Below are 124,147 nucleotides of genomic sequence, written 5' to 3'. Positions count from 1 at the left end.
AAACGTCGCGCGGGTTCGTTGCGGGTCGGGCCAAGTTACACTGGCGGTGCACAAGTTTGTAGAATTGTCCAACATAAGCTGGTCTGACCCGCGCCGTGCTCCCAAGTTTAGCGTACGCCGTTATAGATAATAAATCTCACACAATCATTTCACGAACAATCCCATTACTTTAAAAATATAACTAGCTTTCTTGGATAATACTTTTAATGATATAATTGCTCAATAAGAACGATAACACCATATCACATAGAAGAAGCCCCTACCGACTCATAGTCACACCAAGTTATCACACCAGTGTTACAAACAGGATTTTTTTTCTTTTTAGTCACACTTCTAATTTTCACACACCATGTATATTATAATTACTAGTGCTGTACCTACGTATAGTACCTACACTGCACACTAGCATCTATTTCGTAGTATTTAGAGCAATCCATGGCCTTCTGGATATCCAGAAGATATCCAGTGATTCATGTATTAATGCAACCTTATCTAGTGCTGGCCGGTAGGAAACGCAATAATTGTGATAATGATAGACAATTGACGTTTGACAAACAAATGCGCATCTACACATCAATATTTTTGCAAATTGTGCCTTGGTTTACAATCGCATTGAGACATGGATTTTACCATTATTAATAGAAAACGTGGACAAGTATTATTATTTGAAAAACATCAATATTACAAACAAAAAGATTATAAAAATTTATCACAAATATGGTTTTGTGGGTGGACCAAACAGAAAAAGATAATTTTGTGATTTCCTGCCAATTAAAACTTTTAAATGGTGAAATATCATTAGGACATTTTCTTGAAACATTACGTTAAACATTGTTTCAAGAAAATGTTTTAATGATTTTCACCATTTTATAGTTTTAATTTTAAATTCGAATTAGTTGTAAATAAAAGCTATATACATAATTTGAATGTTTTCTTTTAATTAAAAAAAAAATAGTTATATACTAACACTGGTACTGGTAGATACCGTAGTACAGCTAGGACAGCACTAGTTAGGGAATAAATACAATAAATGGTGTGGAAAAAATTGTAGTGTGATTAACAAGAAAAAAAATCCTGTTTGTAACACTGGTGTGATAACTTGGTGTGACTATGAGTCGGTAAGGGAAGAAGCTTCCATTTTGCTAGAGTTTAGAAATAATGTCTGAGCGTTTATCATAAATTAATACGTACTACTTGAAATTACTTCTTATTTCTTATATCTAAAACTTATTCAGATTTAATTGAAACATTGATGTAGTAAAAATGAGGGTAAGGAAACTATTTGAACACGATTGATTATGGAGGTATGTGAACAGTTCCTTCGTTGTATGTAATTGTATCATAAAAGCTAAGAGCATTCGGTATTCGATATTGACAAACGGCCCTTAATCACGCGATACGTTTAGCAACCTACCGCGATCCACTTCAACGATTATCTGTATCAATTGCATTGTTGCTAATACTTGCAAAGACATGTACTGGTACAATCTGTGATGCGATTTGGCTTCAGAGTTTAAAAGAAAAAGGGAAAATATTTACTATTAAAGGACGCCACAGCTACAATACAATAACATCAAATATATATAAACTTACACAATATCAAAAAACAAAAGAAGTGGTCGATAAATCATATGGCGGTGGTGGACGCCCTCAATAAATGGATCCCACTCGGCATAAGACACGGCGATAGCGCAGACGCTGGTATTCTGTGGGCACAGCTGAGTGAAGCACGAACATCGCGTTCACGTGATACAATCTTATTTGTCCTATCTGATCCTACTACAACAACTACGATCTTAATGAAATATATAACTGAATCTTTTATAACTACAATAATATATAACAGTTAAAACAATTTTCGATTCTATTCAGATATAGATATTTTTATTCTGTAAACATAGCATCACGCCAGTCCTCGAAAGGGTAGGCAGAGGTGTATTATTCAATAAAATATCTTGAAATTGTTGCCACACGCAACTCACTGAATTTATCCAGTTCTGTAGATATGTATAGCTGTAGTATGTCCTAGGAAAGCCTTTGATCAGTAGATTAATTACACGGTATAAATAATTTACATTTTAAGAGAAAGTTCATGGTATAACTTATATTATAGTTAACCTGTTATGTTCCTGCCTGCGATACACAATTGAGATACAATTTTATTTGTATTCCAAAACATGTGAGAACGTGTTATTTTACAAAAAAAAATACGGTGAGAGACCTCAGCGTTCCCCATTTCTCCGGCCAAGTAGTTAATGCCATTTGCGGCATTTGAAACTTTAAGTCACGAGGAAAAAAGCTTTAGGCCTATTAATACAATAAATCATTTAAGTGAAGCAAGTGCGTTTCGTCAAGAGAAACCAGCTCTTAAATAGATAATAATAAAGATAAAATAATGCGTACAAAATATATAAACGTCCATCTTGATGTGGTTATATAAATCCTTATCGGACCGCAAAACCGCGGCGCAGGGTCACGGCGACTTGTTTGTATACTACGTTACGTAAAGGAACTAAGAAATATCCTTGATCTATCATTTTTATTATGTGTATATAAATATTTGTTGCTATAAATAAGTTTTTTCTGTGAGACTTCTGTGTTAAGTAGCGTTTGTTTGTATAATTTTCCCTTTTAGAAACTGGAGTTCTATCGTGTACGACAAAACAGTTTCTACTCGCCGTGTGTTGGCAATAGTCCTAATATCTGTAACACATTGTTTACTTATCAGTTAAGTAGGTATGTTTAATATTATACACAAAATAAAAATCAATACATTTCAATCTATCAATTCCAACTTCATCAAGTGCCTATAAAGAGCTGCCAATTTCAAAGAGGACATAATGTCAGGATTGTATATATTCATAATCACTTTGTCAAAAATATATAGCCACAATGTTACTAGGAACTAACTGTTACACTGTTAAATAAAATAAATAAATATATCAAGTTACAATTAACCGTATCGTATTATGAAATGAGGCTCTTAGCTGTTACTCTGTAGCTTTAAGTTTACTTCATAATAAAAAGGTTTCATAATAGCAGTTATCGTGATAATCAGTGACGCGATGTAGGTAGTCTAGTCGGGTAGTAGGTGTCTAGTGAGCCTAGATTGTTTTAGACTGTTGGGATGTTTTAAAATAGACGTTTGACTCGAATATCGAATATGTGATTGTCGCAGGTGTACGTCAGTACTTTTAAAATCTGTTAAGTGTGTGTCAAAGTCAGTCATACTTTAAATCCACTAATTACTTATGAAGTGTTTCCAGCTTAATGTGATATTATTATCATGATTAAAATTGCTGATTTAACCTTTTTGCGAAGATTTTAGCGATTTTAGTATGTTAAGTTCACTTGACAGGTTGAAATAATAACGTGTACTGCGGGCTTAGCACTGTAAGCACGCGACTCATTCTCGCCGCGACAGAGATCGTCTGTCTCTTTCTGTGCAGTACTGTGAGAGAGTGACGGGTGACGTATGTCGAGGCGAGAAAGAGTCGCACGCTTACGGTGCTAAGTCCGCTGCAACGTACCTCTGTCATCTTAATCAGCTCCGTCATTTGACTGTTACTGCGATTTACCAACTTAACGGATCTTCGTGACTCGAATATTTTAATATTAAGTATAAATAACTCGTATTTTTAATAAGTCATGAAATCAATGCATGTATATGTTTGTCGTGTTGTTTTGACGTCGGTACCAATGCCAACAGTCGCTTTTACCGGCCGCCCTAAGATTTCAAAAGCAATAGTTAATATTTGTATTTTTCTCAAGTTTATTAAGTTGGCAGTCAGTATAATTTACTATTGGCATGTTGTGTACGCGATGTGTGTCATCGAAAGTTCCTTTGTTTTCGTCTGTCCATTGTAAGCTAGAATATGATCAAGTGCTAGAGAAAGTATCCGACTTCTACATTGTTACCAGTCTTAAACTCTATAACATAGCATCTAAAGTAGAAAATTGTTCATTTAAGTATAACAGAAATGTAAAAATGTTACTATGGGAAATGTGGATAAAACCCTGTCTCTTTACACTGGGTGGGTTTTACTATGGTTGCGTGTTGTTTCGCCTTAATATGTAATATAAAGTGATGTCACAAACTACCCGCACGCCACTGCCTTCTATTACAAGTGCATTTACTGTTTTCACTATCTCCTGCCCAGCCTTGCTGCAATCAAGCTTGGTACTTGGAAATTCAACTTGTCAAAGAGTATTAGAACTGGAGTGCACACTTTATACGTTAGCTTACTTGATAGTTTGATTGGCACCGATTGTGTTTTATTTATGGGATTTTTTTTTGTTATGTTGTATGTAAGACCGGTCAAACTATTAGCTCATCTAGTGTTTAGAGTGCGCCGTCTTTTACACCTATTACGTTGTAGACCCACGCAGAAACATTTGACATGAATCTCGGATAAGTCTCAAACAATCTTACAAAAAGATCAGTAAGTATGGGATTTAAGAGTAAGTAATTTCTGCCGCAACACTGAACCAAACAACAGAGATTCGTGAACTCTCCTCAAAAGGACAGTCGCAACAGCAGATTGGTACAAAAATACTTAGTGATTATACATTATTAAGATAAATAATTATTTTTCGCATAAAGTCATTTTAGATGTAAATTATGGAAGCATATGGACGTATTGTTATTTTCTAAAAATGGAATGTATTTTGGCATCAAAATCACTATTTTTGCATTCACAAATTTGATGGAATTGACACTTAAGAGTCGTTAATTTGTATTTATTCATAAAAGCTAAAAAATATTTATCTAAAGCTGTGAATCTGTACTTAAATTGTAATCACGGAGTATCTCAGTGTATTGTCGAAAATGTCACTTTTGTGCAAAACACAATAAAGTTAAAAACTCAAAATATTCTTCAATTGTTTTATTTCTCCTATTACAAGTACGTAAGAAACGATAATACAGTATATAAGAATACAATAAATTTTATAAAACATGAATAAAAAACTAAAATTGTAGTAGGAAATATCACTAAGTAGGCCCCAAATCGAAATCAAGTTCTTACATGTTGATTTCGATTTAATGTTCTTTGTATTTTCTTACTGCCACTAAAATTGTATATAGGAACAGTTTCATAGACAAATAAAACAGATCGTCCTTAAAAATCTAAACATTGGTAGATACTAACAACATCAATGACAATATTTAATTCGTATCATTACCTTCCTATGGTTAAAGTTATCAGTCATGTCATGACAATACTTAGAACATCAATTTTATATTTTACATTAAATACTTTAAAGTCAATGGACCATCATTTAAATATATCTTAATTTAGTATTGTGACCAAAAAATAATACGAGAATCTCATGTAAATGCTCACTGGAAATAGAGAAGTATAATCTTTAGTATGAAAATAAATGCAAATGACGAGATAATTATCAATGTTGCCACTAGGTGGCGTTACTTGCCGAATGTAGCGAGGATGTCTTTGCATTCCTTTATAGTTTTGTTGAGTCGTTCAATAGTTGCGGAGGTCTGCTTCTGGCCCAACAGTCGGCCGCAGCTGGCTATGGTGGTGTAGTACCCGCACACATTATGCAGGACCCGCACCACGCGGTCGCCGCATACGAACAGATATTTGCCGCTGGCGTCGAACTTCATGTAGTTTATTAACCCTGGAAGCAATAAAATGCGTTTTCAAGTACACTGCAGTAATCAACCTCGCGCAGCGCCGACACGTTTAAAGACGCTTCCAGCGAGGAAGTGCGTAGCATCTGTGGACAAATAAGTTATCTGAGTACATTTGAGCACATTGGCTATTACGTTGGAACTATCGTCTTCGTACCAACGCTGATGAATTCCTAGTTCACATGGCGCGGAGTACGCTGTAAATGCACTCAATCAATAAAGACGCCTTGAATTTCTGCTTCTATTCAATAATTCAAAGATCAGATAAGCCTTGGACGAGCTAAAAATACACACGACGTCTTTGATGAAACAATGTCAAACGTTGTGAAAACTGTGGAGAATGGTTATTACTTCATAATTTTATGACGTTTGAGTATTGTTGCTATCCTACTCGCACAAAGGAAACGATAATTAGAAGGAGCAAACGAATTAATTAAAGACTTATTTAAATGCAAAAACTCACTAATAAATTCATGGTAAAAAAAATCGTGGATAATATGAATAACTAATATTTTATGGTCGCAATCTTCGCGAAACCTCTTCAAGGGTATTCATCATGTTAATATGATGTATTACTTAAATAGGCTGTTAAAAGTTTGTAATTGTATAACTCGTGCCGTAACAATTACATAGGTACTTATAATGAGCTGTTAAATGGTAAATTGACCTTGATCTAAAGCAAATGTTGCACTTCACAGCATCACTAGAAACTGACAAACAAGAAAGCCAGCTCTCTGATTTTCCGTCGTTTACGACGCTTCATCACGATTGAAAGTTTCCCATGGAAAAACAGTGCCTCGAATCAAACGAAAAAAGTGGGTCGCGATACCTCGCGTGTTACGGTTTGGCAACTAACAAAGAACATAATCAATTGCCGAACGAATGTGTGAAATATGAAACATGGAGGTTGGTCTTTTTATATTGCCTATGAGATGATAGATGAACATCTACATGAAGATTCATATGCAATTGGGTAGTTCCCTAGGTCCATGATAAATTATGAAATTCGGATTACTAAATAAAGACAGATCTAAAGATGACAAAAATAGTATTCTATTTTCTATTTAACTTATTTATGAATTTTAATAAAGAAAAATATAATAATAAGTGCGATTATTCGTCACGTTTTTCTACGTATAACGTCAAGGGATGCTTTTTCATACAAACACCAGTCATTTTGTATTTTGACGTTTAGTAAAAAGTAATTGATTTGACTAGTTGGAAACTACCCTATTATATTTCGTATTCGCATTTTTTCTGGTCCTGTCCAAGTGTCATACATAACTTACCGGCGTATTTCACACTGTCATCCGTGCGACATGTGATATGTTATTTTAATTCTTATTATCTCGGTGCTCGTGTGGTGCTCAGAAATGGATGTTTTACACTAACCCCGGAAGGTACGCATAAAGATAAGACACGACAACTTGACACGCCGTATTCCCTTGGACGCATCGACAAACACATCTTAAGATTCTTTCATCAGACGGTCGAATTATGCATACATTTTGCGCTTTGTAAAGTCACCAGTTTTTTTCCAAGTGATAAAATCTTGCACGTACTTATCTACTACAGTAATTTGTCTTCTCAAGTGACATGTAACAGTGGTTGCAAAAACGAAATAGTCTCTACTAATTAGTCAGCGTAACTAAAATTGTATGCAAAAAAGAAACGTATTGTACATTACGTAGATGTATATAATGGTTACTAACTGATATTCAACAAAGTAATTGTAAAAACAGAATTGCGGGTATTATATGAAAAAGAGAAAGGAGCACATGTTCATATATGCATTGGTAGTACACTGCTTACAAAATGACGGTTAGTAAGGCAGTACTAGTACCTAATTTTATAGAAGACACTTAGTCAAGGTTATACGCAGTAATCGGCCCTTTAACTTTCAATTACAGATGAATCAAAATAGAAATGTAATGGCAATGTAAGTTGCCTGCTATTATATCTGTCTCGTCACTCTCTACAGCAGTGCTTATCAAAGATACAAGAAGAATTTGCTAAAGGAGAATGTATAATTTTGGTCTACAGTCTAGACCACCAACACTGATCATAATGTGTCATTAGAAAGGTCTTTTATGATCAATGTCTATGGTGGCTCTCTTGAACTGTAATCTGTATATTCCGGAGTCCTCCTGCCTGACCTGACCTGAAGCAACTGCCATCTGACCTTCCTGACCTGATCCAAAGGGGAAACCATTCCAGGTGAGGTTAGTAACGATTACGTCGACGACCCTCCATACATACATACAGTCATGAGCAATATTATGTACCCACTTTAGAACCCTGTCGCACTAGAATATTTGACATTTAAGGAGACTTACGGTTTCATTTGCCAAAAAAGTTAATGAGACATGGTTTCAAAGCGTATACATATTAATACTCGTGACCGTACGTAGTACGTTGTATTGTTCTTTATGCCAACAGCTTAACGTTGCTTCCGAAGCAGGTATAGTATGAAAAGTAAAGGAAACCCACCTGAATACAAGTTCTCGACGGTATCGTACAGCTGGCCGGTGTATGTGTCGTAGAACTCGACGGAGTTGTCGACGGAGACAGCTAGCACCTCCGCGTTGGGGGACAGCGCGATGTGAGGCGCGTTCGCTGTCTGGGTGTACGTGCCCGTTTCCAGCACGTGCGGAGACTCGCCTCGCGTATACTCGACTGGAAACGGAAAATAATATTTATAAATACAGTATTACATACATAAACTCACGCCTGTTTAAGCAGAGACTGTGGAGTTCCATTTGCTTTGATTCTGAACAACTTCGTCCACATTCATAAATGTTCATCATCTCTTAAAGTTTTCGTTACGATGTCACTAACACCCTGTATACATCTTAGGACTTAGGACTTCATATAAAAATATATATTATTAGTATTAAGTATTTGAACAGGTTTAGTTTTTTCGTGAATCTATTGGTTCCACGCATTTGAGTTATTTATATATGAATTTTATCGTTAGGAAAATTTCTTAACTTGGAGAATATTTTATTTTCTACTAAAATGTATTTTATCTTCTAACAAATTACTGCACATAACAAAGCAGTTACCTGCCGTTCAAAAAGGTACCTCTTTTCAAGTTTTCGTAGTTGGGATATGTTTAAACAAATAATTGTTCTAGACCTAGATGTTTGGGTTCGTAAATGTATCTAACAAGTGGACACAAAACCCTAAGCTTGGCTATCGCATGCTTTTACAAAATCCGCTGGTATTGAGAATTTGGAATGGACTGCTCTCTAGGCAGAAACGAGTATAGGAACTTTCACTAACATTTTGGCATATAACTGTCAAGTTTGTGTGTTAGCCAAAATTATAATGGCACGTTCCAATGTCACCCATGTATATAAAACGCTCGTGAATTGTACAAATTGTAGAATTGATTTAAAGACTTGCCCACAAAGTCTAATCATTTATTTTGTTAAGCAATTGCCTATATTATTTCATCGATAACAATCTTATAATAATAACGTCCTCGTTTTTATAATAACAAGCTGATTTAGTTGTAAAAACGGTGCTAAAAAAGTTAGGGCGGGATATGCATACTAAGTTGATCAAAATAAAAAACCGGTCAATAAAGATTTGTGAGCTAAGATCAATGAACTTAGTGATTTCTAGAGTCACCGAATGATAGGTTTTTTGACACCAGACATACGCATCTCTTTATCTTTATTTGATTGTGTTGTTTTCTTTTCACTACATTACGATACAAAACACGATCAGCCTGATAGGAAGTAACTGAAACTATATATTTTAGGTATCTCATACAATAGTGAAATCAATCTTTGCGGTTTACACACATAAGTATATATAGCTTGCACCTGTAATTCCTAGGGTGGCCAACAAATAGTCCGATGACAACCTTTATAGTAATCACAAGTGACCAAAACATTGCCTTTTGTTTTAGTAGTCCGTCACGTTACACCTCAGTCTCTGTGGTCTAGTGGTTAAGCGATGTGCTCACGATCCGGAGGTTCCACGTTTGAATCCCGGTTGGGCCAAATCACAAAAAAAAAAACACTTTGTGATCCCTAGTTTGGTTAGGACATTGCAGGCTGATCACCTGTGTGTCCAGTAACAAGATGATCCGTGCTACGGAAGGCACGTTAAGCCGTTCGTTGGGATTCCGTTGGTCCCGGTTACTATTTACTGATGTAAGTACATAGTCGTTACTTGAGCCACGTCAGGGGCCTTTCGCAGGTCAATAATAACCATGACACCAGGGTTGATGAGGTTGGTCATCCACCTCACAACCCACTCGAGAGAAAAAGAAGTCATTTTATTATTTTCACTTGTCGCCGATCGATACATACATTGGATACATAGACTGAATTTTACACTGATAATCCTTTTAGCGACTAGAATTGGCTGAAATACATATTAATTAACAAAACAAGTTGCAACCGCTTTTGTTTCTTACGCATTGATAAATGTAATCGTAAACCAGCACATCGCACATAATATACGTCACGTAAGCTAAACATGACGTGATCTTAGCCACGTCACGCATGGGATGATAACAAATAGAATTTTCTTTGTCCCCGTGAAGAAAAATTATATTAACGGCGCTTTCGTTCTATTTACAAACAAACGAAAGAAAAGAACATCGATGTTCAAAACAGTTCCATGAATAATCCAAAATCGATTTTCAAATCTTGATTCCATTTCTTTCTCTTAAAAACAAAAGACTACTCGCTTCGGCTATCGAATATTATTTCAGATACAACTTGGAGAGGAAGCATTAGTAACGTTTACTTTTTTGAGATAGGTCATATCAAATGCACGGTGAAGAACAATGAGGAAACGATCCATGCTGCTAATCATCTGGCATGCTGAATAACGGCTCCAAAATTATTAAGTAGTAGAAGTATTAATATAGCGATCAAATCCAGAATGTTTTAAGGAAAGGCCAGGTAGTACTCTAAACCGGCGAGCAGGACTTTGATAAGCGAAAGTGGTGTGTCAGGATCGTACTTAGGAATTCCATGTTCTCTGCCTACCCCGACGGAAAATAGGCGTGATCTTATGTATGTATATTACTAGAGACGATAGTATTACATAAGTTCTACATATCTATTTTAAGACTTAACTACCAAAAGCAGTTAAGATTTGTCTTCTAAAGTTTTTCTCAAAAGATTAACGTTTTATGAGTATGCATATATAACAAAACGAACCTAATTCCGTTCCTTTCTTTGTTTGAATAACAAAACCACTGCTTCTCTTTATCTATCAGACCTACTTTGGTCATATGGCTAGCGTAGTGGGGAGTAGGCATCGATGGTAGGCTCGCGTCCCACGCTTCACACCTCATATGTGCATAAGGCCCGTTATAGTGGCTTTATTGTGTTTATGTAGGCATGTAAACTCTGCCGACCGTTGTAGACATAGGAATACAAAACCCAGTTACAGTTCAATTATGATTTGCATGTTTTTTTAAGCTGTGGGATAAAATGAAAAACAGTAGTGTATCGATTTTCTTACGGGCTATGAATATTATAGGATCACACAATTTTCAAATCTAATAGTTCACTTTAAGGTATGTAAGTGAAGCCCTTAAATAGGCATTCATCTATTTTTCAAAATTGTATATGAGTATACGTCATTTTATTTTTTTACGAGTAAAGTTTTCTACTGAAATGTTCCGAACTACTCAAAAGTTGAAGAAGTATTGCACCGTATAACACGCATATTTCACATTATATGTAGTTGTAAATTACATCAAAGTATAGTAATGCCCCGATTAGGGCGTGTCACAGTAGTCTCAACTTCATAAATACGGCTCATGAAAATTACACATCATGATTTCTGTTACATGAATCACAAAGCATTGTTTACTAACTTCAAATTATCGTAAAATTGCGTGTTACGCTATGAATAGGCATAAAAAGAAATAATTGGCATTAAAAGAGTTTTTCTCTATTGACACAATTTCTAATTTCGAACTTTAGGTATCCACTCTGAATAATGATCTTTAGTTACGACCGTTTATCACAATCGGGGAAGTAAGTAGATATGACATAGTTAGGGATATACGTCCCTAACAAATCGACATTTATATTACGAGTATTATGACATTATTTTAGCACACTAATAAAAAATCCATCGCCTTTCTATGGTTGTACTACACTCTCTGTTATAAGATCCTCATTTCACCAAATCATTTGAATATTAGTAAGTGGTGCTCTAAACCAACTTAAACCTTTTTGACTCCCTTCGAATTCGTCTTTCTCTATATTATAGAGTCTATAGGAACAGTAGGTAAACTATTTACCGTAAACTGTACTGAACCCAGTTTGTATATTGGCAGGGAAACCCAGCTATCTCAGTCTCGGAGCTTAAGGCATCTTCCTTTGCGTGCTTTGCAATGCGTATGCATAGAGCCGCTTTCGATACTATTCTATGAAAATAATATTATTGTCCTGACTAGGATAGATAAGGTAAAACGAGGTAAACCATTATCTAAATATAGTTAGTATTATATAAGGTTACACGTGCGTGTGGGACAGCCCAACGCGGCGTGTCCTCTCATACTTGTCTACTGCAAGAATTACGAGTATTGGTACATTATTTTTCTATGTGCATTTTGTTTACCTTATAGACACGGTTTACAAAGAAACCGGTATTCCCATAGATTATATAAGCAGGTCATTGGCTATCACTGCGTGATTTATATTATCATTTTTTTTTGTACCCACGTGGCTGTATTTTTCTTATCATCATAACATTTGAGTTCCTCTGACCCCAAGCTCACAGTGACGCGTATTTTTCTGTTTTCTTCCAACGACGGTTGTTATGATATGTATCAAACATATAAACTTGTTTTATATGTATTTGCGATTAATATGCTAATTATATCTACGCAATTCATATTATAGTGAATGGACACGTGGGGATTTTATAACTGAAGCGTCAAACCGTTGAGGATTTTTCAAAATGAATATTTATGTGTATAATTTAATTGGGGCAAAGTTTTCCGTTCTGTTTATTTTAAGATTAGAATACCAGAAACGGCTGTGATTACAATGGTTGTCTACCTTAAAGGTTATATTACGGGCATGTCAAGTTAGTTTATATAATTAACTTCAGTATGTATTTAGTAATGCGATGCGACCTTTGCCGTGCCTTTGTCTTAGACACGCGATAATATATGAATATAAGAACTGTGTTTTGAGGACACTTCAGAACTAACAGCTGCTTCATTCTGCGACTCAGGTTTCATTGTTACGTTTAACGTTATGTAAATACGATAAATAGGAGACAATTACGCATTAGCCGCGCGATAGGTAAAATAAAACACTCGTAAACTCACTCTTTGTGTGATATAGCTTCCACGTGCCGTCCTTGGATATGGTGGCGACGTGTGACGTGTCCACGTCAAACGCCACGTCATACACCCCCGACGAGTGGCCGGTCAGCTCAAACGCTTTCGCCACTTGTTTGAATTCCCCCGTCTTCGTGAAACACACTTCCATCACTTTGACGTCCGGCGCAAACCCGGTAGCGACCACAAACCGCCCACACGGCGATATTTTCGCCGTATGCGTGTTCATTAGATACGTATCCAGTCTTGTTAACTGTTGCCCTTTGAGGTCCCATATCACCATATCAGTCTTCGATGAGCAGGACATCATAAACTTCCCATTGCTCGATATGCCAAAGCCAATCACGTCGTCCTGATGAACCTGTCGATCAAACAAACGATAGTTAAAGACTCGATTGCTATCTACAAATGAAGTATTGATCGATTCCTACTTATTCATTATTGCACATTTATGAATGTATTTGGTAAAGTATCAAGTATAGAATTATGCAGTATAGAATGGCGCGTAGAGGATCCTACAAACACATAAAGGGCTTTATGATAATGTTACGGATTACGGAACTGCATTTCTGTTAAATATTCAGAACGCTCCCGCACATAGTGTGCATAATGTTTTATGTAAGCAATGCGCACGACACGAGGAAAACGACCGGCGAACCTTCCTGCGGCTAAAAATAATGTTTTCGAAGGTTGCGCGTGCGACGATCCTCCGCTGCTTACGCTATATGCCCCTAGCTGTCGATACGTGCGCGGAGGTACATCGGTGCACTGCCATTGTTCCGCCGAAGGTCTCCGATCGTCTACCCGTATCCACACATGCTCTGCAATGTGGGGTATTTCTTTTTTTTTTTTTAATAGCTACAAGATTATCACAACAAACGTACTTGGGACTTCAATCGTGAGTTCGTGACCTGAATGACGCAAGTCTCGCATACGTTCAAGTCAGACGCCTAGGTTTTGTACTTTATATTTTTAAATAAAAATGTAATATGCCTGCAGATCGCAGATCTCATCTGTTTACTATGCAGCCAGCAGGGTTCCACAACGACATAACTAAGTAATAAAATGATAATCAGCAATTTAGCCTACTTCCATCGCGAATGTAACGAATGCCCAAATATATATTAATGTTATTCTAATTGCATGGATCTAACCTAACCAAACGGGGGCTACCGGCTAAGACGAAGCCGATTCAGATTGGAGCAAATCGAACATCGATTTGATCCTGTCGTACCGCGTAAACAGCCAAGATGGCGATCCCCGATTCGTGACGTCACATGAAGTTCGGCAAGCCGATTGAACGAATGATTTCAGTACTTTTGACCCTAAAATCGGTACCGGCTAAAAAATCGAAGTTCGGCGCCTGAAGCCGATTCCCATTGGAAGTGTCAGTTGAAGCCGGGCACTTTTCAGTAACCGTGATCAATTTTAATTTCTTATTTTCACTGTTTTCCAACAATATTAGGAGCTATTTACGGTGGGCGACAAATTTTAGGAACATTTTAATCAATGTAAAATTGATATCGGCGTGGATTTTCGTGTTTAAATACCTAAATACAGTGTCATGGAGATAGTCGTATTGTGGGCTGCTGCGGAAGAAAATGTCTTCAGAATCTTGAGCAAATCGATCGCAGGATACTTCGACAGAAAAGCCAGTATATACTTCTCACAGGTACATCTATTTATAACATTATTTCTGACAAGTGGCTGAATGTTTACAGAGGAAAAGTTGCTGAACTTACTAGAAGCGATTTTTGATCATTTCATACTTATCTATTTTGTTTTGTTTCAGAGAGTAGCTACATTGGTAATTTTAGATTATCAAAAGATGCATATCGGACTTTGTATCATGACTTAGGACCATATCTGAAGGTCCAATGCTCTACAACTGTGCAATCGACTTTAAGGTAGGTGGTTACTATATTATGTTATATTTTACCTTATATTTTGATAATTAAAGTTATACTACAACATTACATGAATCCAATATAATATCTGTATGTTATAATTACAGTGACAAATGCCCTCAATCAGCCTGCAATCGTGAGATAATATATCAAGTTTCCTCGGACAAAAACTGAGCATATAGAAGTCTCCAGAGGTTTTAATGACAAATTTGGATTTCTTGGAGTACTTGGATGCATCCATGGCACACAAATTGCCATTATCCAACCTCACAAGTGGGAAGAGGCCTTCTTCAATAGCAAGTATTACCATTCATTGCATGTTATGTTGGTAAGAATCATGCCTTTAACTAGCTACATTTGTTTTGATTCTTATGATTGAGTCGCTAAAAATATTTTAATTTTCAGGTTTGTGATGGAGATATGAGCATTACATTTGTGATGCATCCAATGGGAGTGTTAGTGCTAGACTACTAGCCAAGATAACCATATTTGGAACAACAGCACTTTGAGAAGGGAAAAGGAACATCTCCTTAATTTTAATATGTTTAAGTTCATTAAGTGGACTTGTGTGGTCCTTGAAATGTAAATTATGAAGTCAGTGTGGTGTAATCAAAAGTGGCAGATTTGTTATTCAATAATACAACATCTAAACAAACCTTTCTTTATTGACATCAAATAAACTATTTTCATTATGCATATTTATTTATTTTGTGTTATTACATAATTTGTTTCATTACACCCCTCTCATTAACCAACCTATCTCTCAAGTAGATACATTTTTTCTAATCTTGTGTCCATTGTGCTTAATAAAGTAGTTTATCCATCTATCTTTAACTTGTAATAAATAAATCCATTTATTTTGTATAAATACAAGCTTGCGGGGCCTTATTGGACTAGACTATTTGTAATGTGTAATAGTATAGTCAAAAAAGCCCTGCGAGTGGATCAAAGAAATGTAATCAATTAGAACATACTACAAATATAATATCGTCACTGGAAAGGCAAAATTACGTAAGCGCCAAAATAGGTATTTTGGGTTTTTTATATATTCGGAATCAGCGTTTCATTCTGCGTCGATCTGTCTGGGTAGCATTGCGATACGAGCACTTTTTTGGCGCTTACGTAAATTTAAAAATAGTTGACTTTTTTCAATTCCAGTTTCTTAAACGACAAGATTTTGGTGTTTTTTTCGTGACTGGTGTATAAGTAATATTGTGTTCCTATATAATAACTACATATTAACTTTAAGTAAATTTGGCATTCTATAGTTAGAAAAGTATCATTTTATTAGTAATTTTGGACTACTGAAAATAAAAAATAGACTATGTATAAGTCATTTTTATTTACAGCTTTTAAAATAAGTAAGGCGTATAAGAAAAAAATGTCTTAGCATGTTTATGCAGTGAATGGCGAATAAGTAATTTTGACTTACAGTATTTAGAATAAGTAAGGCGTGTACGTAAATTTGCCTTCGCATTTTTATGCTGTTATTAAGCAAGTTTGTGGGCTAGCAGTAAGTTTCCCAGGAAGTTATTTTTTACCAATAGATCTAAAAGTAAAACTATTTCAGTATTGATTTTATAATTTATTAGCGACCCGCCCGGCTTCGCTCGGGTGCAATGCTGAGGAAAAATTAAATTATTTACGACATCACATTAAAATCCTCAAAAATAACAGTATTTCTACACTATTTATTGGGTGTTATTATACATACCTATAAACTTTCCTCTTGAATCACTCTATCTATTAAAGAAAATTGCATCAAAATCCGTTGCGCAATTTTAAAGATTTAAGTGTACATAGGGATATAGGGACAGAAAAAGCGACTTTGTTATACTTTTTAAGTTCTGTCGTTTGCATATTTAGCGCCAATTTTGAATTGAGAACTCAAAATTCAAATTTGTTGGAATTTCGAATATCAAAACAATTGAAAGCATTAGGATTAATGCAATTGTTTAGTCACAGCGTTGGTTTGAATCTGTCAGGTCACGTCCGAAAATGAATCTTACAAAGAAAAATTTTCTATAACTTTTGAAGAGGCCTACCTCGACTTCAGTGTTTCAAAGAGTTAAAATCTCTATTCCACGATGAAGTGCCATGTCTGCGGACCATCGAACGCTAGTATTTAGAATTCGAGCGTGGACATCCGCCTTCACTGAATTTAATATCATTGCTGTGAGACAACTAATCCTCAAAAATCGTCATGTGACATACCGAGAATAGAGGCGTTATTAGGCATTTCAGGGACAACCATTTAAACGATATTGCATGAGGCACTTGGTGTGAGAAAACTAGTTTGCCGTTGCATCCCGCATTTTCTGACGATCATAAGGTAGCCCGCGTCAGATGGTGTAAGAAAACTCTTCAGAAGTTCAACCGAGGAGACTCAAATCACGTGTACGACATCATCAGTGGTGACGAATCTTGGATTTATGCTATTATCCTGATTCCAAACAACAATCCACAGTTTGGGTCTTCCAAAACGAGTCAAAGCCGACTAAAGTTGTTCGCTCTCGAAGCACTTCAAAGAAGATGGTGGCTACCTTCGTGGAGAAAATCGGTCATGTTGCGACAATTGCACTTGAAGATCGTAGGACGGTTAATGCGGATTGGTATCCTTACCACAATTTGTTTACCACAAGTCATCGCCGAACTTCGAAAATCTAACCCAAAGCGACGCATGATGATGCGCAGGGGTGCAGGATGCTGCACCATGACAACGCAAGCTCACACGCCGCTCGTCAAACGATTATTTGAAGCAGGAAAACGTAGAAATTCTTGACCATCCTCCATACAGTCCTGACCTAAGCTCCAATGATTTCTTTACATTTCCTAAAATTAAAAAAGAAACTCTTCGCGGTCAAAGGTTCCAGTGCGGTGAAGAAGCGAACAACGCTTTCAAGTCAGCCATTTTGAACACCTCTACTTTGGAGTGGAATAAATGTTAAATAATACCTGGTTCGAGCGAATGGAAAAGTGTATTAAACTTCGTGGTAAATACTCTGAAAAACAATAAGGGGAATTATTGAGGAATTCGAAATTATTGAGGAATTAAAAAGACTTGACCCTTCCAGAGACTTGACTCGACTTAGAGCCACGTATGCTTGTCCTAATTCAAACAATTTTGAGCCCAAATATACTACTGCATGGTCGACTGTGCTGCCCTGCATATGTTAGTTATGTTAGTGGGCTCTGTTTTCCGCATTTAGACTCTAAGGTGGCCCATTATGCGTGTAATTGTTGACTACGTAAGCCAACCTATCTCCTTCCAGAAGCTCAGAAGCCTCCTGGGGATTTCACAGGCTTCGCGGAGCGACCCCATTCCTTTGAGGATTTTACCCGTTGTGCTGACACTCCCGTGCATTCCAGGATTACATGGGGGGGCAGTTTCTTCTGCGTCCAGACAGCCTCTGCAAAGTGGGCTGTCCGTTATCCCTAAGTTAAATAGGTGCTTGTTGAGTGGGCAGTGACCCGTTATACTGCCCACTACTATTCGGAGGTCATTGCGGTTTAAGCGAAGCAGTCGGCGAGTGAATTGGATATCATAGGCATGATATCCTTCGACTGTCTGCATGTGGGCAGCTGTGCCGATTTGTCGTTGTGTAGTTGCTGGGTATGGTCCCGTACCCACGAGCGTAACTGACTGAAAGGTATCGGCAGGATTAGTTCGGGTCCATATACCCTGGTGTCTGATCCTCTTCTTGCCAGTTCGTCGGCGGCATCATTACCCAGCGATCCACTGTGCTGCCCTGCATATTATGGACGGTGGATGCCAATGACAAAATTAAGGGCAACATCCTTCTTTCAGTCATTTTCTAATATCGTTCATCTTGGATTTGAAATTTTGACATAATGACAGTATTCTACTAGTGTAGTCCTATCATTTGATACCCCTATTGAGGGGGTTGTGGAAAAATATGTACCTAGTCCGCTATTTTGGAACGGCGGCCATCTTGGATTTAAAATTTTGACATAATCACAGTATTCTACTTGTGTAGCTATTTGATTTGATACCCATATTGAGGGGGTTTGGAAAAATATGTAATCCCCCATTATGTACCAGCTGCCATCTTAGGTTTATAATGTTATTGATTTTATTATATTGTATTGACATCGGAATTAAAGGTGCATACCAAATTTCAGATCAATCTGACAACAGGAAGGTACTTACCTAAATTGCAATATCTAATTTTGATACAAATATACCGTACGGGTTTAGCTAAATAAAACCGTTTAACCCTTTCACGGACAGAGACCATGGGTCATTGGTGGTTCATAATAGGTAGTATGACACCTTGGAATCGGAACGTCCGTATACGTTCTGTCTTTGAAAGTGTTAAAAAGAAACTTTTACAAACAGATAACGGGTTGTACGCTATTATTTATATTGTATGAAACTTTATTTCTGGCACTTCAGTATTTTAATAGCAATTTTTATAAATCAATTGAAGTAATAAGTAATTTAAGGAGGTATTAAGAATAATTATTTGTCCCTTACGTCTTTTTACCCATGTAAGATATTACAAAAACTTACTTTAAAGAATCTTTGGTGTACTGACATAATCAATCGATCACTTTTTAGGCAATTTTCACATAATGAAAGCAGATGTGTAAAAGTCGTTACAGTAACTTTTACTCCGCTAACATTACAGTATTATTATATTTAAAGAAATATTGTCGTTCTCGTATGCATTGTCGTAAGAGCTGTAAGTAATTTTGCTTCCAAATAATATTTTAACCAGATGGCGGTTAAGTAAATTTGCTTTACTGTAAACTGAAGTCATTTTTACGTAAGCGCCACTATATCCTAAAATAGCAATCCAACTGTTATGATATGTATTGCTGGACATAGACAATTAAAAAACAATGTAACCTTACCTTGACATCATCTAAATTGGATAATTGGGTAAAAAGTTATGATAAAAAAACGAAAAAATGAAACTTTAAACGGCTTTTTCTCGAAATGGCCTTTTGGCGCTTACGTAATTTTGCCTTTCCAGTGACGATATTGTTCCCAATTCTTACTATAATATGGAAATATAAGTTAATTGCATCCAACATCTTCATCAATACACCTATACAAATCCTTTTATTAGATAGTAGTTGGCAAGGAGTGGGTGTATACATATACTATACACCTCTGCTTACCCTTTCGGGAATAGAAGCGTGATGCTATATTATTTTTGTTTCAAAATAGTTCTTGGTAAAATGATATCTAGTTGCTTTGTCTTTAATGTACTTTAATGTTACCCCTAGACAAACTCACTTAAATAACATGACCAAACTTAAGTATTTAAATTAAATACAACTTCACTTAAATAACATAAATGGAGTACTTATACTTTAGCTTAAATATTTACATACAAGTTTATTGAATACATATGTTTTTACTTAAGTATTTTAACTTAGTTTGTATCTTCGTTCTTCGCTAGTGTCTTCGTTCTTGAGAATCGTCATGCTGCTATTCTTTAACCTGTAATAAATAAATCCATTAATTCATATAAAATACATGCGAAATATAAACAGTCACAATATGACAAAGTTTTTATGACGTCTATCATGTACATTAGTAATAGTCTTTATAGACTAGTTATAATCCTTTAGTTATTACTTTATTTATTTGGGTGATCCCGGCAAGACAAAAATTTTGTAAAGTGGTCCTTCATGAATTAAAAGTTTAGGAACACTAGCCGACTCTAATGGAATGAAATACAATGTAAAGAAAATATTTTGGAATGTAATAAAGTAGCACATACAAAGGTATAAGGATATTTATATTTGGCCTTTATTCTTGCTAGTATGGAGTAAAATATGCTGATCAAGGAGGTAAATTTGGGTATATAACATACATACAATCTTTATGCTACATCCCTGGCGGGGTAGGCAGTAAGGACAGACCACTAAGTGTCGTGATCCTTATAAACTTCTCCTACTTGCTCCAATTCCATACAATTTTTAATAAGTTTGAGTAAATTACCTTATATTGGTCTTCACCTAGCTTCCTCCAGCAGCAGCCGAAGCAACTCTGTTTGCATATCCGCGGCCTTGCTATTAGCTTCAGCAGCTGTAGCCAGCCAGCTTGTTAACTGCTGAAACAAGTCGCTCCTCCATGTCTAGCCTCCGACTCTCTAGATCTAGTAGGTAGTAAATCGGTGATCTAGAAAAACAAAAAGATACATTTACAAGTTTCCAACAAACTATTTAAGTTGTTGAACAATGAATAGGTTCATTATGTGACTATTCTTTCTTGACTTGTTTCTTACTACTACTAGATTAATAATTTACTTACATTTCTTTCGTTATTGTTGTTATTGTATAAATTCTGAGAAGATAAAACTGTTGCATTCGGCGCGAATTCAAGTATGTCAGTCAGCTGATATAACATAACGTCATTTTTCTTTTTTTTTTGCGTTTCATTACTTCAGTTGCAAAAGAAAAATCCGTCGTTGCATTTTCCTTTTGTTTTAAACATTTGTAAGACTTTACAAAGTGATTAACTAAAAATATTATCAATTAATAAAAATAACATACAAAATTAGTCTGTATTTTTTAATTTCATAATGATATAAAATATTAAATGTTTACCAAATGTCTCAACGGAACGCAAGACCAAAAGTCATTCGTTCAATCATGCACCCCTCTAATATGTCTATTATTATCTATGGATTGATTTTCATCCAGATTGCAATGAACATCGGAAATTACCCGGTACCAAACGCCGAACTTCGATTTATCTGAATCGTTTTCAAGTCGCCGAAGTTCGGCGAATTAGCCGGTAGGCCCCCAGTTAGATATAGGAAGCGATTGTAACGTGGTCAACTCTCTGTTTGTAAATTCTTTGACAACGCCCCCGGCGTGAAGAGGTCAACCTATATTTTACGGGTTTTCAATTATTACTGTTATTAGCCAACACAATCAACGACTAGCTATTGATACAAATATACAGGGAAATACCTAATCCGACGCAAGATTACGTTTGAGGTCGTGTTTTTCGAAATGTAAGTTAGAGAACGAGTTCAGTCGTTTTCTATGATCATAATGCTATAATGGTGGGAATAATACAGCATTGAAATCTTGCCTATGTCTCGTGCCACCAACAATGACAGAATTACAGACAACCCCCACACAATAGAAGAAAAATAATATAAAAATAATGGCACTTCATGCTACTTAGATACACTGTTCATCACAACAGCACTATATGTATTCATTGGATGGAAATGTGCATATTTTTGTTAAGATAAAGTTTTACGTACTTATACCAAGTTTACATTTACATGCTCATACATAGAGTTGCAGACGAAGGTGAATTTATTTACTCATAAAAGGATGAAAGACGCAAAAACATTTTCTTGCAATAATAAACAACACGTTAGTCATTATTCATAACAACAACCAATAAATTAATGAGAATTAAAAGTCATTCGCAGTGACTTTGGCGTCGACTGATAGTTTGTTAAATAGAGTAACTTTCAGGCTATTATCGCAACAATAGTAGCATCCTTCCTGGAAACAACAGATAGCCCGTAGCCTTGCGAACTAGTGAAGACAATAGACACCTTCCAATCATTAGGCTTATTGAGCACAAAGAGTTGGCGGATAAGCCATCATTGTAAACTGTCTGCTGATAACCCGCAAAAGAAATAATAAAATAGCCAGAATCTTCGAAACTTTTACCTACAACAACAATAGGTTTTAGAGCAGGTAGTAAAATTATAACTTTTAAAATTCACCTTCAATAAAACGCATTCAGGGTCTGACAAAGCCGGCAAAATATCATGTGATCATTTTTGTTCTTATACCCTCATAATTCTAAATCTTTGCAGTAGAATTTGCTTTGCTATTACAATGTAGTAAATAAAACAATAGAAACTAACATTGAAAAGTCTTTGTTTAAAGGCTTTTGTACAGTCGGGATTATAAAATACCAATTTAGTAAGTACTTAAGGAATTTTAAGAAAAAGAAATCTTTACTTTTGTGGCTCTACATATTATTTTTTCAGTGGAGAGTACGTATAGATTACCAATTCAGTACTAGTGTAAGTCGTCAGTTTTAGTGCAATATATTATTACCTACATGCATTTGTAAGAGTATCAAGTGATATATCGCGACACAACTTTAATATGAATGTGGTTTATATAAAGAAAACTTTATACAGGTCCTTGAAACGTTCTTTTGTAGAAGAAACAAGTAGGTATAATATAAAGGACGGACGGTCTGAGCGACTATATCATCTAACCTAACCAATTCGCGAAGGGAAAACCAGCTGAATACAGGTTAGGTCACGTCACTTGCCTCCGAAACCCACCGAGACGGTCTGAGAGATGAAATCCAAATTTTTAAAATGGCTAATACATTCTACGCGCCATGTCTAAAAGTTGCTTGGGAACAAAAATGAATATTTGGAGTTTCCTTATTTCTCAACAAACGGTGTTAAAAGCAATCTAGTCTTAGCTCTGGGCTCTGAATATGCGTGCCAGTGCCTAATAGTATAATTGACGTATGTCTAGCTGACCTATCATCACGCTATACAGATATAAAATGCATCATCAACAAAAACAAAGGAGGTCGCATCATTGTTTCCATTACATGAACTTGATACCGGTGACTAAAACGTGATATTTGCCCTGATGAAGACAATGCTTTTGGAGTTCTCAGTAACGCAAATGCGGCAGAAATAGATAGTAATAATGACAATATAATGTTATCGGAAGACAATATAAAGATTTGAAATGGAACGTTATCAGAGGACCTTATTGACGATATGACGAAATTCAATTAGATTGTATGTGTCTTTAAATAATTGATCAGAGAAGAATTATCTATCAATCTTATTCTTAGTCCACGAATTACTTAACTATATGCACACAATTCCAGAGAAACTCATAAGTATATGTTCCAATAATTATAATGGAGTAAACTATACAATAGAAAAGCTATCAGAAATAACAAAACAAGGGATAATCTCGACCTTTTATCAGCAGGCATAGTTGTTGCACGAGTACGCAATATACATGATAATGTTATAGCTGACAAGGTTTTTAGTAGTTCTCACAGTGGCAGACTTTTTGCATGGCAATCTAATGTTGTTGCCCGGTGCGCCCGCGCTGCTATACAAAAGATTATGAACACAATGCGAGCTTATCAACCGAGTGACTCAGGCGCTGGCATTGGGAATCGCCTTCACGAACACCCGCCGCTACCAACCACTAACTGAAAAAACATATACCTCCAACAAAAAATATGTAATTTAATCATTAATAAAATCAAAATCACGAATCTAACGTTATTGTGGTTGTCTTAATTGCTGCAAAACCACAAGTATTATAAACCGGAACTGTTATATTAAAAGTAAATTTCATAATATCGATATTATGTAACAGCATAATAGTAGCTACTGTGTAGAAAAAAGTATATACTTACGAATGGTTGTAATTCGTAAACCTTTATTATCAAATGTATAAATGCTTCTTATATCGACATAAAATTGTTTGTGGTAGGTCGTGCGCCGTAATACATGTCGTAAAATTGTTACAAAGCGTAATCGTTTATCGCAGAGTAGCAGTTTTAATAAGTAGGTAATAATTTTGGCACGTTTGCAAAGTTATACAAATGAGTAATTCAATATCCAACTATTTTGCGATAACTAGCAACTTTCCGTTTACAATTTTCAGTACTCCGTTGGTTATTTATTACAGCAATGATTAATGAGTCAAAGGTATCACATGTTCTACATTCGATGTGACTAAGCCCTGACGCATGCTTTTGCATTTCTTCGAGTCTCATTATAACAAGAGTATGAAACTTTGAATAAAGCCACGTTGGAAATGGCACACCAGATTTCAGGAAGCGAGTTAGATAGATAAAATACTTTATTGAGCACAATGGACACAAAATACAGAGATAAGGACAACATATACAGAAAAGCACAACAGGCGGCCTTATTGCTCATGCAGCAATTTACTTAGTTTTATTTTATTTAGTTAGTTATAATAATTACCGACACATAATAAACAAATTGGCACATCGCCCGCGGTCTTTGCTCGGTTTCTGCTAATATATTTTTTTTAAGTACACTTGTGTACTTTAACAATTAAGACATAAAGCCGTTGACGCCTACGGTAAATAATTATAAAAGTATATTATACTCAATTTTATAAGATATACTCTTTTTCCTTAACAGCGACTTTAGATTTCCTTACCATTATACAATGACTGCCCATTGAAGTAATTATAATGTTCATATTCAATAAAATAAAAGCCAATCCAACAATATCCGGTGCCTTGCAAAGAAGCTAAAACATAATAGCTTAAGAAATTGTCAGAATCGACAAACGGAAGGCTGACTAAAATGACTCGAGAGATTCTCTTCGGGTTCTTCAGAAGCGTCTTCAGACATTAGTCTGTGGAGGCAACATCCGTCCCTTTCCTTCCAACTTCAATAATTATAGCCTTTTTGAAAAGTCACAACCTTTTGTTAACAAAACCTCGCATTAGACACGCTATTTTCAGCAAAGCAGGTAAAAAAATGTGGTGTAAGCTTTACCCAGAATGTAAATAATTTAAAGGTTTGTTGAAGAATATTATAACAGAATATGATTTTTCAAAATTATGAAAAATTGTGTGGTTTTTACTATACGGCGAAGAATTTTTCCTCAGATTACAGAAGCTCAGATGGCAATACAGAAACTAAAAAAATATATCTGCGTGGTATGTTGCCATCCCAACACGCGTTATAATAAAGCAGGAAGAGTAAGACTCCTCATCCCCTTTGTTTGTTCTGGCAGTGAATTATAGCCAAGGTACATACTCGTATATGCCTAATTATTATATTTATAGACAGACCACTGCCGCTGCCAAAAACCAACGTCCTCTTGTTTTACGTCAACATCACATAATATGTCAAGTTTCTGGAAATTTATAGTTTGTTACGCAAATACACGACTTATGGAAGCGGACGACAAAGATCGCTTGCATTATCGATTGATGGCTTCTTAATGATTTTCTGGAAATCGTAAGTAAGTTTGGTACCATATCATACAGAATAACTGCATATGTTAATTTTAATATTAAAAGTAATTAAATAGCAATAAATGAGCGAGTAATCTCCAAAACCCAAGGTGCCAACACTACAAACCACATAATATCCTCGGAAGTTGTTTACGACTGGTATTATGGAAATAGCACTGCGGATTCAAGTTTCTTTGCATATAATGAAATTATAAAACGTTTTTATCATTTTCGTATAAAATAACTCATGAAACGAAATCTAGTTCCGTATAGGGAAGATTTTATTGATAGACGCTAATAACTTTCTGCCTTGTAAATTAATACTTGGCAACGCAACGGATTTTGTAAACAGATAACCTAAGCAACGAAAGGAACCGTTCCTACAAAAACGTAATTAAATAAAGAAAAAAAAACAAAGTGCGGAAAACGTTCATTACATGGAAACAGGAGGTTATCTTATTTAATTTGTTATAGGTATTTCTTTAGCGATTGATGTTGTTATCTGTTCAACGTGAGGCGAGCTGATTGCATGCAGATTGTTGAAGATCGCTTTCATAATCTGTCGGCGACAATCAAGTTTACGACACCTCGAAGCCTGGCGTTGTCAAGGTTACCCCGCGTATTACCTGAGCATTGTGGCTATTGTGCTTAGCAATTAACAAGCAAACGCTTCGTATACTAATTGGTTCCCGCGGCTTCGCATGTTATGCGAAATGTCCTCTCTACGTTATTACTGCGTAAAGGTACTTATTATTAAATAAACATTTTGTCATGTAATTTCTTTCGCTATTATGTAGACTATAACACTTATTAATGCGTTTGTCTAAGAAATACATACATGCCTACAGTAACTATTTTTTAAATGAATCATCTTTACTTACTCATCGTTACTTTTCCCATAAAGTAGAATAAGTCGTAGTTGATGTTGACACAACTGCTCGTTGCAATATTTGTTGCTGAACGCGAATGTACCAAAACCATTGAAGTAATTGCGTAAGTAAACACACTGCCTCGTGCCCGTGATCTATGATCATGTTTATCATTCACACCTAATTGTGTTTTATTGTTTGTTGTGTTTTATGCATTTGTGACGTCTAATACTCCGCAATACAGTCCCCATAACCAGATAGGCCATTAGTTTTAGTTTACGTAAGTGCGAAAAATAAATATTAATATTGTTTGTTGTGCTCATTGCGAGTTTGTGTAGACGTCGTAATTACGATACCACCTTGTCAAGGTGACGACTAAACAAATCGTCGGACCCTTCTGGTTTAACCTTCCGCTTGATGCAAATGAGTTGGTTTGTAGGTAAAACATGCGTTAATTTTCAGTAGCGGCCGTTGATCTGAAGCGTGAGTTTACAATATGACGCCCACGTTATTTCGGTCCCGCTATATTTAATGCGTATACCACGATATGGCGTCAAATATACCCGTGTGCACGCACGAGCCGCCGCCGCCGGGATCCCTTCGTGTTTTGCTCCGCAAACAAGTCAAACACCCGCTTGGCCATGTGCAATGTGACATTGGTCCAACGACAATAACCGCACACTTCAGAGGTCGAAATCCCACTTTTATAGTTTTGTTTTCGTACATTACATATACATACAATCGAATACTTAATTTGTTCTCTGATGAACAATATCTATCTGACAGTCGAACGAGTCAGGGCCGCTAATTCAAGAATGTTTCATTGACAGCTAGACAATTAACGCATTCAGTACGTGGTTTCACGGTAGCTGTTATAAAATCATACGATAACGCATGTCTGCCTCTTAGTTGCGAACAAAGCAGACAATGCAATTTTTACCCAGAAATCATGATTACAACAATAGTCCGCGGACAAAATATAGCTGTACCTAGTCGTAGTATAAACATTATTCATTCTTTATTTCATTACGTAGCAAGTAGGAATGACACGCTAACCCAATTTACAAGCGTCGTCGGCAATGACTTGACCCCAAGTGCAACGCTTGTTGATTCTGTTGTACGAGTAAGACCCGCTATCAGTACACCGGGACCTATAAAAGATGTCATACGACATAGCTGCAGACTTGAGTTAGAGACGGATAATAAACTTAGCGTCGTTATACAACAGCTAAATATGCACTAGCATATTGCGTGTGCCTACTCTCGACGTTAGCAGTTCAATAATAGGTAGGCAATTACATTCAGACAGTGAAACTGGGAGTAAAAGTATGCCAAGAAAATGGTTGCATAAAATAATCGAAATAGTTTCATCATTGTTGATAAGAGTTGAAAGAGAAAACATGAAACTAATTTTTGAATAGTGAATAACCAAGAACAATTGGTAACGCCTAATTTACTGTAATAACTACCTAGTTGTTATGCTATATGTTTATGTACCTATACTATTTATAGCTACAACCAGTGTACTATTGGAACTGAAAACGTAGGATGTACTGACCCTGAAAAGTGGCTATGGTTACTATAAAGCAAATAGAGCGATGGTTACCTTATCGAAGGTGATGACCGGGGAAGCGGACCCAATGGCGCCGTCCTTCTTCTTCTCTATCTTGTAGACGACGATATGGTTCTCCTGCACAGTGTGAACGATGAAGGCCTTGGAGTCGGGGCTCCAAGCCACGTGGGACGCGTAGTCGAACTCGATGTTCACCCGGAGCGTCTTGTGCTCCTTTTGGTTCAGATCCCGGATGTCCCACAGAATCACAGAGCCATCTGGGTACAAGTACAGCCTATTATGTATGAATTATACATTAATCGTGGAATAAATTATGGTAACGCACTGCCTGTTTGTCGTCTTGCCTACCCGCTACGCCATGTAAATTGAATACGTCTTTTATAACAAAATAACTTTGGAAAACGAATGTAGTAATTAATTTGTTTATAACAGACAGATCCATATAATACATATATCTACGTTCCAAGATTAGTTTCCAAGATCGAATTGAACTTGTAGGTAAGTAAATAATCTATACACGATAGATGTTGCTTCCTTAAACTAACAAACAAGTCCGTATATCAAGGAAGGATTTGTTGTGTAGTAAATACTGAAGTTAATAATATTGATTCCTTAAGTCAGACTCATATACAGAGCATGAATCTGTCATCAATGGTTTCAGTTTGTTATTGTTTCGGTGGAATATCGACAGCATCCGTCTGTCCACTGTATACTTTACCTTCAAAATAAACAGCTTCAATCTCTTTGAACGAGCAAACCTTGTGCAGAGGTTGTTACTTTCGTGGAAATAGCTAGGCTATTTTCGCATCCATTACGAGGGAACGATATTTTGAGCGTGTGCACTCGGGGATCAATACAGCAATCGGCTTAAATAACAAGCTTTGTGGATAAAATTGAATATTGTTAACAAAGAGTACTTATCTTCGCCAGTCACTAACAGATAACAAATGAAAGGTCAATAGGTAACTAGTGAGTGACGAAAATGCGAGAAGGCCCGTATTGTCATCGAGTGAAAGTCAGCTGTCTATCCTTGTAGATATTTTGGAGAATTATCCATCATTTGACAAGGTTATCTTTTGCTTTGAGGATGAATCATAATGAAGAGGTCGTGGCTTATTTTCGACGGAGCAAGAATATTTATTATGACAGAAAACGTGTTTGAGATGGCACGTGAAGCTGTTGATACCGGTTACCAGCCGTAAAACACCTCCTCCAACCCGCAGCAAGCAGCAGCGAAGCAGCGTGGTGGAGTATGCTCTCCTCTAGTTGATTGAGAGGAGGCCTGTACCCAGCGGTGAGACGTGTTTGGATGTTAATATTATGTCAGAAACCGTACCTATGTAAAGCAGCGATACAAGATTTTCTAAAATATTTCAAGCGCTTTATTCGATTTCACCAGCTTTTGTTAAAAACATTCGAAGCTTAGTTAAAACTACTTAGTAACTGTGCAACAATCGAGAACCGGTAAAAGGTCAACGGACCACTTAGATATCGAAACTAAGTCACTGTATCAAGGCCTTTGGATTTCAGGCAGTTAACTTCCAAGTGCGTTCGTTACATTGGACAGTAAGCGTCGACGGTATCTGGCCGATTTCACGCACTGACAAATGTTTCTAAAAATATTTACGCCAATTCTACAATCTAATCCAGCGGTGACAGTAACTACATTACATGAATTTCGAATGTACAGTTGACAAAAAAGTATTATATTTAAATTAAGATAGTAAGAGGCACTATTCTGGCAGATATTCCCTACGTGACAGATGTGAAACGTTCAATGTTTATGCCCCACATTCAGACCACGAGTTGAAAAATAGAAGGTAAGTAAAAATTTTTACTATCTCGAACATTATCTGGTTATGACGCTTTTACTGTTATGCAAATTCGTATCAGTTGCAGAACACATTTCAGAGAATAAACATCGTGTGTAAATTCTATCGCCAAGACACAATCTGAAGTAGGTATAAGTAGTCAGTATTCCAGTAGCGATTCTCGATTCAACAGGTTTCATTCAACGAACGCCCGCACGTTACCTAGTATTTTCGTTCAATGGCCTCCTCAAGGGAACTAGGAAGTTTTCCGCCGCAACGTAGACACAAAAACTTGAAATATACAATAGCAACCATCATCGGACTGGTCGTTACTACATGAATAATTTTTGTTTATTTAAAAAATCATGATCGTCAGTTTATACATAAATAATGAGCGTGCGATTCTTATCCGAGTTGTAATAAGGCAAAAACTCGTCTGTGTCAGTATGCCTGTACCAAATTCAAGGTCCTGCAGCGTAGTGGGCGAAGTCGAGGCTGGCCGGAGTCCGACACCATCGCGAATTTATATTCACCATTAATGTCTTGCGAAACTTTAGACAGAGCCAAAATCGATCAAAATGTTTTAGGTTTCATTACATCCATGTGTCTACTCTAAAAGGCGTTTAACTAATAAAATTAGCATTCGTTATTTTGAAATTTCTCTTATTACTTAGCGCTGAAAATGTCTCGGTTGTGAGTCAGTGAAACAATAAGTTCATCGACATTCATTTTCATTACAAATAGCCCAATCTACAAATTTTTAACCTGTTTGCTTTCACGGTTCAACATCCCTGTAAGAACGTGAATATTTTTGGTGTAACGGGATCCTGGCGGCGGTCATGACATGTCTGTTAAAGATGGTAACGCGTGAAGGTAGGGAGTTCTCGTAGGCGTGTCGAAGCGGTTTGATGACGAAACGCCACCACACTTTGTGCAAGAGGCGTATTGTGAAAGAAGCATTGACGTGGCGGTAGGCGGCGCCATGGAGGTCGACACGCTTTGGAGTTTGTACCTGCTTTATTTGTATACCGTCGTACGACTCCACTCCGTACATATGAATGACTTGCCACTCTAAAATTTTAAAGATGACAACACAACCTTATTAGTTAACTGTGTTGTCATTCAGTTTGTCTTCTCTACGAAGATAAAGAAGAGATAAAGAAGTTATGGTAGTAGAATACAATGGGACGAAAATGTAAGTCGCAGAGCAGCGAGATCATAGGTCAGAGCTTCATTATCAATACAAGGCGTCGACGTGTTGTAGATAAGATAGGCGAGATACTTACACTTGTGAACTATTTTCGTCTCTCATTGATTCGCGGAGCGGTGACGCGCGCCGCGACGCTTGACATCTCGCTTTCGTAGAAGTGTGGCTGCATGATAACTAGTTTGAGGAACTAATGTATACTGTATTTACCAATATTGATAAAGACAATGATTACTCCCGATGCCAACCAGATAACTTTGTTTATGTGTACTACAAACACGATAAATGTATTTACCTCAATACTGTAATTACAAATTTCAACGAAGCAACAGAGTTAATAGGCAATTTAAATGGCAACATTAGCAACGAAACAAAGATTAGATATTGTAACAAAATCTACCGTACCGCGAATGTAATGCTATCTCAGTATCAAATGAGGAAATCACCAAAGTGTGCATGTAGTTATAATTGTCCTCGATGAGTCAGATAACGTGTGCCTATTTGATTAGCTGGTTAGTATAGTTAATCCATCGTTATCAGTTACATATCTGGTTCGAGGTAGATAATGTGTGAATAGGAGCATTTTGGCCACACGACTCGTAAACACAGCGCGTCCAAGCGACCGGGCGTGGGGGCATTGCTCCTTTCTCGTGATAATATATGTATTACCTACCGTATCTAATGCATGATTGTGTGTCACAAGCCTCTGTTTTGTTTACACTCTAATTTGTGACAAAACCTACATATTGTTTATAGGCCATCAGCCTCAGAGATTGACTGCGGTCAGCGCAACGCCTTTCAGTGATTTCACACGGAGTCAGACCAAGGTGGAAGTCATTAAGTTTGTTCATCCACAGTTTCGTCATAGGTTTATGTAAGCCGATTATGTAAACGATGTGCACGGTCGCCTCTGACTTTGTATCTGCTATATAGACTTACATACATCTTTATCATGTTAACTTTAGTTGCACTCAGCTTTATAGCTACTGATCGTGTCAACATGTGTATTATGTACAATATTACATAGTAAGAGAGTCATCGCATCATCGACCAATACCGGGAAGTTTAAAGTATCAGGCTGACTCAGTGCTCGAGAAGAAATAAAGTTGTATGCATACACGCTTAGTCATTTGGCAAGGTGAGCGATCAAAATATACTTTGTATTATATATTAATTATTGATAAGAATAGCAAGTCCAGTAGATGATGGTTTGTTATTCAAAAGAAATATAAAGTTTCCTGATTGTAAAAAAACGATTGCCCCAGACATTGATGAATCATGGGCTATACCTTGAACTGATACTGATATTTATTTCGTAAGCCGGGAATTCCTTACGTCACCCAGCAAAATACCAAAACGTATTAGCATTTATAAGTTAATAGAAATCCTGAAGGGCAGAAAAATGTATTCAAAGGTATATAATGTGTATTATGCGTATAGAGAGTGATCAATATTTTAGTAATGTAGCACACAACACACCTCCCACCTAGCTACGTGCTACTAACAGCTGCTTGCTGTAGAGAAACCTGCCTCAGTGAAAGTGTTTATCACGATTCTATAAGACAGAAAAATAAGCACACGATTTGAATAGAAAAACAACTGTGTGTAAAGCCAATATTGCAAATTTTGCTACTTTATTAGTCAATGAAAACTTTACATAAAGTTGAAATTACAGCTTTGTTTTGCCTTTCTACTTGCTTACTAGTTGTTGCATATGAAATGGTAAGTAAAACAACAGAGTATTAGAAAATATCACGTTTATTGCATTTGCAATTCGAAGGCACATACTTAGCAGGTACGCGCTCATCGTCAACGTAACAAAAATATCACTTCGGATAAAGTCTACACAATCACTTTCATTGTAAACAATTTCATGTAATTAAAACAGTCGTCTTAAAATTAGCATTCGAAAATTAGGCGGCACTGACCAACGGATCGTACGGTTGCAGGTGTAACACATGATGATGATGGTGGTGCGTCAGTCGCATGCGCTGGGCGCGCTCCTGGTGTACCTTGACGAGGGCGAGGTCCAGGGCGGCGCGCGCGTCCTCCACGGGCGAGTGCCCGCCGCCGCCGCACTGCACGCTGCGGCCCAGCACGTCCTCGCACAGCGTGCGCAGGGCGCGACGCATCGGGAGCCCGCGCGGGTGCGGGTACATCGCACACGTGTCCACCACCGCGAAGTGTATCAGCTTCAATACTCGAAGGTCGTTCTCCAATGCGTGACCAATCAAAATCGTATCAGTACCCACAAATCCAAGTATGTCATTTTGTACATCTCGTAGCGTCTTAGTCGCGCGCGCCAGGTCGCGCGGCCTGATGCCCGAGAAACGTGTGTTGTGGTCCACGACAGGTGAGTTTGGTTTGACTAGCGTTTTGTATACTGTTCTTCCATCTGCCGCAACGACGGCGATACTCGCTAGTTCCATTCCTGCCGTTGTGTAACACATCTCTGCGTCGATGGCGTAAACACCGCCACGAGGCGAGCGTGCACGAACATATCCATCAAGTGGTCCATGCATGCCGGCTTTAGTACCGCTCCATACATGATTACGCGCCACAGTGCAACCCCTCGAGCCCACCACGGTGGGGCAGCAAGTGTAGCGTCCATCAGTGAACCGTCCCCAGTGGTATGTACAGGACTCCTCCACGAGATATTCACCATCACGAGTCATCCGAAACGGTTTCTCACAACGCACACACTCATGTTTCACTGTATCCGCTTCTTCATCACTGTCCGATCGTGGAGTAGAGCCCCACGATCCTCGTCCACTGTCACTTTGAGATCCACCAGGCACGAACTCTGGTGCATTCACGTCCCACGTATATAACGGCTGAGGTCGCCGCGGCCGCTTACTGACGTACATGACGGCCTTATTCGAGTGAGGGTCTGCATCTAATGGGTACCCCATCTGAAACATCTGTTCTCGGTCTAGGATGTGGTGTCGGAGGGCTTCCTCTAGTTCCTCGCTGGAGATCCTCTGCGGCGTCGGCGGCGGCGGCGGCGACGGGGCCGGGGGTCGGCGTCGATCACGCGGTCTGCGCCGGCGTGCTGCAGCGCCAGCCGGGTCCACCGCCGCGATGGACTCTTGATAAAACCAATCGTTCCATTGAGTACACAAATGCATTTTTCTTGGCAGGCTTGTATACACATAGAGTCGAGAGAGCGAGCGCGGAACTAACGAGCGATACGTGCAGTCGCGCGCGCGGCCGCAGTACTAATGGCGCGATGGTGGGGCAGTCGACGCTTTATACGTCATGACTAGGTAGCGCGGGTTCGTTAACGGGACATGCCAATCGACCGGCCTATTCTCATTTTTCTAAACAATAATACAAATTCTTTGTGTAAAAACATAAAGCACCTCACCCTGTTGTACTTTTTAAAAGAATAATAAAGATGTTGCGGAGTAGTATACAGAGATTACGGAGCTACAATACGCTACCGAGTAAAATAACACACATGTTGTTTACTCTGATCAGCTGATGTGCGGCGTGCTGTTTACACGCGTTCAAAATAAATGCTGAGCGCACAGATGTCACGCATTTTGGAGTATGTATAAGACAAGTTTCATGCAAATTTAGTAGATATTAGATAAATTGATAATACATAAATATAATATTCCTTGTTTGTAATACTAATAATAATATTTTTTACTATAGACAATTACATTATTAGAAGTTATGTAAGTATGTTCATTAGCTAAATAGTCATTACTTTGTAGACCCAAAACATTAGCTAATTCATTAATTATCTATTTATCTATTAGTCAGCTCAAAGAACAGAGAAAGTTTCCGTAGTTCCTGTGACTTTGGCCGCGCGTGATATCATATTTGAGTGATGTTTATGTAGACATATTATTAGACGTGAATCGCGTAGGGCGGGCGGAAGGAAGGACGGTCAATGCCCTGAACACACCCAGTATCTACAAACAGTATTCTTGTGTATTTATAATCTATACGTGTACGAAATAATACCGTTTTTAAAACTTGCTTCGAAAGTAACCCCGGCGTAGCTTTTACTTGTATGATACTGACTCTACATATGGGTCAATCTTTCTCTACTATACGACTTCGAGTACTTAGTTACGTATGAACAAAGAATTTAAAGTGTTATCTAGCTAGTGTTTTTAGGAATTTTGCAAGAATAAGTAATGTTACCCAAAATCTATCTTATCTAAACCATTCCTTATCGTCATTCACTATCAGTGAGCTCATATCTATTGAAGCTGTAATGGTGATCTTTACTCCAAACACATGAAAAATAGATAAACTCACGCCCATAATCCCTAATGAGCCAGGCAGAGCAACAAGTAATCAGAAGACAACTTGCAGCCACTGATGATACGAAGGCCTAAGATGGATATGATGAATATGGTGACATGGGATCAGCCTATTGCCCGTAACAATTGTCCATCATGTGAGTAGAGACACAATCCCTCTGTCGGATTTTACGACATACCCGGGAAAACAAGCAGCTGAACGTGTTCTGTTTTTATTCGATACCAGAGCAGCATAGAGCAACACGGACCTCCACGGACCGGAGGCATAGAGCCGCTTCATAAAATATGTTAATAAAGTCGCAGTTATTTGCAAATTCTTCAGAGAAATGCAGAGATCACCTCTGTCACATTTGCCAAATACGTAGTTTCTTTTACGTCATATAACATAATATTTTTCTTTGTTTGTCTACTTCGTGAGCAATACGTCGTGATTTATGACTTAAATAATTGTAGTTATTGGTTTCGGTCATAGAAATTATCCCGCTTCTTAAAGGAATACTACAGATATGTAAATTGTTTATTAAATGTAGGTGCAGATTTATATTTAGAAAAGCTTCTTCGATATAAAAGATGACGTCCATAGCTCGAAATCAATGTACAGTTTGTTTAACTGAGAAGTTTTGCGTCGATAAATTACAATATTATACGGATCAACAGTCTGGCATGAACTTCACTATCTGACGCATGTGCGCGTGGAAGATACGGCGTACTTCGATGGGCATTATGTCTGTCAGCGAAGCAGACTAGCGAGTGTGCGCGCGGGCAGCGAGCGTGGCCGCGTGTGCGCGCTTGTTTGTATACAGAAGCGAGTGTGGGCGCGCGCGCCGGCTGGCGGTGGCTGGTCGCTGACACCGCCGATAACCTTCGAATCGATGTCAGAACGCGCATCGACTCTGCAAACGGTATCGCGCCTCTACATACGACCACTCCGAGCACTCCGCGACGCTCACCGTACATTCTTCGAACTAGTTTACCGGCTGAACAACTGACATATCCGATACTACACGAGCCGATAGCCAACATTATATCACAGAAACCGCTTACTTCCTAAATGATTCAAATTTGATTGCGGAGCTAATGTGCCAAAATGATTTATATAAAATATGTAACATTATTACACACACACTCACAGTTTTAAATTAACGACTATTCATTAAACACACGCTAACAAACAGACTCCAATTACGCGGAAAATTGGAATAATTAGGCTAAATTCATAGAAACTGTCGCATCATCTGGATGTACATGAATCAACAACTGTGACAACTATACAAATACTATTATTATGGCCTTCTTGTAATGAGGCTAAATTGCTCATATTGACTTTTTATGGAGCACATTTGAATGGTCTGATAGGTACTTATACGTGTGATTATTACTTAGCATTGTGGTTCTAGTACAGATAGTCTTAAGATCGATTACATGTAAGCTTGTTTTGTCTATAAAAGTAAACGCCTACTTATGCTGCTAACAATCTCGGTCACTGGGCCAGGGCGAAGAGTAACCGGAACTTAATTCATTTTCAGTAGTAAGATTTCGAGACCTTGACAGCTAAAAATGCATCTTCATTTTTATTTTGTCCCACGATATGTTGTAGCGTCGTATCTTTAATCAATTTAAAAAAACTATCTTGAAATAAACAAGCTATAATTTAATTTTAAATCAAGGCGAGAATAACTACGAATAAATCAAAATAATTAAAAGTTATGTTTGAATTGTTTGCATGCACGGTAGTATTGTAGAGGCAACTTTAATTTTGTCTGGATTGGAATCAAAAGGGAAACTGAGAGGTCCGCGTTGTCGTGTGACAGTGTGTTTCGGTGAAAGTTGTACATCATTGGCCTCCGCCGTGCACTGACCACCTCACGCAGCTCCAAGTGGGTCAAGGAGCTCGCGTTGCTACGGTGACTAAGCTTCAGCATGAATAAACGCAGATTTATGGGTAAATTTTATGAACTGCACAATTCCAATGGTGAGGTAATACCTTTCAAAATGAATCGTGTTATATTTCGCTTATTACTCCAAAGCCACCAATCATATTGATCGGAACCACAGACTAGCATTAGTTTGGATAAATAATGGAACAGGTTAATTAAAGTCTCGCCAGATAACTAAAACGTGACCTAGATGGTTAAAAATAGGTGTGAAAGGTTCAAAATGTATACAGTTGACAAAATCGCGTTAACGCCGGAGGTCTGTAGAGGTAACGGTCTTTGGGCGAAACAAAACGAGACCGTAATAAACCGGAAAAATAACGTTTTCGGGGCACGTCCACACGACATCGCGGACTACACGAACGCTACCTGATACGAGCCACGCATCACAAACTTGAAGCTTCTTTGTCAATCTACATAGGAAGACGTTTCACAGTTCGCGCGATCAAAATTGGGAATTGCAACGAAGAACAAAGAAAATCGACTTGGCAGGAAATCATCCAGACAATGTGGCAATAACGTGGCATGTGCCTACCGTCTATCCATACTTATCGTCCGAAGGTACTACTCGCAATTATCGTGCAATGATTTATATGAAGACCAATCAAAGCATTAATTGAATTATAGATAACTACTCTTTCCTTTTAAGTTTCCGTCTGACAGCTGAAACTGTAAATATTATCGTCTGAAGGTAATTTTAGTTTGAACTCCATTCAGCTCTGGTGCAATCGATTATGCCTAAATAAAATCTAGTGCAAACAATCCAGACAATCTTTTCCAAAATTTATTTTCGTTCTCTCAGTTTGCAGCGCCAGCGACATTCATATGCATTCGATATGAACCGAATTTCGTAATGGGGAAAAACATGTCATAAGGACACGTAATATTCGCTCCACTTACGTCAGAAACAACGTGGTTAGTAAGTAGGTAATATTCGTTTTCTTCATAAAAGATCCTTAACCAGATTAAATTGTAAAATTATCGCGACCGATTTACAAATGACTTTATTTTCGTTATTTACGTTTAATGCATGCTCAATAGGCATTTCGAGTTCAATTTCACCTGAATAATACGCGAGTGTAAGTTGTGAATCATTGACTCCTAGTTATTAATGCTAATGCCACTTTGAAATTCATTTACATACCTATTCTTTATGCGGTGGAATCTATTAATTACGTTAATGAGTGTACTTATCGTTAGCGTCCCATTTGCAATTGGCTGATTATTACGAAGCCTCGGTTCTTCCTACATTGACCGCTTATCTCCACATACTGCGCAGTAGAGCAGTAGAATGCTGGCGTTATTTATACCACTTGACTTCAAGGCAAACCTTTTCTCTGTATGAGATTTATTGGAATTACTAGAATACGTATTTATATAGGCGCACGCCGCCGGATGAAATTTCCAGTTCCCCGATGTCACTCTATGTTAAGTCGAACACAGAAAGTAATTTAATTTGAATGCACCGACACTGGAGACGCTGTTCTCTATAAATTTAGAACACAGTCTACTGATTCTATGACTGAATGTGGTTAGGTCCCTGCTTTGCTGGAAACCAAAACCGCGGCGTAATTCTGAGGTATAAATATTATTGTTTTCATAAGTTTACAAGCTTAACACAAAAGCTAAGTTTCCCCGTGTTAATTTTCCTTCCTCAATATATTTCCCAGATTGCACAAAGACATATTGCTAACGATAAATTAAATAATTCCCAGGCAGGTCAACGATGGTTCCTTCGACTGAATGCTGTGTAAGTATGTGGAATCCCCGGCCCACATCATGTCATGTTATACGAACTACGTCATGTCTATGTTTTGACAAAAATAAATTGTCTGATCGATTTTCCTCTGCTGAAAATGAACTGACCCGACTACTTGTATGCTATTTAAGTTATTTATAAAATCGAGTGAGGCTTAACTGCGACTCGATTGGAGGACGAAAGAGGTCAATGATTTTGAATTAGATGCGAGTGTGTTTCTGAAGCAACCTCTTATCGGCGGTCAATGACCCTAGGACAATGTTGCCGCTTCATGTAAATTGCGATGTGCTAATTCACGGAAGAGTGCAATGCCTCTAGCAGCAGCCTTCTTTGACAACCACTTATGTAAATCAACACAGTTTTTATTTTCTGTTTAGTACAAGTTCCGATGGTAAAAAAAATACTACGATTTAGGTAAGTATCTATGTTTACGAAAAGTGGGTACAATCTAGTCGACATTTTTGCGCGAGCAATATTAAGTAGTATAAGGAAAAGCGAGTGGAACTAACGGTGATACAACAGGTTTTATGTCGATCAACATTTACCTGTCATACGAGCATCAAATCGAGTCGTGATTTTTTTATTATCTACCTATAGCAGATGAACAACATTCCATTGTGAAAAGCTAACCAAACTGAGTCTCCAGGCATTCAAATTATTGTATCGATCGTCAATAACACTGAAATTAAATTCTACATAAAGTATACATTACCGGTACTGAACGGTTCAATACACAGTCAATGCTTTTCAACTGAAGGTTTTCATTACCTTCAGCCTTTTACATAAATGACCGATTGCTTAACAGTCTCACTCGTGCAAACATACTGTGGAGTGTTTCCGTTTAGAAACCAACGAGTTGCTCCATTAGGCAACGCCAGGCTCTGACGTCGTGTGGCGTAGTCACATCGCGGTATAAACGTGCGTTTAGGACTAATTGATGCGAGAGGTAGCGGCCGGTGAATCAGTGTCGGCGTGGAGGTAAATCCGACAATTTTCCTCAGTATAAAGCCGGCTCGAATATCCCCGGACGCGGACAAGATCACGCTGACGTCAGACGCTATCTCTACACAGCAGTTGCACATCCTTGTCTCGTAGCGACACTACGTGCGTAGCTCTATACTATACACTCGTAGGTATGTCAGTAATCAAACGACGCAATTACAACCCGAGGGCCGAGGTTCTGTGACGCGCTTCCTAGACATTCGTAGATATGTCACGTAAATATTATGTATTTTATGTTTTTGAACAACAAAAAACGTAATATATTCAAACAAAGGAAATATAAACCCTCATGTAAAACGTAAACGAGAACCTTCAGTTACGTTACCTAACGAAATATTGCGGTGAGTTTAAAATATACTTTTATTAAATTATTGTAGGTAACGTCAATGACGTTCGTAACGAAACTTTTCCGTGGCGAAAAGTCAGAATCACGTTGCAAGGAAACTTAGCAAAAGCTTTACGAAAACCGAAAGGTTATTTAAAACTCTTACTACTTTCTTCAACTGTTGCCAATATCCAACGAAGAAATGTTTCTTGGAGTTGTATAAAAGACCAGAAGCCATTTGAGGGTTTCGAAACATTGTTATACAAATGAAATGCAGAACGCGTTGTAACCCCGAATTTCAATATGTGCAGAACATCTCTTGTTTGCAGGCGAGTTGGCAACGGTGACGTCAGCGGAAGTAACGGATCGGATCTTTTGTTTTAGCCGGTGAATTAGTTTAATGTGACGATGAGCGCGACCCATATACACTGACCACTTTTCACGCCGGTTGTTTCGACAAGCGCGGCACTAACTGTTCATATTTATATTTAAATGTAGGCTACCTTGTTCAACTGTACATAAATTGCAGTCTGTAAAACAATTTCCGTACATAACATAATCAGAGTAATTCGTATTTTTTCTCGATAATAGATAACCTCCTGTACCTTTACTTAATTCAAGGACCTATGTCGAAAATTTATTATTATATTTCAGAACTTTGCACATAATAGAGAGCATCGCAAATTCGCTACGAGTGTTATATTATGCGCATAATTATTAAGTATTATAGTTGACCTTATATAATTACAAATTGAAAAACTGATAGATACTATAGTCAAACCCGATACTTTTTTATTGAATCGTTAGTGTTTAAAACTAACAAGATAACAGTTTAATGAAATGACATAATGTCGACTAACAGATATAGACACGTGCGTAAGGCAAATATACATAGAATACGGCAGATAGGGTTTAGAGAAACCTAAGAAAAAAGTAAGTATTTAGCAGCAAAACGAAACGGAAGTAACGGTTGCTAAGCTACAAATGTAGTGAATCTACAAAACAGAGAATGTGCGAAGGTCAAACGAATTGTTGCAAAAACCCTATTTTTTCACTACGTTTCAATGACATTGAAAAGTAGACATTTTAGGCGACCGGGAAGGTTTTATCTAAACGTTTAGCAGTCAAACTTACGACGTACAGCGGGCACACAGTCCAACATTGAAACCAAATTGGAATTTGTAACACAAAGGAAATCAAATCTACTATAGATACGTCACATTACTCGGCTCTATGATATACAAGCTCTGTTTTGGACACTTATAGAAATAAAACTTAAAGAACTTTTAAAACTATTATTATGATAACCATCACCATGTTAATGAAGCGTGAGACAAACGCATAAATTACGAAGACAAACTGTCATGTGCATTTTCGATGGTCCATGCGGCCTTACAACGCGAACATATATACATATATACTTACATAATATATAGCTATCGATTATATAACCTGCAGAAATTAAAATAATAAAATACTTATTTATGATTTATGATGCATAGATGAGATAAATGAGTCGGTAGTAATGAGAATATATAGGTACGGTCTATATTTACTTTAAAAATATCAGCTGGTCTGCATGTGATAAATATGTATAAGTATATAAAAAATGTTCCTTTCCAGCATAATTGTAACAATAATGTTTGCCATTATATGTATTTGAAGTTGGAAGGAAGTATATTGTCATGCTATCAGGCCCGCAAGGTTATGCGTGATGAACAATAAAAATACAAAACGCATTATTCCAACATTAATATTTAACAGCCTGTAACGATACAATTTTATTTGCATATTAATTATGAAGGGCAACACAGATTAGGTAAAAATAACAAATCAATATTATAAAGAATAAGAATAAAATAAAGACACCCACGTAATACACAACATTACTAGAGTGACTATTTCATTAAGTAAGTAACTAATTTATATGTTGGTAATCATAATAATTAGAGACAGCGACTGGTCATAGTCGGCGTTAGCTTCAAAATGTAGAAAATACTTGATATAAAAACTCGGTGAATATTGACTAAACAATATTTACACGAAATAATAAGAAATATAATATTTTCCATATGCAATATTTATTGCCACGAGTGACAAACACCAGTAAAATAAATTTTGATTTGTTATTGAACTATTTTGTCGATGACAATAATAATTGGCTGATGTTATGTTCTTCATAGTTTCGTGTATATTTTCAAACAATATCATGTTTTTCCTAAACATAGCTTGGATGGGCTTTCTGGGACTGACTTAATAAGAAAGAAGATTTCTAACCCAATAGAAGAAGAGTAGGTATTACGAGTACCTACACAAAAGTCAAGATTTATTTACTGATTTGATTTTTAAAGCATTTTAGATACGTTTAAGAAAACACTGTAACAACAATTAGTCTAACTTTAATGTTATTATTTACGCGGTCAAATCCACGTGAGCGTGACTTATTTGAAAAGTTAAGGATATTTGAAGGCGCATTGTTTCAGATTTAAATGAAAAATTAGCAAACATAATAGAATAAGACCGCACTTCCGTATTTGGGGTAACGTTTGGTGACAAAAGACCTCGATTACTCTTTTCCTGGTTCTTGTGAATTCTATCGCCCTTGACTCAGACAATTAACAAAACACTTGCATTTGGACGAAAAAACTACAGGTACAGCAGGTTAGGTATTACATAAATCAGATACCTACGTAGATATACATGTTTGTTTATATATAATCGACAATGTTCTAGTTTATGAGAACAGTTTATCTTCTGTACGTAATAAAGTTAATTGATATACCTATACCTAATACCTAGTGACACATTTTGATAACGACAAACAAGATCCAAAAATGGAACGAAGAGGTCAAATAGACAACGGAGCATTAAAGATGATGTGAAAGGTTTGTAAGCATCAGCTGTTGCTCTTTTTTTATAATTGTTTTGAAAAATAACTTGGTAGTGCCATCTCGCCGCTGTGGCTGGAAACTCGTAAAATATACGTCACCCGCTACGCTGCTACATCGTAGTATTATTGCCTCTAACTAGATGGCGCCACAGTATCGTAATCGTAATTAATAACAATCTTCAGCTGCCAATGTAAATGCGTAGCACTACGTTTTATCTATCCCTTTATGTTTTTGTACTATAAATAGATAAAACAAATACCTAACTACAATTTCGATATTTTTTTAATAGGTTATGTTGGTATACTATAAAAACAACAAAAGTATAGGCACCTAAACATTTTTCATTGAGTACAGATTGTGGAAACGACGATTTCGACAATACCTAAGTATGTATACATACGATTGGCGTAGTAAAAATATATTTACTACACACCACGTGGCCGGCCGGCGCATGCGCAACATTGGCACCACGTGGTTAAATATGACTAACGTGTCTGCCTCCGACATTAGTCAAGCCGAACGACCGCCGATATAATTATTGCATTGAATTAACTACTCCTTTCACAGATAAATTTGGGATTATCTGCGACGTACATGCACAAGTACCGTACGCAAAAATCGTAGATTATGTTTGCTAACGGTAAACACATTATACCGGTGGCGGTGGAATGAGCTATCAAAGATGCTAAAGCAATAAAAATTGGTATGGAATCCGTAAGCCGGTTTTTGCGATCGAATATTTTACCCATATTTTATGCCTGAGAATCCACACATTTATGAAACCAAAGTAACTGTAATAAGAGCACAAATAAAAAAGGAACGTACCCTTTGAAAGTAAATCAGTTCAAGCTATAATAGCAACTTGGTGACAAATCCCAATGCCTTATCGGGTCCACTAGACGTCCGTTAGATTAAATCGTATCCTTCATCCTTCCTTAAGGTGATGTCATTATTAGATATCACAACAAAATCAGTATCAATAACAAGTAATCGTGCGATACATTTGATTATCAGCTTAAGATTCAAATTCTAATAAACTGGGAAGATTTCAGAGAATAATGGTTAAAAGTAGATCTATGAACATACATCTAGGTACAGGTTCATTGATTAAGACAAAATGAGCTTTCTAATCTAAAGACTACACAGTCTACTTACTCCAAGACTCTCCACAAATTGAATAAACGCAATAGGGATTACAACTTACAACTATGTTATAGATTTACTTACATTACTTGGATTTTGGTTGGTTTAGTTCAACAAAAAAACACGACTAATGGAACTTTTACGACATTGTATGGAGGCTCTATAGCGCGTGGAGTAAAGCTTTTAGTCATCCTTTAGACCTAAAACAAGCTTAGGAGCGGCTGAAGGGAGAAAGTGGATCGACCCGTTTAGACTGCAGTACGCACCCATTTCTCTCAGCTTTCAACTGTCCATATTCGCACACAATTTGCTAAACACATACACAAATAGCAAATACTTTCTATTATTCAAAGCGATATGTTTCTTTCACGACAAACTTACAAACGCCGAGACGTTTATTAAGTATAGAGATGGCTGCGGATGCCTCGTGATCCCCGTGTGAACATTAAACCGTGCTTCGTTGATAAAATCATGATTAGTCATTAATTCAGTCAGTGCCTATTTTTACATTAAATGGTGAGAAATTATATCATCACAAATTATATCATAGATACAATTATTATTACTCCGTAGTAAAAGATAACAGTCGTTTATCGTGCCGTTTCGTCACGGCGCACGATTTACGATGATTACAGAAACGTTGGAAGGAAAACCTTAACGATTAGGTATCATATAAATAAAATCTAGCAGCAATAGTAGGTAATAACAAGAGGGCACCGTCAATGCACTGAACTATAGAAAGTGTGCAGCGAGACAACTTTCGCGACCGAATTCGAGAGAAAGTAGTCCGGGCCGCCGCCGCGCGCATACATTATATCACTTTATCCGACGCCTCTTGGATTATATCACAAGCTGTTTCTTGTTGACAAATAAAACCAAAACAGGTATTAAGGTACGTTTCAAAAGTAACCAATCAAGCACAGTAGTTGTATGGCGCCAAACAGGTAGGTACAATTAATAGAATAAACAAAATTAATAATTTGTTATTCATGACATGACTCTATGCAAGCTATATACGGGTTTAGTATTGTTCAGTGTGACAAAATAAGCTCTGGATGAGCCCGATAACGTGATTTTCAAAAGTGTATTCATAAATTTGATTTAAACAGCCATTTAAAATCATTGTCTGTGTGTAAAAGAAAAAGAAAACCGAACACAAAGGCACGCTTTCAACAGTTTGTTGGCAAGCGGAATCGCTCTTGCAGTCCTGAGTTTGTTTAAAATACCCCTTTCGCTTTCAGTTAGCGATGACACCGCGGAAACAGTGTTCGTGCGAACCAAATTAGCGTGTCCGTGTGCTAAACACCACCTATTTACGGAGGGAAACAATGGAAGGTCACAATCAGTAATGCATACAAATGAAGATGCTGCGCTACCGGAGATTTTCATAATTTGCTCTTGAGTTTTCTTCGTAAAACTACTCAAGAATTGTATTACGAAATAGCTTAAGATAAAAACTGCAGCATGTAAAATATACACTTGTGGTGGCGTTCACACTTGACGACATTCTAGGTGTTGTTTGTACTAAACGCGATGTCGCAAGCTCAAACACTGGCGCTTACACAGATAGACTCTCAACACAGTTGGTGTAAGCACACATTTACACAATAACAATCATAATAATATTGTATTTTTAAGGAACAAATCATAATGTAAGTATAATCACTTTTGTGTCTCACTATAAGCATTATAGTCCAAAAATAACGAAATAAGTGGGTGGTCTTGAAGCAGATATGGTATGAAAAAACAATGTGTTCTTTCAATTCGCATACTTCACATAGACTGAAGGCTCGTGAGTATTACAATGGGGTCTGTGGAGTGACCTTAGCGTCTTCGTCACCGCTGATCTCATAATGACGAATGACGATAGGCGTCAGCACACGCCTACAAAATGACGGCGAAGCGACTTATCTATTTAACATAATACATTATTTTTTAATTTTCATTTACGTACATATTAAACTTAGGCTTGTGTTGCCAGCAGTTTTAAATCTCGTAAGAAAGTGACTTGTAATAACTTTATGCTTTTGCGTTTTGACAATGCAAGGTGACATGCGAATAATGGTATGATAACTGTGATAAGTTTAGTAACGTAAATTAGAATTTATTTGTTAAATACACTTAAAAACCACAGGACTTCTAAGTATCTATCTTATATAACTTGTATTTATCTAAATATTTTTTAAATACTTAAAAGAAAAAAAAATATCTCATTAAATCCACCACAGGCTTCGTCAAAAAGGAACTAAAAACAAGAATAAACCACAAATCCACAAATGTTTCGTCAAAAACTTGTATTTATCTAACTTATAAAATTGTCAAAACAAAAGTTGCAATATCAAGTAACACAGATACCTAAATATTTCTATTGTAATCAAAACAATCGCTTTGTCCTTACTCTTTTGGTGTGCGCTAACCCTTAGAATGCATTACGTAGTCACGCATATAGAAACCACGCACATTATCTTAGTAATAACGAAACCTTTATTCCGGATACCTACAATGAAACTCAACCAAAAAGATAATAACAATTTACTTTCCATTTTATCATTGCCTCATAATATCAGTTGCGGAATAAAAATGCGTGGGGTGTACATACCTACTTACGTGACTCATTTAAAGTTTTAAATTGCTTTAAGTAAATACATTAATGACAAGTATATAATGAAGTATCTCAAAAGCTAGTAAACATGAATGTGAAAATCATGAACGGTTTATACATTCATTCAAAGAGAAGATCAAACAGCATAAAATAACAGAAAATCACGAGAAATGAACAAAAAAATAATAGCGAGTAATTGCCGAACCGAGCGTAAAATAGAATTCTAATCCTTTAAGTACGAGAACCTATTTTTGAAATCCTACCACAAAATCAATTTGTTATGGACTTAAACGAGTAGTTAAATATATTCATGTAAATGATTTGGGACACACATTTAATTTATAAGTCACTAATTGTATTCAATTTATCAATAAATACAATTGAATATATTAAGCTTGTTGCTCATCATCTCTTGTAGCATGTCGTGGTAATTAAAAGTTTAGTTAGGTCACAAAAATGTGAATAAGTGTATTTATATAATACTTGGTATAAACAAATTTGTTATATTTGAGATCAGTTTCGTGCCTGATGTAATATCAACAAGACATTATATGATAGGTATACAAACGGGCTAGATATATGCAGTACAGTCTTCTTCTATCGTGTGGGTTGTGAGGTGAATTACCAACCTCATCAAACCTAGTGTCATAGTTATCATTGAGCCGCCCCTGACATAGCTCAAGTAACGACTACTTACTTACATCAGTAAGTAGTAACCGGGACCAACGACTTAACGTGCCTTCCGAAGCAGGGATCATCTTACTTTTTGGACAATTAGGTAATCAGCCTGTAATGTCCTAACCAAACTGGGGATCACAACGTGATTTTTGTGATATGTCCCCACCGGGATTCGAACTCGCGACCTCCAGATCGTGAGCCCAACGCTCAACCACTGGACCACGGAGGCCGTTGCAGTACAGTGCATCATGTAGATATTTATTTTTCCTAACTGACGACCTGTATACGTTTAGTGACGTGTTAATATACAAAATGTAAATTATCACTTGGTGATTATTATTAACAAACAAACTTGATTACTAGGAAGATGTTCCAGTAACCTTGGCATTCAATTCAAATAATTGGTCTGTTTCCAGAAGCTGCAACGATATAAAAATTCAAATAAATATGCGTTTGTTATGGTAATACTTAGTAGACACGACAAGTCCGTTTATAACTTACATGGTCGCAACCAGTTACTAATTTATTAACAAGTATGTATACTATTTGTAACTCTACCAAACTCAGTGGTAATTTAATTTACGCTATGTTACGTAAGCTTCGTTCATGGGATAATCTAAACAAGTACTTACAAAAATTTACATACATACATAAACTCGCCCGTAATCCCTAATGGGGTGGGCAGAGCCACAAGTAGTCAAAGACAACTTGCAGCCACTGTTGATACGAAGTCCAAAGATGGATATGATGAACCTTATGGTGATAAGGGATCAGCCTATCTCCCATAACATTAGTCCATCATGTTAGAGGACACAATCCCTCTGTCGGTTTTTACGACATGCCCGGGAAGAGAAGCAGCTGAACGTTACAAAAATTTAGACATGGTAATTTTCGAGATAACAAATTAGCGTGTTCAAATACTTTTTCGGTAAAATAATCATAGGTAACGTAATAAAATAATGAACTTTAAAAGATCTCGTCTATTTCTCGTGCAATTCGCACTTTTTATTTCTTGATTGTTTTTATTAGGAATAAAGACGTCATGTCTAGCGATATCTTACGAAAACACGTGTTGATATTAAGTAACAAGTCAAAACATATCTTTAATTAGAGTTCGGAAAGAAAACAATAATATATAATTTACAAACTGGTTCTTAACAATGTTGTATTTTATTTTTAACATGCAATACGATCAGTTCGGTGCAAAGAAAACTGTGTTATTTGCATTTGTATTGACCTGTGGTTACATCAGAACTACGACATGAAACAAACGAGTAACCCGGAATAATATTGTTTACATTACCGTAGAACTTGCTTTATACTTCAGTAGTGCTACTCATACTTACGTGAGGTAGATCATTACATTGTGTACACGCCTTTGCGTGGACATAGTTTACAAAAAAATACTCTTTTTGTTAATATATTACCTCCATAATCGAATTAGGTACATAACATACATAAACAGCCTATATACGTCCCACTGCTGGGCACAGGCCCCCTCAATCAACCGGAGGGGGTATGGAGCATACTCCACCACGCTGCTCCACTGCGGGTTGGTGGTGTTTTTACGGCTAATAGCCGGGACCAACGGCTTAACGTGCCTCCGAAGCACGGAATCATCTTACTTTTTCGGACAATCAGGTGATTCAAGCCTGAAAAGTCCTTACCAAACAAAGGACAGTCTCACAAAGTGATTTCGACAATGTCCCCATCAGGAATCGAACCCGGACCTAAATAAAGATCGTGACCCTTACGCTCTAACCACTAGACCACGGAGGCTGTTAAATAATCGAATAATAATCCAATTATATAACACCTATTTTTAGTAACTACCTAAGACACAAGAAAGATGCTTGCTTTAGTTTTATTACGTTAAAAATATAGGAAATCGATACCCTAGGTACGTTATATGACAATGTTTTGTTATGATAATTTTAACTAAAACGAAAGTTGGTCTCATCTTTAGACCTACACCTACGCCATTTGACGTTATGTCTACCTAGTGTGCACAAAAATTTAACGTGACCGAATAGATTTGAAGTATGTTTGCGCATTTATATGTGAACCACACGATGTTGTATCGATGATGATATAAATCTTGTGGTTCACCAATGAACAAACTTTTCATTTAATGATCTTCAACATCAAATAATATTGTCATAAGCACCTCTACTATTTAGAAACAATATTGTTACTACGATATTTCAGGTGGAATCTGTTGTCCACAGTTTGAGTATCGTAATGTCCGTATATATTACGTATCGGTGAGGTAATAGTTATCGCGTGTGTAGGAAATAAACGAGAAGCAGGCATGGCTGAAGGCAACGTCGTGACGATACGAAAATTTATCTAAAATCACGTAATCTACTAACTGAATGATAAATTCTTACAGCACTTCTAAGGCGTATGATGTCTTTATAGCAGTCAGAGAATCTACAGATTCTAGATAAAAATCTTTCGATTGCACTCGTCGTTATCTCAATGAGGGACTTTCCAGGCTACGTTCCTGAAAAAGAATACAGATGGCGCTGTACAGATTTTCCTTCGCCTAACCATTTAACTTCATAGATAACAGACATAATGCATCTTTTATCTTTGTTTATCACCCAGGCACATTTTCATTTTCCACCCATTATATTCAGATCTTAGTGGGTAGGCCCGCTACAAGGTGGACCGACGATCTGGTGAAGGCCGCGGGAAGCCGCTGGATGCGGGCAGCGCAGGACCGATCGTCGTGGAGATCCTTGGGGGAGGCCTATGCCCAGCAGTGGGCGTCGTACGGCTGATGATGATGATATTCAGATCAAAATAAAGAGAAGCTATATAGGTAGCAACGTAATTCTATACATAATGTGATCCAAATATCAAGCACAAATTACTTTAAATATGCTTCTGACATTACATTATATTTTGGAATAATTATGTACCCGAGTAATGAGAAAATAGGTAATTATCACGTTAAAGCTGTACAACGCCATCTGTATTGTCCCTCATTACATTATCATCATCATCAGCCCATTAACGTCCCCACTGCTGGGGCACGGGCCTTCCCTATGGATGGATAGGGAGATCGGGCCTTAAACCACCACGCGGGCCCAGTGCGGAATGATGGTTATTAACGACTGCTAATGCAGCCGGGACCAACGGCTTAACGTGCCTTCCGAAGCACGGAGGAGCTCGAGATGAAAACTTTTTTTTTTTGTGGTCACCCATCCTATGACCGGCCTTTGCGAAAGTTGCTTAACTTCAACAATCGCAGACCGCGCGCGTTTACCGCTGCGCCACCGAGCTCCTCAATCATTACATTATACTCGTAAGAAAATAAAACAGTTTATAATTCTAGAGACTACGAATTTAATACTGCCGTAACAATTAAGATAATGATGAATCTGTTTTAGAGCCACGTCTTTGTTCACATTAATTTCACGTTTATTTGTTTTTTGTTATTCAAATAGAAAAAAAAAAACAGCGGAACAGATGGAAATGAGGTTTTCTTTATTTTTCTTTTATTAGTTAGTATTCGATTTCTTTTATTAACTCAATACCATATCACTTCACAATTTTGTTTTTGGATTAGAAAAAAAAGTGTCATAAAATGAAGTATGAAAAGATTGATTTAACTATAGTTGCGGTTTAAAAAATATTGACTGATTGTTTTTATCACGTAAAAAGTTTCTTGTACAGTTTGGTCATTATTCAAAGAATGATAAATGTAATTATATGAATGGAGGCCGCGTAGCGGTATATTGTGACTGTAATGAGAGAATTCCCGCAACAGTTAATAAATAAAATATGTTTTTATAACTCAAACCTATTTGTCATCAAGTCGACGAAATTTGATAGAACTTTGTTTTAGAAATAAGTATGATGTACCTTTCGTTTGTGTTATCCTCTGTCATAACCTAAGGTCAGTGTATAGTACAATGAGACAAGTAAGGCTATATTCATAAAACGACACTGAACGCGACTGGTATGCGCGTGCGCACGGCCTATATACACGCGTCCAACAGGAAATGGCGGGACAATATCACACTCTACACTGGCTGTCTCATCGGCGAATAAGATAAAAAACTATGTATAAGTTATAAAGTCAATCTATACTAAACGAATTATAGATAAAAAGGCCACGCAGCCACAGTGCGCTTTAGTCGTCAGGCTAGATATATTTAGGTTATTGTTATCGGCGCGAGTCTGCTTTGAGGACACGAATCACGATATTAGTAGGCACGTGTACTGAAATCCTATTTCTTTTTCGTGTACGATGATAACTAAAAACTTCTAACATTTTGTCCGATTAATATTCAAAGTTCAAACATTTATTTGTCCTCATTTAATGTGACCTGTATACGTACTACTTCTGGGTACAGATTACTTCTCAATCAATCAGATATGGAGCATAAGCTGCCACAGATAAACTTCCATATTATACGTATGTTCAACGACATGTTGTTTAAATTATTTTTGAGTATGAATATTGTATCACCACTTGCGCATAAATATTATACGAGTAAAAGTTTGGTGGGGGTTATGTATTCTAACCACGCTGCTTATTTAGCCAGCACCAAATTACTTACAATGTCTTTAGGACACCAGAGGCGTTAAAAAGGCCACATTGAAGCAATTGTTTGCATTGCGCACTTACTTTTATGTGCGCAAATGTCAATCCCCCTGAACTCCTTTGAATTATCTGTCCAACCATATAACATATAGGTACGTTACACGTTCAAGTAAGTCCGACTCAAAAAGTATAATGTACAGGTAATCTTAGGAGATGACACTCCGCAAGGGTGTCAAGGCGAGCCTCCAGTTCTGATTACTGCAGCATCGGATGCCTAACCACTAATGTATGTATACTTTATTTATCATTACATATCATTAGCCTGAGATTCTACGGTATAAAGTGACTTAGCCAAGCGTTTAAGATATGGTAAATTGATTGAGTTCGCATATTTTGAAGTTCGCATAGTTGATAAAGTCAACAGTTAGTCAGCCACTGATGTAGTTGTTGGTATAATTAAGATTGTCTGCCATTCTTCTTCTATCGTGTGGGTTGTGAGGTGGATTACCAACCTCATCAACCCTGGTGTACATGACTCATGTAACGACTACGTAGTAAGTAGTAACCGGGACCAATGGTTTAACGTGCATTCCGATCCACGGATCATCTTACCATTCTGACGTTCAAGATGGTGGAATTATCTTTGTTACACTATACTGGTGTATAGAATATGGTGTACTTTTTGTGTTATCTGTTTATGCGTCTTTGTAGGTATATTTATTAGAAAGGTATAAGCAATACGACTTCCATATGTAGAAATTGGGAATATTTTGTTATCGGATTATTCCGAGATAGTGTGGATCATAGTGTGAAGCTGTGGTAGCCCAGTTGGTTGAACGCTTGCCTCTCACTTTGAAGTCACAAGTTCGAATCCAGCACAGGCCTAAACCAATGATTGTCAAATTTGTTTTTGAATTCATCGTCAGGAAACCCACATTCCCGAGAAGGTAACTTAAACCTAACCTAGCCTGTATTGGACTGGGTTTCCCTTGGCGGGTTAGAAGGTCGAACAGGCAGTCGCTTCTGTAAAAAACCGGACCTGTCAAATCTTCAGGATAGGTAAGCCGACCCTGTGAAAAACGTGACAATGCTAGGGGGATGTATTATTCCGAGATAATTAACGACAATATTATTTACAAAATCAACCAAAAAGTATACGATTATCTTAATTGAATCATGACAGATCGCTGTAAAAACGAATAACGAAATGCATAGTAAGAAATTTATGCAGCAGAACATTGAGAAGTTTTTATCGTTTTTATTTTATTCACGATACGGTCTAAGAAAATTCTTAAAGTTAATAAGTAAAATGAACGTTTCGTAGGTCAGCTACGTCACTGCGTTTGTTGCCCGGCCATGCGAACCGGTGATTATCACTTAATGGACCATTGTATTCCTCTATACTTAAATGGATTTGTGAACTTGGTGTCAGTCTATAGATATTGAGCGAATGCTTTGCTACATTTATGCTCATAATGGTTCCTGTAGACGTTATTTAATTTTATTTTAAGTTTTATCTATCATTTTCTTATTCGCTGAAAAGGAAAGCGACGGGTATTCGACAAGCATAAAATTTATGGAACACACGTCAATTTTAAGCACAAATCTAAAACAACCCTATAACAATTTTGCATTGGCTAATAACCCGACAGAATTAAGTTAACAGCGAGATACCTTTTTGATTCGCCCGGGTTATTCATTCATTTACTCGTTCTTCCTAAAATTAAGAGCTGTCAATCATCCGTCCTTTTCGGCAGATAAGCAACTGATAGGTATAACTTAAAGTAAAAGTAAAGTAGGAGGTGTCTGCAGGAATCGGAGCCAATATCACAATATATTTGTAATAAGGATAGAATATTGTTCCCAAAGTAGCGGCACACTATGATGGCCGTTTTGACATAATGAAGTACAACAATTCGCTCCGTTAATATAGTTATACATTAATACGAGACATGATGAGCGGGACAACGTCAAAACTGCTTTAATAGTCGGAGTAAAGAATAAACATAGAACGCGATCAACATCTGTCTGCACTTTAAAAAAACAGTTAGTATTTGTTTAAATTAAACATTTTGAACAATATTCCCCATCACCGCTGATCTATTAATTTAATCTACTATCTACCTTGCGTGCGTTCTACTAAAAAATGAATACGCACAGCGGTTATTACGAAACTCCAGTAACACAAATGCATAACATGTTCACGGTTTTACAGCAAAAAGTGGTGTTCTTTTATGAAACTTAAACGTTTACCTCGTGCGCGGTTACGTAAGAACATGTGTTAACGACTAAAATATGTTTATATAGGTACTCGTTATGCTAACACGAACATTAGCTGACTACTTCTTACTATCTGTAACGTGAAATGGAAAGGATTCGCTCAAGTGGTATGAAAACTGGCGCTGACGCATCCAGTGTTAAGTGAGGTCCTTAAAATATCATCCGCACGCCTCTACCGCCTTTCGAAGTAGTGCTGTTATTTTTTGATTTATTATCGTCTTTTAACCAAAAATATAAACGTTTCTTTTATCTTTATGTGCAGAGAACAAGTAATATACTATGAACGTCTGACGGCCCATGGCCTCATGCCCAAAATAAGTAACATAACAGTTGCGGCTCATGAGTCACAAGCAACTTTTAAACTTGCATAAAAGTATGATATCTTCCCCAATTTGGAGATTCCGCCTTTTTCTTAATAACAATTAAATTAAAAATGTACGGAAAAAGACGAGATACATATTCAGGAAATAAAGAACGTGTATGATCAAGGTTAAAATATATGATGCGCACGAGATAATTCTTATCGTTACTTTGCGAACTCAAGGAACTGATTTGCTACGCATACACAATTTATACACATGGGTTGTTAAAAATGAATTGTTAAGACTTCGTACTATGACATACTTATTATATTACATCGTCTATTTAAAGTTAATCACCACACTGGAATCATCTTTTTCTACAGATTGTGCTATAAAAATATGCAAAAAAAAAATCGTCTTGCCGACACCAGAATGCGATGAATAATAATTATGTTTAATTTAAGAACTGTAATAGAATTGGTTGCTAATTAGCAGACGTGCCTTTGTAAAACGAAGAAATTAATTTGAATACGCTTACAAGTCTTCATCATTCAGTGATTTTGTCGAATAGAAATTTGAATTTCGAATTGATTTAACCCTACAAATCGATTGATTGGCAGGAAGTGCGCAGCCTTCAATTTCAATCGTAGAAACTGTTAGAGGCTTTCCGAGTTTTGATAGCAGCCCTGTGAGCATATTGTTTACATCGCGGTAGTCACGGGTTGGTGCGATGACGCGTGAAGCGTGACCGTGACGCGACCTAGGACGCCGTCCTCGCCGCACTCAGCCCGACCAGAACGACATTTAATATCTACTACAATGTATAAAAACTAAGTAATAATCTGCGGGATGATACTAAAGGTGCTGTTCTATAGAGAATCTCCTCTATACACCAGCTGCCTGCAATTTTCTTTTCTCTCTATCACAAGCTCCTTTGTCCTTTAAGGAAAATAAACCGACGAAATAGAATGGAAGTGGATTGTCGGAAAGGTAGGTCACTCCAAAATCAGTAGGTACACAATATACCAACGTCACATTCGTCACAGTCGCTCTCAAGTTGATAAGGAACATTGATATTTAAATTTCATACTGACCTACATCACGTTAGGTTTTTGCGTTTCCGCGTGTGACGCTTATGTGCTGCGATATGAAAGGGGTGTTTTAATAGCGGTAATAGTTTGTGACAATATGTCGACCTAGTTGCTAGGTATAAACAAAGCCGGCGGAACAGGGTCGCAGACTTTTCGGCGAGGTGAGCGACCCCAGTATCGCGGTAATCATTCCGGTTAGCGCGGCTTATCGCGCGGCGCGGACGCTCGGACGCCGCGCCGCGGCCGCGTGGACGCAATGGCCGCTGCAACTAGAGCGGTTAACCGATTTTTCGCGCCAATTTTCGCACTCTTGCAACTTTAACAGGACAATGGCTGGCGATTGGCAACTGTTATTCGTTATGGTTACGTTTGTTTTTCTTGCCAATATCAATCAGTATTTTTAATTATTAAGTTAATCAAATAGGTACAATTACTGACGTAGCTAACCTACCGCGTAGGTAGTAAAACGCTAATCAAATGAAGACTTCCTCACACGCGATTTGCATGTAACCTAGATTGGGTTACTACCAAATATAACGTACATTTAATTATTTTAGTAATCTGATTATACATTGTTTTAAGTTTACGCGGTTATATCCCCATTTAAACGCGGTAAGAACCCGTTATTATGTGCTTTAATCTGATTATACCTTTGGATTGAGTTATATTATTTAGTCGCGTGGCGTCCGACAACATAGGTACTTGCGGTGTTTACTTTTTTATCAAGATCTACGCGTAAGTTCTAACCACCTATACTGCATAGCAAACCGACTTGAGCGACGTTCTACTCGATAAAATATTGAGGTCGTTTCATGATAAAATTATTCAACACAAATATTATAACAGCTGTACCAAAATTATCAACGCTTAACTTCCTTGAAAATAAATATTACAATAGCCATCCATTATTATTCCTATAATTAGAAAATTTCAATTTAAATGATATGTGTTTGGGACCAATATAGAATGCTATAATATTATGTATAGCATTTGAAACTTAATATTTTGACGACAATGTACCGAACATTACTGGTTCACAATGGTGTTTTTGGTAAGAATGATAGCCTTGTGGACCGACGGACCTCCAAATTACACATAACAGTGGCGTAGCGGAGTGGGACAAAAACGCGCAAGGTCTCCGGCGCTTCCTCGTGCTGACATTTCGTGGCGACTTCACTCGCGGAAATTTCCCGAAAAATACAAAAAAGCTACCACAAATCTCATTTCATGAAGAAAGTTGCTGTGAAGACACTGTAAACCGTGTTTTGTTTACCCTGGCGAATAATTCGAAATCCGAAAAATAATTTCAAATTAAATAAATCATTTTCGTTTATGAAATTCAATGTATAGACATATTATTGAAACATAAAAGTTTAAATACATTATTTGCCATTTCAGATTTTTGGATATCTGTTACTTATAAACTAAAACACTTATAATGAAATGTTTCTTCATAAAATGAGCTTAATAGTAATAATTTAATACGAAAGTTCAAACTACTTAAGGCCACAGAAGTCAACCAAGAAACAACAACACGTTAATCTAAATATTTGGAACAAACTGCTCTTTCCGCCTGACAAGTACTTATAAAAATATTGTTATTATTGTCTTAAAACTCACGAAGGTTTTTTTATGTAATTTCTGTACTTATTGCAGCATAAATTACAAGAGCAGCAAGTTCGTTAGTGTTACCACAATACATAAATAACTTGGTCCCATTTTCAAAAAGTTAAACTTGAATAAAAAATATACTTAGTATGAACATCAAAATATCGACTGGCCTTTTCAAAATTGGGACTAGGTTGTAAAGTTACTGAGAAAATAGTATTGCTTGCTTGCTGGAGAGCTTATTATGAACGAAATCCTGCAGATAGCACAAAACGCGTCTTGCTGAGGGCATAACGTCGATGTTTTAGCCCAAAACTTGAAGCAATACTTTAAAATCTCAGTAACAAAGTTCAGGTACTTCTAATAGAAACATTACATACAGCAGGAAAGTGATGACTATTCAGCCGCCATGCGTTACTTGTAGGTACCTTAAATAGACGTACCTAATAATATTTTAATGCAGTTTCCTGCTATACATAATATAGATAAGTACGTTTATAATGGTCCCCACGACCATTTTAGACTACGATAATGATTTAAATAGCATACAGCAGGAAAACTTTTTGAGGAAAATCTTCTAGCTCTTGAATAATAGTAGTAAAGTTACTTTTGTGAGACCATTACAAACTTTAGAAGACACTTAGATTGAAATGTCTATTACTACTAGATTGCACCGGCGAACTTTACCGAAGAACCGTCAGCAAGTTTGACTGGCGATGTATTATATAAAAGCAGTGAACTATTCGCTTCAACTAGTCACCCGCAAACAACTCGCTAATAGATAGATTTACGCGATAAAAATCCAGTTTACGAAGCATCGCATCGAACGAATTCCATTGTTTCATTTGTTTGCAAAAAACTTTGCGATTCGATGATAAAGCTCGCAGGTGCATGGCATTATTACGAAGGGAAAAATAATTAGACACTTACCATCACAGGTTGCGGCCATGAACTTGCCGTTCGCAGAGAAGTCTACAAGGAGGACGGTGCCAGGGTGTCCTTTGAGGTTCTTGAGCAGCCAGGGGTGGGTGAAGTCTGTCTTGCCCTTCCACGGTGCCTGCTTCTTTCTCTTGCCACTGGCGCGGCTGTCCGTTACTGCCTTCTCGGAAATCTTTTCAGGTGCGGGAGCCTCTGCAAACGAGAAAAAAGAGGTTTTGTGGAAAAATTCAAACTGGCCGGATAGAAATTATTTCTTAATTTCTTATCTTTTTCTCTCGTGTGAGTTGTGTTGTCAATAGCCAACCTCCTCAACCCTGACGTCATGGTGACTAGAAGCCGCCATAAGAGCCAGTTCTTATACTGGATGCATAACATTAACAGTAGTAGTGGTACTTATATCGGTATAGATAAGTGTCATACCAAGAAACTCAACTTTTGCGTTTAAGTCAAAGGTCTTTTATCTTACTAATGGCAAAATTGTTTGAATAATTTATCAAGAACAAATTGTACGTTATCGTTTGCGATCAATCAGCACATCACGCTTGTACCTTGTAAGTAATATTGATAAAGGCCTCCGTGGTCCAGTGGTTGAGCGTTGGGCTCAAGATCCGGAAGGTTCGAATCCCGGTGGGGACATATCACAAAAATCACTTTGTGATCCTTGATTTGGTAAGGACATTACAGGCTGATCACCTGATTGTCCAAAAGTAAGATGATCCGTGCTTCGTAAGTTGCCGTTGGTCCCGGTTACAACTTACTGATGTAAGTATGTAGTCGTTACGTAAGCCATGTCAGGGGCCTTTGGCGGCTCAATAATAACCCTGACGCCAGGGTTGATGTTCCACCTCACAACCCACAAGAGAGAACAAGAATATTGATAAAGACGTAAACAACCATAACTTGTAATGGTACGTAATATTGCATCAGTTTGAGTACACGTGGCCCATAAGTGGACACCTAAGATGAAGCTTTTCATATTAATTAACGCGCCAATAACGTACCTTACATACAAATGGCCTACTACCTGCATAATTCTATTTCGGAGACACCAATAGTACAGTCATGAGCAATATAATGTACCCACTTTAGGACTCTATCGCACTAACATATTTGACATTTAGTGAGACTTACAGTTCAATTTGTCAAAAAAGTTAATGTGACATGGTACCAAAAGTGTATACATATTAATGCTCGTGACCGTACAATAGTCAAACGTAGTGCTATAGTACATTTACAAAATAAACCAGCCTCAGTCGTCCAGTGGTTGAGCGTTGGGCTCACGATCCGGAGGTCCCAGGTTCGAATCCCGGTGGGGACATATCACAAAAATCACTTTGTGATCCCTAGTTTGGTTAGGACATTACAGGCTGATCAGCTGATTGTCCGAAAGTAAGACGCTCCATGCTTCGGAAGGCACGTTAAGCCGTTGGTCCCGGTTACTACTTTCTGATGTAAGTAAGTAGTCGTTACATGAGTCATGTCAGTGGCCTTTGGCGGCTCAATAGTAACCCTGACATCAGGGTTGATGAGGTTGGTAGTGCACCTCACAACCCACACGATAGAAGAAATTAAACCTAACTTAGGGGTAGGGGTGGGCAGAGGTGTATAGTATAAAATACACCCACTCCTCGACAGCTATCTAGTCAGCTAACTTAGTTATTTACGAATTTTTTTTTTACTTATTGTAGATTTGCCGGCAGGCATTAACTACTTGACAAATGGGGAACGCTGAGGGCTCTCACTCGGTAACGTAAAATAAAAATGTGTCATTTTCTCAGAAAATAACTATTATTTTTAGTGCATGTTTGTTATAATATTGCAGACAGGTTCGATATATTTTTAATTTATACACCTACCTACAAATACGAAGACGAATACGTGGTCGAGTATTCAAAAAGGTTGAATAACATTACCGGCGACGGGCCCGACAGGATTCTTGTTGTTAAATATAGGCGATATTTTTCATTATCAAACTGTATGCTTATTATGAAAACGTAAAACCGTTGTAAATGTGATAATCAGAGATTGAGCATAGGTATAAGTAGGTATTTACATTTTATACGATACGCGCGGGCGCAACCGCGGGAGAAGGCTTACGAATACAGTCAACGTCCGGACTCAGAACTATTTCCTGTAAAATGAATAAGTATAACTTTCAACTAACGAGGAAGGAAAGGAAAATAAAGTCTCATATATTATATATTATTACCTATGATTATGACTACGCAGACATAACAGACTGATATGAGCATTATTATTATGTACCTACTACCTAAGTATGACTAAATGTAGTTAAATTCTTTATTATTTTGTAACGTGGTTTATCTCTCTTTTATATACCTACTAGTTAGTCACGATTAGTCGCATTCGTCGTTTTATTGTTTTGTCAGCTACTCATAAATACCTGCTAAAAGGCTCGTTTTCATCTTTATGCAGGAATTTTATTTCTAGTTAGTAGCAAACATGTATCCATTTTTGATAAACATAACATAACAAATAGGTACTTTATTGCACACTCAAGAAATACAAAATACAAAACAAAAGAAACATACAACAAAATAAAGTACTTTGTAAGTAACTATGAGTATCGCTTGATGCGTATAACGTGAAACGAAACGCGTGCATCATAATAGTTTACATACGTGGACTCTCGGACATTTCAGACGTGATTAGTTGATAAACAATATGGTAAATTCTAAGATTTTCCATCTGTGGAACCAATTTTACCAGGGAATAATACATAAGCTCACGACTATATCCCAATTGGAGTAGTCAGAGGTACATCTATCGCAAGATGAACTAAGTACCCACACCTCGCCGAGCTTTACGTTAGACCAACGTGATAGGCGGTGAGCCGTATCACCATCTATAGTAGCCGAGCCAACTGTGTTAGTGAAAACTGCATCATTCATCTTCGAACCGGCGCTCCCCGATTGAGAAACAAAACTAGTAGTCACTATGGTACCACAGGACCAGGAATTAGTCATTCTAAAATATATAAAACCATTTCATGAAACCACGAATTTCGTGTTAAAATTCGTGCGACTTCCTTCAATGTAACTATAACTAATATTCAATGTTAAGTAAATCTTGGATATGATAATGTACATGAGATTGTGTATGTGTAAATATCACATTATGCATCACATGACGCGGCGGCATCTGTTCATAGAAATAAGCCGTGTATTGATATTGATATGACCTAGAACGATATGAAATGGAAATGAAAGGTCATGGAAAGCTTGATGTATGCGCTGAACACGAAAGATCAAGGGGGTTAAAATGGCCACATCGAAGCAATTCATCTAAGAAAGTAATATTGCTATTTGACATTTGCGCATATAAAAGCAAGTGCGCAATGTAAACAAATGTCAAGTCGCAATATTGTTCTCTTAGATGAATTGCTTCGATGTGGCCATTTTAACCCCCCAGATTTATGTAGGATTTGGTGTTGTCCACAATATGCAAGTCATCTCCCTGGTGTAATCGCGTTTTCACGGGGTCCGCTTACCTAACCTGAAGATTTGATAGGTCCGGTTTTTTACATAAGCGTCTTCCTGTCTGAGCTTCCAACCCACGAAGGGGAAATACCAATATCGGTTAGGTAATGTACCTCCGATATGCATTTTTTTTGAATGTTTTTTTCTTCACGATGTTTTCTTTCACCGCTAAACACGTGATTTATGATTCAAACAAGAAAAAAAAATAAAAAATCATTGGTTTAACCCCTTGCTGGGATACGAATCTGCGATCTCACAGTGAGAGTCAAGCGTTCATCCAATCCCTAATTTGTTCATAATTTTAAACTATGTATTATAAAGCCTACATACAAACAGCCTGTTTGCAAGATTTTATCGCAGACTTCGCAGGACTCGAAAATGTAAAACGTTAAAATTTCGTTTCTTGAAAGTACGTAGCTAAAGAGGCGTTACGTAAGATAATGCACATTTATCTCACGGGTGAAAGTGAGCGTGAGACGACGCCACAATGGATTAAGCTTTGAAATTTTTGCTGTAAATGGGAACTAATCTTAGGCAGCTAAATTACTTTATTGTAAAACAATGTGTTATGGGCAGAAAGCTAGCTTCAAAATAAAGATGTCTATAAGTATTCTAGTTAGGCGTATGATGTGGCTTTGCCTTCCTCATTAGAGATTAATGGTGCGGGCAGTGGTGGCCGTAGCAAGTTGCTGCGAGACCTGAAAGTGGCGCCCCTCAGCCCCTCAAAATACAAAACCCAGTTGCTCCCTTCTAGATACGGGGCAGCTGGTCAGGTTGGACCAGTCATGTCGATTTTGCCCTCTTATTTCGGCGCCCGGTGCGGTCGCACCGCTCGCACCGCCCTAGGTCTGCTACTGAGTGTGGGTATATGTATAGTATATATACCTACTTATGTACAAACATTAGGAGCGCGGTGGCGCAGCGGTAAACGCGCTCGGTCTGCGATTGTCGAAGTTAAGCAACTTTCGCAAAGGCCGGTCATAGGATGGGTGACCACAAAAAGAAAAGTTTTCATCTCGAGCTCCTCCGTGCTTCGGATGGCACGTTAAGCCGTTGGTCCCGGCTGCATTAGCAGTCGTTAATAACCATCAATCCGCACTGGGCCCGCGTGATGGTTTAAGGCCCGATCTCCCTATCCATCCATAGGGAAGGCCCGTGCCCCAGCAGTGGGGACGTTAATGGGCTGATGATGATGAAGTATATTTTTTAATTTGAGTTAAACTACTTTACCTATACAAACAGTAAAAAACATTCGCTAAAAGGCGTATTAAAACGAATAAATATATAATAAATAATGCATCTTGCATGTCTAATTATTGCACTATGCGCGAAATCAATATCATACCACATCATAATATTTATCTTATTTTGTTACGACTTTTAAAAGACTTTATGTGTCACAGTTATTAAGAATGATAATGGGGAGCAACCAATTGTTCAATTTAATACCTATATGAATTCCACAATATTTATTTAGGTGTACAGGGCAATTAATAAAATTGAATACGTAATTGTGTGTATAACCTACAGAGGTTTTACATGTAGAGGGCATGAGAAGAAAATATCAAAATATAATACCTACCTACCTACATATTTGTTTCAGCAGAGTTCAAACAAAGATGCAACAAGTGAAAGAACAGAGATGTCTGCACCAAGGGCATCATAATGATATTTCTTAATGTAGGGTATAATATTAATACTAGTAATTTTATTTTAAACAAAGCATAGAATGCAGATACATTTATTTATATGGGTAAAGATGCAAGTACAGAAAAACAAATAAATATATTGGGTACCTACCCACTTTACACAAAAAAAAAAACGTAAATATTGGCAATAGGCGACTTATCCAACTAGATGGCAATTGGAGGCTGTTTAGCTGAAAGAGATATGTTCCAGTACCTTCTTAAAATTACACATGTAGGAATGATATGATTATTAAAAATCTTTTTGAACATTGCAAAATCAAAAAGTAAACATTGCTAAACTTTATTGAGTAAAGTATGTCAGTAACATTAAAAGTATTAAACTTTTATCAAAAAAACAATACAATAAGACACATGAACTATTATTTACAAACATGGTATAGATGAATCATAGCATAATAGTTTGCAAAACTAAGTAAATGTTTGCTTATAAGAACCAGGTTTTTGCCATTTTGCAGACAGCTCATGTTCATAATAACATTTGCACAGATGTTGGATGTCAGAAGAACTCAATTGAAATGTAAGTACCTATATGCAATTTAAAGCATGAAAGTCACATTAAAGTGCACATCAATTAAGATTGTTTTTTAAATAGGTAAATAGTATGAAACAGTGTTTTGTTACTCAGATGATTCAAATTGAAGGTAGGTAGGTACCTACTTGAAAACAGCTTAAATTTTTTTCCACATAAACCAAAAGTGCCAACCTTGAAGTCTAGATTATATTTAGGTAGAAGTAGAATGTATTATTATATTAGGTAGTTCCTACTTAGTAATTATATTTCCAGATTTTCTACATTTCTTTAAACGAAGATATTTTATGCAAGTTACCTGCCAACCTAGTAGGTCTATTTTATTTATGTAAACTATTTATATTATTTTTATTTATCCTATTGTTTGAGTTGTGCATGGATACCTATAAGAGTAGTGTTAGTTATGTACAGTTGGAGCAGTAGGACCATAGGCTAAGACTGACTGAATGATGAAAAATGTAATAGGTATAGGTACCTAATTGTTTCTATTTAAATATATTTTTATGTATATATTTTATTATGTAATTTTATAATTTGTAATTCATATGGGTTACATTACATGTCTGAAATAAATTTATTTTATTTTATTAATTTATTTGTTTTTTATTTTTAATGTAACCCACATTACATGCCTGAAATAAATTAATTTTATTTTATTAATTTATTTGTTTTTTATTTACAATGTTCTTATTGGGTTGATATTTGCTAATAAGATAGTAGGTAGATAATGTGATATACATACCTGTATGTTAGTAAGTTTGTCTGTCTTGTAATTCACTTATCTTTAAGTTCTATTCTGTGCAATACTTTTTTTAATAAATAAATACTTAAATAAATGCATAACCATAAAGATTTCACACAGAACTAAGTCACTGAGTTTTAACCTCTTAGTATTCCGAGAGTGCAATGAGACTTCCTGCCTGTGTGGTTTGATATTACTAGGAATGGATGAGCTGTATGTGGGTACTTATTAGAATTGGCACACAGAAAAGTTGACGTAAATCTCATAAAAAATCTTGAGCGTAATGAGGATGAGAAGGCGTCAACGACCATAAGTATGTCAGCGACATTCTTCACTAATATTATACAGTTAGCTAAGCATCCGTTCACATGGTATGGCCCACAACACATGGAACTCCCCGGCGGCGGCGGCACCGCAACACGTGGGGCATTATGAAACTGAAGTTATAGCACAAACCCAACTTTCATGAACCTATTTCTATCCACAAATATGCCTTACCTCCTTCGCTTTCCACTTCAGTTTTCAAAGCTTCATTTTTCTTGCCTCTAAAAATCGTCTTGTAAATAATTTGGATGATTATACCGATGATTAACGTTACGCTGCCCAATACGAACAAGTTGGTGTATTCACCGGCTTGATTATCTCCCATTTTCACTCAAAATTCTTCAATAGAAATAGCTAACAACACAGGAGATGCGAATCTCGACGGCGGCTGTGATCACGCGGTCACAAATTCACAATAACTGAGAATTGATTGAATGAACCGAATGCCAACTGGAAGTAGCCGCGCAAAGTAAAAATAGCGAACGACGAAACGAACATACAGCTGTCACTGTATTTTTTTTATTCACTAGTGATGTGTTATTGGTAGAAATTAACTAGTTCAAAATTAAACTCACTCATTGGAACGTTGTTTAAAATCATAGAAAACGTTCATTAATTCAAAAAACAAATATTTTGTTCATAAATTCTGTTGAATCAGTCATATAATGGTGAAGTTTTATTAAAACAAGAATAGTTAAGTAATTATTAAACACACTGGCCGGCTTGAAGAAAAAAATATTATCAGACGTGAAAAGTCACAAACTTTCATTAATTCTTGTCATTCAGATACATAGTCCGGATCATATACAATTTTTCATCTAAATCTTTAAATTTTACGTTACTCCTAAAACATGCCGGCCCGATACAGGTAATTATAATTTACAGTAGATCATTTTATGTCAATGAGGGACTTTCCAGACTTTGTTCCCCCAAAAATAATGTAGATGGCGCTGTCCAGACTAAAATGCTTGATATTTGGATCACATCTACCTATATTGCTTCTCTTTATTTTAATCAAAATAATAATGGGTGGAAGACGTGTTGTGCCTGGGTACAATACAAAAGGTCATTATTTATACCCAAAAACAAAGATAAAAGATACATAATATGTCTATTAATCATGAATCGAAGGCAATTCTTTACAGCGCCATGTATATATATTTTTTGAGGAACGTAGCCTCATTGAGTATTTTAAGTATTTCTTTTATCGGAATTTATTGATTTTCAATATGAAAGCAGTTCTAAATGTTTGACTAGGTTTAAAACTTATTGTTTGTTTATTATAAATAATAATATTTTTAAAGCTTTAAGAAGACTCGCTTCGTTTTTTACATGAATAGCTTTGAATCAGTCACTATAAAATATTTTGTGAACGCATCTTTTGTGATCTGTCAATAAAATTTTTCTTATGTTGGTGGCACCGTTATTGCCTTCTTTTTCTTTCATCATACAATCACACGAGATTAAAAGAAATAGCAATAGTATGTTCTATATTTAAATTTTCTAGAAAGAAAGAAATTTCATTCATTCAGTCAGTTGAAGTTCGTGACATAAAGAGATAACACGTAAGGGGTTATAGACTGTGCTGTGAGCAATTGTGAATACATATTATAAGAACTATTCGCTAATTATGCCTCGCCGAGGACGTTCTGCAAGCCCACCTCCGGCGCCTCAGCGACGGTAAGTCTAAGATTTTTAGTTTATGCTATGTTTTTGTGATATGTCATCATGTGAAAGATAACCTCGTCATGGTAACTTTTCAGGGCTGCGCCGCCTCCAACAAGCCATGTGCCGGCTCGTGCTCCACCATCCGCACCAGCCCCGATGCAGGCTCAGCCCCAGCAGCCGTCAATGTTCGGCCAGATGGCAGCGACGGCTGGAGGAGTTGCCGTAGGATCAGCGGTGGTGCGTAATTTTTCATTACGTAACGTAAACAGTGTCACCCTTGGACTTTTGGAAATTTCTTCACATTTCTATATATTGCGAAATGCTGATACTTTCACTGTATTGGCGTGAAGCCAAGATATCGGAAGATAATCATATGTCATGCATGACGTTATCTACATAATGAATTGTACTTTGTTTTGAATGACGAAAGTAAACATGTTTTGCACAATATTTCTGCGTTTTATATTTTATCAAATTAGACATGCACGTATGATATGTTTCGTGTTTAAGGCAAAATTTGTTTTTTTTTTCCAGGGTCATGTTGCCGGTAGTGCATTGACTGGGTTGTTCAGTGGTGGTAGCTCAAGCGAGCCGGCGCCGCAGCAGCAGCAGGCTCAGCCCGCGCAGGCCACGTACCAGCAGTACCAGAACCAGCAGCCGCAGGGACCCTGCGCCTGGGAGATCAAGCAGTTCATTGAGTGTGCCCAACAACAACACGATCTCACGCTGTGCGAGGGCTTCAACGAGGCTCTCCGCCAGTGCAAAGTTAACAACCACCTCTAAATTCCCCATATGTAAGGTGCCATAAATCTATTTTTGTAATTCCAACAAGATGATTTATTTCCTCCGAAGATCACTATCAAAGCTGTACACAAAATGTACGCACTCAGTTTTCCGGATCAAAGGCTTCCTTGACATCAAAACCTTTGTATTTAACAGTAACATGAGGCACCTTCCTAGTAGCTATTATTTCTGAACTGTCGAAGGGAATTTGATTTCTAATAATTTTACAGTTTAAGTATAGTAAATTTTTAGTGTTCTTTAATTTTTAATAAGACAATTCCTTTTGTGATGTAGATTATTTTTTTAATCTATTATATTCAATGTTTTATTGTTTATAGGTAGTGCAATTAAATTTAATATACAGTAAATAAAAACAAAAACCGAACTATTGTTGTTTCATTAATTAGTGATGTATTATTTTTTACCCCTCAATTTACTTGATTTATGAATACTATTAATCATAAATGTGTTGGCTATAGTGCGTAATTTTTTCTAGTTTTACACTTCAGATGATTCAAATCATCCTTTTACAGGCTCGTGTACTAGACACACTTTACGTTTGCTATTTCTACTTTGAAGAGACACCATCAGCGTCATGTGCAAGGCTTGCGGCGGCGGACGTGACGTAGTTGCCTCAAAGGGGTAGACAGCTAATTCGCGTAAATTCCATCCTGTCGGACTTAGCCGTAAAGAAACAATGGAGATGACTAAGTGGTCATTCTTTTTGGAAATATGCCACCAGTAGGCGGTCAATGTTACTACGCGATGTTTTCTACTAGCGTCTTCGATGAATGGCTGCTTAATTTACTTCAACTGTTCCTGCTTGTGTAGTGCCAAATATTATGCTAACTTTAGCTAGCGGAATTTCTCGTGTCGTTTTGTGTCCTAAAAATAGTATCAATGCAGTACGTATTTGTGCTTCACCCCCATAAAATTCAAATGCAAGTTTGAGCAATTCATAGTGTAGAATAGAGAATGGATTTCGAAATTGTAAGTAAGTATATGTTTGATTGTAGTAAAGCGAGCAATACACGCTCATCAAGTTCACTTAGAGGCGCACCTCTCGCGCCGCGGTCGTCGGGAGTGGCCGTGGTGACGGTGCCTCGGCGAAGTGGCTCCCTGTTTGGGGACGCCGCGGCGGTGGCGGGAGGTGTAGCTGCCGGCACGGCTGTGGTATGAACACTTCACTTAAATTTTCAGTCGTTCCCGGTATTCCGCGACGCAACAGCACGCGCCTGCGACAACCCCCGCGATAGTGGTGGTTCCCATGCCGCGACGGTCCCTCTTTGGAGAAGCCGCTACTGTCGCGGGAGGCGTTGCTGTGGGCAATTCCTTGGTACGAAATTGTAGTCAATCTGACAATAATGATAACGCGACTGAGGAAAAGAGAAAGACTTATACCCTGCAATAAATATTTACGAATGAATTATATTAATCAGACAGCTGTCTGCAGTAGGTAATATACTTACATCTAGGTGATTTGATGGCTATCTCCAGCAGTGGACTGTTATTATAGTGTCAGAGAAGTCATTTTAATCATGATAAAATAACAGTTAGGTAGGTAGCTACCTGTTTAGGAGGATGACCGATTGAAACCGGTGACAAGATGTCTAGTCTAGATTTATCTAAAGATTATAAAGTCCAATGTCTATTACACATAACGATTAGGAACATATCGAATATTGTTTCGATACCCAATATCTAAAGATAGGAAATATATAGGTACGCGATAAACAAAGTCCACGGGTAAAAATTCGCGGGCAGAAAGCTAGCTTCAAAATAAAGATGTCTATACGTATTCTAGTTAGGCGTATGATGTGGCTTTGCCTTCCTCATTAGAGATTAATGGTGCGGGCAGTGGTGGCCGTAGCAAGTTGCTGCGAGACCTGAAAGTGGCGCCCCTCAGCCCCTCAAAATACAAAACCCAGTTGCTCCCTTCTAGATACGGGGCAGCTGGTCAGGTTGGACCAGTCATGTTGATTTTGCCCTCTTATTTCGGCGCCCGGTGCGGTCGCACCGCTCGCACCGCCCTAGGGCTGCTACTGAGTGTGGGTATATGTATAGTATATATACCTACTTATGTACAAACATTAGGAGCGCGGTGGCGCAGCGGTAAACGCGCTCGGTCTGCGATTGTTGAAGTTAAGCAACATTCGCAAAGGCCGGTCATAGGATGGGTGACCACAAAAAAAAAGTTTTCATCTCGAGCTCCTCCGTGCTTCGGTGGTGCTCCGTGCCCGCGTGATGGTTTAAGGCCCGATCTCCCTATCCATCCCTAGGGAAGGCCCGTGCCCCAGCAGTGAGGACGTTATTGGGCTGATGATGATGAAGAAGTACAAACATAGTAGAAACAATTCTACAGGGCCACGTGGCGGGTCAAGCTATAACGGGCATGTTGGGCGGTCGGCACCGCGAGGAGATAGTGGAAGTGTTGCCGCGGAACTACACGCCGGGCACGGATCCGACCGGCCCCTGCGCATACGAGATCTCGCAGTTCCTGCAGTGCGCGAGCACAAACGACGATATAAGCGCATGTCAGCGCTTCAACGATTTGCTCCAAGACTGCAAGCGGCGCAACGGTATGTCGAGATGAGATACCTACCTACTTTAATACCTATATGACTGAAGAGGAAGATATACCGTGAGCATCAGAATGACTGCCCAAAATGACTGATCAGCTTTAAAATATTACTAACATCCAATACCTTTTAGCTACTATTTAATACCTTTGTATAGATATTTTCTACCTAATTAATAAATAAGAAAATTTATTTAAAAAATGGCCAGTCATTCTGATGTCTGAATGACCACCCACATTTAGAATCTCCACAAAAAGGCTCCGAAATGTAATTTCGCCTATACACAAATTTAGTACCTATTCAGTACCTACCTAAACAAATATTTATTTTAGATTTTTAAAACAAGAAATAAAAAAATATGAGCAAAAAAAGTTTTAACGAAAATGTTAATTGTTTATTGTTTACAACTCAATTATGCACATAATACAAATTATAAAAAAGGAACATATTAATCTTTTATTGCATTATTTATTAATTAGGTAGAAAATATCTAAACAAAGGTATTAAATAGTAGCTAAAAGGTATTGGATGTTAGTAATATTTTAAAGCTGATCTGTCATTTTGGGCAGTCATTCTGATGCTCACAGATATACCTATCTAATAAACTAAACAACAAATTGTAAAACCAATAACTAGCTTTGAACTTTTAAATTAGTTGCTAATACTCGCTACCAGGCGTTATTAGCCCGTGTACGTTAAAAAGAGTTCTAAAATACCCGCATTTGTCAAAGAAATCAGTGAGTACCACCTAGGTACCTCTACCTATTCCTCTGATTACAATTCACCTTTACAGACATTACTGTTTCTTTTTGTTTCAGGAATCCCTTGAATCTCTTTCATACTGAACCCAGTAAACCACCCCAGCATCTAACAAAACAATATTCAAGTATCAATAAACCTGTAACACGCTGCTGATTGTATTTCATTAGTAGTTATTATTATTACGTATACATAAAATGGGCGGGCGTATAACGGGCATATAAAATAACAGTTGTAGATAGTGTGATTTTTTTCAGATTTTGGAAGTTACGTGGCGGCGCCGGCGGTGGTATCCACGAGTCTGAATGAGACATAAAACAGCTTTGACTTTTCTTTATCTCAGTTTGAATTTGATTTTGGAAATCTTCGACTTCGTCTTGTAGCTTCTAGTGTACTCGAGATTTTCTTTTGTTTTGAGTGTTATTTTCAGCCTGTATTATACGTACTTCAACTTATAGGCATTGAAGAACCTTGTCAAACTACTAAGTTATACCGGCACTTATTGGTTCTGTGTTTGTGATATATTCTTGCAGCCGTTCCCGCTATTCGCCTGCGCAGAGCCATGCGCCTGCACGATCCCCGCCTATCATCGTGGCTCCCATGCCGCGACGATCCATGTTCAGAGACGCCGCGTCTATAGCTGGCGGTGTTACCGTGGGCACCACTGTGGTAAGATAATTAATAATTCATACATTTATTAGTTTTTTTTTATTTATTAGTAATTATTGGATATTCTGGATGTAGCTAACTATATGTACAGCTTGACTGTCATTAACTATTTGCTTCTGACTGTACATACATATATGTTTATTTGATCCATTGAATCGATCCATGATCAAAGCGAATATTCGGAGGAGCTGCGGGTCCTCTTATTGAAGACTTGTGGCTCTGCTGACATCTATAGATACGGGTTCTATATTATGTATATGTGGATTTTGATTGCCAGGGCCACTTAGCGGGAGAAGCGATCACCGGGTTGTTCGGCGGCGGGCGGCGTTACTCGGAGGTACAGCAAGCGGTCCCGAAGGATTATCGCATGGGCTCGGACCCCAGCGGCCCGTGCGCGTACGAGATCGCGCAGTTCCTGCAGTGCGCAAGCCTGGCGGAGGACCTTGGCCAGTGCCAGCCGTATAAAGACTCACTGCTCGAGTGCAAGCGGCGCAATAGTGAGTTATATTAAACAAATTTAAAAAAATGCCTATACTATGGTTACCCTACAGACTTGAGACGGACATACAGTTTCTCACTTATACACAATGCAAACAGCACAGTGAGTGAAAAGGAACTGAGTAGCCATATCTCGACGTGGCCAAGTGACTACAGGGCGAATCGACAAATATGTTGCGCCCATCGATCTGCCCAACTTCAAATTGGGTACATTATGAAATAATTGGCATTATCACGAAATGCCTGCACATCATGATCTGCCCAGGCAGATCTTTATCAGCCCACGACATTTATATACCCTTCCGCTCGATTTGGAGTAAAGAAAACAAGGCGTTCAGTTACTATACCCAATTAAAACGTAATATATTTAGAGTGACATCTCTTTCCTGCTGTAATTTTAATCATGCTACGTTTCAAGGGGTATAATCGACTCGAGGATCGTGTTCACTACAATAACTATGTAAGACACGGTCTCATCACCTATCACCATGCGGTTCATGATGTCCATTTTCATGTCTTCCGATTCCTTGTGGCTTTAGTTAGGGTCAACATCTGGCCACACCACTTCATACTTTCCTACGTTTCTATCAATCGGAGCCGTAATTTGCTAGAGCGATGAGCGGGAGAGCGACTGCACTTCGACGGGTAGGTCCCATTTGTTCCATAGAACATGACGTCATCGGACAAAATTAAACTTTTTAGTTTTATTTGTTCTATAGGACATCTAATACATTTTTTATTTCAATATGTTCCATATAACAAGTTGTCAAATATTGACAACTTTCTGTAGGTAGGTACATTATTCAACCAGAGATTAAGAACATGGAACAATATTCCCATTTTGTTCTATGACGTCATTAATGAATGAATGAATGAAATATTTATTTTATAATTTTTTAAAAAATCAGGGGAAATGCTTGTATATTGTTCCATAGAACATAATGGGAAAAAAAGACTAATTTGTCCGATGACGTTCTATGGAACAATGGGACCTACCCACTTCGTCGATTCCACCGTGTGACGGTTCTTAAGTGTCAGAAGAGGATAGAAGCATAGAAACTGCGGTTCCGTACTGTCAGACGTAGTTCAACCCTCAATGTTTTTCAGTAATAAGCAGTAGGATAAAATTATACAAACAGCACATCTGTGTATACCTGTGGGTAATTGTATTTTTTGTTTTTGTTGCAGGAATACCTTGAAACCAACATATTACTTTGGGTTTAAATCTCAGCCAATCGGTCAGCTCAACATGTAGCAAAGCAATAGACACTAAGCAATAAACTGAACAACAAATTTTCTTTTTTCATTTGTAGAGTATTTTATTATCTGATTATTTGCTATTTTATTGTATGACTATTTTATATCTGGATTATGATGCGGCGTTGATAAAAATAAATAAAAGACACAAGTACAGGTGTATACATATAAACATTAAATTTATTTACACCTTAGTACATAAGTTGTGACGTTTTGTAGTATAAATAAACTTTCATTTTATATAAACTCAATCATAAAAATTGGAGGTTTCGAAACATAAACATTCGGAAAATAAGGTTCGGTTCGAAATTGTTTTTTCGAAATTGTTTTTTTATCATTACATGTTTTTATATAAATGGTGCATTAATCATAATAGATCTAAAGAAATTTAATTGAACTGCAAGATTGAGACGAGAAAATCCATTTCCATATATAAAATCTAAAGATTCGGATAGGTTGTTACAATTTGGCACATAAAAATTGTCGTCTAGTTTATATGAAAGAAAACAAATCATGATTTCTTTATACGTGTGGGGTATCTTTGGGTTTGCGCGAAATAATATTTATTATAGATATACTGACCGAAAACAACATTCCAACGAGCAACAAGTATAACATTATTATAGTTCAACTGTTGAATGGAAGATTATTACTGCCTTGTGCATTGTCAACATTACAATACGCTATGAATATATTTCATACAAATGACAGCAACACTTTTTGGCCTATTGTATATTGAAACTGAATCACAACCGAACATAAATTATGTGTTTCTAATCTATGAATTAATTCGTACATGAAAAATCTTGTAAAAAACATAAGTGAATTCAACATATCTAAATTGTGACAAATATTGCAATGTTAGTAAATGAGACACCCGTTTTTAATTGCCAAAAGTATTCGTTCGAAATGTCGTAGGTTCGTCTTAAACACTATAATTCAACTAATAATACACTTTAACGCTTAGGCTAAATCAGTCTAAATTCTTAAAGCGACATTATAATTATGTCTAACAATAAAGCTTAAACGAATGCTATAATCACACTGGAAATTTCAATATTGAAAATAAGGCCACTAGGTTCATGTTAGTTAAGTTACACAGTAACAATTGAAACTTAAAGTAACAATACAAATAATTCGAAACTTTAAACGTGAAGTAGTATTTAATTACAAATTTACAAACGATTTAAACTAAGTTAATATGGCGGATTATTTAAACTAACTCTTATGTGACTGTGAATTTTGAAAGTGCATTTATTTCATTTATTATTAAGGTGAATTACAATAACATCGTTTGGAACTTTATTTAAAGGGAACATCATCATGGTTTTAAAATCGCAGCTTCCTAACATTTGTATATCGACCTCCACAATAGCAATTTATAACATTTATATATGATCACAAAAATAATGCACCAGTGCTTAAATATCATACAATACACCAATGTAAACATCTCGCTAATAGACAAAGCCCAACTTCGAAAAATAATTTAAAGCTTATCACATCATTTACACCCAGTGTAAACGTTCCATGTAAATACTTAATTCCACGATCGTCGCAGCGCCGACGGCCGATGCCGCCACGCTTGTTAGTGTACAAAAGCTGTAAATAACCCTATCGTATACTAAATTATAATAGCCCTCTATACGTGGAATTTATGTAAGTTTTTACAAATCTAACGCACCGGTATTTACAAGTACCGTCCCCGAGGACGACACGAATATGACACAAATATCAGATCCAAAATATTCGATCCGTCCGGAACATCTTGCGTAACATGTTACGCGCGTACCATTGGCGGCGGAGGGCGGTCACAAGCGCATCTCCCAGAGCACGAGGTGCGCGTCCCGCGGGTTGGGCTCGGCGGCGGGCGCGGGCCGTTCGGCCGCGTCGGCCGTCTGGCGCCAGTCCACGTAGCCGCGGCCGCCCGCCAGCGTCAGCACGGAGCGCCGCGCCGCGCCTGCGCCCACCACGTAATCCGCACCGCGCAGGCTCCGCGCCGCGCTCTTGGCTGGCGCACGGCCCTCCGCGCCCGCCCGCTCCGTCGCCGAGTCGCTGCGGGACACCGACCGCTCGGACGCCGTGGACTTCCCCGACGACGAGTCGGGCGTGGACGCGGCCACCGGCGCCAGGCTGGCGGCGCCGGACGCGCCGGAGCTGGTGCGCGACACGCCGCGCAGTGCCATGGACTCCTCGCTGCCCGACGACGTGCACAGGCTGGAGGCGCGCGAGTCCACGGACCAGCTAGACAAGTCCAGGCTGCGCGGTCGGCCGGCGCGCATGCGCAGCCTCCGGTCGAGCGTACTGACTCTGAAGGGGATGGCGGCGAGCTCGGGGTCGCTCCGCCGCAGCGCCTCGCCGCCGGAGCCGCTGACGTCCGCCTCGCCGACGCAGTCCTTGACGAACATGAGGTCCCCGAATAGCCCGTACACGTCGCACGCGTTGAGGTTGGCGCACTTGGGCAGCGTCTTGCTGAGCCGCACGTCGCCGGGCTTCTTGCGGCGCACGACGGCCGACTGCACTCGCTGCGGACGGTACGGGCTCAGCTCTTCGGAAATTCGCCTCTCTAATTTGGGCTTGTCGTCATCTTTGCCTTCCTCCTCTAGTGTCGTCGTGTCGGCGAGGGCGCGGGCGTTGGATAAATTCCTGCGCACTACGTTGACGTCGACGTCTCGAGATTCCGGCATCAAAGAAAGTAGGAACGTGACGGGTCCGGCGTGTGCGTGGTAGGACACGCCGATCTGTCCGCCGATCAACGGCAGACCTTCTAGTTTAGGCAGCGGCACGGTGACGCTGACGCCGGCGGTGGTGCCGACCCACAGCAGCCCCTGCCCGGCCAGCAAGGCGGACACGTACGCGGGCTTGCTGCCCTCTCTCGCACCGATAGTCTTGGCCACGTCGGCGGCTATGTCGATGTTCTGCAGGTGCTCGAAAGTTTCAGCATGGTAGAGGCTAACGTACGTTGAATCCGAGAACGCGGTCCATAACCCTACTCCTGAATGGGCTAGGTACTTGACCGACCGATCTCCCTCGCCTTTGAGTTCTAGGATGCGCATGATTTCGGCAGTGAGGGCGTTGATGGCGAAGACGCGTCGGGCGCAGGTGGCGTATACTATGCCGTCTACCGGGAGGACACAGTAGACGGGCTTGTCTCCTAGTTCTATGGCTAGGGGTTCGTTGAGGGCCCACGAGTCGTCGTGGTTTCTCCTGTAGACGGAGAGTCGTCCGTTGGAGAGGCCTACGAACATGGCGTCGCAGTGGTAGCGGATCTGCGTGACGGAGGCGACGGTGGCCACTTCTGTCAGCTTCTCCTGCTTCTCTGGCTCGACGCCGGAAAAGATGAGGATCTTCTTGCACTCAGTACCGAGCCACACTGTGTCGCCGCACAGCGTGGTCACTTGTCTCACTCCTTTCGAGTACTCCATTGTGGTTACCTGTAAGGATAATGACAAAAGATATCTGTATATATGGTGTAAATCAAATATTTATAAGAATTTTATTGCATCGTTTTTATGCGCTTATGGAAGAGCATTTCAAACTTCGGAGAAAGTTGATAGTGGGAGTACTGTAAGAAAATAAGCGGAGGTAAGTCCACGATGATGTCCTGGCTCGATGGCCAAGCATTGCAGGCCGGGCAGTGCGAGGTAGTTAGTGCGACGTACCTTGGTGTCGGGCAGGTCGAGCGTGACGAGCGTCTTGAGGTGTGCGGCGCGGTGCGTGAGCACGGCCACGTGGCTGTCGGCGGCGCCGGCCGCGCACACCCACAGCAGCGAGCGCGCGCGCCGCGTGGCCGCGCCGCGCGCCGACCCGCTCGACGTGTAGAAGCAGCCGCAGCGGACCTGAGGGCGCACCGTGCCGTCATACTCTAGGCAATAATCTCTTTTTTAAACCTGCTTCTCGCAGTGCGAGATATAAAAAGTAGCGCCGCGCCGAGCCGATTTGTACGAGGTCGAGTGAGCATGCGTCAACAGGCAAGGCCGCGCTACCGGTGTTCACGTGCGCGGCGGAGATTAAGAGGCCTTATCACACTACAGGGCGAGACAGACATACGCGCGCACTCCCCTTACTCCTTAGCGGTTAACGGCCATTTAAGACTAAAAAGACCCAGAGGGGGTGAGGTAAATCTAGCTACAAATTGGTGCGGCACGGAGTTGTGCTGTATATACGTTGCGGTACTTTAAGTTTGTATTCTTTATTCTGTGATGACCTTCAATGATTTAGGCTGACAAGGAGCTTAGAAACACTCGCTATGGTATATGATACAACGCGAACAAAACGTACGATTGATTCGCTTTTCCAAAACTAGAAAGGTATAGTGACAATAGTTATACTGACACCACGGCTGGCGAGGATCGTCATCGACTTCGCAACCACTGTGTTTCAGCAGCAACTATTATTAGTAAAGCAACTTACCTCAGTCAGATACTTAGAAGAATACACCGGCGTGGCGGCGACAAACAGCGGCATCTTATGGGCAGGTGCGTGTTGCGGGGCGGGCAGGCGCCACGCGGGGGAGTTAGCCGACGCTTGTGCTAGCTGAGCCAACCTCAGCTCCGTCGCCCACGCCAGTCGGGCGCCTGGCTCACTCGCGCGGAAGGTCACCGGTTCTTCTCGCCCGCGAATCGTTAGTTGGAGACAGCAGGAATCTACCCACGCCATCTCGTCGTCCTTTTTCTGTAAGAATAGGGCTGTGCTCTAATTCGAAGCAGAAACATAATTCGAAAACCTTGATTTGGACGTATCTATAATAGACAAAGAGTTTTATGTACATTTTATAGTAAATCAAAACATAATAGTGCTACAATAGGTGAACTTTTAAATTGAGTGTAACGAAAAGATGGCAAAATTGACACATTTTTCCTTAATGAAAACAACACACAGAAAGTCAATAAAACCTATAACAAAACTAATTTTGTGAGGCGGCGAGGTCGGCTAACTTCGACACTGTCTCGTAGTTAATAAGTATCATCATCAATTTAAGAACCACGCTCTTGTCGGTGTAGCATTTTCCATTCCAGTCTCATCATCATCAGCCCATTAACGTCCCCACTGCTGGGGCACGGGCCTTCCCTATGGATGGATAGGGAGATCGGGCCTTAAACCATCACGCGGGCCCAGTGCGGATTAACGACTGCTAATGCAGCCGGGACCAACGGCTTAACGTGCCTTTCGAAGCACGGAGGAGCTCGATCTCAAAACTTTTTTTTAGTGGTCACCCATCCTATGACCGGCCTTTGCGAAAGTTGCTTTACTTCAACAATCGCAGGCCGAGCGCGTTAACCGCTGCGCCACCGAGCTCCTCATCCATTCCAGTCTATCAAAGGTCAATTCCTTGACTTCCCTATAAAACACGACGTTAACCTTTTCTTTAATAATAAGTATACATCTGGATATTAAACTGACCTGTATACTCTTCTGTATGTTCTGCAGTAGAGCGCGGAACTTGTCTGGTGCCAGCTCGGGGTAGGGCGTCTGCAGCGAGGCGGCGAGGTCGGCCATCCTCGACACTGTCTCGTAGTCATGCATCAGTGCTGACATCTCGTTGCATAGAGAGTCGCCTGTGGTAGTACCGCTCTGGCCGTTGCCGCTAGAGTTTGAACGTAAGCTACCGCTGCGGTTCATTCCTGGAATAGCGCACGCGTTACACGCGTTATTCTAAACGTTAATTTTGAAATACATGTCTTAAGGACATAGAGTGCCTAGCGCGCCGTGCGCTTTGCTTCTCTTTCAAGCAAGAGTCTGTTTTATATTAGGAAGAACGGAAATAAACATGGAAACAGTCCCTTACACTCGCTGCAGTTGATTTTTGACGCCAAAACTGACTTCAAAACTTAACACTCACAGTAGCAAAATAATCGTACACTAAAACTAAAAAAAAACGTGTTAATGTGATTGATTTAATGTCGCTATTTGTTTGTGCTTAGCCACTAACGCTGTTTCGTAGTTAAGTTGACATATCGGTAAGTGACATAATGCGCACGCCGATTTATAGATAGATAGATAAAATACTGTATTGAGCACAATGGACACAAAATACAGAGATAAGGACAACATATACAGAAAAGCACAACAGGCGGCCTTATTGCTCATGCAGCAATTTCTTCCAGGCAACCTACCTACCTTACCATTACCTTATACCTTTATACTTCAGCATTAACGGGGCAAGGCATGACGGTATGATTTTGAAGATCTGCCCCTCGCGGTACGATTTTCGTTGCATCATTTTTGAACCGCAAGAATGCCTACATGTTTATTTCCGAGTTGCTTTCACCCTGTTAGTTCTAGTTTGCAGTACCTTGCGCCAGCACGCGGCTGAGGGTGGGCGAGGTGCCGGTGTCGAGCACGTCCACGTCCTGCACGGGGTGCGCCCACTTGAGCCCGAGCCGCTCCGCGTCGTCGCCGCCCGCGCCCACCGACACGCATACCACCAGGTCGTTGAGGAGCAGCAGGCGCCGCGGCTTGCACTTCGATATGCCGCCTGATTGGTTGAACTCCTGTGAAGACGTTGACATATGGATTGATGTATTGTTGAGTTTAAAGTCGTTAGACCGAAATGACCTTTAGAATCTAAACCATTGTTTAACTACTGTCTGGAAATCTCGGCCTAAGGAGGTTAGGTAGTTACTTCGCATCAAGGGGGCTGCATATTAGCGAGGTGCTTCTGCATGTGTTCCTGTTATATTTCTGTTTGTTGTGGGTTATTGTAGGGTAGATAGATACTAATGACGTAATAAACGGGGAGTGTCTTTGGCGTAATATTTTTAATAGATAAATAGTACATAAAAGGTCCCAATGGGCTGTATTTGTACAAAAATGGTAACTTGGTAGATACAATACATAAAACTCTCTGTTCCACGAAGATAAATATGTACATACGAGATAAGAAACGGCTACCTTGTTGTTAAATAGCATTCTTTTTTTCAGGCAATCTTAGATAATTTTGATCCATTATATAAATAATAGTCAATTCGAGGTATTAAAGCTTACAGTGCGAATGAAATTGGAAATGGTTATCCTGTAAAAGTTGTCGGAGGTTTGAGGGACGTGGATTTGCAAACAGTAAGTCAACTTACCAATTGCAGCAAGTCGTCCTGCCGCAGTAGATGTCTCTTGTCCGCACGCGACGCCAGCAGTCTCGCGGCCCCGAACCGCGCGGCGCCGCCCGCTCCGCCCGCGCCCGCCACGCCGCCCCGCGTCAGCCGCCGCAGCGCCGCTCGGAACGCCTGCGACCGATCAACACATTATTTTTAATCTGGGGACTTTGCATGCTTTATATTGCGTGCACTGTATCACCATAGAATAAAGTATAATACTACGTATAGAAGTGTAACTCGCCCGACGTCACGCCCTCTGGGGTCTACTTTAGTCAAATGGCCGTAACGGAATTAGATTTCCCGCGTAACAGAATAAATTGCGTGTACGGCGCCACGTAATGGTTACAGACATGTGTTCGCTTCGCAATATGCGTAGTATACAACACGCTATAATGTATACATTATTATAAGGATTACCATGTGTTGATACAAAATTTGTATGTGTAAGTTTGTAGAGCTTCCAGGAAATTTTATTTAAAAAACATCTTTTACTCAGGCATATATACAGGATGTTAGTGATACTGTAACGAATACTGAGGGAGATGATTTAGTTCATAATTTTGGGTTAATATCAAGTGGAATTTCCCATTGAAAATAATATAAACAAAACAAAATTCTGCGACGGAAAATTCCACTTCCGGGGTTGAGTGATTTGGCACTAGTATGTTTAGACGACAGATGACGTCGTTTTCTGTAAGCCATAGTTGGCAAGAATGTGTTTAGTACAATAATATTTACCTGCGTCCTTTCGGCGTCCCGCTTCCTCTCATTGAGGGCCTCAGCCAACGCCTCTAGTCGTGTCAACGCGCGCTGCAGAGCTACTCTGTCAGAGTGGCCCGGAGGCGTGTGCTTTAGGAGATCCTGCAATAATACGCAGTTGGTTACATTTTAGCATAGAATAACAAATTACTATGTACAGAACGGCAAGTCTCTGCCCCGCACCATTTCGTATCGGGCGCCAAGCTAGATTTACCTCACCCCCTCTGGTTCTTTTAGTCTAAATGGCCGTAAGTCGCTAAGGAGTAAGGGGGAGCGCGCACGGACTACCTGTCTCGCTTGCGCTTTCGTGGCAAGACGTAACTCGGAAAGAATGAGATTCTTGTATGAAGCGTCCGGGTGTCATTTTAGTACGATAGTCTGTTTCTTCGATAGGCGGAAAAATACTTCGTTCGCGTCGAATTGAAAGAATGCTCTAAAAACTATATTATAGCTTACGCTTAGTCGTTTAGCGGTAAGAGTGGTCATGGTTTACTTGCAAATGCTACTGATTGTAGTTTTTTAACCTGGTGAGGCTGGTTTAAAAGGTTTTCTATCTCAAGAACAAGTGCTAAGGGAGGCATTTTAGAGGTATTTCAGTGATTTACAACTTTCGTCGATTTAATAACTAGATTAGACAATACAGCTTTTATAAAACACAAAGTTACTAAAATTTAACTGCAATATGTTTGTCTGCAGTCTGCAATACAATGAAAAAAGAGCGCGTATAATTTAGACGTCTTCCTGCGGTGTCTGTTGTTTATCAGCCGATATAAAAACGTCTAAACACAGCATTTGTTGGCAGAAATACTACGCGCGTATCAGTTTCATTGTCTATAAACACGATATTCTATAGTAACATTATTCCACGAAGAAAATTTATGATAGAATCATAGACGAGGTTGATACTATATTTATATTCTAGTAAGTGGTAATAACATTGGTTTTTTAATATCCTGTGAGCAATGCGCGTCTGTCGGCTGAAAGTCGTCGACCGGGAATTCCAGTGAAAATATCCGCCCACAGTTTCGTTGTAACGTTAAATATAGAAATAATACAAGGAACGTTTTGTCTATCAGTATAGTATAGTTTGCCAAAGTGGTGGATATCGAAGTGTTCCATTCTATACTGTGCCAACTACGTAAACTATTGCTCGTCAACACATTTTACGCATATATTAATCACGGTATTTCATTATATTTTACTATTAACTAAAGAGTGTGTCCAGCAATTCAGAGGCAATGCTACCAGCTTGTTGGGTACCTTGCTTCGATGTGACTCATTGGAGGAGGTGTTTTATTTATAAGTTATGTGTTTATATTGTTTTTAATTATCTATTACAACGAAGTATAAAAATAAAATGATATTATATTTGTGTTACCTGTAGGAACATAATGAACTGCGGGAACCTCTGCACTGGTTTGACCATTAGCCCGAAGAAGGACAGTCTGTCGTGCGCGCTGATCTGCTTCACCTTGAAGAAGTCTGCAAGCGCCGACTTGCGTTTGGACTCCATCTTGGCCAGCTCCATGGCGACGGAGAAGTTGTTGATGAAGTCCGAGTACACGTCCAACACCACCGCTTTTGAAAACGCGTTTAGGAAGACCTCGCCTACAAACAAATAGGAAATTTTGATAAATAGGCTCGTTTCCACCTAATCAAATCAGCCTCGTGATTTAGTGGTTAGAGCGTTAGGCTGACGATCTGGAGGTCCGGGTTCGATTGCCGATTATAGAAAATATATTTCGTATCTTTTCGATACACTACAAATTATGGATGATACAATTGGGAAGTTTCCTAGGTCAAAGATAAATTAAACGTGAAATACTAGATTTCTAAATAAAGATAGATCTAAAGATGACAAAAAACGTTTGTTGCTACTATTTAACTTATTTATGAATTTTAATAAAGAAAAGTGTAATAATAAGTGCGACCTTTTGTCAGGTTTTTCTATGACGTTACAAGTTGCTTTTTCATACAAATTCCATAGTATTTTCGTGGTTTGACTACCCTTTTATAACTTAAATTTTAGCTAGATTAGTCTAGTGTTAATATGTTGCTCTATTAATAGATTACATTAGGAAGGTTCCACTAAATAGTTCAAGGCGACACGTAAAAAAGCGCTCATTTCGTGATGAAAACTATTAATTGTCATCATTCATCGGAGAATCAATTGGATAAGAATATTATCTTAATGAATGTTCTATTTTATTCAAAAGTTACAAGTTATCCAAGTATTTCTTAATAAGTTATAGATAAGATTACAATAATAAGTGAATCAGAATTGTTTAGCTTATTCTTATTACAACAAGCCGATATTTTGTTAAAATTAATTATTATTTTAAATAAAGAATAAGAAGTGAGGAATAGTTTTTTTTTCAATTGGCAGCTGTTTCCAGCTTCTGCAGCTTGCGGATGTAGTATAATGTGTTTTAATCCCGATGTAATTACTCGTTTAATTTGGTAAACATCCGGTCCTTAGCGCTCAGTCACTTGCTATATTAAGTACTTGTAAAATGAAATTGAAACTGATTCACCAACTTTCGTGTTTATTTTAATATAACAAAGAGAGGAAGTGATACCTAATTGGAAATTTACTGTCTACTTTAATACTACGTCACTATATTTTAAATTTCAATACATTTGATTTTGTAATGATTATTTTGTGATGTCTATTCTTATTCCTCGCCTTGCTTGTACATTAATAATTATGTACATACGAAATGACAACCTACTTTTTGCGAGGTTGGTTAAAAATAGGTTGATACGCGCTTAACGATCGGAACGAAATATTAGTGTGCTGGATATTCGCTATACATACACGTGTGTATATTTTTTGTTGCGTGTTTTTATATGGAAAGTGTGGGGGTGCTCGCCGTCTAGTCATCGCATCGGTCTTCAGAATTATATGCGTGTGTGTATAAGTGTGTGGAACGCTAGAGTGGTGACGCATGTCTATGTCCTTATAAGTGTAGTGCAAGGACCTAGATGCCTGGTGAGTGGTCGTTCGATTGATAGGCAACGTGCGAAAATCTCCATTCCCTCGAGAATAACGTTTAATGCATTTATTAAGTGAATAGTGGTTCAATAGCATCCCCGGCACCAGGGTTGATGAAGTCGGTCATTTACCTCACCAACCATACGAAAGAAGAGTGTGTGGTTAATTGCTTTCTTATATTACATACATACATAAACTCACACCTATTTCCCACCGGGGTAAGCAGATACTATAGAATTCCATTTGCTTCGATCCTGACACACTTCTCTTGCTTCCTCATCATTTATCAATGGCTTTCTTATATTATTAATGCAATAAAGCATTATCAGTCCCCTTTAGGGGCTCAAGTGGTTGGTCTCAGAGTCGCGGGCGCCCGCTAGTTAGTAATTAAGCTTATAAAGTATAACCAGTACAATTTAAAAAGATATCTTTCGTCAAGGAGGTTACATACCAGTGAGGTTATCTATTTGTCTCGCACGGGTTATAAATAAATAGAGATTTAACATTTACCTCGTGCATCTACGTGCGCGCGCATTCGGCGAATGCGACAGCGAAAGTGGACGTGGCACTTCAGTATGTCTGGCAGCCGATGTACCAGCAATTGCTTTTTTTTAAGGACGTCTAGGGTTCTGTGCCGAGACATTTCTTGCAGCTACTTTTTCCCGGCTACACAGGTTGTGAGGAGCCGCAGTAGTTTTAGGCGAATGAGTCGATCAAAAAGAAATATATTTTTGTAAACGATTCCAAGTGTAGGTAACTCTATTGCCTAATGAATAAAGATATTTTTGAGTTTTGGATGTTGCTGCTGTTCAGTATTTCACAATCCTTATATGGTATTTCTTCCTCAAAATTCCCGTGTGGTTCTATGTAAATAAATAATTAGTGGTACTTACCAATCTTTTCCTCGCGGTCCCACGTGCGCGCGCAGTCGGCAAGTGCGGTGCGGAAGTGGAGGTGGCACTGCAGGATGTCTGGCAGCCGGTGGAACAACGTCTGGATCTTGCTGCCGTTTAGGATAGCTGGACTGCTCTCCTCCAGCGGTTTCTTGTAGTCCTGTTACATTAATATAGGGAAAATTAATGTTTATTTTGTAACAAAGTTCGATAAAAAAGAATCGATTAACCTAATCTCGACTGAAACATCACTATACTGATGAAAACCACAGCAATAGCTTTCGTACTTTATAGAACACGACAAAAGAAACACGGATTCTAGATCGCAGATACTAAACCGCGCATTGAAGCTATTGTAAAATGTTATCTTTATTGAAATATAATCACTAATTGTACTGAACTAGTAGTTCCGTAATACAAGGCATAGTATAGGACAGCATAACATACTATCACGCCTGTATCCCCGAAGGGGTAGGCAGAGGTGTGTATATACACCCACCCGTCACCAGCTATGTTTATAAGGATCATGTCTGTAGTTCATCATATTAAATCAGAATCAGGCAATTGAAATGTTTCTACAAAGAACTCTAAGCTAAAGAACTTTAAAAATGTAAGTGCATAAAACACGTGTAGAAAACTCGTTATCTTTATAAAAATAAGACCCCAAAATAATATAAATAAAAATATAAGTTTAAAAACTAAAACCCGACTGCGGAAAAATTACGTTCGTAAAAGTATGAAACAAGAAAATAGGTTCCTATATTTCTCAAAAATCACACGACAGCCGTGGTCGCATGCCGTGGTAAGCAAAATCTTAGGACAAATTGGCAAACTTATATTTTTGTTACCACAAGTTGGATCATAAGTTCATAAATCACAAAACATAATTGTTTTGTATTCATTGCGCTACGAATAAGTACGCGAGACGAAGTAGCCATGAAACCTCAGCACCCGACACAATATTCTTATCAATTTAATTACCCTATAATTGTTTCCTGTTGAGTCTAACTCTTACGACAAAGTAATGAGCAAATGAGAATTATTATTTTTCAGGCCATTTGTTGGTATTTCCTTATAGATGTTTTTATTGACGTTGGAATGACCGTCAAATAAGTGCGTTAGTATCCTTTCTAACGGAACATACTAGCTTAATCAGAGGTACATACGTCGCAAGGTCCACTAAGTAGCCACACTTGACCGAGCTTTGAGAGACTTGTTAGACTAATGTAATAGGTGAGCCGTATCGCTATAATGGTCCAGTCAACTGTCTAAGTGAAAATAACATTTATTATAGTATAATAATACCAATTCTTAGAATCATAAGTTGCTAGAACATTATAAGTACCTTGACTTCAGTTCACGTTGCCGCATCGATAACGTGATAGGAATAAAAAAAAGCGTTAATACAATCTTTGCGTCGCGTCATGGTTGAAAATAGTCGCGTGAGTGTCAAATGTAAACATTATAGAGGACTTTGTCAGGTATACGAATAATTACCATCTTGAAGCTTAGTACAAGGTGAATAGGTTGACGATAATACTACATAATGTATGAGGTAATGAACATACTTTAAGTTATTTGGCAAGTCTTTATACCTTAAGGTATCTTTGTGGTTGATTTTGCTGTTGGGTGTGTTTGACTGAGCTTCGAAGTGAGGATTTATTTAATTGCGATGTATAGTATTCATAAAAAGACATGTAGCTTTTTATTATATCAGAGATTTTCCGATAATCAATATATATTAGCACGTTTACGAATAGAATTGCTTGAGATTGTATTCAATTTTAAAATAAACAATGATAAATATACCATTAAATTCTAAATCCCTAGTACATATATTCATATTATCTTGAAAAACAAAAAGTAAAACACAAAGTAAATCTAACAACAATTTAACAAAGTCTAAACCGCAACATACAAAGCCTACCACATACTTTGTGGTCATCAATCTATTGGGTAAATAGACTTTAGACTTTATCCACTACAATAATAAACTCATGAACAGGCTTTTCCATAAGACACAGACAACATTTGAATACATAAATCACATAATTACCTGCATAATACCTACTACTACATACATACATAAACTCACGCCCGTAATCCCTAATGGGGTGGGCAGAGCCACAAGTAATCAAAGACGACTTGCAGCCACTGTTGATACGATGTCGTAAGCTGGATATGATGAACCTTATGGTGATAAGGGATCAGCCCCCCCTACCTGTACCTGTGTTAAAAAGTAAACTTTGTCCGGCCAAGTAGTTAATGCCAAATGCGGCAATTCTACAATAACTCACATAAAAATAAATGCTAACAAGTCAAACTTACAGGCATTTTTAGTAACTATGTCCTGGCATCGTCCATAATGACTAGTTTCAAATTCTACGATTATCAGACGGGATGATGGAACACTAAAAGTGATTCTTTTCGCCCTTGACCGTATATGAGACGTACGCACGTAACTTATAATGACTTATAATTAAACAGCTCGACGGCTAAGAACGAACAATGGAAATAGGCATAGTCTAGTCACCAATCCCTGCAAAGTAGTCATAACTAGCATTATCGATGGCTATCGTTCCCCGCTGGCTAGATATCTAGGTGAAGGATGACAGTAAACTAAACAGTATTGTTTGCCACAGTACTCGACTCGACTGGAAATAGAACGCATACCTCTAGTCATACGAATTTCCAGTCAGCGTCTCTACTAAATTGTAAATACTCCTCGCACAAGGTTATAGTTACCAAAACTCATTGAAAATTGACGTTCGACTGTTCTAAATTTAAATTAAGAGAATTTAAATGTAATATTAATATTCAAAAATAAATCCGCAACACTTTAATACACAAAATAACAAAGTCAAATTACTGCGTGTTAATACTCCGACAAGACAGTTAATGACTCTGATAATGGCATCAAAGGCCAAGTAACTCGTTATACGGTCATACTGCTTTTCACCACATCGTCAACATTTAATGTGACAACTTAAACACAGTTTATACACACAAAAAGTTTATTTGCCATGCCGCCGTTGGTGCCGGTTAATCGCGACCTCGTGCACTCAACTTGCAAATACTGCCTATTCAAATCGAATGGCCCACTTCCTAATATGCAAATCTATAACATGTGAATTGTGGGCGAAACAATACAAATGTAGGCCAGACAGGTTTCCAGATTTACATACATGTTTAGCTTTTTGACAATTTAAACAGACGTGAACCTTCCCAATTCAAAAGTTTGTTTGTTTTCTAACAAAAATGTTAACAAGTCATTGTTGCAAAAACAGAAAAGAAAGTCGCTACACCATATAACTAAATACAGTCATTCTGAAAGAGGATCTCATTTATTCTTGACATGAAAACCGAAACAATAACCTGAACACGACAAAAGAAACACGGATTCTAGATCGCAGATACTCGTCCATACAGACCGAAACTAAACGATAAAGACACATTGTATGTAATAGCCAGTGTTTTCACAATAGGCGACGTGAATCTATTAGTCTTTCCCACAACTTTCACCCCTTTAGGTTCCTACATGTCACGAGATAAGTGGTATATTACGCAATGTGGGCAGAAATTCAGTAGTCGTTTACAAAGTCCACAGACCACTTTCTGTGCTGTTAATCGCATTAATAAGTAGCAAGTCTCCGGAGTCTCCGAGTCACCTAGTCACCGGTTCAGCCGCGAGCTAGGCAGTTTTGCAACTGTCAGCTTACGATTTAATTAAGTGTACTGTCATGTCTGTCACACCCCCGTGCTGTAATAGAAAACAAAAGTGGCAACTTGTTTGCATCCATTTGCTGGCACATTGCGTAATATGAACTGTCTGTCATGTGCTTGACTTATAATTGGTGGTTAGTCCACCATCAATCTAAACTTCCTTCCCGATCACGAATTTCTCTAGAGTCATGAGAAAATGTCAGCGTATGTTATTCAGACATCGCTAGAGGATCCGAGATGTTACGATAGCGACGCAAACCAGTTTGCGTACCGTACTACAGACTCGGGGCCGCTTGTTGACAATATGTACTTGCCTCAGCTGCTCATAATTGTGCAAACGCTAATATTTGAAAACAACGCGCGGACAATTACTGGCTATTTGCACGGGACACACCAATGTTGAAAACTTAATTAAATTCTGCTTACATTAGGAAATATTTCGTTATTATCTCGCTTCATTGCAAATGTAAACAGTATTCGCTAATTAGACCATCTACCTACCACTATAGTGTTGCTAAATCAATTGCCATTGAGGTAAATGTTGTTGCAGATTTCGTTGCTACTACGTACTGGTCAATTTAAGCTCCTTAGCAACTTGTACAATGCTATTAGTATTTTAACGAGAATAATATAATTATTGCCAACTCATGTTACTTTCGCAAATAGTATTTAACGCCGGTATACTAAACAATTATTTGGTATTTTGACGGACTGTCGAGTGTTAGTGTATTTCAACATTTTACTTATAACAAATGACTAATTAATAGAGAATGTCAGGTGTTTTCTATGTGTTTATAAATAATATATTACTTGGTATTGTGTTTAAAACAATGTATTTTACTATGAGTCTTTTAGAAAAAAATATATAATATATATAATAATATAATAAAATATATTTTATTTAGTATCATAATAGTATCATAAGGAAGTTTAACAAGTTTTAGAAAAGTACCAGTTAGCCTGATTTAAAGTAAAGTGTGATGGATCGGTCGTTACCGGATGTAATTTACTTATCCCCGTTTACTTTGTTAACACCTAAATGACAATTGTGTGAAACGACATCTGTCAACGAAGCACAACGCGTATGGTATTCATTAGCTACATTAAAAAATGTCATAGAAATCGTACTAATATTGACAAGCGGCTGCAGCATTGCGAAGTATGTGTTCTTATGTTGTTACTGTGTGTGATGGGGTCGATTATGTGCCTTCTCCAAAGCTGCAGGGGCGACAGCATGTCGGGCGGCGATACGTCCCGCAGTATGACGCATGGTAGCGTCCCGTCACGCTGGCTGTGACGAGAGACATGGCAAATGATACTAACATTGACAAGCCGCTGCAGCGTGGCAACGTAGGAGTTCTCGCTGTGTATGATGGCGGACACGACGTGCCTTCTCCGCAGCTGCACGGGTGACAACGCGTCGGGCGGCGGGCCCAGCGCCGGCGGCGGCACGCGTCCCCCGCGCACCTCGCCGCCGCACGAGAACATGTCTTCCTCCAACTGGAATAAACAGACACTTCATAAAGCTTGTTCATAGCTGTATTGTTACAGGGAGATGTCTCTCACAAGCATTGATTTGTATTATGTTACTATTTGGTCATACAAACATAATCTTTCGGCCGGTTTTTACGACTTGCTCAGGAAGGCAAGCAGCTGAACGCGTTCTATGTTTTTAATATGAATAAATTAGTCACAATTAATAAAGCATAATTATAAAGAATCAAATCGTAAACATCGTGACGCACGAGACGTATCCTTCCTCCTACAGAATATGCAGGGATGCTTCAGTATATCGGTATGACCACTTAGCGCTAATATTCCAAACGAGGTATATTAAAGAACTAGAAGCGACTTTGTACTAATGTACAACTTCACGCTTGTTTGTATGACAACTTAACGAAGATTGTTGCAGTTTTATAACCTAAAAACGGTTAGTGTTTAGTTAAATTTTAAGTTTAGGACTGCGAACTTATGGGCACAGTCTAAGCAAACCAAGAAGAAGATAATGCCAACGTGACAAAGGTGTAAATGACGCCGTAGCCATCGCACCTGCGAATCCGAGTAGTACTTACGACATCATTTACATCCTTATGTCAATGCTGACACAAAGATGTCATCGACCGGCTTAAACCGATGCCATATCCATTAGTTTCGAAACACCTTTAGGTGTTGCTCACGTCTGAACCTGACACCACATTAATAACATTGCCCACATTTTCGCACATCACTTCAAACATTTTCACGCGCGTTTCCTTGTTGGTGTATGGATGACGCGATTTCCAAGCAAGGTCGTTGCAAATTGCACGTATTTACAGCTTTAGAATGTTAATTTTGTTCGTGAGAGAAACTTCTGTTTTATGAGAGGTTTTTGTCTCGTTCGACTCATCTGCATCGACTACGTTCTCCAAGGTTTCTCGAGAGTAACGCTTTACAAGATGCGTCAGTGAGTCAGTGAAAACAGGCCATCTGGGCACTGTCTTACTTTATTAGTTCCGTAATATAAATACGTAAACGCCAAAAGTAACGCCCGCAGTCCAATCGACTTACTCGTTTGTCAAACTCTGCCAGAGTATAGTCATCCTTATCATGTAGAAGCTTTACACAGAACATTTTTATAATATCGAGTAAAAAGGTTACATCAACTTTTGACGTTTACGAATCACACGTTATTCACGTAGTCACACTAAAAATACACTGAAGTAAGACATTACTATCGTGGACATGACTCCATTATGGTAGCGCACTGGATACCACTCGCACATCATTATATCACATGTTTTTTATAGATTATTTGTTTAGCAACTTGACGCGCCGGCCGGCGAGGCCTCGGCAAGCGACTCTACAGTCTACGACCAACTCGTTTACTGCGGTTTGTTGTTCAATGACTGCTCAATGGCCCGATGATGATTCATCTAATATAATTGTGATTCATAAATGCTGGTCTTTAATATGTTGTATATTTCCTGCACTGTACTTACATTTATGTCGGCCAATGAAAGAGGTCTTTTAATTCCAGAAATTGTCATCGCCGGGAGTCAATGACCACGTTGTTTATGACTGTACGTTGTTTGTGCTCCATTCATATTGTTCCGAATAAAACTTGAATGAAGTTGTATTTCTAGTTCCCAGTTTATAGACCTTAATACGCATTTTTACATAATTTAACTGTATTAATAGATTATTAAAGCGATGTATTACGTTATGTCACAGCAAATCACACGAACTAATCAGATATTCACATAACATTATTCAATACAAAATGAATTTCTTTAAAGTTTTAACATAATATAATGTGATACACAGAAAAATCCGAAAATATCAATTTTCTAGTAAGTCACTGTTAAGTTATCATTTTGACGGACATTGATACTTGGGCATTGGCTGTTTTGGTTTATTGTCTCATCTGTTAGTGTCGATGATTTCAACGTTATCATTTGGAACATCCTCTGTGATTTAGGAAGATCTTTAAATATATTTTAAATTAAGGAGAGGAGTCCTGTGACTTGTCACACTCAATCAAAGGGCTATCTATTTATATGTAGAATGTATATAAACATAAAAAAATACTAGTTAAGTAAGGCTAAGTAAGTGCTACCAACCTTAGGCATGTAATACTGGTGCGTGGAGATCCTGCGCACGCATAACCAGGGCGCGAGTCGTTCTTCTTCCTCGTCTACGGGACGTAGCGCGGGGTTGCTGAGTATCTAAATTAGGTTCAGTAAAAGCTACCAACCTCAGGCAATTTGGGCATCTTATCAGCCTCATGGGAGTGCATGTCATACTGGTGTGCGGAGCCCCGCCGCACGCTGAACCAGCGCGCGAGTCGTCCCCCGCCCTCGTCGTCGGGGGGAGGTGCAGGGGGTGCGGGATTGGCGCCGCCGCTGCGCCAGCGCTCGCATAGTTCCCGAGCGCGGCTCAGCGTGTTGCGCAACTGACCGCTCGTCCTTTAACAATAAAACAAACATAGTGAAAATTCTCGTCACATACATATAAACTTCATTCTTGCAAGTAAATGAGATGGGCAAGCGTTACCAATAAAGATCTAAGTTCTTGAAATGTTTCCGCAGACGTCAGATCGAAGAGGAAAGAAAAGACCTGGAAAGTAGACCCCATCACCAAGTGGGAATAATGCAAAGGAGAGACAGAGATTCATGTAATAAAATTAAAACAAATGTATTTATTTGAAACGAAATTATGGCGAGTGTTCAAAACATATACACTCTTTACGGCAGAGCCAGAAGTCAAAATAATTTTAATGCAGGATCATCACAACAAAAGAACATTTTGAATTTAAATATCCTATGCTTATATTCTATAATCTTTGCCATGGTTTCGGAATGTGTTATGGTTAGGAAGAAATGGCGCAACATAATAGTGTTTAAGTTGGTGACTGTACTGTGTAATGTAATGAGTAATGGGCAATAATTAATGCAATGTCCAGGTGCAGGAATGAGTCTCACTAAAAAGTGAGCCCTGCCTCTACTTTCTGTTGAATGAGGACTCCTTCGCCGAGTGCCTGCGTGCCAGTACACAGAGAACTGGCCACCAGCGCGAGTCAAGTTGTCAAGTTTGAATATAGAAGACTGATAGCTGTATGCGCAGTAAAACCGTGATGCTCCTTAAGCGTAAATAAGCTACAGTGCAAGATTTTCTACGTACTTATTAACAAGACTATTCAGAAAAGCTGCTGTTTAGATAAGCACTAAACCAGGCCTCAACTGCGCAAGTATCGGTAGAGCCAATAAGCTTTCCTTGCCTCTCCTATATACGAAAAGATACAAAAGGATTTCGCAAGGTGCTAACTAGAAGCCAAACCATAGCATAATAATAAAATCACGACAAAAGATCGTATCTTTTAAACGAAGCATATCAGACGTCTCGCTGAATAGTTTTAATTAAACCCAGTCACAAAATATTTTTTGCCCATACAAAGTCATTATTCTGCGACTATTTAAAAAATGTGGAATCATCCTTATTAATTAAGAGCTTACGGGCAAAAATGAGCTATCGCAATACTATATTGAACCAAGACAAAGCATAACACGGAGCGAAATTAGCACTATACGTAATATTGCTCGTTGCTTGCCATTTTCAAGTAAAATGTCAAGTGTTATTGTTAAAAATAAAACTTTCCATTATTGTGGTTTTCGTTGCTAATGTCCTCTGATAAATGTGGTTTTTACCGCTTCAGGGAACATGCCATAGTCGGTCCCCGCTTATAGGTAGTCCATGAACCATGACGCATATTAAAATGCGCATGTAATTGAACAAATGCGTACGCATTATTCATTCATTTAGGTATAAAAACTGAATGCGTACTACTGCAGGGGAAATGCCTGTTTTAGAGATAGAATGTTGTCGGCAAAAATTAAAAGTGAACCGTATTGCTGCGCTTCGAAAGGTTTAAGCTATAAGGAGGTTGTAAACTGTCGGTCCCCGCTGTCATTGACAAATAATATTACGAGGACATTTCACACGATAAGTAGTCATAAGCCAAGCCTTGACCTCTGACAATTGGGTAGGCTTCTAATCTAACCACTACTCGCACCTGAGTAGCGTGGTGTAAGTCTATATTATTAACCCCGCAAGGCCTGCATTCTGTAGTGAAATGTTATGTTCCTCAATAATACAAGTTTTACGATCATCTTATTAGCACAACTACGTAGATCAAACTTATTAGAGTAATAATATTGCAATTTAGCGTAATTAATATGTGTTACTTCTAATTATAGGCAGATCACAAGTATGGAGTTATCGCAGGATATGACCAATTAAGTCAATACGGAAGAGGTAACGATGGAGCCACAATAATTGGTGAAACTTGAAATAGAAACCAGCGTCGTCAGATGACTTTCAGACAATTTATTTTAATAGGTACAGATTACGTCATAGGCTGGGACTGGAAGCAGGCTATTACTGGGCTAAGTTGACCATTGCATTAATCCTTTCTACGATTATACTTTGCCCTATGCATATTTAATATTACGGCTTTAATATTACCAGAAAATTACCCTAGGTACTGGATAATTCATGTTCAGAATGGCTATACAATCAAAAATATATGACCAAATCACACTAATTAATTATTGATACATACTTGAAGCCACTTTTGGATTGTGTGTCTTAATATTTACGAATAATAGAGTGGCATATCGCCGATCCATTTAGTCAACTTCTGTGATATTCGCGGGAGAACAACCAGCATGAACAGTCCCAATCATAACATATCAAAATTATTATTGGGTAAGATATGATTAAGATCATATCAATAAATAACGTTTCTTAGCTGTCCCTTCAGATGTGACTTGATGATATCAGTACTAATTCATATAACAATCGATCAATAATAATAAAACGACAATAGACCAATTAACTTGACAAAACACTAAACAAAGAATCTGTCGAAGGTTGACACAAACAATGTAGCAGGCATTCAACAGGCATATAAGCTAGGGCTGCCAGCAAGTGTCGTAAGATTGACAGTGAAGGTCTGAGTTTTTTGGAAAATCTCAAAAAATAAAAACAGTAAAGTTTTCTAGTTACAAAAACAAATACAAAATATTATATGCTGTAGTTAGTGTTTGCCACTTTTTGCGTCTCAGCTCATCCCCGTAAGAATTGCAGTTATCAATTTATTTATGTATGTATTGTGTTCTAACCATGACATCACTTGGATATATTTATCATAGTAACATATAAATCTCTACATTACATATAAATCTTTAAGATCTTTACTATGTAGTTGCTAGGTACCTACAGTGAACAGTCACGTTACTTTTAACAATTCTTACAACTCTTACCTACGTGTATAGCGGTTTTATAATGCTCGGGCATTATATGTGACTTTATTACAAGAGTTTATTAAAGTAATAAATCAGACATTACGTTCGTGTGGCTAGCCTGTAATTACCTTATTCGTGTAATAGCATAACTAGGGTATAACCTGTATTAGCTTTTAGAAGCGAGCCCTTGAAGTTCTGCATGTTAGACAGCCCTGAGATAAATAAACTATTGTGTATTATTACATGTTTTATGTATGAGTCGGCTGGCGAATACATTAGGCTATATTTGGTAATGTGATGAAAGATACAATATTGTCTTTGCGGTTGCCTCATTGCAAAGCAATCAGTGTAATTTTGTTTTTTGCGGCAACGACAAAACAAAAGAAGTGTAAAAATCATGGATGGACGAAAAGTGGTAAACCGTACGCGACTGCGGTATTAAAACTTAAATAATAATGTATAAAAATGTTTTGATAAATAATTTAGATAGATTTGATTTCTGTCAGTACTATTCAGAGTTGGACAGGACACCTAGGACGGCTTTGAAATAGACTACTATGGGCGTTCGAGAGTACTGCGGGGCGGAAGGGGTGAGGGAAACCACTGTCCTATTTTTCACTAAAAAGTAGCATGGAGAATGCTACACCAACAACAGCATGGCTTAAGAGCCATAATTTAAGAATTAGTGATGATGAATTTACTATATTGTTACCGATAAATACATAATTCAATAACGATTCTGTTAACAATTAATATAATTTAGTTCACGAAGTGTGTTTTATATTTCCAAATATCATCGGTTACGGTGCTTGCGGGAATTATGTCTTGGTTACACTGTTTTGCTATAACTTTGTTATTGCTGAGAAGTAGGACAATCACAGGCGATTTGTGGGGCTTGAGTATTGCTTGTAATACCATTACCCGCAACTGCACAACATAGGGATGGTTGTAATAGTATTACAAGCAATATGAATGCACAAGTACTAGGTAGGAATATTTAAATAGCAATGGTTGCACTCATAATGTGATTGAATGATTTATCTTAATGTTCACGACGGAATTGCCCACGCCTCAAGTCTTAAATGGCGATAACATTTTATACTGCTTTAGTATCAAAAATACGGGTAAACATTTTGTTTTCAACATTTGAATAGGCAAAATTATTACTAACAAGAAGCATTTAAGAGTCGCTTTGACCTGTTTAGTATCTATAGACAGGCCATAACATTGGCGAACTTATCATAAGTTGCTAAATTGACTTGAGTTGTGACATTTGGCGTATCTTCGCATTATGGCAGCTGTGGTCAACCTTATAAGGTGCGAATACGAAGTCGCACCTAGTGAGACAATCTGATTTGCTCATTGCATCTGTTTGAAACGCAACTCTGAATAGTTGTGAAATCTGCTTATCGTAATGATTTATGCTTAGTAGTTAGCCAAGTACATGCATACATTCAAAAGTATAAGGTGACGTTATACAGTTTGGAAAACTGTCTGAGAACTATCTTTTGTTCACTCAATAATAATACATACAACATTATTCTAAGTTCTTTTACTTATGCTCAACCGCGACGCTGCGCGAAGAGGAATTGGTAAGCCTGTTGAAATATTAACTATTTTATACCAATAGCCTACCACGTTACCTACTACGTTGGTCTAACAGAAAGCTTGGTGAGGTGTTGGTACTTAATTCATCTTGCAATGTAAGTGCCTCTGACTACCCCATTTGGGATATAGTCGTGAGCTTATGTTCTATTATACCAATAATGATTCTTTAGCCGTACTATAAAATATTATAGGTCGTTGACATTTCGCAAACCGAACATAGCTTTTAAAGAAGTCCGCTATAGAGTAATTTTGCGCCAGTACTATTGATAGAACAACCCTGTTGTTATTAGCAACCGAATCATTATGCTTGTGCTTATGGTTTCTAGATTGTTACTGCGGCAATCTATACAGTATAAAAACATATTTGATACGTAATAGCACAGATGGAATAATAAAAAAAAAACTGGCTATGGTAATAGATTAATTGTACAAGGCGAATAAGCACGTAAGTACTGTCCACCTCGCTATAGTGGTTAAAGGGAAGCAGTTTTATAGCTTAAGTGAGTTTTTCAGTTTATAAATAGGTTTTTTTTTTCTTTTCTTATATAGATAAGTATTTTTGTAATATTTTTCAGTACTTTATGTAAGTAGTTATTATTGTATGTCACAACATGAGTAAATGTGCTGAGCGCTATAAGGTTTACTTCCATCGATATACTTACCACATTTATGACAATAAATTTTCATTTCATTTCAATTAATTATACAAACCACAATACAGTACTATTCCGCAAACGTTGCGTGGAAGGAATTTGTACCTTGGCAATTAGGTCGCCTTTGTTTAGTTTGTATTCCTACGTATATTGTATGTTCCTTCTGTGCAACTAATTATTGTGTACATATTCTATTATAAGTACTGAAAACAATAAAATAGGAATATCAGATAATATTATTCACGTCCCCATAGGTATATAATATAGGTAAGTAATCAGATTCATATTCCGTTCCTTTCTCATACAGCTGACGTGGCACCGGCGAACAGGACAATACCAAATATAAAATTAATATTCATTAAGGAAACACACGCGGTAGGTGTGTGAACATACGGTGTCACACAGACGACGCACTGTCTGCGGGCTTGTGTTATCTAACTAGGGTTATCATTAAGGCTGAATGCAATTATAAAGGTGTGGCGGAGGGATTTTAGTTCTTAAAAAAATGGTATGAGTATAATAATAGAGCCCGCGCCACGAAAACTCGCGGCCGCGGCGGTGGCGTCACACTATTTGCATTATACGTATATATTTATATATATTTTAATTATTAATACTGAAAATCTCGAATTTATAGCTTAAACACTAAGAAGCACTGCTAAACCCAACACGAGTTTGTCTCAACGCAAAGTATAATGTAAACATCAGTTAGCACTTATATACATGATACTGTTACTTGTCAATTAGTTCCATTAAAATCCACGGGGCTTCTTCGTGGCGCGTAATCTAGCTGTACGTCGAGGGTCATGACGTCATCAACCAGCTTAGGTACATTCATCACCAGCCCATTAACGTCCCCACTGCTGGGGCACGGGCCTTCCCTATGGAAGGATAGGGAGATCGGGCCTTATACCACCACGCGGGCCCAGTGCGGATTGGTGGTTATTAACGACTGCTAATGCAGCCGGGACCAACGGCTTAACGTGCCTTCCGAAGCACGGAGGAGCTCGAGATGAGAACTTTTTTTTTTTTTGTGGTCACCCATCCTATGACCGGCCTCTGCGAAAGTTGCTTTACTTCAACAATCGCAAACCGAGCGCGTTTACCGCTGCGCCACCGAGCTCCTCTTAGGTACATTATAATTCTGGAAAAATGAATCGTCTTCTAGCCTTTCGTACATTATTTCTACCATATATCGTTTCCGCGAGAGAAGTATGTCAGGATTGAAGCAAATGAAATTAGTTTCTGCTTAGCTTAGTCCGGCGGGAAATAGGCCTGTATGTATGTATGTATCATTGTTATATTCAATATTTTTTAACATTGTTAAGCTATCTTGCCAGTGGTGGACCGAAACTTATGATCTTCCGTCTCATGTCTATCAATCTGTTACGGCCTGATAAATCGATGAGGCTCGGAGGGGTTAAAATGGCCACATCGAAGCAATTCATCTAAGAAAGCAATTTTGCAATTTGACATTTGCGCATATAAACGTAGGTGCGCAATGCAAACAAATGTCAAATAGTAATATTGCTTTCTTAGATGAATTGCTTCGATGTGGCCGTTTTAACCCCCCTTGTGCGTAATAATCAAGGGAAACTACTTGATATTAGCCCAACAAGCACTTAAAACGTGACTCTATTTATGTACTTAATGACAATGTGTGGTAAAATCCTAAGTTATATTTCAGAAACTTCATAATTCTATAAACGGTAACCCTATAACTGAATGCCGTAAATAACATTGCTATGAGGTGTTTATACTGATAAGGGCATCATTATAAAGTGCTCGCCATAGTTAAACAATGATAACAGCTTCATAAGGCTTCATAATGATTTGCTCCTAGGTATATTATAAAGAAATATTGGTATAGTTAGGAATTTAAATGTTTTCCGCGTGTCACGTAAGCAGTAGCCAAGTATTTGCTTTGTAAGATCTCTTTGTTTATATCGTGTAAAATATTCCATTATTATTAAACTTATTTTTATTCGTCCCGACATGCCTATAGAGAATGCCTTGAGCTCTTTATGTACACACACTCTTTAGTTTAATACAATATTTGAAAAAAATAAAACGCGTCGAGGTCGCAGCTGTCTTGTCAAGCAAAATATAGCTCCATGTAAACGAGGCAGAAAAATCCCGAAATACCCGAACAACTTATTGAAATATTGTTCTAAAAATTATACGCGTAAACGTTTTCGAAACCTGTATTACGCAACTACGTAAATAGATCAAACCAGCCGTGTCACTAATTGCAATACATACGCCATTTCCTTCATCCCATCATTGGCTGTGCAGCTAACAGTCACTTGACCCCAATTAGTGAAAATAAAAACTGTAGCCAATGACAAAACAATCAATGGTAATGAGTATCGCTACAAATTCGTTAGCTCTATTTCAGTTTACGTTCCCTACAAGACCTGAGGCGATTGAAAAGATATAGAATGTTCCATGTTGATATAATCATCTCGAGGACGTCGGAGAACGATTTCTACGTGCGCTGGTCGATACCAAAAGATCGAATTTCGTGTTTTCTACGGTGAAATACCTATATAGGTACGCTGGTGGACAACAAAATCGTGGCTTAGCCGAGTTGCAAAACGATTATAACAATCCACAGTCGATTGTGGTAAACATATGGGAATGGCATGTCAATCCCGTATATTTTTATCACTGTCACTGTCGGTTGTCATAACATAATAGTTTGCTAAGGCACAAGTTCTGTTGCGGTGTTTATAATAAATGGCGGCAAAAAATAATGATTCTATGCCATAAAATAATAGTTAGGTATCATTTTAAATGGGAAGGTATCCAGAGTCGTGAAATAAAAGAAAACAATATAACAAATAATCATTTGCGAGTATTTTTCCAAAAATGCTCGGTAACAAAAATTACTCCATTTTTTTGTCCACAAGTGTGTTATGCGATTAGCCTTTGTCTGCGTTTTGAAAACAAGCTCTAAATGCTTGTCTATGTTACAAAAGGAAACTTTGTGGTAAATTTTCACTGTCTAATCAAGTCCTAGTGATTTTAGCTATGCGCTGATATGCCAGTCAGTTAATTTCTCCGTGATATGAAGAGCTCATTTTATGAATATAATTATAAATCATATTATTATGTACAACGAGACTACAATTTTGTCTTAGCTACTTGTGGCTGAGACTACTCCGATTGAGCTGGGCGTGATTTTACGAATCTTTGTACTACATTTTCCAGTTACCAGTCAGTTGCGTAAAGAGATAAAACAGATAAAGCCATGTGTTTATTGACAATGAAAACATGCGATTTATATGCGGCGAGGCGAACTCGACAATAGGGGCCGGAATAATTACCCGGTGGAAGACTAGTGTTGCGAAGACTCGACGAATCACGCGTGGATAAAATATATCCTTGTCTGACATTGTTTTACTTCAGCTACTGTTGGTTATTTTTTCATCTAAGTAGTTATCCACACATGTTTCGTCTAGTCTTCGCCAACTTGGTGACCTGTAGTTGGTTATTTGTGGAAAAGTGTGTTATTGTTGGTTTATCCTTCGCGGGTTGGAAGGTCAGAAAGGCAGTCGCTTCTGAAAAACCGGACCTGTCAAATCTTCAGGTTAGGTAAGCGGACCCTGTGAAAAACGGGATAATGCTAGGGAAATGATGTGGACTTAAATATTGTCCACATGAAATTTAAGTACTTCATGGTCACCAACGTCATCATAACAGCTTTTGCTCCATACCTCTTCGTGTGCCTATCTAACAGATGATACCGATCTGGTCTATAAATAAACATGCGGATAGACGGACGCATAACAAAGTGATCATATAAAGAATTTGATTTTCATTTACGGTTCGAAACCCTAAAAAGATCACCCGAAAGACTACAGAAAGACCAGTCCTATTGATATCAGAACAGCGACAACACTACTCATGTGCTTATTTACTGTGAAATATTTATCATTATCAGTGAATGCAAATTGGTGTCATCGGGCCTTGACATTCTTTTTCAAGCATTATCTGCCTGCAATGTCACAAGTTACTTCGCCTGTTTGACTGAAGATGGCCTTGTCCAAAGATAAACCAAAAAATAATATTAATTCAAGCGTATTTTGCAGGTTACTGAAATAATAATTTTGATTATTGATATAAGACCACTGGTTCATAAAATACAAATTTTATAGACATACATGCTACAGGTTATGATTTAAAAATAATAATAATTGATATTAAAAACCTACAAATCGATAAAATAATAATGTTTAATTATTGATATACCGTTCTATATCCATCTGTTTCGATTATTGATACATAACTTTATTACTTACGCATCCGCAGAACATAAATTCGATTTACCTTTACCGTTATTATAAGTTTTGACTATAACAGTGACGATAATTTTATTAACGTTTTTCGTGTTAATATGACGAAATATAATATTTACTTTTGTAAAGTGTATGATTGGAATATTGAACAAGCAATACCAAGGTTCTAGCTAATCACTATACAATTATGTTACAATAACTTATTATATCTTGGTAGCCCTAATAGTAAACTGAGTTTCGGGAGGAAGGCCGCTGTACTTCTACCTATAGAAAAATATGAACGACCTATTAGTAGAGGGTAGTGTATTGTGTTACCAATGTAAAATTTGTATACAAGAATAATGGTACCAAGAAGTGACGTAAACGAAATGAGACGTGCTTTCTCATGCGCTCGTGTTTCGCTCGAGGCAGTGCCCTCCGCTGGCCTCGGCTCCAGCACAGGAAATTCGTGTTAATTGCCTCTACACCCGCTAATTGTTTGGCGGGACAGGACCACCGCAGGAAGTCGCGTATGACCACTGGCATTTCGCTTTAAATTCTAATCTCTCGCGTGCTACGATTCCGCGAAAAGATCGACGCAAATGTGTTGACAGTTTGCGCTTTTATGCGTCATCAAAGTTCTGCATACAGCTGAGTTTTTGTCGATTTACAGAAGACTTATAGTCAATGATGATCACAACGTAATTGTTTAATCGTCATTCATACTTAATATATTTTTAACAAAAAAACAATAGTAAAAATGTTTTGTGTTCTGGTAAACAATACGTTAATAAAATTACGATTATTTTACAATAAATGTTTACCGCTCTTGAATTGAACTATAGATGAACTTGTCTTTGTGAACCAAGAGCGACTTTTTGCATCGTCTATTGTCGGTTTTATCGTATTACGGAAAACTACATAACAGTTACATCGGCATTCAATTCAAGGCTGAACAGTTCGTCATAACCTTCTTACGGAGTGCCTTCATTTCGAAGGCCTGTCTTTCGATAAGAATCTGATTTAGTTACTAATGGAAATACATTGTCAAGTAAAACGATTAATATGATAACATGATTCTTAAAGTACAAGCTATCTTGTATACAGATTCGATCATTAGTAGAGTCTAAACGCGTCGCTTTTGTATAACGTACGTGTTTAAACGCGTAATTGCTGATGTTTAGTAGAAAATGTGTCCCGTTTTAGTCTCCCCCTCTAAAACAGGGAATTGGTCTAATTTCGGAATGGCTATCAATCATAGTTAGCTCTGTCGTACATTGGACTTCCTTCGTTTAGAGCTGTATTAACGTGCGGTTTAAGAGTATCAATTGAGACTGCACTTTATATAATGGCGGTTATGCACTTTACAATACATTGTTTATTATTATGATCTGATCGCTGCACTTGCATCATAGTTGGAACTAAAGTAAGCTATTGAAGGATGCTCGGCGCTGTAATAAAGTGATCTTAGGGAGAAATACAGCAGCCAATTAATTGGTTATTGTTGGTATGCAATAAATTAATCTTGAAGCTATAAATATACGCTTTACGTTATGTAAGTACCTATATTCAAAGTGAACATAGGCAGTGACTGAATACATAGCAGGTAATATATTGGAAGGGAAAGTAGATTTCCACACTACTTTATTTTCAAATCCTGAATGATAATATCTTGTAATAATTATATTATTTTGTCGCAAAATCGACGTAACTGCTCTAAAATATGATACATCACAGAAAACTAAAGCGTAGAGTAAAATCCGACAAGACACCTCTCATGTTGGTGTTTACGCATCTAAAATTGTCGTGCCATATTTAGGCACAAAGCGACGATGATTGGCTGTCTTGGCATTGGTTGTTATTTTCATCCGCGTCAACACTAAACAAAGCTGATTTGAAACCTAACCAAAACAATCTAGCGATAGAAATCGATCATTTTCCTACGAGATATCAAAACAAGTTTTATAAATCCTACGTATTCAATTTCTACCGCAAATAGAAGGACGTACATTGACCAAATTGGGGTTGTCCTTAGAAAAGGTTTAAGCAGAACGATCTACTCCGTATTGGCGTGTTTGTGTAGTAAGCAATAAAGAATGTGGAGGAAGCAAGAGAACTGTCAGGAATCGAAGCAAATGGAATTCCATAGTCTCTGCTTACCCCGGTGGGAAATAGGCGTGAGTTTATGAATGGCTATCTCATGGCACGAAGTAAATGAAATTTAGGTATATTACTGGATGGACCTTGTGACATAAGATGATTTATTTCTTTCCCTTTTTCCTTTCCACCAAAAACCCGAGTGTATCTTATCTATTAGTATTCTTATTCATGGCTGAGACGACTTATTTTTTAGAGCATATACTTATTCGTATATTCGGATGATTGATATACTCGTAAAGCACGACTATAACACAACTTGTTACGATTAGGTAGCAATGAATGGCTCCAATACCGTCTAGGCGTCTACGTTATTCTTTTAATTCATAGTACTTATTGTTCTTATATTAAACAATACATTCTTTGCCGTTGTATTTAGTTTAATTGACGTCTTGAATCGTCTTTAATCTATTTTGGATGCAGTAAAGCTATGAAATAGGTTAAAGTTTATGTACGGGATAAAATGTACACGAAAATTAGTCTAGCTACTGCACACTATGACGAGTGATCGACAGACAAAGGGGTCTTCTCAAAGACCTCGTTGACGAAACATTAGTATCTAAAGTAGTGAAATTGGTTTGAGAGCTATTTAAGACTAATTTTAAGTTTGGTTCATGTATTATTGAACTTAAATAAAACTATACAGGCGAGGTGAGTCTCATTTATACTTTCCTACCATGATAGCATCTGATCAAGAACGTTATAATCGATTTCTTGGTTCATAGTATAGTATGTGTCTTGGAGTAGTGTTGCTAGGCTCAAAAATGGGGCCGCCTTACAAACTAACTTTTGTTAGTGACACATCGGGAGAATCTGTTCCAGGTGCTTTTAGGGGTTATACCTCATGATCGGGCCGTCTAATCACTGTGCTATTAAGCATAGGGTTAGCAGGGCCACGATTTCATACTCACACCCGATGCTTGGAGCTCATGGATCAGGTAGTGTAATAACGCTTTTTGCTTGGTCTTAAGACATCTGGTAATATAACTTGTGAAGGCTGAGACGGGGCAGGTACAGACCTGGAATCCAGGGTGGAGTTGAGACGCTGCGAGCGCCGGAGAGGTGCGTTGCGCACCGCGCTCACCGGCTCCTCCCAGCTGCCTCCCGCCGACCGGTGCTCATCTAGAACAATAATTATAATAATTAGAATAATAATATACAATTTTATGCAAACACCTGAGCCTAAATTGGCAGCCTAATTGGAAAGCACGCTTGACTCTCATTGTGAGGTTGCAGGTGCAAATCCAGCACGGGCCTTAACCAATGATTTTCGAATTTGTCTTCGAATTCTAAATGATTATCATGTGCTCACCGGTGAAGGAATGGTTGTCTGTGATAGTTTAGCCAGAATGTATCTGATAGACAGTAGTGCAATCAGATACTGATACTGTTTATTCGGTAGATAGGCTATAAAACAGTGTTTGAAATATTTCACTTGCGCATCTTGTGCACATGCACAACACATTGGACATACTTCCCACGTAGTGATTATTTCAACTATGTTGTGTTTACATTGGCTATTACTTAACTACTTACCATGTAAACACGCCCCATTCACCCTAAACACGACCAGTTCATACGGTTCATCAGTCACAATCAATAGCCGGCCGTCAATTGAGCCATTTGTTTTATGGGGGACTGGCAAAGCGATCCCTTAGTTTAGGACGAGATACAGAATATAGCATTGTGTGTCAGAAAAAAGAGATGGACTGAAATTATAAATAATTGTTTCAGACTATGTATATATTATATTGGAGTGCGCTCAAGAACTGAGGGTATTTTACGCATGCGAACAAGAGGTCAATGCACTCGGTAAGTCTTTGAGCCGCAAAAGGCATTTTGGCTTGCGTACGTGAAATCTCTAAGTCTGTTTGGTAGGTAAGTGAAGTGATAAAGTTGGAACTAAAAATGTATGTCTTGCCAAATGAAAATAATCCCCTACTTACTGAATAGTTTGCCTGAGAACATCCGTCTAGAACCAAATAAAAGTAAATATAAAAAATTACTTAAACAACACTTTCTAGACTCGTGTCCTAGCTAACTTATTATTCCTAGTTAACTTATGTTATTAATTGACTATTAGATATAAGTTCATATTATTAGTAGAGACTCTTTCCTGCAGACAAACTGTTTAAACAGTTTTGCAGGGCATTGATAATTGTATTTTTAGTATTAAGATTTAATAAATAAAAAAAAATGCTATTTCATTCATTTACCAGCTGAAAGAATTGCGTAACTTAGTTTTATTGCTTGTCACAAGTTTCCAATCCACAAGGACAAAATGTAGGCTACGAGCATTTAAACAGAAACTCAGTTTTTAGAAACGTTTAAAAAATATTTATTGCCATGATCAAACAAAAAAGTATGAAATAGCTATTTACTATTAAGTCTACAATTGTTGAACAATTACCTAACCTCTAATTAATCAAGTCAACATTCAGCTGTTAGAACATGAAAGCTAATTCTTTCTAATAGCTATTAGATAACTTCGGTAGTAATCGTTTATTACTTCTTGATAGGTTAAGGTCTCGTCGATAATTTCGACGGATCAAGCACAAATTGGTTCAGCAGACCTTGAAGTTGGAAGTGTGGGAGGCAAGGCGACCGCTTTTTGCACAATAATATTTGACTCGTGTTTTAAAACAAAATGTCACGCGGTGTATAAATAGGTACCTTTATTGACGTGCGATAATAAATACTTGCATCGGTATTCGAGGAACGTCAATATAACCTCACTTCGCAACGCTTCTCGAACTCGGAAGGTTAAACCATTAACTCTACCGCGACAAATCACGCGTTTTATAACACCAAGTAATAAAATAAATTACCACAGAATTCTTGATACCTACTCAACTTATGTTTCTTTATCAGCTTGTGTTTAATTTTAGTTATTTTATCACTCTTTTTAGTTCGCTTCATTGTCTCGCACTCACACCGCCGATCCATCACACGTGCACAATATAACTAACTATTACGTAACGTGCCCTCTAAGATCAAGGCTTGTAATTTTAGCACAAAAAACATGGAAGCCGACACTGAACACTTGATAAAACTTTGGTCATTTTTACTTTATACTTTTTAAACATTTAGTTATAGAATGAGGCTTATCATACAATTAAACAAACGACGTTCGCGTGTCGTCACTACAATGTTTGAGCCCACACTAAAACTTGTGAATGGGCGGTTAATGGTATAGTAATAAGATTCTTGATTGTGGCTCTAGGGGCCCAACTGACCAGGGTTGACGACCCATTCACGTCAGACACTTACCAACTGTAATGGACTTCCAAGTAGGTAGCTATTATTTCCGCAGAAGTTAACTATTATTATGAAATAATGAGGTAAGTACATATATGTATACCATTGTAGTGTATTTACTTAGCAGTTAAAAGTGATTGTCAAATTATAAACAGTTAAAAGCTTAGAGAGAGCTGTTAGTGATACTGTTTGTTTACAGAACGGGCCAGCTGTCTATTTAATAAAAAAATAAAGATGTTTATATGAGCAAGGTATTTTGGAACGAATATACACCTTAGGGTGAAAGACTTCATTTCATGATACTATTAACTATCGTGGTTAGTCGCCACTTCCCGTTTCCGTGACAATAAAACGCGGTAGGTAGAGATTTGTATTCTAGACAGTCACAGATAAAATCTTGTATTAAAATGTTGATCATGCAACACAGGATTAGATTAGATCTGCTAGTTAGAGGGTCGAGATCCTCTGAGTCTGTAGCTAGTGCTTTTTGTAACTTTTTTAGAGATAGATGTTCCTTTCTAAATAAACCAGAACGTCTAGGACTCTGTGCCGAGGCTTTTCTTGCAGCTTCTTTTCCCTAGCTATACAGGTTATGAGAAGCTGCAGTAGTTTTAGGCGGATGAGACGTTCTTTATGTTAAAAATTACATTTCAAAGTGTAAATATGTTATCTACTGAATATAGATATTTTTTTAATATGAACTTAAGTTGATGACTTTCCAAGTTTCTAACAATAAGTATGTTTTCATCGTGGACCAGTGTATACTATGTCATATTTATTTACAAGTCAAGAGTACAAGAAGTCTCCAATTCAAGGCAGAATTCTTCAAAGGCTCATCTGGCTAAAGGGAATAATGGCTGATAAATTAGAGATGGATAGGAGTATATGGAAACAGTTCATATGTATCAAAATGATACTTTCGAACGACGTCTCTAGGACATGGGGAACATAATACAGGAGTAGAAAAAAACTTTTATTTAACTCTCGCGTTGCATACCTATATTTTATAAGGATTCTGATAGGTTTCCGGTTATGAAGACGCAACCCTCCATCAAGCATCTGTTATCTCTACGGCGGCGGGTGGAATTAAGATGTACACATCCTGAAGTCTGACCTCCCTTTCACTACTCTAGATAGCGGGACTATTTGTACATAAATCAAATCTGACGCGGCGATAGCGTTCCCAGAATCTATATCTTGCGAATTTAGGACGCGCATACGACGGCGTGCAGCTACGAATACATACCAGTACAAATGCGCTAGCTTTATACGTATTCTTCTGTAAAATTAGTGACCGCAATAGTAAATTTATAAAGCCCGATTGCCACTTCGTTCCTCACGAACTTTAAACATTTTTGTACCACCACGACTACGTAAAAACTATACAAATAATAATTTTACCTCTCGCTGTCTGAACATGTATAATAAGGACTTTTCTGATATCGACCTATTCAATAACTCTTTGAATACCATAAAAAATAAAATATTCTTAAAACTTAGTGTATAATTATTATAAATAATACTTTAATATTACTTAATTTCACTCTTGTCTGCTTTTTATCTTTATCTTTCTTTATTTACTTAAATCTGGTTTGCTTTTATATTGTATCCTAAATTTTCTTTTTGTATAAGAATAATCCACTTTTTATTTTTATAGATTAAGTGACCATCTTTATTAGTAGGTACCTACTAATAATTTGTTTCATGTATGTTCTACCTCTTAGCATAACTGAGTCTGTCTCAATAAGCTCTTAATTGCATTTTATCTGTAAGCACTTTTTGGGCACTCGTTGTCTTTATGTTATGTATTTTTTTTTCTTTACTTATTTGTATAAATGACTGTTTTGTGCCAAAATAAATGAAAAAAATAAAATAAAATAAAATAACATACCTATTCATTTTTAGAATTTATTCCCGTAATCAGTTACTTAAGCACGAACTAAGGTTGATGATGCCATTACAACTATAAGGGTAGCTCGTATTGGTGGAATTTCTCGGAGCTATTTTTTTTTTGTTTCTCCTCTTAAAGAAACCTTGTACTAAATCCATAATAAAAGTGAAGTACTACTATTCTACATTCAATGGCGGCCCATATTGAGAAAACACTGCCATGCAAGCACGCAATAAAGCGCCGATCGAGTCAACGTTGCGTAGTTTATTAGGATGCGATGACCTGATTAGATGAAACACTAACCTGATGTAGGTAAACGTAAATAGTGAAATAGCAGGTCCATAACAAGAATGGATTTATGTTCGGTCAGTATCTGGTGATCGCAGTGGGTCGCGAGCGCGAGATCTTAGCCGCCGCCGCCGCGCCCCGTCACTCACTCGCATTGTTTCAATCTAGCTAGATGCTGCATGATTCATACGACTCCGAGTTTCAGATAAGAATGCAGCAAATAGGGCGTTGCAACCGAACAATCGCATATTCGAACATCATACTTGACACAATTCCTGGACGACGACGCGGGATTGCATGTGGGCTCATTGTATCAAGCACTAAGTGGTTCAATATTATTGAATATTGTAAATTCTGACGTCAATTCAGGAGTCACTTCTAACTGGAATTAACCTGGGAGTTGAGGCGCCAACGTCGATCATTAAGCGCAGCGTATTCCAGGATTTGTTTTCGAAATTGTAACTAACTGAAATAGCTTTTAAGAGGAAAATTTTATTTGTATCATTTATCAAACGAAATAGAAATTGCGGTGGAGAATGTGAGCAGTTTCCTGGGTAATAAGGCTATGAACCTATAAACTCCCGAGCTAGTGGGCTATATTGTTTTAATCGACTGCCTCACGCATTTTTATTGCACTCCCCGTAGTTACTTTACGATGTACAAGCTTCATTGAATTTAGAGTACTTAATAATGATTAGCAGCTGCGGCCAATTGTGGCACCGAATTCGTCCAACGACTTGCGAGTAGATAAGGGCAATGGGTTGATAGAAATTGTTCAATTACGTTTATTCAGATGGTTAAGAATGTCACTTACAATATTGTTTGTATGGCTCTTGCCACACTGCCTGCCTACTGGGTCGCACTGGCTGTCCAATTCTTTGTGAGAATTAAATTGAATGACATTACGAGGTTCGGGAAATTGATTTGAGTGGTCTGATACCCTACATTTGTAGTTGCGTTTAATTTCTTAATAATATCAAACACGTAAGCAGAAATTATGTACGTGATTTTATTTACTTACGCGACAAGAAAACGTAATTATTATGTAAAATATGTATTTTTCTGTAACATAAAAATATATAAATAACAGGATAAAATGGGTATGAATATGAATGGATCGGGTATTACCTATTGGTTTGAGCGGCTCCTCTATCACCGGACATAGCTTCACCTTGTTTACGACGATTACCAGCGTAAACTGCATCGTCCCAAGTCACTGGTACACACACAATAACAAATCAACTTTCTCACATTGCACATACAAATTAAGAAATGCATCGTTCGCGCGTGCAACTTGCTGCACAGTCGGTTTTAAACTAACCCGGATTAACATAATTGGTGACTGTGTCGAGCCTACTCAATTTAAAAAGTTAATACCAACACTGGCTGGATCCAGCGTCCACAGAGCAATTATTATTATTAGCCGTAAACAAAGCTAATTGTAAATGTGCGCCTCCCGCGTCAATTGAGAGCGGCGCGCAACGGGGGAACTTTCGGCGACGGAAATAACGCGCAAATACTGGCTATTTCTAGAAAATGACAACTATACCGTAGGGATTTAACCACGACTATTTGAAAAATATCCCAAGGTACTTCTGGTATAATTCCAAAAGTCAGAGATTTTATGGTTCCAAAGATTTATGTTTTCTAACACCTTTCTACTTTACCTTCCTTCTTGCATTCTGCAACGGGAGGTTTCCATCTAAGATTACGAAGTTTCTAGAATACAATAAGCCATATTCAGTCAGTTCAAGTTTAATAAATAACGTGCTAATTAGAAAATAACTTGACGTACTTTCTATGTAACTATTTTACCGTAGGTATAACATGTGAAAGCTAAGTCTTTCTTGGCAATCTTCGAATGGCAATTCTTATGCTTTTCCATTTCCATTACTCTTTCTATTGTCACATAATGTAGAACGTCACATTTATTATAGAAAGTCTAATTAGTAATACGGACTTAAGAAGATTAAGGGCAGTCTTCAGTACCGTTAATGCCTAACATTATAATTGTATCGAAAACAGAGCATGGGAAGTGCGTGATGTGAGATGGATTGCTCGTGATCAAACGGGCGGCCAAGTTGACGCGACTATGCAGACCGGTCCAAAAATACCAACACATTGCACTACTGCGCGCCACATGCGGGATTAAATGCCTCTGTAATAATGTTAGCCGTAAGCAAAATACTTTTGTTTACAATCCCAGCAGTCTAAGACGCAAATATTGTGCGGATTCATGGAAATTACAGGAATTATACCGGCAAATAAAGAGCGAAGAGGAAGATATTTTGTAAGTGACTTGTGGAGTTTTCAGCTGATTAAATGAACTAAATCGATTTATATCAACGGAACCGAGAAGTCTGAGATGTTATATTTATAAAACAATCATCTAGTTTAAACTCGGCGTAATGCGTCCAGTTACTGGGAATGATTGGAATAGATTGCATTTATTAGCTTCGCGATACGCTCCCACACTCGACGGAAAATTCATTGCGGTTTCTGTTTTGGTAAAGTCGACGGTTTTATACCTTTGTTTACGTTCAGCGTGAGTAAATATTAAGGCAAAGAATTCGCTTTAAAGGGCGTGTGTATGAATTCCTGTGCCTGTTTTGGTAATGTCACATATTTCGCGTGATTTTATAGTTAGGTACATATAATTCAGGCGGGAGATTGTGAAATAACGAAAGTGGAGGCAGGTGTACGAAGGTAGTGGTCGTTATGAGTAGTGTTGTGTTGTGTATAATGGGTGGGTGTTACTTACATTTAATGAGTACGACCGAGTCGTGGGGCTCGCACTGCACTTGGGTGGCGTTCATGGCCAGCAGGCCCCCGCCGCCCGCCCCGCCACCCGCGCCGCTCGTCTCTCTGCAACAATCATTGACATTTAGTGCTGCATCTCTATTCTCTACCTAGTCGAATACAATATGCAGTCGTCTTTCAGAATAAATATTTTTTTAGGATATAAAATAAAGTGCTAGCTTAAGTCGACATCTTACATAAATTTTTAATAATTTAATTTTGTTAAAGCAAAAAATCATCTATTAAAATTTTACTATTATTTCCTACGATGTATTAATGATAATAAAGACACAGGGATGTGATGATCACCACCCCGTGGCTCCCGGTGAATTAATCAGCCAGCGAGCCAGCGGCGAGCTGTTGGTGACTAACGACACTACAGATCTTATAACCCCGAGAGCCGGTCAGGCCAGGCAGGCAATGATAATATTCACATAGGCATTGAAATTAGTAATGCACTTACGACAAATCTATACTACAATTTGGGCGTCATCAATGCAAGAATGAATAAACACTTTTTAGGTAAGCATGTCCCACCCTTGACCACATCATCGCTTACCGTCAGGTAAGATTGTGGCCAAAAAGAATCTCAGACAGAATGAAATAAAAACTTATATCTTCAAATCAACAGTATTTATTTTTAATGTTGGCAATCATGATTAATTGATTAAATCAAACTATCTAATAAAGGAGATATTATTTGGCATCGATTGTAGCAATACTATCGACACTCAACCATCGATACTCAACACTACAATAATTATAACGAGTATCCATGCGTGGAACTCTTTAATTACCTGTCTTTGTGAACACAAGTCATCTTATTCGAAACTAAGCAGATGTAAAGCTGATGTGATTCGTCATATCAGGGAGGAAAAATTATGACTCTTGGATGACGTATAGTAGACTAAGTTAAAATGTTTTCATACCCTTAGCAATGTCGTTTTTAACATATAATAATACGATGGATTGTATAGCGACATGTTACCAGCTTTTCGCCCATACAAAAAGTCTAATGAAACAAGAGTTATTTTTTAGTCGACGAATGTCACAATACACGTTTGTCATATTGTAATTCATGTAAACATTTGAAATAAAAAAGTCTAAAACTAAAAGTTGTTACTTGATGAGACAGCTAACCGAATATAATACTGTTGTAAATAGAATTGGTAAAATATATCAGACACATGTAGGTTTCGTCTAACAAATCTTACAAATAAAATACAATTTCAGAACACTCGTAATAAGTAGCTAAGTACTATTTCCGTACTAGCACGAAATAAAACCAATTTTATGTCTTACTCCTTTGTGTAGAGTTCCAACAAACCCATCAAGCGCTTTTAAGAATAGTCGCATTGTGAAGTAAAATGTGAAGAACTACAATACAATGGATTCTAATAACATTAAACAAGTTTATTGTTAGCAGGTGATAATCAAATTATCAGTTACAGATTCTCGTAACAGGTATTGTAATCTAAGTTTTATTTTGCTCTAACATTCCATCCATGACATGGCCAAGGCCAAGGACGAGAAGAAAAACTAATAATCTTCAATTTCCGAATCAGGGAACTTGATCAAGTAATTTGACGTGTCGCCAATACATGTTACTTAATCAAGTTCCCTGATTCGGGAGCAGGATACGACCATCGAAAGGCGTTCATACCATAATACATTTGTTTGAACACAAGAGAGACACTTAGAGTTTTCTTCTAGGCATGTTGAGCAGTAATTTCGATTAACTGGTAGGGTGGTAGGCACCCTGTTACAGTTCATCTAACGTATCTGCGAACACCAACACTAGCCGTGACTGTATTATTGTCTTCTGACGACTTATACCTCAAAATGGATTACGGGCATGACTATATGACTATATAGATAATATGCATCATTCAATCGCAAACTATAAAACATAAGTTACATCATAGTCGTAGACCCTAATGGAGTAAGCAGAGGCATCATATTAAGGCTTCGGCATAACAAAAGTAGTAGCAAAGGTGCGGCGCGGCGGATGTTGTAATACAAGAAGCTGTAAGAAAAAAGTACGACACACCAAAAGCAGTAGCATTGCGACCGTGGCGTGGCGGCAGTCAAACAGCTGCTCGATGGCACCGCAGAATGCAGCGAAGAAGTCATCGAATTAGTAAAAAATAAATGTTTATGTCACAAATATTACATGAATTAATCTATGTGGGAGAATATTGCACGGTAATTAAATACCTATGACAACTGAATCCGGTTGATCGCGGATCCACGATGCAACTACCCCGCGCTGCTTTTTTATTTGCTCCTGATATTGGTGTGCCAAAACCTTATGGACCTTATATTAGTTATCTGTTTCGTTTGAATTTCATTTTAATTTGAATTTTAGTTTATGAAACTGGCTTAAGTCTTATACATCAGTATTTTGGTCTCGCATTCATGCATTACTGCATTTAAAGTAATAATAACGCGCATTTTCACACTATGCAAAACCTTTGCTGCGTCGGGGCGTTTACAATACACTTAAGTCGTATTTTTTATGCTAAACTGTGTCTGGGCTGGAATTATCTCATTCTACCCATCTGGAACGCGTTCCGCAACTTATCAACGGCAGGTGACTGTTTCCACAAATTATCTGTCTGACCTTCGCTACCCTAAAATTCGGGGAATCGACAACCGCAAATTTTAGCCTTTGGCTTAGCCTGGTGCATAATCCTTCATCATATATCATTGTTTTAGCTGAATTGCAGGGAATCTAAGAAGAATATGTCTAAAACAATTAGAGATTTTTTATAGCTTACTCTTAGCTTAATAACAGGTCATTAAAGAATATTCGTAAAGGCCATTAGAGAGACATATTATCTATTATCAAAAATCCTTTAAAAACCAGACAAGCTCAACTTTTTGTTTTATCAAATGCATATTAATAATAACAGTCAGTTAGTAAGACTAACCGGTTTGAATTTCAGGCAACATAAGTAACATATAAGTATTTATCTGAATGGACTTTGCTCCTTATAAAATAATGCTAATGCAGCTATTACGCAATCTAGCTAAGTAACTAGAAATTTATCCTTACTCAGACATTTCATGTTTCACGTCTTTGTGTTTAGTTAGGCAAAAAAGTTAAAGGTGTGAACCCTAAAATATATTCAAAATATAAATAAATCTATATTATTAATACTTATTTATTATGTACATACATTAAACTAATGCCCATGATGTCTAATGAGGTGGACAGAGCTACAAGTAAACACAGAAAACTTGGAGCTACTTTCAATATGAAGTATTAAGATGGATATTTATATTATATGTAGGATAACTTATTTATTATATCTTGTGTGGGTATATTCATAATCAAATTATAGTAATAACAAATTATTAAAACTAAAATAAAACAAGTAAAGAGTATTGCATAACTTTGAATGTTTGAATACTGTAATGAATATTAAATAAATTAAAACATAGACCACCCAATACAAAGTTATAATATCCATGACCCAGGCTCACCCCTCTCACTAATCATTTCATTGGAAACACTCAAAATAGAACTCTGATAAACCACAAGCAGCTGTATTTTTTCTACAACTTTTATTATCAGCCCATGTGTTCTCTCCCTTTAAAAACCTTCTTCCCCATTCACATTTATTTTCTATTTTTGTTGTTTGGGAGGTGCTAATGCACGCTTTATCACGAGTTTTTTGTTCTCAGGTGTGTGGTCCTCATTAAGAACACATCAGAAATGCAAGTCAGTCTGTCTTCAAACTGGTAGAATGTATTACTTGTTCAGTCCACTTTAACATTTATTTTTATGATAAATATAAAGGTTGCATCTAACATAACTTTTACTCTTTGTGGTCTGAAATGCAATCAAAACAAGCATGTCCACTGCAGAGTAAACATTCAATACCTAAAACAATATCATACTAGTCAATGCTATGAACACAATTTGCAGGAATTTAACAGATATATTAAAGATCCGAAGGCAGTTGTTAAAAAGGATGGTCAAATAATTTTTTATCATCAAGAATAAATTCCTACCCAGCCGGGTAGGAAATATTTAGGATTGTGGTTCAATGAGTCAGTAATTCTGAGTATTCTCCAGTTACATCTCAGCTGGGTCACCACCAAAAAATTGTTTGCTTAAGAAATAATAAGACTCTTTCATCTTTTCTAAATTACAAATATATCGTACATTCTGTTTATTCAACTATTCAACCTACTGATTCTGATATATTTTACTGATTTAATTCAGCCTGAAAAATTTGAAATAATAAAGTTTAAACTCATAAAACCGAGGTTTCCAGACACAATAGTAAAACAATGGAATTTGGATTTTAAAGGGACTATCTGCGTTACAACCTTAAAATGTTTTTATTTTTACCTTAGCCAAAATTAAAACATAAACAAGGCAAACCACACTGAGTTAGTCAGCTAGACCACCTACTTAAATGTAACTGTACACTGGTAAATCTTTATTAAACCCACACATTTTTTTGATTCCAGGTAAGCATTAAGTTTGATTCAGCCAGTGTAGGTTTGACCGTAAATGGAACATGCTACTAAAGAATTTATTGACTAATTACTTTGGACTTAGGTTTTAGATAACTGGTATTGGTATTACCATGCTTAAGTTTGCTAAAGGTAAACCTAAGCAGTGCTTGAGCAATATGTATTTACAAGGAGTGTGCAGTTTGTGGAAAAAAGTGTTTATCAGATAGGTCACACTCAGTATGTTACTGTCGATTGATAAAACCACCGCCCTATTATGATTTGTCAATATTCTGAATCTATTTTAGTCTGATTTGAATTTATCTATTAGTTAGAGAATATAATTTTTCTAATCACTTTATCCATTTCAATGACTAAAACATATTGTTAGATTTTAATGAAAAGTAAATATTTCCTATTGGGAAAGTTAGTGTTCAAGTTTAGTGATATTATAATAATATTAGTTAGCTAGCTATGAAACTAGTAGGTACTTCTATAACTGGGAACTTTGGCAATTAGCATTGTAACAAAGCAGCGAATTAACAACTTTACAGTTGCACTGAGGTTGCAACTTTTGCAAATAACTGTCTCACATACTAAATACAGTTAACTTTTTATTGAAAACTGGGTCACTTACAAGAAATTAAAATGCAATTACAGTGTAGTATGCTTGTCTGGTTGAAGGTGAAGTTATCGGCGCTATAAAAAGTTGGAGTGCAAGTCATAAATCTCCCAACAGACATGTTATTGTGTTCTCCTGTCCTCATTACATCAGTGCATCAATATCTGAAGATACGGGGACGTATCCATCCGACATTTGACACTGGTCAGCCGCAACATTTTTAGGTCAAAGTACGTTGAACTTGAGCGCTTTACTCACCGTAAAATGCTTATTGCCGGCACTTGCTTCCTAATGGAATGCGTGCAGGCAGGCACCGTCGCTAGGAAAGCATTACCAAGTTTTATGCACGTTTCGAAAGTTTCCTCCACGGAAACCGGCCACGACAACAATCACTGGTCACACTGCTGGCTCCGAAGTAACGTACCCAGAACTAAACACCACCATCCATGTATAATCCACTGTTTTACAGACAAAAGACACTGCTAATGCAACCAACACCTCCAGTCATAACGACACTTTGTTTGGTCCGTTAATTCACAGGTATGCACAGTTTCAGTTTGTTAACCACGTACTAAAATAATGTTCACATTCACACGCGTTAATAAACAGAGTCATTGTTGTTTATAAAAATTGTTTCTAAATAAAAAAGAAACGTCAGGCGCACCGCAAAATCCGAAAAACACAAGACGCGCAGCTGTCGCTTCTCGCTCGACTGCTGCGGGTGTGCGGGCGGGTGGAGGGGAGCCGCTCGCCGCGCCCTCTACCCTTCCCGCCTCGTCTCGCAAGTCATTTCATTTATTACGTTACGTTCATTTTATTTTATTTTCAAAGCGGTGCGTTCGCTGTTCAACTGCAGAGATTATCGAATGCATTTTCTGCTCTCAATGTAAACTGCAGCATAATTAAATTACATCATGTTATTAATTATGAAGTCGCAAAACTTGTTAGGTAGGTAGGTAGGTATTCAGTCAAATGCAAATCTTTCTTTATTGACACAGTACAGTTTTACTTATAGCAGGGTTCCGTAAAAAGTATGAAAGTTTTTTAGTTTAACTTCCGGTTTAAATAATTTAGTATGTTATGTGAGAACTTAACTAAGTACCTACTACCTACCTACCTACATAAAAAGTTTTATTTACAGGTTTTTGGAGAAATTAAATGATGGGTATTATATATTTTATTTTAATTAAAACAGAACAATCATAAAAGACCTTAGAGCCTACTTAAAAATATTTATAGTACACAATAAGCTATAAATAATACGTACAATAACATCGAAAGGTAGCAGTGGCAGTGATTATTCCGTGGAGTGCCAGAGTGACGGCGGCGGCGGCACGGTGGCCGCGGAGTTAGGTACATGCACCGGCGGCGTCCGGCACCGCACCTCTCGACCACTCTCAACTCAATTCACATAACATAACGAGACGGCCGACAATACCAGACTACGTTCACCGACCATTGAAGTGGACGAGCGGGTCCGTTGGAACGCGGCATGCGCGATTGGAAATATAAACAAGCAGCTGGCTGGCTGGTTGATGAAAGCACGCGCGGTGGTGGTTGGCCTTCGTCACCAAACTGCAAGCCTTGCATATTTTCGATAAAAGAATATGCCCACCATTTCGCACGGCACACTTTCATTCAATTTTCGAGAAAGTGATCCTTCATTGTCGATCTATCAAGAGCCGGGTAACGGCAATTTTCTCCCGCAACCCTTAATTACAGCCACTTTGCCGGCAGATGAGTAAATGCCTGAAATTCTGGGTTGTAGGGAAAGTGAAGTGTTAATGCGACAACTTGATCATAGTGCTCGGAACCTTTCCAGTCGCGAACCGGGAAGGTTCCGCGAACTTTGTCGCTGACCTCGCTAAACAGTTTTACAACGTAATTGGCCATTAAATATACTGTGATATCACGTATTCACCTGCGGGCTAAGCGGGGAAGACTAGTAGAGCGTAGTACACGGACCATCTGCCTCTGTTTTTGCTCAGTAACGTTATACTTAACCCCAGTTCATGGAACGGAAGTAGGGTGCGGGTTGGGAGCGTCTTTGAAAGCTCATCAATTGTGGCCGGAAATTTCTATCCCACTTTTTTATTTGTTTTCGACAACTCGTACCTATTCTATGAAAAAGTCAATTGATAGTCTTGTAATAACATCACTTATGTCTATTACCTATATAGGTAGGTACCTACTCGTATTACCAGTCAATAGGTAATCGTTATATCGGGTTATGCTACCACTGAGAGATCAAAATTTCAATGCTATGATGTAATAGGTAGGTAGGTACCTACTTACTTTAATGTAAGTGATTTATAATAATGTACATTTCAAACGGATATCCTTTCTATTTCGGCTCAAGGACAGATGCAAAATAGGACCTGTTTAGTGTTAGTTTATAATATTTCACCTCATTGTTAGCGTGCCAAACTATTGTCAAATACGAATTCCATTCTTGGGTATAGGTAGTCGTGTGAAATAAATCTGGGTGAGATTGATAGAGATCGGCATTCATGATTGGGTTAAAAGTGTCCATAGGATACAATTACCTATTCAACAATGTTAAGACATTATTTATTGAATACGGGAGTGAGTCTATGTACATGTATGTTATGAAATCTAGAAATGGCAAAAATAAATAGAGTTAACACCGTTCTACTCAGTGTAAGACCCAAAGTACTTATGCTTACTGACTTGTCGTCGCTAAAATCAATGTACTCAACCCTACCCTACATGATCCTTGAAGTACTTAGCCCAGGACTCGAGCACAAACATGAGGGTACGGAGTAAGTAGCAGTATTTATTTATACATACAAGTCGCATGCTCGACGCGGCTTGCGCTTGCGTCGCGCTCAAAATATCGCGGCGGTGGCGACTTCCGTCGATTCACGACGACACAACCGCTGATGGTGTGTGTCTCCATTGATGTACCATAAGTCCATAACGGATCAAAAGATTTGAATATTTTTTACACATAGGTAAGAGCCGAATACTGGGGGCCACACAATTGACGCTCAGGAAGACATAGAGCTTCTTCCCAAAAGGGGAGGACTTTTAATTAATTAGGGATTTGGTCACAACAGATCTTACAAGGTCGCTGTGGCCATTCGGGCTGCTTCAGTTCGAGTCCTTTTTTTTTTTCAAATAATAAACATAGGTAGGTGTATAATAAATTCATTCCCGTGAAGAGAGTTACACGTAATTAGTAGAAAAGTTGATGCAGCTTTGATGGCATAGAGCAACACGGACCTCCGCGGCCATGACGGATATGATAAACCGTAGGTGTAGCATTTACTGTGACAGATTATGGGACATATCACTGTCTTCCAGTGGACACAATAGACAAGTTGCGTGCGATCGCTTTGATTACAATTATCATACATAAGTACGTAGGTATTAACAAAGCGCCAATAGACCTACTCTACAAATGTTACTGTGTCAGTGGAAACGTACACCAACTTTTTTTCTGTGAACTTTTTATGTGATCATTGTCCCTGGGTTCGACAGCAGACATGTCTTATCAGAAGGTTGGACACGAGTGCCGCCGCTTTTGTTTCATCTTCGGCGCCTCACTCGAAATTTTAAGTGTTATTTTAATGAAGTTACTTCTACTTACACGACAGGTTGACTTGAACCTTAGTTAAACCCTTTCAAATGCAATTAAATATCTTTTAAATATACTTAAAGGATTAACTAGGCTTGCTTTTGACTTATTATGTTAGGTAGTAGGTACCTAGTAATAATCTACTGGGCACCCTCAGGCCTGTTGTCTTAAACATTGTACTGGGTGAGAGCCTTCAGCGCTCTCCTTTTGTCCGGCCAAGAAGTTAATGTCATCTGCGGCAAATCTACAATACCTAAGTCACGTCAAAAAAAAACCTACTTGAATTTATTTCGTAGACTGAACATTTATTACTTTGATCGCTGTAAATTGGCTCGAATTAAACCTATGGTGTAAAGCTGAAAGCTTCATATAATAATATGTAGGTATCTAGTAAAGTAATCAAAATGTAAAAACAGATAAAAAAGTCTTTGTTTAAAAATTTATTGTCAAAAAGAAAAATGCGTTCACACTGGCAATTCGTTCTAAAGATATAACATCTTGAACACCATTATTAAAATAAAGAAAATAACAAGTAGGTGAATGCTTTTTAAATAAATAATACGGCATTTACAAAATATTTTTCAGATAATTTTGCAATATTTTTCAGATAATTTTGCCAGGATATTTTTTGTTTTTTTTTATCGCATACTAAGCAAAAAGATTTTATTCTTTTTTTCATTTCACTGTGGAGGTTGTCCATGGGAATTGAACTTTGATTCAATTTATACTAAAGAGCCGGACTTTCAGTTGAATCACTCATCCAATTAAATGGGCATTAGCGAATTGAATGGTGTGTATCAATAGGGAGGCATTGTTGTGCGTTCCATGGCGGTACGGCCCATTTAACTGGCCTTATCAATCCGTAACGCTAGGGGCTAGGGTCAATCACCTACCTCTGTTATTGTGTTAGATAACTTATCGACTTTTTGTAGGTAAATAATGGGTCACAGTGAAGATTGTCTGTGTGAAAAAATGACAAAAAAAAAATCTAAATAAATGTCACTAAAAGTGACTCAAACAGGTAGACAATGGACTGCAATGTACCTTTACGTAAATGGGTTGGTGTTATAAATCTTTATTGTCTTTAGGCGCCAGGCCCTTAGTTGCTGATAATCTGCAATATATTTTAATAGAAAGTCTTTTCATAATGCTTCTTGTTTGTTTAGGCATTTATACTCCGAATGGTAACGATTTAGACACTATTGTTTTGCTTAGTACAGCAATATATATAGACGACTCCTTTTTAGTAGGGAAAATTACTGTTTATACGTAAAGCAATCTAAGGAGGTGGTGCTTCATTACGCAAACCATTTAATTATCTTTTATTTGGAAATAAAGAGAAATGAAATCATTTTTTTTTTACATTTTACTCAGCGAGTTGCCTAGCGTAAGTTTTAACTTAATTTATTTTCCACCAATTTCTCCGATGAATAATTTCGTTTTTCTACCAATCAACTTATTATATTTATGACCTTAGCTTTGATGTCCAGTTTGTAGGCGGTTACGAAACCTCATAATTCCGTCCAATTACCGACCTATCGATATTTTTTAATTTATTACGTAATGCGTGATTTAATAATGCACTTAGAAGAAATTTATGGGATACATTCCATTTCAAAAGTACGTGTTTGGGTGTTTATGCTTTTTAAAAAGTTATGGTTTTTTGTTTTGTAACTTGTAAGTATTAGAATGTGAAAATGTCGGTCTTGTTGGGCAAGGTGTGGTGAAACATGGAGCGAGTTGGTCAGACCTGTCATTTTACTATGATATTTATGATTATGAAGGTGGAATTCAGAATAGGGCTCCTGGCGAGAAGTTAGGTAACTAAGGACGTCTATCAAAAGGGCACCGGTTAGAGGATAACTCATAAACGGGGTTTCGCACTGGCTATAGGATAGTTGAAATTTCAAATTGAATCTCAATACAGAGTCATTTGCTCTATGTCTTCAATGCAGCTGGATTTCTTACTAAGCTATTTAGTGACAGGATTTCTTGTTAGCTAACTAAGTACCTAATTTATGATTTGAGAAATATGTTACGTTTCGGAAAAAGGGTTTCTATTATTTATTAAAATTATATAAGTTGGTTGAACTCCGGCCATATAGTGATGCCGTTGTAGGTATGCGGTATGCCGTTTGCGACATTACTACAATCAGTCACGTCAAAAAAAGTTGTCTGAACAGTAACTTGTTCGTTTAAGTTAAACGTTTAATTCTTTCTGAACATAAACGCGTACGAACGAACTCTAGTCTCTGTATCTGTATTATCATGCTAAACCAGCATCTTTTTAGTTTCACAACATTCATTGTCTAAAGTTTCAAACTGAGCAAATCCGCCTAATCTCCCATGAATAAGTCGTGCGAATTATAATCTGCTTGTTAGCCATAAAGAAAATACCACTTTCTTTCTCTCGGTCTAAAGAACATCGAAAGTTATCGGTTTGGACGTGAAAACATGACTGTAATCGCAATGACTTAAAAACACCACCTAATGTTAGATAA

At 37.9% G+C, this 124,147-nt stretch overlaps 5 protein-coding genes and 1 long non-coding RNA gene across 12 annotated transcripts; 3 read left to right on the top strand and 3 right to left on the bottom strand.

Annotated features, from left to right (window-relative positions):
- Positions 1 to 4,871: 4,871 nt before the first annotated feature.
- Positions 4,872 to 66,030, bottom strand: LOC126372233 (transducin beta-like protein 2). Of its 3 annotated transcripts, XM_050017907.1 has the most exons (6): positions 65,735 to 66,030; positions 58,748 to 58,948; positions 28,380 to 28,603; positions 12,975 to 13,347; positions 8,144 to 8,329; positions 4,872 to 5,640 (listed from the first exon to the last, which is right to left on the bottom strand). In XM_050017907.1, the coding sequence occupies exons 1-6, from the start codon at positions 65,883 to 65,885 to the stop codon at positions 5,426 to 5,428; spliced, it is 1,350 nt and encodes a 449-aa protein (XP_049873864.1). In that variant the 5' UTR covers positions 65,886 to 66,030; the 3' UTR covers positions 4,872 to 5,425. The 3 variants fall into 3 exon arrangements, with proteins under 3 accessions (XP_049873864.1, XP_049873863.1, XP_049873865.1); XM_050017906.1 differs by lacking the exons at positions 4,872 to 5,640; positions 8,144 to 8,329; positions 12,975 to 13,347; positions 28,380 to 28,603 and adding an exon at positions 33,105 to 34,452 and having other exon boundaries at positions 65,735 to 66,016; XM_050017908.1 differs by lacking the exons at positions 4,872 to 5,640; positions 8,144 to 8,329; positions 12,975 to 13,347; positions 28,380 to 28,603; positions 65,735 to 66,030 and adding exons at positions 33,105 to 34,452; positions 65,237 to 65,388.
- Positions 19,914 to 21,262, bottom strand: LOC126372261 (uncharacterized). The gene is made up of 3 exons (XR_007567135.1): positions 21,183 to 21,262; positions 20,871 to 21,050; positions 19,914 to 20,366 (listed from the first exon to the last, which is right to left on the bottom strand). It is a non-coding gene; the product is annotated as an uncharacterized LOC126372261 (long non-coding RNA).
- Positions 66,031 to 67,082: 1,052 nt separating the features above from the next.
- Positions 67,083 to 68,396, top strand: LOC126372253 (coiled-coil-helix-coiled-coil-helix domain-containing protein 10, mitochondrial-like). The gene is made up of 3 exons (XM_050017946.1): positions 67,083 to 67,240; positions 67,324 to 67,465; positions 67,763 to 68,396. The coding sequence occupies exons 1-3, from the start codon at positions 67,191 to 67,193 to the stop codon at positions 68,009 to 68,011; spliced, it is 441 nt and encodes a 146-aa protein (XP_049873903.1). The 5' UTR covers positions 67,083 to 67,190; the 3' UTR covers positions 68,012 to 68,396.
- Positions 68,397 to 68,941: 545 nt separating this feature from the next.
- Positions 68,942 to 71,477, top strand: LOC126372258 (coiled-coil-helix-coiled-coil-helix domain-containing protein 10, mitochondrial-like). Its single transcript, XM_050017953.1, has 4 exons — positions 68,942 to 69,005; positions 69,212 to 69,347; positions 70,374 to 70,590; positions 71,409 to 71,477. The coding sequence occupies exons 2-4, from the start codon at positions 69,279 to 69,281 to the stop codon at positions 71,417 to 71,419; spliced, it is 297 nt and encodes a 98-aa protein (XP_049873910.1). The 5' UTR covers positions 68,942 to 69,005; positions 69,212 to 69,278; the 3' UTR covers positions 71,420 to 71,477.
- Positions 71,478 to 71,871: 394 nt separating this feature from the next.
- On the top strand, positions 71,872 to 73,938 carry LOC126372257 (coiled-coil-helix-coiled-coil-helix domain-containing protein 10, mitochondrial-like). The gene is made up of 3 exons (XM_050017952.1): positions 71,872 to 72,018; positions 72,296 to 72,515; positions 73,705 to 73,938. Exons 1-3 carry the CDS (start codon positions 71,950 to 71,952, stop codon positions 73,713 to 73,715), a joined length of 300 nt encoding a protein of 99 aa, XP_049873909.1. The 5' UTR covers positions 71,872 to 71,949; the 3' UTR covers positions 73,716 to 73,938.
- A 1,265-nt stretch (positions 73,939 to 75,203) lies between these two features.
- Positions 75,204 to 118,759, bottom strand: LOC126372217 (rho guanine nucleotide exchange factor 10). Of its 5 annotated transcripts, XM_050017878.1 has the most exons (14): positions 118,304 to 118,759; positions 112,916 to 113,019; positions 105,737 to 105,839; positions 92,971 to 93,181; positions 90,561 to 90,737; positions 85,515 to 85,674; positions 83,005 to 83,234; positions 81,606 to 81,728; positions 80,847 to 80,996; positions 80,069 to 80,267; positions 79,177 to 79,397; positions 78,187 to 78,447; positions 77,436 to 77,612; positions 75,204 to 77,207 (listed from the first exon to the last, which is right to left on the bottom strand). In XM_050017878.1, exons 2-14 carry the CDS (start codon positions 112,968 to 112,970, stop codon positions 75,585 to 75,587), a joined length of 3,690 nt encoding a protein of 1,229 aa, XP_049873835.1. In that variant the 5' UTR covers positions 112,971 to 113,019; positions 118,304 to 118,759; the 3' UTR covers positions 75,204 to 75,584. The 5 variants fall into 5 exon arrangements, with proteins under 5 accessions (XP_049873835.1, XP_049873834.1, XP_049873837.1 ...); XM_050017877.1 differs by lacking the exons at positions 112,916 to 113,019; positions 118,304 to 118,759 and adding an exon at positions 111,283 to 111,619; XM_050017880.1 differs by lacking the exons at positions 92,971 to 93,181; positions 105,737 to 105,839; positions 112,916 to 113,019; positions 118,304 to 118,759 and adding an exon at positions 91,949 to 92,107.
- Between the last annotated feature and the right edge of the window lie 5,388 nt (positions 118,760 to 124,147).

This window comes from Pectinophora gossypiella, chromosome 13, assembly GCF_024362695.1.
Source record: "Pectinophora gossypiella chromosome 13, ilPecGoss1.1, whole genome shotgun sequence".
NCBI classification, from domain to species: Eukaryota; Metazoa; Arthropoda; class Insecta; order Lepidoptera; family Gelechiidae; genus Pectinophora; species Pectinophora gossypiella.
The sequence above is the reverse complement of the archived record's forward strand: the minus strand, read 5'-3'. Positions and strand labels throughout refer to the sequence as shown.

Bases quoted from the DNA above. Each gene is read 5' to 3' on its own strand.
- LOC126372253 (XM_050017946.1), top strand. From the start codon at position 67,191: ATGCCTCGCCGAGGACGTTCTGCAAGCCCACCTCCGGCGCCTCAGCGA. The intron at 67,241-67,323 runs GTAAGTCTAAGA...GTAACTTTTCAG, and splicing joins CCTCCGGCGCCTCAGCGACG to GGCTGCGCCGCCTCCAACAA. The intron at 67,466-67,762 runs GTGCGTAATTTT...TTTTTTTTCCAG, and splicing joins TTGCCGTAGGATCAGCGGTG to GGTCATGTTGCCGGTAGTGC.
- LOC126372258 (XM_050017953.1), top strand. From the start codon at position 69,279: ATGCCGCGACGGTCCCTCTTTGGAGAAGCCGCTACTGTCGCGGGAGGC. The intron at 69,348-70,373 runs GTACGAAATTGT...ACAATTCTACAG, and splicing joins TTGCTGTGGGCAATTCCTTG to GGCCACGTGGCGGGTCAAGC.
- LOC126372257 (XM_050017952.1), top strand. From the start codon at position 71,950: ATGCCGCGACGATCCATGTTCAGAGACGCCGCGTCTATAGCTGGCGGT. The intron at 72,019-72,295 runs GTAAGATAATTA...TTTGATTGCCAG, and splicing joins TTACCGTGGGCACCACTGTG to GGCCACTTAGCGGGAGAAGC.
- LOC126372233 (XM_050017906.1), bottom strand. From the start codon at position 65,885: ATGGGAGATAATCAAGCCGGTGAATACACCAACTTGTTCGTATTGGGC. The intron at 58,949-65,734 runs GTAAGGCATATT...TCTCGTTTGCAG, and splicing joins TGAAGTGGAAAGCGAAGGAG to AGGCTCCCGCACCTGAAAAG. The intron at 34,453-58,747 runs GTAAGTGTCTAA...GGTTTTATCAAG, and splicing joins CATGGCCGCAACCTGTGATG to AGTCCATCGCGGCGGTGGAC.
- LOC126372217 (XM_050017877.1), bottom strand. From the start codon at position 111,358: ATGCAGTTTACGCTGGTAATCGTCGTAAACAAGGTGAAGCTATGTCCG. The intron at 80,997-81,605 runs GTAAATATTATT...GATCGGTCGCAG, and splicing joins GGGACGCCGAAAGGACGCAG to GCGTTCCGAGCGGCGCTGCG. The intron at 80,268-80,846 runs GTAAGTTGACTT...ACGTCTTCACAG, and splicing joins AGGACGACTTGCTGCAATTG to GAGTTCAACCAATCAGGCGG.